At 38.0% G+C, this 112,421-nt stretch overlaps 4 protein-coding genes and 1 pseudogene across 6 annotated transcripts; 4 read left to right on the top strand and 1 right to left on the bottom strand.

Moving 5' to 3' along the window:
* Positions 1 to 1,263: 1,263 nt before the first annotated feature.
* Positions 1,264 to 31,310, top strand: polr3b (polymerase (RNA) III (DNA directed) polypeptide B). Its single transcript, XM_051724641.1, has 28 exons — positions 1,264 to 1,451; positions 1,623 to 1,655; positions 2,125 to 2,181; positions 2,381 to 2,445; positions 2,548 to 2,623; positions 2,766 to 2,866; positions 2,950 to 3,041; positions 3,191 to 3,308; positions 3,497 to 3,605; positions 7,665 to 7,787; positions 10,172 to 10,288; positions 10,433 to 10,567; positions 14,424 to 14,585; positions 15,382 to 15,582; positions 16,741 to 16,903; positions 17,761 to 17,914; positions 18,239 to 18,313; positions 18,511 to 18,609; positions 20,325 to 20,452; positions 21,321 to 21,530; positions 21,722 to 21,880; positions 22,007 to 22,124; positions 22,324 to 22,466; positions 27,525 to 27,628; positions 29,019 to 29,185; positions 30,211 to 30,324; positions 30,545 to 30,718; positions 30,829 to 31,310. Exons 1-28 carry the CDS (start codon positions 1,386 to 1,388, stop codon positions 30,956 to 30,958), a joined length of 3,393 nt encoding a protein of 1,130 aa, XP_051580601.1. The 5' UTR covers positions 1,264 to 1,385; the 3' UTR covers positions 30,959 to 31,310.
* Positions 31,311 to 33,555: 2,245 nt separating this feature from the next.
* On the top strand, positions 33,556 to 56,558 carry LOC127456227 (transcription factor RFX4-like). Of its 3 annotated transcripts, none has more exons than XM_051724614.1 (18): positions 33,556 to 33,694; positions 36,103 to 36,189; positions 36,481 to 36,541; positions 37,448 to 37,571; positions 38,451 to 38,512; positions 38,949 to 39,162; positions 39,699 to 39,776; positions 39,865 to 40,028; positions 41,699 to 41,799; positions 42,350 to 42,408; positions 42,556 to 42,700; positions 43,969 to 44,063; positions 44,679 to 44,796; positions 47,183 to 47,302; positions 48,332 to 48,493; positions 48,983 to 49,148; positions 49,273 to 49,411; positions 55,080 to 56,558. In XM_051724614.1, exons 1-18 carry the CDS (start codon positions 33,652 to 33,654, stop codon positions 55,350 to 55,352), a joined length of 2,211 nt encoding a protein of 736 aa, XP_051580574.1. In that variant the 5' UTR covers positions 33,556 to 33,651; the 3' UTR covers positions 55,353 to 56,558. The 3 variants fall into 3 exon arrangements, with proteins under 3 accessions (XP_051580574.1, XP_051580576.1, XP_051580575.1); XM_051724616.1 differs by having other exon boundaries at positions 49,022 to 49,148; XM_051724615.1 differs by having other exon boundaries at positions 48,335 to 48,493.
* Positions 56,559 to 58,057: 1,499 nt separating this feature from the next.
* LOC127456228 (synembryn-B-like) lies at positions 58,058 to 74,136 on the top strand. Its single transcript, XM_051724617.1, has 10 exons — positions 58,058 to 58,283; positions 59,157 to 59,204; positions 59,618 to 60,235; positions 62,687 to 62,781; positions 65,382 to 65,532; positions 65,621 to 65,716; positions 66,168 to 66,312; positions 68,239 to 68,383; positions 68,535 to 68,654; positions 73,102 to 74,136. Exons 1-10 carry the CDS (start codon positions 58,200 to 58,202, stop codon positions 73,205 to 73,207), a joined length of 1,608 nt encoding a protein of 535 aa, XP_051580577.1. The 5' UTR covers positions 58,058 to 58,199; the 3' UTR covers positions 73,208 to 74,136.
* A 1,695-nt stretch (positions 74,137 to 75,831) lies between these two features.
* Positions 75,832 to 88,619, bottom strand: LOC127456137 (NAD-dependent protein deacetylase sirtuin-3, mitochondrial-like; annotated as a pseudogene).
* A 13,556-nt stretch (positions 88,620 to 102,175) lies between these two features.
* LOC127456383 (transmembrane protein 263) lies at positions 102,176 to 106,600 on the top strand. The gene is made up of 3 exons (XM_051724837.1): positions 102,176 to 102,436; positions 103,577 to 103,647; positions 104,926 to 106,600. Exons 2-3 carry the CDS (start codon positions 103,584 to 103,586, stop codon positions 105,222 to 105,224), a joined length of 363 nt encoding a protein of 120 aa, XP_051580797.1. The 5' UTR covers positions 102,176 to 102,436; positions 103,577 to 103,583; the 3' UTR covers positions 105,225 to 106,600.
* The last annotated feature ends 5,821 nt before the right edge of the window (positions 106,601 to 112,421 follow it).

Consider the following 112,421-nt stretch of genomic DNA (forward strand, 5'->3'; position numbering starts at 1 on the left):
TGAAAAATAACATGCAACATTATTTACATGTCTACGACAGTGCACAGCGGATTTATAGCCAATCGAAATCTGAATTTCATACTGCAAATTATCTTTACCGTAGTCATTTACTTACAAAATTACCAAGCGGGAATGTTTTTCAAAACACTGCGGGATAAAACAATTCAAATCTAAAGTGATATTTAATGACAGACTGACAAAACATTGTGTAAAATGATTAATAAAAGTACATTCATGCTTACCATTTTCTAGCGACGCATCCACTGACAGTTAGCCCGGTGAAGATTCAAAAACGTGTATGTGCAAAACTCAGATTTCTCTAACCAAGTTTCAACATAGAACAAACGTTATGATTTCGACCAAATCAGTCGGCGGTACATGTTGATGAATCAACCTCATTCCAACGTTGAATATATGTTCTATTTTCGACCTTACAACGTTCTGATGTACCAACCAAATAGTGAATGTTGATTCAACATTGAAAACTGATCGACGACTGATCCCGACCCTTACAACTAAATATAGGCGTTGAATCGACGTCTCCTTGCTATCTGAGTACCCTTTTCTTTGTAGTTATATCCAATTTTACAACTTTGTTTCCATGACAAAATGCTGTTAACCCTGTAATCCTGATAATCAACGATTGAAACAACTTTACATCTTTAATAATACATGAAGAATTAACAGATTATAAAATTACAAGCTTCACATTTCTGCTGTTAAACCCTCCAAAAACTGGCCCCAGTAAGTGTCTTACTGTAACCTCGATTTTTTTTCAAAAGGAGGGATGAGTCAAAATAATTTATTGTGGTAATCAACACTATGCATTATTATAAGTGGATGGTGACTAGGGTTAACATTCTGCATAACGTTGTTCTGCATAACAAAATCACCTCTTTCTGTGTTCCACATAAAAAAAAGTTAGTATACGATTTGAGTCTGGAGTGGCGTGAGGGCAAGTAAACCCATGCACACCAAACGCGTTTTTTATGTCTTTCTCTGTTGCGCCAGGTTTTTTTTTTTTTTTTTTTTTTTTTATGCTTTGAATGAATCAAAAAGAATTTCAGCTGTTAAAATGCGTCTTGAGACATCAGCGTTCTGTTCGTTGCGCTGCGTCTTGTTTTTTGTTTTCTGAACGATCTGAACAGCACCGTTCATTTTTGTGTGAACTGTCCCTTTAAGAACTTAAACGTTGGTGTCAGAACAATATGTGAGCACACGTTTCTGCCCGGTCTGCTTTTCACGTTACACCTCACACTTTCACATGTAGTGTTAACTTCCGTTTGTTGTGTTCTTCATCTGGACTGCGGCGTGTATAATAGTTTGCTAGATTGTATGAGATCATTCACACCCGCGGTTCATTGCCATCACAACAGATCTGAGAAATGCTGCAAGAGGAGTTTGGGGAGATGACTCCCCAGCAGCTCGCTGCTCCTGTTGACACTGTCGAGGTGAGTGAACGGTGGCATGACTGACTGCGGAGAGTGATGTCACTGTCATCGTGCTCTATCAGAGAGCCTCACTTACTCGAGATGTAAATGCCATTTATCATTGTTCTTGCGATGCGTTAATGGATAATTGGGAGACGTTGCATGGTCATTTCTCTCTTATCTGTATTGCAGGAAAAGTGGAAGCTGCTTCCAGCCTTTTTAAAGGTAATAATGCAAATGGTCATAATGATAATCATCACATCATCATGATAAATATGATCTGTCAACAGCTCTGGATAGTTGATATGTTATGTCAAGCATTGTTCTGCAGTATGAATAAAATAAAATAAAAAAATAATATTAATAATTATACAGTACATGACATGCAGTGTTTATGACCTCATATAAATTGATTGAGAGACTACATGGACAATATTTGGACTTTAAAATTTGTTTTTACATCACAAGACTATTATGGGAACTGCAAAATAGATATACACTTTCCCTCATTCATATAGAATTAAAAAAATAGCTATATCACAAAAAAGGGTTCAGAAAAAATAACTACCCTTATGCATGCTCTTCTGTGCACTGTCCATTCAGTCTTGTCGTGCATCAAAATTAATGTTGCTTTAGTGGATTTGCAGATCAAAATTTTGTATTCATAATATTGAATAAAATATTTTTTTTCTAGGTTAAAGGTTTAGTAAAGCAGCACATTGATTCCTTCAATTACTTCATCAATGTAGAGGTTTGTAGATTTTTTATTTTTTTTTAAAGAACTGTAACACATTATGTTAAACAGCTTTTTACACATTTTCTAAATGCAATAAACTTCTTGTCCATTATGGTTTCGGTGACAGACAACGAACTTTTTTGTACCCACAACGTTAAAGTACATGGACAAAATGGTTTTGTAGATTCATCCTAATGTCTGCTAATCCTTGCAGATAAAAAAGATCATGAAGGCTAATGAAAAGATCACAAGTGATGCTGACCCGATGTGGTATCTGAAGTGAGGATGCTGTTCAAATAGACTTGTATTCAAATAGATAAAAGCCTTAAAAATGTATTTAAAAAAATTAAACATTTGGTCACATATATCATCCATCCATAGATACCTCAATATCTACGTTGGCATGCCTGATGTAGAAGAAAGCTTCAATGTAACTAGACCAGTGTCACCACATGAGGTAAACTCTCTGTGGCCTAATGGCTGCAATGATGCTATTTAACTTAATGTAAAATTGTAAGTCCTCTGAAAGAAGAAGAAGAAAAAAAGGAAACTGGGTCCAAACAGTGCACTTTGCTCATTGTCATATTTTGTACTTCAAGTGTCGTCTAAGAGACATGACATACTCTGCTCCCATCACTGTGGATATTGAATACACCAGAGGCAGCCAGAGAATCATCCGGAATGCCCTTCCCATTGGAAGGTACTTCTGTTTGGGCTGAAAGCCTTGCTTCCTTTGCCCCAGGAATACAAAAATAAATATACACCTATGTATTCTTTTTTTAGGATGCCAATAATGCTGCGAAGCTCCAATTGTGTCTTGACAGGAAAGACCCCCATGGAGTTTTCTAAGCTAAATGAATGCCCTCTAGATCCAGGTAGATTATCACACAGCCTCTCAGACTGTCTCAGTGACATTTAATTGTTTATCTAATGAGACATTGTTTCAAGCAGATCATTTCAAATGAGCGGGAGCAGGGCGCGGCATATGTTTTCCTCAAATGTTAATAGGTTTGTCTCTGTGCAGGTGGTTATTTCATTGTTAAAGGGCAAGAAAAGGTCATTCTTATTCAGGAGCAGTTGTCCAAGAACCGCATCATTGTTGAGCAAGATCGCAAGGGTGCCGTGGGAGCTTCCGTCACCAGGTGCTGGAATTGGCTTTTCTAAAATAGTAATAAACTAGAGCCTATCCAAGCCTAAAGTCTAAGGAGCTCAAAGTGCTTAATTCCAAACAAATGAAAATAGTTGTATTAAAAAAAACCCCTGTAATTTCACCTTTTAAAGCTCCAGCCATGTCCTCATCCATCTCCCTTTCTCTGTCTCTGGTTTGTAGCTCTACTCATGAGAAGAAGAGCAGAACCAACATGATCGTAAAACAGGGTCGTTTTTACCTGAAGCACAATACACTCTCTGAAGACGCACCCATTGCTATCATCTTTAAGGTGAGAATTTGCATTAAAGGGATAGTTCACTCAAAAATGAAAATTCTCTCATTTACTCACCCTCAGGCTATTCCAGATGTGTATGACTTTCTAATCACTGGAGTCTTATGGATTACTTTTATGTAGACTTTGTGCTTTTTGGAGCTTCAAAGATCTGGTCACCATTCACTTGCATTGTATTGACCTACAGAGCTGAGATATTCTTCTAAAAATCTTAATTTGTGTTCAGCAGAAGAAAGAAAGTCATACACATCTGGGATGACATGAGGATGAGTAAATGATGAGCGAATTTTCATTTTTGGGTGAACTATCCCTTTAAGACAATGGTAAATGAACCTCATTGTGTTGTATGAGAAATGTTTGCATTTTGGATTAGCTCATGGCAGATTTCTGTATTTAGCGATGAGGCCTGTGCTTAACCAGCAGATGGCGCACAGTGACAGTGAGAAAATGTGATGGTACTTTAGCTTTAAACAAGTATTACTAATTTGCTGGAATTTATTAGAATTGAAACTAGTTAATTGTACTTATTTAACATAGCTTTAAGTTCAAGAAAGTATTTAGGTAAGCAATAAGGAATGAATCGCCATTTTTATGCATCCATAGACTTATTGCTATGTTAAAACAGTTACTTCATAATAAATATATTAGGGGCTCAAAATTATGTTAAAACATTATTTTGTTAAGCAAATCTCATTAGAAGTCATACTTTATGACTTGTGAACTAAGGTTAATAGTTAAAAGCCTCTATGATTTCTGTGCTGCATAGGGATAGATACTGTAGATTGGTGTACATGTTTTATGTTATAGTTGTTACTATATAGTGTGTGTTTTTGCACAGCTGGAAAGCTGTATTGACCAATCAGCATCCAGAACTGTAACTATCCATTTTTTATAATGTCTGATGTCAGAGAACTTACTGTAGATATTCCTTAAAATGTGAGCAATGTATCATGACTTTGATTTACATGTAATTCTTAAACATACAAATTTAGCATTGATTATGCATTTGTTATCTGAAATGCACTATCCTTTAGGGATGTGCGGAACGACTAATTTCACTGATGTTTAAACGAAACTTTTGGAGTCGACTAGTCTAAAACGAAACCAACCTTCAGAAAACGGTCAAAAAAAATTGTTTATGCGACCATTTCAAACACTTAATCTATTCCAAATCCGATGCTAAATTCTGCTGAAAAGGTACATTTATCTGAAATGTGCTTGTCTGCATTATCATTGTACATTAGATATAGAACATGACACGCATTCATCTTTAGCGGATGCAGGTTTATTTATTGAAAACAATTTAATGAATAGTGCAGGACCAATAGCGCAATCCAAATAGCCTATTCTAAATGGAATTCACCAAGTAAAAGTTACTTAACATACTAAAACAGTCAGGACATTGTTGAAAATAATTAACAGGTAGGCTAATGTGACGCTTCTGTTCTACCCGCTCCATACGGGACTCGAACCGGCGTCACCAGCATGGGAGGCGGGTGCGCTAACAAGGAGGCTATAGCCTCTAACGTCAGTCATTAGTGCACCTCTTGAGGTCAGGAGAGTGAGGTTTATACACATTGCTCAGCTATCTATAAGCTGGCTCCCGTTACACTCACCCCCTTAAACCTCACTCCCATCCGGATCACGGCACCATTGTTACGCACCTGTTCTACCCGCTCCATACGGGACTCAAACCGGCGTCACCAGCATGGGAGGCGGGTGCGCTAACAAGGAGGCTTAAGGCTACAGCCTCTAACATCAGTCACTAGTGCACCTCTTGAGGTCAGGACAGTGAGGTTTATACACATTGCACAGCTATCTATCAGCTGGCTCCCATTACACTCACCCCCCTAAACCTCATTTCCATCCGGGTCATGGCACCATTGTTACGCTCCTGTTCTACCCGCTCCATACGGGACTTGAACCGGCATCTCCGGCATGGGATGCAGGTGCGCTAACAAGGAGGCTAAAGGCCACAGCCTCTAGCATCAGTCGCTAGTGCACCTCTTGAGGTCAGGGGAGTGAGGTTTATACACATTGCACAGCTATCTATCAGCTGGCTCCCGTTACACTAAGCCAAATCTACAAAGAGAAAAACGTGCCTGAAAAGTTGCTCGTATTTCACGACGTGCATTAGCCATTGATCTAATATGACAGCTGTTTTGTAAAGAACATTGATCAATAACAGTTACGATGTATAAAAAAAAAAAACACTATAGGACAGAAAAAATATGCCTGTGATGTAGCCTGCAATAAACCTAATGTATTCTAAACATGACGTGCACACAGAATAAAAGATAGTTTAACACGTTAAGCAGTCGGCACCTCGTTGAAAATAGCCTTCTTAATCAGCAGATAAAAAAATGGCATTCCTTGCCTAAAACAGTCATTTTCTAGGCTACTTACTCAAAAGCATAAATTTTTTGTTGAGCAAAATTAACATGTCAACATGGTCATATTTAAGGGTCAGAAAGACGGGACTTGACTCATCTGAGGTGACTATCCTGCGCTTGAGAAAGCCCAATCGGCGGGGAGTTAACTTAAGCACGCTCAGATTTAAAGAAGACTCAAATGTGAAAACATCCAACTTTCAAGCCATTCGCTTCCCGCACCACCACCAAAGTGATTTCATAGCTTCTTAACTTTGCTGAGTTTGCTTGTCTAGCGAGAGGACATTTTCCTGCGCACACTGCGAGTGAGAGAATTAAGAAGCACGCACAGCCTGAGGTGAAATGCAACATTGTATCTGCTCCTGATATCCTCTTTTTTTTTTTATTTTCTTATTTATTTTTTTTTAAATAATGTATTATTATATTTAAAATGTGTAACATTAATATGACAGTAATTTAATTGCAGCCTCTCTAAAAATATAAAGCCAAATGTAAATGTGTAAAAATGTTCAACAATTTAGTGGGGAAAAATATAAACCGACTAGTAATTCCAGTGTCGACTAGCAGCATCAGAGCCATTTAGTCGACTAGTTGACTAGTCTCGCACATCCCTACTATCCTTTATCTTTCTTTTTTACTAAGTAGATTGAAAAGTGTTTAAAAGGATAGATTCTTTTTTAAAGAGTTTTCACAGTCTGCAGCCGACAGAAATGGATATTGATTTAGTGCTCAGATCAGAGAGTCTGCTCATACTATGGCATTTGTTACCTCCAATTCCCTCATCCCATGCCTCTAAACATATGGGTGTGATTGGTTAGGGACAGGGCACAGAGTAAATCAGCTGTTGAGCTTGTTTGCTTTGCACTTGTGCATCCAGAGCGCATTCCTCCAGGATTTCCTTGCAACACTGCAGCAGTGCCAAACGGTGGAGACCTTTAAGTAGTGTTATCCACCCAGTCCTGTTCCCACAGTCCTCTATTAGCATAAATAAATTTCATAGAGCCTGTGACTCCATATTTACCACTTCAACAGAGTCATACACACAGGAATTTTTTTTGTGTTGAATACAAAGTTTACCCTATGTGAATGTCTCATTGCATTGCATTAAACACACAAAGTGCGTTTCTTATATCACTTATGAACAATATTATATCAATTGAAATGATAGTTCACACAAAAATGAAAATTCTGTTATCATTTACTCACCATCATGTTGCTTTAAACCCATATGACTTTCTTCTGTGGAAGGAAAAGAGAGAATTTTTTATGAATGTTCACACAGCTTTCTTCCATACAATGAAAGTGGATGGGGACCAGGGGCTGTCAAGCTCCAAAAATAACAAAAATTATTATAAGTAGTGCTTACAACTTGCATTGCATTCCAAGTGTTCTGAAGCCATATGATAGCTAGGAACAGACTGAAATTTAAGTTATGATTCTCACACACACGCAAATATATATATTTTGACAGTATTGCGTTGAGCCATTGTTACCATTGTATGCAATAGAGCAGCTTGCGTTCTGTGATAAATAGCTTTTTTCCACTGAAGAAAGTCAAATGGGTTTATAAAAACATGAGGTGGAGCAAATGATGACAGAATGTTCATATTTGGCTAAATCATTCCTTTATGTACCTTTTTCCCCTACTAAACATTTTGTACTCCAGGCAATGGGAGTGGAGAGTGATCAGGAGATCGTTCAGATGATTGGCACAGAGGAACATGTCATGGCTGCTTTTGCCCCCAGTTTGGAGGAGTGTCAGAAGGCACAAGTATTCACCCAAACTCAGGTACCTTTAACAATATCTGTGCCATAGTTTAAATTATGTATTTAATTGATTGTTCAGCACTGCCCATTAATTCATTATATCGCTGTGTTTTAAAATCTAGAGAGCTGCCTACTTAGGCAACATTTAAATCATAAGCATGATTTAAAGGCTATTCTAAAACAAGAAAAATTTGTTGCTTCTGAGATACCTTCTTTTGGCCAAATTCTTAGGCAGCATCATATGTTCTGTGTTCTGGCTGGTTGTTAGGTGTTGCTAGGCTTTTCTAGCTGACTGCTAGAATGTTTTGGTTTGTTGCTAGGGTGTTCTGACTGGTTGCTAGGCATTGCTATGGTCTTTAAGCAAGTTGTTAGAGTGTTGTTAGATTGAACGTTCCATTTGAACATCTCCGTCAATGGAAGTCTATGGGGTTTTTGGGGATTCTTTTGATTATCTGTTACGGGAAAACGACAAGTCTGAAGGTCTGTGTCAGATCTATTGGATGTAGCTTGAAAGCTCGAGGAGTTTCATTTAATCATTTTGGTCTTGTTTACGGATTTTAGAAAAAACCTAAACCATGTCTGTAGAATAACAGTATATTGGCCTTGTCAGTTCAACATAAATATACTTAATTCATTCAATACTGAAAAGTATCTGTTAAAAATATTTCAAGTCTATTATAAAAAAAATCGAATTTAAACTTTTTCAGTGTTAAAATACTTTCTATCCTATCTTATTATGCAGAGACTTCTATAAGTAAGCCATGCATAGGTTAATTTTCTCAAAAACTATAAACACTGTGTCTCTGTGGCACCATACAATTCCTGTGTTTGTTTTGAGTGTCCAGCTTAGACCCGCCCCAACAACGTTACTCAACCAGTAGGGGGTGGGACTGTCTGAACGTTTGTACAACAGCAGACAAACGTCATATTCGGAAAGCTGTTGTGAAAGCATTGTTTATTTTTGCAATTCCGTTCGATGGGGCTAGTGTCGCAGAAATGACATACTTCAGCTTTAAAGACATTTTTACCCAATATTTGTGTGTGCTATGTATTATTCTTTGAATAATGCTTTGTTAGCTTAGTAACATGCTAAACGCCAAACTCTGTTGGAATCAATTGTGAGTCTAGTCTCCTATGCACTACATGTGAGGAGTGCTATTTGTATTGGCTGCTGCCTCCATAAAGCCTTCTAGATCAGTCACTTATGAGATTCCATTTCAGTTAGGATGCTGCCTATGTTGGCAGTAGACCACAAAACAACTCGCTAGGTTTTGAAATGGAGCCTTTTTTTGTGCATGAAAAAACAATAACATTAATCTATAAATGTCTCTTGAAGCAATACCAAATTCATTTGTTTACATTTTTGTAAAAGATCATTCAACTGTTTGGAGCCCTTGAGGTTTAAATCCTTAAAAGCTTTCACAAACCAAGTGTCACACTTGAGTGAGTCTGTTTTTGCATCCTGAGATGCCATTTGCTGAATCTTAGATTTATTAGTCATTACAAGACCTAACAAAGGGTCAGCAAGGACCATATCTGCATCCTAGCAACCCGTGTCTGGGCAAACTTGAATGCCTGTTTACATGCCAGTGACATTGTGTGGGCCTCATCAAAGGTCCACTAATGAGCCTGTATGTGAGCACCAATTGACCAGAGCAGACCTCAATTAGATAAGATGTGTTATTAGAGAAGGAGAATTGGTCAAGAGTTGTAGCTAGGTGAAAAATGACTTGCTATGACCACTAGGGGCAGCCTTGTTTATTGCATTTACAAAAACATTTTAAGTGGATGTGCTGCTTTTATTTGAATTTATTCACTGATCTCTGAGGTGGAGTTCAGCCAGCAGAGCACATATCTCAACAAAGCAAGATGTTTGTACATTGCATCAATGCAGCTAATGAGGTTCTAACAAAATAACTTGGAAACATTTGAAGTAACTTCAGCTAAACTTTAAAAAGGTGGTAGTTGTCATTTGACTCAAACTCATTCCCTGACTCAAAGCGGGTGGTCTCAAGGAAAAGCCTAGTCTCTGTGACCTTTGACTTCTCTAGCAGAACAAGAAGCTAACTCAGGTGTATGTGTGTGTGCATATGCATGTGTCTGAGGAGAATGGAGTTCCAGTTCTCTGATGCCTCAATAGAGAGCCAGTGAACCCTGCGGTTGCTTGGTCACTCTAGATTAAACAGTCTGATTTTATAGGTTTAATTGCATTAATGGAGGCCACAAAATAAACATTATTCTTTTCCTTTTTTATATCTTGTGTATTGCCAGAGGAAACCTGTGGGGCAAAGTATTAATGCATATAAAAAATAAAGGAACTCCCAATAAGAAGATTTAAAAAGAAAATTTTAAAGGTTTCATCTTATGCTTTTATGTATGCATGTGCTTTTTTCCCTTCCCTTTCAGGCACTGAAATACATTGGAAATAAAGTGAGGCGCCAGCGCATGTGGGGCGGCCCTAAGAAAACCAAGATGGAGGAGGCCAGAGAACTGTTAGCCTCCACCATACTCACCCACGTACCTGTACGTCAATCTAAAATGAACTAAAACTTCTTCATGCTGTGATATGGCTCAGAAAGGCAATTAAAATCAGAGTATAAACCGTTTGTTTGCAGTTTGTTGGACTTGTCTCAATGGAGAGATATCTTATGTTGTTTTGTCTCCCAGGTGAAGGAATTTAACTTTCGAGCTAAGTGTATCTACCTTGCGGTGATGGTACGTAGAGTGATTCTTGCTCAAGGAGACAACAAGGTGGATGATCGAGATTACTATGGAAACAAACGTCTGGAGTTGGCTGGTCAGGTATCTTGTTTTGATTGGAATTGAAATTAACCTTTCGTGTTTGACAGATTTATGTAATCTGAATTATCATAAGTACAATGCCTATAGAAGTCATCATACCTTGTCAAAATCCTTATCATTTGTCACATTACACCCTGGAAATTTAAATAAATTAAATTAACCTTTTCCAGCTGTATTTTCACATTATAACCTTCAACATCAAAGTGAAAATAACATGCAAAAAAAATTCTGAACAAATCGTACTTTAAAAAAAAATAAGTATATAAGTGATCGCCCCCTAAGAGTTACCATTACAAACTTGCTCAGGTGCAACCAATCACCTTTCAGATCACGTACCTGGCTATTTGGCTGACATTAATTGTTGGGGGTTTGATTACTTAAGAATAAACCCGGCTGTTCCATGAGAATTCCATTACTTACAGTGCATGGTAATGATCAAAAGGCACAGGTGAGGAGAATGGTGCAAAAAGATTTGAAAGGTTTCTATCCGTCCGAGTACCATTCAGAGCATTATTAAGAAGCGAGATGCATGGCATCACCAAAACCTTGCTTAGATCGGGCTGTCCCTCCAAACTGGATGACTGTGCCAGAAGGATATTGATCAGGGAAGCTATCAAGAGACCAAAGGCAACTTTGAAGCATTTACCAGCCCTTATGGCTGAGATTGATCGGTCTGTGCATGTGACAACATTCTCCCAAGCTTTACACAAAGCTGGCCTGTATACAGGGTGGCAAGAATGAAGCCTCTTCTGAAAAAAATGTCACATTAAGTCTCGTTTGCACTGCGGAAAAACACTTGGAAGATTCTGATGCCATGTGGCAAAAGGTTTTATGGTCAGATTTGACAAAAATATAACTTTTTGGACTGAACTCCAAGCGCTATATTTGGAAAACCAAACACAGCACACCACCCAGAACATACCATACCTACTGTAAAGCATGGCGGTGGCAAAGTGATGTTTTGGGGGTATTTTCTCTTCAGCAGGGATTGAGCAATTGGTCAGGATTGAAGTGAAAATGGATGCTGCCATGTACACCTAAATTCTTGAGGAAAATTTGTGGCCCTCTGCTTGACAACTGAAGATGGGCAGGTGGTTCACTTTTCAGCATGATAATGACACTAAACACAATGGCAAAAAAACAGCACAATGGCTTAAGGAAAGGAAGGTGACCTGACCTAAATACAACAGAAAAACTAAGGATGGACTTGAAGGGAGCAGTCCATCTCTACTCACCCGGCAATTTGACTGAACTCGAACAATTCTGCAAGGGAGAATGGGCAAATATTTCCTCATCGAGGTGCGCAAAGCTAGTAGAGACATATCCAAACAGAATGATGGCTGTCATTAAAACAAAAGGTAGCTGTACCAAGTATTAATTCCAGGGGTATGATAAGTCTAGTTTTTCATCTTTTATACATTTTTGGAACAGTTTTTGTTTTCTCATTACTTGAATGTTGAAAGGCAAAATTTGAAAATAAAACTGGAAAAAAATATTTTTTTTAATGGGTTTTGATTTCATGAAAAGTCTGTAGGCACTGTATGTATAAATTATTAGCTTTTTTGCATAAATAAATGTTCAGCAACATTATGGTATTATGCCTGAGAGTACATATTCCTGAGTCCATTCCTGTAGAGTATTTATAAAGTCATTGAAAGTGTTTTTTTTTTTTTTTTTTTTTTAATAAAAAAAAAAAAAAAAATGTTAGCATATTTTTACCTTTTTATGATATGGCAAGGTTAGTTCAGGATTTCAAATGGAATTATCCCAAGAAATACAATTATAAATGTATAATTATACAAATTCATATTTTATTTCTTGATGGCCATTTTATGTCTTAACAGACAGTATTTTTGTAGGTATCTGGTGCAGTTAGCACAGACTGTATGTACCAGACTTATTGAGCTGTGCAGCTCATGTTGCAGTTTTATTCTGGCCTGCATCATGCCCCAATCCCATTCCTTTTCTCTCATAATGTTCTGTTTCATCTCTACTATCTATCAATAAAAGTGAGGGTCCCACTTTACATTAGGTGTCTTTAACTGCTATTTACTGAAGCATTTGATACAATGTACTTATTATGTACATACATATTATTATTGCATTGTACTTACATTTAAAGTACCTGCATTTAATTACATTTGCAGTTACACTTTAAACCTTACCCTACCCCAACCCTTACCCTGAAACGTAACTCTAACCCTGACCCTAACCCTTCTTCTAAACCTACCTGTACCTTAACCTCACTAGCAGCAAATGTCTCACTTGTGAGAATTTTGCAGAACAACATGTAGTTACCAAAGTTGTAGTTGTAGTGTGACCAAAGTGACAAAAAGTACCCCCTCCCCCACGCCATCAGTGGCATGTCCTGCACAGTCAGTCAAACCTCATCTGTTTCTAACTTGCTTTACTCTCAGCAAGATTTCACACAGCAAATATAAATGAAAGTTAAAATCATTAAATATTCAGTTTAGAGGAAAGTGTGTACTGTCACTCTCCAATTCATCCATCAGGCTCCTCGATCCATCTCTCCTTTTCATTCACAGCCCCTCTAATTCTGTTATGAATGACTGACAGCTCCTTCAAGCTCAGAGCATTAATTATGATAATAATGTTTATTTATCTGTGTTTGTCCTGTGTGCCACAGCCAGCCTCTTTTGAGATTGTTGGCACTGTACACTCAATTTTATTTTACCTCCTGCGTATGGTCACTGTCTCACATGTTTTTTTTTAGACCTCCCTCACAGGCTCTTGTCTAACTGATCTTTCTTTCTCCATCTGTGTTCTCATTAGACACACTGTCTGGCTTTTATGAAATTGATCACAAGCCAACACCGGCAGATACAGGCTTGCCGAACACCCAGTCCCTCACCTTCTCTTTTGTTTCTACCCTGCTTGTCATTATAATACCTTCATTATTTTCCCAGTTCTTTGTTTCATCCACTCCCTATGCCTTTGCCTTCCCCTTCATTCCCAGCCGACCCGCTTTTGTTGGCGACAAGATATGCCAAAACAACGCCTGAATGCAGCCCAGCCAAACTCAGGGATTTCTCTTCTTTATTATAATTTAGCCCGGCTATGACAAAAGAATAGCCATCTTGACTGGAGCGATTGAGCTAATCCACCAGCCCGACTGTGATAATGTAATTACCGCTGTTTTAAGTCCTTTAATTTCCCCCCACCAACCCCCGAGGTGGGTTGTGTTTATGCGTTTATGTGCGTGCAGAGTGATTTGGAGTTAGTGAGTGACAGAAACCCTTTCAGAAGGGCTTTACACACACATACACACTTCCTGACACCTCCAATCTCCTTTCTCCTCAATTATGATTCCCTGACATTCAACTAATTGGTCTGGCAGTGCTGTGGAAGCTTAATTTCTTTATTAATTTAGTTGAGGATGTTTGTTTTCATGTATGCAAATGTGGAGGAGAAGGGGAGGGGCTTCTATTGAAGGAACTTTGAGAATAAGAGGCCAGGTCTAATTTATCAGAGAGCGGAAACACCGGTTTATTAAATCTGGGGTAAGAAGGCAGAGAGAGAGAGATTTTGGAGCCAGATAAAGTTAATAAAATGTATCTGGAAAAGGCGGCTCTAGGGATTAGAAAAAATGGAGATGAAGTCATCCATGAACTGTTCTTTTTTTTTCTTTTGTGTTGATGTGCTAATAACAAACGAATGGAATGCAAATCTGTGATGTAGTGTTGTGCTTCCAAGATAGTAATGTTCATGTTTTGGGTTATGGTTTTCTTTTGTTGTCAGACAAGGCAAGTTTTGCAGCCACGTGCTTGTCTGCTGTTATGAGGAAGCATATAACATTATCAAATAGTAACAGCTGATGTTTGTGATGTCTCTCAAGCTCCTGTCCCTGCTGTTCGAGGATTTGTTCAAGAAGTTTAACTCTGAGCTGAAGAAGATCGCAGACCAGATCATCCCCAAGCAGAGAGCAGCTCAGTTTGATATCGTGAAGCACATGAGACAGGACCAGATCACTAACGGCATGGTTAACGCCATCTCCACTGTGAGTCACATTACCTGTATTATAGACAGAAATCTATAGTACAATACAGATCAGAAAATGCCTGCCCCATATTACAAAATAAAATTGCTTTTACTCAAACAAGTTCCGCATCTTAATATATCTTTGTGTCATTGTATAGTATTTTTAATTTCTACATTTGGCGGAAGCGACTTACAGTACATTCAAGGTATACATCAGTTTAAAGGGACAGTTCACCCAAAATTGAAAATTCTCTCATTATTTACACACCCTCATGCCATCCCAGATGTGTATGACTTTCTTCTGCTGAACACAAAGATTTTTAGAAGAATATCTTCGCTCTGTAGTTCAGTGCAAGTGAATGGTGGACAGAAATTTAAAGGTCCAAAAATCATATAAAGGCAGCATTAAAGTAATCCTTATGACTCCAGTGGTTAAATCCATATCTCTGAAGCGATATGATAGGTGTGGGTTCGAAACAGATCAATATTTCAAAAGCTTCTGAGTTTTGGCCACCATTCACTTGCATTGTATGGACATACAAAGCCGAGATATTTTTATAAAAAGCTTTGTGTTCAGCAGAAGAAAGTCATGCAAATCTTGTTCAAAATTAATTACGCATCCAAGATAGTTTTGCCTCATAATGTAACATGATTGATAGCCGCCTGTGAATGTCTTGCATTTTAGTTTGAATTCCACATCATGAATAATGGCACAAGCTTTTTGTTTCCAATGATGTCTTCTGATTGATAATGAACTCAATTCTAAAACAATGTGTTGTTAAATAGCTTCATGTCTCCTGTTATGTGTTTTCCAGGGGAACTGGTCCCTGAAGAGATTTAAGATGGACAGGCAGGGTGTGACTCAGGTCCTCTCCCGTCTCTCCTTCATATCAGCCCTGGGCATGATGACAAGGATCTCTTCTCAATTTGAGAAAACCAGGAAAGTGAGCGGTCCACGCTCTCTCCAACCATCCCAGTGGGGCATGCTGTGCCCCTCAGATACACCTGAAGGAGAGGTCAGTGTCCCTCACACTGACAAAACGCCATCCAGAAAATGTCTGTAGAGCAAGCACCTGTATTTACAATGTGATTTGATGACATCAAGTCAGCTTGGTCAATGATATCAAACAGTTTAAACAGGTTTCTGCTTGCACTCTTATGGACCATTTTTATTCTGGTTTTGGAACACGGAAGTACACTATAGCAGGGTAAGCAGAGCCGCTGGCATATTGAGTAGAATGGGAGATCATAGTAAATATAATGACAGCATTTCATTTTATTTCAACAGCAAAATAAAAGAAACAAATGGAAGATCTGGACTCTGCAAATATCTAACAAAAATACTGGTTCTTTATTATTTAAAAATAGCATCAGGGGAATAAAAACAAACGCTTCGGCCCAAGGCCTTCTTCAGTGTGTAGACACATTTCTCATTGATTTAAACTGATGTGTATAATTAAGATAATCACTCAAACAATTACCCATTGACAATCCATTACCCAGAGACAATCAAAGTAATAATCAACTAAATTGTTTAGTAAAGTAACAAACTGACACATCGAGCATACAGTGCTGTACATAAATCAGCAGTCACTTAGGCTTAATAGAAAATGTGTTAGATCAAAGTCTTCGTTTAAATCCAAAGGAGACATAACTCACCAATGCTAAAGCCAAAACCTTTACGTTCAGCGCAGTGGATAAGATCTGAATTCTGATCCCTAAAGACAATGAAGATCCTTTAGTCCAGAGATCAGATTCATTCAAAGAAAGACTTATCAGACTTTATCAAAAAGAAATCCGCTATGAACTACATGCCAAGACTCTGAGTGAATATTTTAAAAATCTCTTTCAAAGAGAGATCAGAAGCTAAAATGTACCGGTATTTATTGATAATGGTTTTTATTTTTTGGCTTTCGGCATTGTAAGTGAGGACATAATTAATGGAGAAAGGTCATACATATCTGGGATGGCATGATTTTCATTTCTGGGTGAGCTATCCCTTTAAGTCGTTGCCAGTATGTCATCAAACTCTGTGAAAGGGGTTTAAAGACAATCTAGGCTAATCAGATCTGCCCTGTTTAGGAGTTTTTGTAGAAAATGTTGAATTTTATGGTGTTTATCTAATTGATTGAACTTTAGAAGTAGATTCTCACATGTGTATAATTGTCATCTAGGCTTGTGGTCTGGTGAAGAATCTGGCACTGATGACCCACATTACCACTGACATGGAGGACGGCCCAATCATAAAACTGGCTTTCAATCTGGGAGTGGAGGACATCAACCTTCTGTGTGGAGAGGAGTTGTCCTACCCCAGTGTCTTCCTCGTATTCCTGAACGGTATCTGCTCACACAGGCAGACTATAATTCCCAAGAACACAAATAGAGCAGCATGCAGTTTTTTTCTTTTATTATTCAAACACACAAACAGGCTGTAGGCATATGAATGAAATTCAAATGAACATTTTGCCATTGCACAACTACAAAAGGGTGTGCCATTGATTACCTTTTAATGTCATGTCACGAAAAACTCATCCCGATAATGAATTCATGTATATGTTTTTCAGAGGGCTAATAAGTTACAAATTACACAGGCTGCCACTGTGACTAATTAATTAAACACAGCAGGTGCAATGCATAAATAAATACAATCCTGCCCAAGTGAATCCACAAACACATACTTGCCCACAAAGTGACTCATGCAACATTGTGGCCGTTTATTCGTCTGTGTGGCAGCATAGCGGTTTCATAATGCTCAAACAAGCCCAGACTTTTGCTTTGAAAATGCATTTATATGGTTGTTACATATTTACACATGTAAATCCTAGATTATGATTAACATATCAGCCAATCCAGTTAATTGGCTGATATTTGGTGACTATTCCACCTAGTGTCAAAATCTACCAACATTCTTGTCAAAGGAGAATGCACAGTGTCTTGTTTCAAATATTTAAGTGAATATCTGAGTAAAATATTGGGTAAAATCCATGTTTAAATTAAGCAAGTTTGTGTTCTTATTTGCTGCCATTGATTTTTTTTGTATACAGTGTATCTGAAATATTGTATATGAAATATCAGCATTTATGATGCACATGTTTTTGTGGAGCTTTTTACAAATGAATAAATGTACTGTATCCATGTATTATTTTGACCTATTTTACTATATTATTTTCATGTAGTATTTTGTTCTTATTTAGGTAATATTCTTGGAGTAATCAGAGACCATCATAAGCTGGTTTATACCTTCAGACTAATGAGACGAGCCGGTTTTATTAACGAGTTTGTGTCCATCTCCACCAATCTGACCGACCGCTGTGTGTACATCTCCTCTGATGGGGGCCGCTTGTGCAGGTAAATGCCACTTTGATATGTTTTTAACTAATAGACTTATAATTTAAATACTTTTTGGGGCCACTTTATAGTAATGGTAGACCGATTAATTAGCCAGTGTTTGCCGATATATGTATTTTCTGTATTCAAATATTTTATAGAAAAAATAAATGTTTGTTTAATAATTCTTTCATAAAAATATTGCATGTTTTTGCTCAAAGCATTTGTGCTTAGGTCTGTATCCATTTGGAATAGAAACTACCTATGCCAAATACTGTTATTTGCATTCTCTTGCATTGAATAAAAACAGAGACATTTGCACTGCATTCTGTGTGCTCCTTGCAGACCCTACATCATTGTGAAGAATGGCCAGCCAGCTGTGAAGAACAAACACATTGAGGAATTGTCTCAGGGCTACAGGTGCATTTGAAACTGATCAATATTTGAAAGTTGCATGTATTTCAATGGGAGAGTCCAGTATGCAGATTGAGACTGTATGTTATGCATGCCTTTTCATTGTATTCTTACAGCTGTGTTTGGGCCAGTTAATTTAATTTTCTTCACATGACCTGACTTAGTGATCTAAAACATTTTTATGAACCTCCTTTACCCTGTAGAAGTTTTGAGGACTTCCTTCATGAGAGTCTGGTGGAGTATCTTGACGTAAATGAAGAGAATGACTGTAATATTGCTTTGTATGAACACATGATTGGCAAGTGAGTACTTCCCAGTCCCACACACTCAAAAATGCAGGAATGCCATTGCAATAGATAACAAAATATGAAACCAAGTGACAAGGGGCAAGAAAAAGTATGTGAACCCTTTGGAATTACCTGCATTTATGTATAAATTCGTCCTAAGATCATGTTTGATCTTCATCTAAGGTACAAAAATGAACAAATAATCTGTTTTAAATAATAACATACAAATGATTGTATTGTTCATGTACATATTAAATACATCATTCAAACATTCACAGTGTAGGTTGGAAAAAGTATGTGAACCCCTAGGCTAATGATGTCATCAAAACTAATTAGAGTCTGGAGTTAACAAACCTGGCATCCAATTAATGAAACGAGATTGGAGGTGTGGGTTAGAGCTACTTTGACTTATAAAAAGCACTCAAACATTTGGAGTTTGCTATTCACAAGAAGCATCTGCTGACACGGTCCATGCCTCGCAAAAAAGAGATCTCAGAAGACCCAAGATCATGAATTGTTGCTTTGCATAAAGCTTGAAAGGGTTACAAAGTTATCTCGAAGAGCTTAGATATTCATATGTCCACAGTTAGAAAAATTGTCTAATAAATGGAGACGATTTAGTACTGTGGCTACTCTTCCTAGAAGTGGCCATCCAGCCAAGATGACTCAGAAGACACACAGCAGAATGCTCAGTGAGTTAAAAAAGAACACTCGAATGACAGATAAAGACTTGAAGGAATCATAGGAACTGGTTAACATCTCTATTCATGAGTCTACTGTACGGAAAACATTAAACAGGCATGGTGTCCATGGCAGGACACCATGAAGGAAGCCGCTGCTTTCCAAAAAAAAACATTGCTGCACGCCTGAAGTTTGCCAAACACCAACTTGGCACTCCACAAGGCTACTGGGAAAATGTTTTTTGGACTGATGAAACTAAGGTTGAATTTTTTTGGGAAGAACACACAGCACTACGTATGGCCAAAAAAGGCACCATATACCAACATAAAAACATCATCCCAACTGTGAAGTACGGTGGAGGAAGCATCATGATTTGGGGATGCTTTGCTGTTTCGGGGCCTGGACCATTTGCCATCATCAAGGGAAAAATGAATTGCCAAGTTTATCAAGATATCCTGCAGCATGATTTCAGGGTTGCTGTGCGCCAGCTAAAGTTTGGTAGAAGTTGGGTGATACATCAGTACAATGATCTTAAACATCGAAGTAAATCCACTACAGAATGGCTTCAAAAAAAGAAAATCCACCTTTTAGAGCAGCCCAGTCAGAGTCCAGACCTTAATCCAGCAGAGATGCTGTGGAATGACCTCAAGAGAACGTTGTGCAGGTCTTATCAGCAGCTACCGGAAACACTTGGTTGAGGTTGTTGCTCCCAAAGGAGGATTGACCAGTTATTAAATTCAAGGGTTCAGTTACTTTTTCCACAGCACTGTGAATGTTTAATTTGTTCAATAAAGACATGAAAGATTATAATTGTTTGTGTGTTGTTAGCTTAAGCACATTGTGTTTGTCTATACTTATGACTTTGAAGATGAGATCACATTATATGCTGAAAACCATCTAATTCCAAAGGGTTCATGTACTTTTTCTTGCCACACTATTTAGACCTGAATAAAGATTTCCTACAAATAAAACAGTAGGAGAGTCTAAAAAACATCATTTTACATTCTGTGAACTCTATAAACATTTTTCTATGTGGGTGTTTTACTCAGGGACACGACCCATTTGGAGATCGAACCGTTCACGCTGCTGGGGGTTTGTGCTGGTTTGATTCCTTACCCTCATCATAACCAGTCCCCCAGAAACACCTACCAGTGCGCTATGGGCAAGCAGGCCATGGGTAAGACACCCTCCATCTCCAAACATCCTGGAGGGGCCAGTCGCATTTACAAATACACACACACACACACACACACACTCTGATTCATTCACAAACACACTCACTTTCACACTGATATTCGAAACCTTTGAGACACAGACACACATCACATTCTGTATGTATGTGGACATCAAACATCGCCTGCTTGCGTAGTCAGTCTTTTGTGTCTGTGTATGTGTGTGTATATGGAGGCCTTTCCCTGCCAGTGTCTCTGAGTGTCATTAGGCATTCATTGTGTCCTGAACAGGGTTAGTGTGCTCAGCTGCGCTAGAGGGAGAGCGAACACACACTCTGCTGCCCTGGTTACCAAAACGACTTAAACCTCTCCTGGCCAACACCCCCATTACAAAACCACTGAGACTGCAACTATATTTGGCCCAATATCCTCGGCCTTGTCGTCTTTTTTCTGGACGGACGGCCCCATAGATGTGCAAATCCGGCTGTGTTGCCCCAGCCCTATTATCACACACTGTGTGCTTGCACCCTGATTGTGGAGTAATAGCATCTGACAAATGTCAAAGCCTCAAGGGAAGGCGACTATTATACTATAACCTCACCCACCCCCATCTCTGCCATGCTAAACCTCCACCCCAAAGATTGTGACACTGCTAACACCAGCCTTCACATTAACATGTGAATTAGATGTGCATTAGTTGTTTTGTATTGTAGGAACTGATTTCTTTTCTCAATTTGACTGCATTGTCATTGTTAAAACATATGTTTCTGTTTAGCCTAAAAAGAAGTACACATACTGCCTTAAGATATTTCGAGACTCTTCAGTCCTGTTAAATGACTCTTTATTCTTACTCCTGTACTTTGTTCTGATCAGGTACAATTGGATATAATCAGAGAAACCGTATAGACACCCTGATGTACCTGCTGGCATACCCACAGAGGCCCATGGTGAAGACAAAGACTATCGAGCTGATTGACTTTGAGAAGCTACCCGCAGGCCAGAATGCCACTGTAGCTGTAATGAGCTACAGTGGGTATGATATTGAAGATGCCCTGGTGCTCAATAAGGCCTCTCTCGACAGAGGTAAGAGTCACTCGGTTACCTTTATACAGACTTACTTTTTGGCATTCTGCATTGACTAACTTTCCAAATATATATATATATATATATATATATATATCTTTTTTTGATCCAGTGGATCCAGTGGTCTTAGCCAGAAATGTAGTCTTCGTTCCTCATCTTCAGTCTTCTTTTATTCCTCCCTCTTGCATTAGGCTTTGGTAGATGTCTGGTGTACAAGAACGCTAAGTGCACATTGAGGCGGTACACTAACCAGACCTTTGATAAGGTGATGGGGCCAATGCTTGATGCTGAAACACGAAAGCCCATCTGGAGGCACAGCATCTTGGACGCTGATGGCATCTGCTCACCTGGTAAGGCTCCTAGAAAGCCGCTGACTGCATAGGAAGCTTAATTTCAGTTGAATGATCTTGAAAATGTTGATCTAACAATATACCGATCTGTAAGTAATATATGGTGCTGGGTTTTGTGTCTCGCAGGTGAGCGGGTCGAGAACAAGCAGGTGCTGGTGAATAAGTCCATGCCCACCGTTACCCAAACACCACTGGAAGGCAGTGCCCAGCCAGGTCAACCACAGTACAGAGACGTGCCAATCTCGTAAGAGACTGTTTGTTTATATATTTATATATTATATATGTATTTTTTTTTAAAGGTTGTTTTTAGTTTTTTTAATCAAAAACCATATAGGTAGGGTTTTTTTTTTTTTTTTAGTTTACGATTGAAAAACACAAGTGGTTTTTAAAAAAAATATTTATAGCCATTACCAACCTAAACTGCCTTTTTCTTATTCCTATAGGTACAAAGGATCAACAGACTCTTACATTGAGAAGGTGATGATCTCCTCCAATGCAGAGGACGCCTTTTTGATCAAGATCCTGCTCAGGCAGACTCGCAGACCAGAGATAGGAGACAAGTTCAGCAGTCGACATGGACAGAAGGGTACTGTAGCACCCTTCCCATCTTTCCCAGACCTGAGCCTATTCTTTCCATGTGCTTTTCTCTGCTTTTTTTAGGCATTAGCTGATCAAACAAAATGCCTACAATGTGCTAAAATTCAGAAAAGCACCCTCTTGATAATTTTCATGTAATTGCGAAGACATTTGAGAATGACCTATGCAACCAATTTTGTGTCATTGTTTTCTCTACACCCAAGCTTTAGGGGTGGGGGGTAAATCGATTCACAATTCTTTTTTTAAACGATTCTGAATTAATCCACAAAAATTCATAATCAGAATAAGGAATCAATTATAAATAGTTCTGTCTTTTAGCATATACAGCATAAAACAATAAAGATGCAGATGCCATGCGGTGTGCAACACTGCGAAAACAACAGATATCTACAGTATCATTTTTATCATGAAAAGTTGCATTTACTCTGTTCAAACAAACACATGCAGGAGTCTTTAGATAAGTTTAATAGTCAAGGATGTAAAGGCTGAATAAGCTTATTTAACAACATCTTAAAGAAAAACAAGCATCCAACTTTCTGCATCATGAACTATATATTCAAAAGGAATAAATGGATTTACACACAAATCACAAACACAGAACACAAGACTTGCTTTAAAGCTTATCGTCCTTGTGCACTTCCACAGAAGATGTTGTTTGACAAATTGAAAAAGTTTCAGGTCCCTCTGATGCAGCATTTCATTTACACCAAATAAAAACCGCAGAGGTGCTTGTGATACTAGTTTATTATACCCAATTCAGAGTCAAAGTCAGAATAGACATATTTTAGGACAGCTTTTTGTGGAAACTTTACACAGAATTTGGCAACACGACACATTAACTTGCGTAAGATTTGCACCTCTGTGTTGTTGTTGTTAAAAAATTCAGATGAAATCGAATCGAGATGTACCTACAGATTCCCACCACAAGCTATATCATCTTAGTTGGCCCTCCCTCCCCCTTCAACTTTGTTTCACAGCCTGTTTTTCAATTAATTAGCTTTTTGTCCCATGCCAGACTATGCAAATTTATTACAGCAGTGCAGTCCTGGGAAAAACTGTTTACAGCCTCCATTGTTTCTGAGCACCTCCGCTGAGAGCGCTGGTCAGTATGATGTTTTAATCAGAGCGTTAACTGGCGCCATGCATAATTCAATAATTTCATTAGCGGAGGTCGTCCACTGGCACTCATCACGGGACGTGACAGTGAGGAGGGGTCAGGGAGGGGTTAGCTGCAAACAGCTCGAGATGCTATTTACTGCTCTTTTTAAAGGAGCTTTTGGTATTTAAAAGAGCAGGCAAGTGTCGGTGCACCGGGATAACACAGGGCAGCTAATTGTTGTTGTGAAGGGTAGTGCCGTTCTCTTGAATGTCTTTTGTGCGTTTAGAAGCGGGCTTTTATTGAATGCTCCTACTTGGAGGATTTGAGCTTGCCAGAGGTGCGTGACTGTTCTCCCAACAACGTGACAACTTTTTTCCACATTTAGTGGGGATTAAAGAAATAGTTCACCCAAAAATTTTAATTGTTTCATCATTTACCCTCATGTTGTCCCAAACCTGTATGACTGACTTTCTTCACAAAAGTAGCTGTTATAGGCAAAGTATTAGGGACAACAGGCTCAGTCACCATTCACTTTCATTGTATCTTTTCTCTATATAATGAAAGTGAATGGTGACTGAGGCTGTTATTTTTCCTAACAATTCTTTTGTGTTCCATGGAAGAAAGTTAGTTATACAAATTTGGAATAACATGAGGGTGAGTGGATGATAACAGAATTTTCATTTTTGGATGAACAGTCCCTTCATTTTCATTTCTATATTGCTTTGCAATGTTTGTGGTAGGGATGCACGATGTATCGGCTGCCGATATTTTTCAGCCTATTATTGACCAAATTAAAACCATCAGCATATCGGTTATAAGCATGAAAGCACCAATATGAAAAAACAATGGTTTATTTATAAATAATTAGTAATACAATTTGTAAAAACTCAGTGAATTCAAATGCACAATCCAGAAATAATAATAGCCTCGATATGTAGAGGGGTTGGCACTAGGGATGCAACAATATGGACATTTTGGGCCGATACTGATTTTAACAAAAAGCTGTAGGCCATTAACAATACCAGTATTTTGCAACTTACCTTATTTTGTAATCAGATCACTGTTTTAATTAGGAATGCTTAAAAAATTTACAAAGAGGTACAAAAGCTATTTCACTGATCTAACAATAAATCATTTCCATTAAACATTAGATCTGTTAAACACATGGCAGGCCAAAATTTTAAAGAGAGCCACAGTAAAAGACACATACAAGATACAAATATAAAAAATGGCTAAATATGTCATTTTAAAACATTTTTGCGCTTCTGCTGCTGTCAGTTTAAAACACAGCTTTTTAAGGTTTCACGTTTTTTCCACATTAATGCGAGAATGAGAAATGGCTGTTATTATTTCTGGATTGTGCATTTGAATTCAAGAGTTTTTACAAAGTTTGTTACTAAATAATAAATAAACCATCGGTTTTTCATATCTGCATTTTCATGCTTATTACCGATATGCCGATTGTTTAATTTGGTCAATAACTGGCTGATAAATATGGGCAGTTGATACATCGGTGCATCCCTAGTTGGCACTCTAGTTGTACTATTTAATTTGTATTCTTTGTTTTTATGTTAATGCGGAAAAAATGGACGTGACATATGTGAATGCGGCACATACCTATAGGCTACATGATGAGGGAAACCATCCAAAACACTTTGAAACCAGCAGACTTTGACTTCTGAGATATCAAGATATATTGGAAATGATTTATTGTTAGAGCAGTAACAAAAGCTGTAGTACCTCTTTATGTAACTATTTGTGCATTCCTAAGTAAAACAGTGATCTGATGACAAAATAAGGTAAGTGGCAAAATATCGGTATCACCCTATCATTTTTTGTTAAAATCCGTATCGGATCAGCCAAAAATTTTCATGTCAGTGCATCCTTTGTTTGTGGCATTTTAATGAATGCATTTCCTATGTATGCACCAAACAGGTGCTTTGATTTAGTTTTGAGCTTTTCATCTGAAAACGGGACAATTCGTTCAAGCCACAGAATGCTGTGCTTCAAAGAAATACATTTGTCTACCTTAGGTTGAAAAGAAAGCCCATTAAAGACATCCCACAGTGGTTTGGAGCCACTGGCTTTCAGCAGGTTTCATGGGAGTTTTGTCTTACTCATTTTAACCCCCCTTATCCTGCACCCCGTTCTTACCAGCCTCTACTACCCTCATAAGATCCGGTCATCGGAGAAGGATAGGTTAATTATTTACCGGTGACCCAAAAACACACCGAAGTGCACACACACACGCGTGGATACACACTCTGATACTCACACAGCTGTCTTGGCAGGGTCTTTTGTGCAAGCCGCCACAGTGGGGCTGTATAGCCGGTGATGGAGGGCCATGGACTCTTACTGCTGTCCGGCTTTTCTTTGCTGATTTCATGCCTCTTTTATCATTCACTCTCACACAAAACAAACAACACAGAGGATGTGTACTATGGGAACCTCTCTCTCTCTCTCACCTCTCTGCTTCTGTCTCACTCCTGCTCACTTTCTCTCATTTTTCCTTCTGGAATCCTTCTACCCATAACTTAAGAAATGTTTTTTTGGTGTAGCTTTAAATAGGTTGGTCTTCAAATGTTTCGCTGCTTCAGGATCATTTACAATAAAGTGGGATACATTTTTTGTAGTCTTTGATCTTTTAAACTGACCTTTTTTTTTACTCTGTATTTTGAAAGTCCGACTTGACAAGATTTTGGTTGCTTTATTTAACCCAAGTTCAACCAAACTGTTTCAAAAGCTTTAACAATATACAGTTGTTTTATTTTTAATTAAATGCTGATGAGAAATCAAATGAAAACACTGCAAAGCTTTTTTATGAGAATAATAATGATAATTAAAATGATTCAGAGCTTTTATTACAGTATAAAAATTTAGTTTAGATGTAGATCCTAAATATCACACTTTTTTTCTAGCACAAATATTTTACAAAGAAAACTTTGCTAGGGTTTGAATAAAAAAAAAAAAAAATCAATATACTGTGTGTTATATAAGATTAAGTATTTGGGCGTTTACTGCTTGTCAAACTAAGTGGAACATGTCCACAGTTAATCTGATGATCTACACTTCTGGTTATTCTGCGAGGACACCTGTGTGAACTTGAGGGGAACTGACTTCATACTTCCTCTAAAAATGACCTTGGGACCAGTTGGTTGAGAAATTGCAAAAAAAAGAAAAGAAAAAAAGGCAATAAAGTGAAGTTAATTCTGAGGTTCAATATTTTGTTATGCAATGACATTCATACTTTTTTAAGTGTCTTTAATGCCCAAATACTTTTTGGGGCCACTCTATATTATAAGACTACCTAGTGTTTTTTTTGTTTTTATTGCATATGGATGTATTCCTCTCCTTATCTGAACCTTTCTTTGTGTTCAGTATGGTAAAGGGGAAGCTATGGGTATATAATCCCCTTCTCACTGTCCAGCTAAGCACCTCTCCTCACTTCCTGCCCCTGTTCTCTCTCTTTTTATCACTTGCAAATGGCCCAATAATGTGTTTGCTCTGACTGTGGGAAGAGTGAGGAGCTGCTCTGCAAACATTTACACTCTCACTTGCTGATTTGGACCACTTCTCTGTCCTGCAGTCTGAATTTCCAGTGGTTCCACTCTACCAGACCTGAATGCGTCTGCTTTTTAGGCCACTAAACTAGATGAAAGTTACACAGACTTCATACTTTCTCATCTAGGGTTTGTTTGTGATGGTGAACCACTAAAATCACACAGAAATAAATTTTATTATGGGAAAAGCACGATTACTGGAATTAGAGCTAGCCTATTGGTGTACAAGGATGTCTTTTGAATCTGTTAACCTTCCAAACTATTAGATCTTTCTCTCTTTTTTTTCATTTTTTATTTAGAGAAGCAGTGGAAACCTCATTTGTTTTTTACATTTTTGTAAAGCATAATTTTGTATCTGTAATACGTGATGATGATCTCTCTATAACAGGCGTGTGTGGCCTGATCGTTCCACAAGAGGACATGCCCTTCTGTGACTCTGGAATCTGCCCTGACATCATCATGAACCCTCATGGATATCCCTCCAGAATGACTGTAAGACCCACCCCCTTATAAGATTATGTGATTTAACTTTTAATAAAAGTTATTAGATAATAAAATTATTCTCTTTTACATTTCCATATTTTATCACATTGTAAAATTTTTATATATTCCTTTTTTAATAAAAATTTGACAGTCTTACAATTTTCTGAAATTAATAATTTTTTTAAATATTTTATCACATTTTAAAATGCTGTGCAGCAAGATAAGATTTTTTTCAGATTTAATTTTGTTTTTAGGTATAATTTTAGATACATTTATAATTAAGATTTTTAAGTCTTTTAAGATAACAGTTTTTATCTCATTCTCTTGAACACCCCATGATATCTCTTTGATTAGCAAAGACTTCTAAACTAAATGCGTTGGACGCATCATAATGCTCTGAAAGTTCAGGGGTTTTATACTTTTATCCTTTTGCTTTCGTTTATTTTTAAGTATAAAATTGTAAAATTCCATAAATGTCTTTACCTACAATTTTTCTGATACACTCCTAGAATCAAATATCATTTTTAAAAATACTTTTCACTTTACTTGAGCAAAGATTGCATCATTTTTTCAAATCTGTGAAATCAATCTCATTGGCATTTACAAAATAGACAGTAGCAGTTCTTACAGCAACACAGTTTCAAGAAGTCTCTAAATATCAGCTTCAGATTACTTGTATTCCCCCACTGTTTCTATTTTAAAGTCTATGTTTGGGTGTACACAGCAGGCCATCATATAGGAAATAGTTTGAGCCGAGGAAAAAGATTCATCTCAGTGACAGAGAGGGGTCAAAGATCTTCCGGCCTTTTCTGTGAGTGGCCTCTGTAAAGGCCACTGTCTACAGTGGTGCGTGACCTCAACATGATGTCACACTCGCATTCAATATCTGCAGTGGCAGAAAAGGAACACTGGGACATCTACACTGTCCAAAGATGCCACAAATGCATTTACATAGAAATTACAACTGTGGAAATAATGTTATGAGACAAATGTTTTAGATATGAATATGATGAAATTATATATATATATATATATATATATATATATAATATATATATATATATATATATATATATATAGGATATGCTGTACAACGACAAAGTTTAAGGAGGCACTGATGCAGCATTTCATTTACACAGAACCAAAGCAACCTCAGAGCTTTTGATACTGGGGGCTGAGTGGGTTAGAATATTCAAGCATGGCTTTTATGCAGCATTTGAGCAAAGAATTGGGAGAAGGCACAGAGGTTGCACTGAGCAGCCTTTACTTAGCTGTGTAAAGGCACCTATACTGGACTACTCGAGCATGAATCACATACATGTATGTTTAGAATATAAATTAAGCTTGGTAAACAAGAAAACTAATAAATAAAATTAACCCTGGTCTTGTGGTATATTAGGTTGGTAAGCTGATTGAGCTTTTGGCTGGTAAAGCAGGGGTGCTGGATGGGCGTTTTCATTATGGCACTGCTTTCGGGGGAAGTAAAGTGAAGGACGTGTGTGAGGATCTTATACACTACGGATACAATTACCAGGGCAAGGATTATGTCACCTCAGGCATCACAGGGTAAAAAAAAAAAATATATTGTTTTTAAGTACTCGTAATAATTGATACATCGCCAATGTATGTAGACACATGCACATACATGTACTTTCAAATGCTACCAAATATACATTTTCCTTATTTCATATCAGTTTTAACGCTGTGCAAGTGATTTGGCGATTTGGCTGTGCAAGTGATATGTGTCTGCATTGACTACAATATTCCATTGGCAAAGACAAAGTGCTTTATATCAGCATTATTCAGTTATTTGAACAAATCCCAAACATCATACAAAATACATTTATTCTTTTTTTTAAAGGGATAGTTCACCCCAAAATTGTCTCATTTACTCACCCTCATGCAACCCCAGATTTGTATGACTTACTTTCTTCAGCTGAGCACAAACAAAGATTTTTAGAAGAATATCTCCACTCTGTTGGTCCATATAATTCAAGTGAATGGTGACCAGACCTTTTGAAGCTCCAAAAATCACATGAAGGCAGCATAAAAGCAATTCATAAGACACCATTGGTTAAATCCATGTCTTCTGAAGTGATATGATAGGTGTGGGTGAGAAACAGTAAATATTTAAGTCCTTTTTCTTTTACTATAAATTCTCCTCCCTGCCCAGTAGGTGGCGATAAGCACGAAAAATGTGAATCGCCAAAAACAAAAAAAGAATGTGAAAGTGGAGATTTATAGTAAAAATTAACTTAAATATTGATCTGTTTCTTGCCCACACCTATCATAGCACTTCTGAAGATATGGATTTAACCACTGGAGTCTTATGGATTACTTTTATGCTGCCTTTATATGATTTTTGGACCTTCAAAGGTCTGGCCACCATTCACCTGCATTAAATGGACCAACAGAGCTGAGATATTCTTCTAAAAATCTTTGTTTGTGTTCAGCAGAAGAAAGTAAGTCACACATCTGGGGTGGCATGGGTGAGTAAATGATGAGAGAATTTTCATTTTTGGTTGAACTATCCCTTTGCCTGTTTCCTCCTTGAATTATTTAGCTAATTTCATCTATGTGATTTGCTCTAGGGAACCTCTGGAAGCCTACATCTATTTTGGTCCAGTGTATTATCAGAAACTTAAGCACATGGTGTTAGATAAAATGCATGCCAGAGCACGTGGTCCAAGAGCAGTGCTCACTAGGTAAGAAAAGCAAATTTGATGTAATTTGTGAGCTTTTAATTGTTATATCTGCACATTAACACTTAATAATTTGAGTAGTGAAAACAAACATTGTCCACAAGCTTACTATTTAGATTGACATTACATTTAAATTGTTTTCCCTGTTTGTAGACATAAACCAGATCAGAACTGAAAGCATAAATGTATCTTTGTGTAAATATGTATTTTTATTGTAATGCAGGCAGCCCACTGAGGGACGTTCAAGGGATGGTGGTCTGCGTCTGGGAGAGATGGAGAGGGATTGTCTCATTGGCTACGGAGCCAGCATGCTGCTTCTCGAGCGTCTGATGATCTCAAGTGATGCATTTGAGGTGGATGTGTGTGGACAGTGTGGCTTGCTTGGATATTCAGGATGGTCTGTACAATACATTCACACACACACAAATTACCTGCAGCATAATAATTCCGGAATTAATTGCAGCAAAATGCTTTATTAATGAGTGGTTTCTCATCTGTGCATTGCAGGTGCCATTACTGCAAGTCTTCGTGCCATGTGTCATCTCTACGAATTCCATATGCCTGCAAACTGCTCTTCCAAGAACTGCAGTCCATGAACATCATCCCTCGCCTCAAACTGGCTCGCTATAATGAGTGAAAAGACAACAGCAGATTTGCCTTTACGTACAGTGGAGAGATACAGTATTATTAACTTATGGACTGCAAAAAATGACTTCATGTCGAAGCATCAGTTGAATCATCATTGAATCACATTACTGTGGTTGTACTTTTTGTTAAACATCTTAATAATCTAATCAAAAATATAGTTTTGTAATATCAAAAGAAGTGCCTGCTGTAGAATGTTCAAAGAATTTTGTTTTGCCTGGAAGTAATGGATACTTGCCATTTCTTTTGGTGTTCTAAATATGTAGATTTATTCATTTTGGTTTACCCTGAGAATAAGAATAATAAAAATGTCTTTACAATAATAAATTGTAAATGATGAAAAATGTGTACATCACGCTTTTTATTGGGGGGTGGGGGTAGACGTATTGAGCAATCATGATTAAGTGTTAATGTGACAACACTGACAGCAGAAAAGAGCTTGTTGTTACATTGACCACCTTGCCACTCTGCTTTTTTTACACTAATAAAACACCCGCTATTCAGCGATTGCTCCCACCCACTAAGCAGCCGTGGAAGGCTTTGATTGGAAGAATGCATCTCACATCGGTAGAATGGGCACTGACAGTGGTATAAGGGTCTGAGGGTGTCTCTTTTGGCTGGCTGCACCTGTCCAAGCTAATGAGGGGCTAATGAGACAGAGTAGACGGACAGAAAAAGGAAATGTTCTGAGGAGTGGATGCAAAGATTCCCTTCCTCCCTCCTTTCCTCCCATCTTTGAAACTGTAATTAGGAGATTTTCATTGATGTTTTGCTCTCTCTGACCATCCACTTCCCAGCTTGATAGAGGTGCTGCTTAATCCATACAGTTTTGAATGACTGTTAGTATATTGGCCTTTGATGAAGCTTTCAATTTGTCCTCTTTCTGCACTGTTTTTCTTTGATGCATCATAGTATTATTCATTTCATTTTATGTTTTGTTAGCATGCTTTTTTTTCCATATGAGAGGTACCTCTAAACTGAAACTGGACGACCCACCTGTAGCATACACCTGTAGCCTATCTGCTTTGGACCTTAAAATAGCTGTCACTAACTTGCATGCCATGGTAACATTTAATTGCAAAGAAATTAATAACAATTAAATGTTGCTATGCTGTGGCTTGCCGCCTGTGATCTAATGCAAACTGCTGGTTTTCTTATGACTTGTACAGTGCCCCCAAAAAGGCCAAAACTAATTTAAGAATGTCATTGCTTTAGTAACTATATGTAAAAAAATGAAGTGGCTCAAACGAAGTTGACGTTTTCATAGAACTAAAATCACTTTTCTTAGCCTTTTTGCAATGACTTAACCAACTGGTCCCAATGTGATTTTTAGTGGATGTATGAAGTCAGTTCCCCTTCAAGTTCACAAATGCAGGTGTAGTCAATCACATTACCTCTGGACATGTTTCACTAAAGTCTGACAAACAGAAAGTGTCCAAATTTGTGTTGTCTTCATTTTAAACCGTGGCTTAAGTGTCAAAGTACTTTTTGGGTCTACTGTAGATCGTCTAAACCCCAAATGACTAATAAATAGAGCCGTAAATGAAGTCTGGAGGCCATTGTCGCATCCCTACGCCTGCAAAGTCTGTAGGTGGAGGAGAGAGTCTTCCACTGCCATCCAACAAGTGGGAGCAGTTCCACCATAATCACCCTTTCTCCTGCTTACTCTCTCCCTTTTTCCCCCATGGTTCCATTCATATTCTAATCACAGCTTTCCCTTCTGCAGTTTGTAGGCACTCCATCATAGCCCTCCCTGCCTCAGGCTCTACACTTTTACTTCCCCCCTTTGTGGCTACGCTCTCCTCCCAGCACACTAAAATAAGGTTGCTTCAAGGAGAGGGAAGGGAGGGGGTTCACTCTGGTTCTCTTTGAGTTGACAAAACTTCTTTCCAGTTTAAGTTTTGACATTAGCTGTCAAAAGTGGAATGGGGTCAGATACCGTCAAAGATGGCAATGAACGTGATTGCAGGGTTCTATGATATTTATGTCTTTCTTTTTATTTTATTTATTTGGATATTAATTAACGAAACGCTCACACTCTAGTTTCCATACCTATTAGGGACGACACAGACATCAAAAAAGTTCCGCAATGGGCCAAAAAGTGGCCCTTGGATGGAAAACTTTAAAACTAAAACAGTGGGGGCAGAGCGTGTATGTGTGTGAGGAGGGGGTATGAAAACGTATTAAATGCTATAATGGGAGACGGGGAGGCCACAGTGCTGGGATTGCGTAGATCTAAGCCTCTTTTTTTTTCTGGGAAGGGAGCTTTTCTTATTCAAAACAGCCCCACAAAAGACTTCCAGTGAGCCTTGCCACATCCCCATCTGACTCGAAGCCATTCATCAGCCTTCCGAGCCTATCAATGACATGTCCCCCATCAAGGCTCCTATAAAATCAGCCCCTTTCCCATGAAACATCAGCAAACATTTTGACGGCTCTGGCTTTCCCCCTGCTGGATCTCTGGAGTCTATGACCCCCCCACACCATTCATCCATCCATCCACCCACCCACTCCTAGAACCCGCACCCCCACCTCCATCACCACCACCACCCTCTCCACGGACCTCACATCTTATGCATCTCTGCAGCGGGCAGTTCTCTCGGAGAGACGGAGGGAGCTGAGGAGGGGGAGTCCTGCACGGAGCCATTTTCTCAAAGGAGCCCCTGGAACGTTCATGGGAAGAGGATGCATTGTGGGCTGCTGGAAGAGCCTGACATGGATTCCACAGGTTGGTTCCTGCTGCACCGCCATGACATTGGGATGCTTGGGAACTGGGCTCTTTTGGAACACAAAACCTGGGCCTTGGGATTCTGTGACCTGAGATTGGCATCAGAAAAAGTTATTTAACTTATAAACAATTTTTTCCCCATCCGGAGAACTCTGTGCCTTGAATCTAGTACACCAAGAGATAAGTTGGCATGTTTTGGGGCCTTGTTTTATTGCTAAGCATGGGTGTTCTCCACGAATTTGGATTTATGTGAAGTGGACGTTGCTTTTAAGGAGATCCAACCTGGCCTTAAATTGAAAATTGACTCAAGTTAGGTCACACAGTTAGAAGTTTGTCTTCCAGCTTGAAAGTATTCTAAAAAGTTACATTGTTTAGGACCTTTGCGCGACTAAGTGATGCACCTGCTAAAGCCACATTTTTACTGGAACTATGCTCAGTAGCCTACCATTTGAAAATAAATATAGGCTACTAATTGCCTCTCCTGGACACATAAATGAAAAATACAACTTTATAATTCGTAAAAATTATTTATGTCACAGATGTCTTGCCCTGGTGTTTAAAACTGAAAATAATAATAATAATAATAATAAAGAATAATAATAATAATCTAGCCTATATTTACGTTAACTAGCAGGCTACAGTTTTCGTTCAGAAAGCAAATATTCCGCATGGTTATTAATGAAGGCATCCTTTTAGTCAGGCTATTATTATTTGCCATATTTGGTGTCACATTTTCTCTCTGTCTGATATTCAGTGCTCGACGATAAATGATCTCAGATCCGTCTTACCTTTAGATTGGATTTAATCCAATTATTTAGAGCACTACTTAAACTGTTCACGGAGCAAATGATTCAATTACAGACTGTGGATCTGATCGGAACTGACTGAGACACTGACGAAGAAAACTTGGATTATTAAAATTTGGAAAAGGAATTCGATTGTTGAGCTTCAAAACAGCATCAAACCGTCAAGCACCAAAAACAACAACAACGACCACTAGCCTACTATAATAGTAGGCTTAATAATGTTTTAAATGTATAATATTATATTAAATTAAAAATGGTCGTTTAGTTGGATTCCAATGCATGTTGACAGTCATTCATTAAACTTTACACATTAAACAAAGTCACAGAAACTGTTTAGACGTTTTGTTATCATCATTTATCAAATATATACTGTATAATGCAAGGGAGATGTTTAGACATTTGTAAACCTGACTCGTTTAACTAATTCGTCATATTTCCAATCGTTAATAGCTATTATAATTTTTCGACCAGCTTTTACCCTTAATTGTACGCGCGCATAAACTCCAAAGTGCAATAGTTTTAGTCAATATTTTTATGAGAATGTAGATTTGAGCATATTCATTATTTTACCAAATGCAAATTTGCATTCATAAAAGAACATTTCCATCCATTTTAATCCACTTCTCTACACTTGCTGAAATGAAAACTCGCGGCTGTGTGATTGGTTAACTGTCAGAATTTAGTGAAATAACTTTTCATCCTGTGAAAGTTAACTTTCCCTATACTTAACCGCCATCTGATGCATCAGCAGCACTGATTGCCCAGCCGACTCGCAGCCTTGGCAACCGCTGCTATGGTGATCGTTGTCATGGCCCGTGTGGGGAAACAGAATTTAAATAACTTCGAATCGAATCATATTACAAGTGTTTCAGTCTTGTGATGTAAGGACATCAGTTACATAGCAGAAATGAGAATGGCGCTAAAAAGCTTCTATTATGACGACACTGAAATGGAGGAGTGCGCGCGCGTAATCAATGGAATGTGCGCGCGCCTAATTCGCCTCGGGAACAATGCGGGATTCCTACCGTTTTGCTGAAAACATTTCAAATAGAATCCCAGCTGCCCAACGATCCACACATTAGATTGTAATTGAATTGCACCCGTCATTATTATGCCCCTCAACTCTTTAGGCCGGGGTTGCAACGACATGCAGCCATGTTTTCTGATGTTTATTGCACCCAACCACAAAGTGGATGTTGACAGTTAATGTGAACCAGAATATATGTAATTTACTATTATTTTAAACACTTTGGCAAAATGTTTCAAGCTTTGAGAAATTCGAAAAAGAATATGAAAATTGTTGTTTACAAACCACATCGCAGTTCATGCACCTGTTGCGTTTGCTGAAGGCATAATATGTTCATTCATGTACGCTAATGTTGTAATGTATTTTAAAAGACGCTAAATAAAGTTTAAGATGAGTACAACGTGACAAGATGATTGGGAAAGTATTTTTCTTTAAATTCAACAAACGGCTTAAGTGGCTATAGGTGACAAAAGTGTGTATAAAGTGTTCTAACAGAAATATTTTTTTTTTATTATTTAATTTTTTAAGTACAGAGAAAACAACCCTAAAAAATTATGTATTTTTTAATTTTGCAGAGAGCTGGATTGAAAGATGTCTGAACGAAAGCGACAGCAAGCGCGTCTCCAGTCACACGTCTATTGGAAATATGTCAAACGACGAAAGTAAGTATAAACAAATTAATTAATTTTAAAAAACTGAATTAATTTAATTAAAAATGAATGTTATTTCCACAAATAGCATGTGAAAATGATCTGTGACTGAACACCCCTTAAAAAAAAATATATATATATATATATATATATATATATATATATATATATATATATATATATATATATATATATATATATAAATAAATACATTTAACTACTTTATATACCATGCAATATGTATAATCATTTTAATTTTAGGAATCATTACTGAACCTCATTTTGTTTTTCTCTCTATAAAAGACGAAGAGAAGGAAAATAACCGGGCATCTAAACCACATTCAACACCTGCCACATTACAATGGTAAGTCAAATTTTACACATCACTCGTTTTCATTCTCTAAACCTGAAACTGTTCAGCTGAAGTCTTACAGGACTGTTTTTGAACCGTAGTAAAATTATGGACAGTTCTGATTTAGGTAGATATGCTATTTCAACTTCAGTCTGTCAGAATGTGCTTCTTGAGTTGGAGAAATCTGACCATTTATTTTCAGTGCTCATTTCTGTAAAAATATCCTAAATGTTTTTACTTGCTGCATCCTTTTATATTAAATCATTCATTTTTCTATTCCAAACAGATAATAAACATTTATCATTAACTAGGTCATTTAAGACATTCAGATGTTTAAAACTTTGTTTAAAAAAAGATTTGCAACCTCACAGAGAGATAATTAAAATGTTCAAATCTCGAATTAAAGGATCAGTAATTCATGCAAAAACTGTTTACATGTTACCAGACAACATAACTTGAAATATTACTTGTCCATCTTGCATACCAGCAAATGAAATGAAAAACGTGACTTAGTAAAGGTTTTCTCAAACATCAGATTCAGATTGGTGTGGAATAACAAGACAAAAGTCCTTACTATTTTTTTTTTTTTCAAGACATGTTATATACATTGTTGCTCTGATTTGGATATATTAACATTTTTGATTAGTACTGGAAGCCATCCAAACTTAACCACTCATTTGTATTGGCAGAAACTATGTAAAATTATTTCTAAAAAAAAAAAAAAGTGCCTGGAGATCACTTGGAGATGCACAATATAACAAATTGGGATGCTATGTTTGTTTTAGAACTTTAGTTATGTAATGTTTCACACAGACATTTTTTTTTTTTTTTTGTCTAATACAGACATATGATATGTATTGGAAAGTGTCTGTTTATCTGAGGTTGATACCCACTGACTGAACTGTGTTTTATCATCAGGTTGGAGGAGAACTACGAAATCACAGAGGGTGTTTGTATTCCTCGCAGTGCACTGTACATGCACTACTTGGACTTTTGCGAGAAGCATGATTCTCAGCCGGTCAACGCTGCTAGTTTTGGGAAGGTACTTGCCTGCATTTAGTTTGAACAACTGCTGCACTCTTCATTTGGCTGGCTTAGAGTCTTTGTATGATAATTATGTTTTGATGTAATGATGTAATTCAATTAAAATGACTTTGTCTTCAATCAAAGACCATATAAACATACATTTTCAAATGAAAGAGGAGGGAAAACATCCGTTGAATAAAAAGCATGACATAATTCTGGGTTTTATGAAGAGCCACAGCCAGTGGTCTTTTCTTACACCTCTTCTGCAAACTCATAGCTGGACAATGTAAACAATGAACATGTTCACCCTTGTTCCCACAACCCCTCAACCCACCTACTCATATAGCCACCCCTCTGACACCCTTATCCTGCTCCCCTGGGTCCTGTCGGAGGATATTGAAAAAGAGAGGGGGCCTGGATTAATGTGTAATTAAAGGAAATTTGGAAGGGTGAGATGTTGCGGAATGTTAGATCAGTGGCTGGAGCAGCGTGGGGTGTCCTTTAGGAAGGCTTCATTGATTTAGGACAAAACAGAGAGAGAGAGCTGGACCTGCCTCCCTGTCTGCTCATTTATCAAGCCAAGCCTGACAGAAATTGCACAGCTTGGCCTCTTTTTTTCATCCCACACAATAGAGAGCTTCACTGTTTGCAAAGTTTTCTGCACCGGGAGCTGGACCAAGGAGCTAGTGGACAAAAAGCAGAGCGAAAGAGAGAGAGAGAAAGATTGACGAGAAAAGAAATGTCACTGGACATGTTATGAATCTGACGAGATGATTGGGAAGATATTGTTCTATAATATAACAACACAGCTGAAGTGGCTAGGTGACAAGAGATGCCTACAAAGAGTTCTAACAGAAATGACAACTTTTTTTTCATTTTCACCCAACCCAAACAGATAATACGACAACAGTTCCCTCAATTAACCACACGAAGACTGGGAACCAGAGGCCAATCAAAGTAAGTTATGACCGGAAGGAATATTCCGGGTTCAATAAACGTGTCTCACTATAACCTCGATTTTTGATTTTTTAAAAGAAAAGGATGGATGAGTCCAAATAATTTTTTTGTGGTAATCAGTATTATGCCACAAATGCAGTCGATTGAGCTTAACTTGTATTGAGCCCGGAATATTCCTTTCAATCAAAACGTTTGTTAGATCACGAGAAGTGTAAATTAAGTCAAATATGTCCAAACTTTTGATTGGTAGTCTATTTTGTACAGTCAGTGGTACACTCCTAAAGATATTTGAAAAGTATAGATAACCACATCACCAAATAATACACACAGAACAGATGCAAATACAAATGTTTTATTTACTAAAAGTGGCAGTGCAAATCTACCTGAAAGTGCAAAATCTTCCTAATATTGGCTATGCCACACTTTTCCCTCTTAGGTATCACTACTATGGAATCGCTGTGAAGGAGGGCTCCCAGTACTATGATGTGATGTACTCCAAAAAGGGTGCTGCATGGGTGAACGAGACAGGCAAGAAAGAGGTCACCAAGCAGACAGTGGCGTATTCACCACGCTCCAAGCTGGGCACTCTCCTGCCAGACTTTCCAAATGTCAAAGACTTAAATCTGCCCACCAGTCTGCCAGAGGAGAAGGTAAACAGATCACTAAAACCTCTAAATGCTAACCTCTACTTCATCCAACCCCCACCCCCCTCCCCTCCTCCTGTCCACAAACCACCCCTCTGGATCCTGCTTTCATGGGACTGGCGTACTTTCCCTGGGCCTGGATTTAGATGAGGACCTGGAGGATTTATGTTTTGGTTCCTAGCGAACTCTTAATCTTTCGAGTAGATAATAAGATCTCGCATTGGACAAAGGATGGGCACTAGCTGTCTCGCTTTAAAAAGGCGGTTGTAATTTTAAATGGTTTGTGAGTTTCTGATCTTTAAAGCCTCTTTTTATACACTGATTTGGCCCGGACTTGCAATAGGCATTGTTCGTGAAAGCTTTTTTGTTGTTTGGTATTTGTATCTACTTTCACAGTGTTAGTCTCTCAGCTTATTTTTTTAATGCGTGTCCATGAGTCAGAAATGAATTTGGTATGACATCATTATGTGTAAAAGCACTGAGGGTTTTTTGTGAATTGTTCTCTATTAGAAAGTGTTACAAAAAAATATTTTCTCTAACAGGTCTCAACTTTTATCATGATGTACAGAACCCACTGCCAGAGGATACTGGATACAGTCATACGTGCCAACTTTGATGAGGTAAGACAATTTATTTTCCAATCATGCATTTTGGAATTATTTCTTCTATTATGTGTTATCACAACTCTTATTTTATTTGCATGAACAGGTCCAGAGTTTCCTGTTGCACTTTTGGCAAGGCATGCCACCCCACATGCTGCCTGTCTTGGGCTCTTCCACAGTGGTGAACATAGTAGGTGTGTGTGACTCCATATTGTACAAGGCCATCTCAGGGGTGCTCATGCCCACAGTCCTCCAGGCTCTACCTGACAGGTTAGTCCCTACCATTTCTGCCTATCACTCTTGAAGAATTATGCAACTTGGATGCTTGATGATGTTGTGACACTTGAAATTGTTCCATTATGTTTTCTGTCCAAAACAAGGGTTGTTGTCATGCATGCCTCTCTGGAACATTTGAGAACCTGTTAAAGTCACCATGAACCAGTGCATGCAACCTATTTAACTACAAAGTAATTTTGAGTAAAATAGGATATTCAACAAGGAAAAAATTTAGGGAGGAACTTGTATTTATCCAATGGGAATTGATTGACGTTGTCTTGATATAAATACTTGGTAACACTTTACAATAAGGTTCCATTTGTTAACATCAGTTAACAACAGAAGTTAACATGAACTAACAATGAACAATTCTTTTACAGCATTTATTTATCTTAGTTCATGTTATTTTCAACATTTAGTAATACATTTTTAAAATCAAAAATTTTATATGTTAACATTAGTTAAAGGGATAGTTCACCCAAAAATGAAAATTCTCATCATTTACTCACCCTCATGCCATCCCATATGTGTATTATCTTCTTGGTTCTGTTGAACACAAATGAAGATTTTTAGAAGAATATTTCAGCTCTATAAGTCCATACAATGCATGTGAATGGTGGCCAGAACTTTGAAGGTCCAAAAAGCACATAAAGACAGCATAATAGTAATAGTAAAATAGTAAATAGTAAAACTTCAGTGGTTCAATCCATGTCTTCAGAAGCGATATGATAAGTGTGGGTAAGAAACAGATGAACATTTATGTTCGATTTTACTATAAATTCTCCACCTGCCCAGTATGTGGCGATATGCACAAAGAATGTGAATCACCAAAAACAAACTAAAAAGAATGTGAAAGTAGAGATTTAGAGTAATAAGGGCTTAAATATTGATCTGTTTCTCACATATCGCTTTCATATGTTTCTCAAAGACATACATGTCTTAGATGGCATGAGTGTGAGTAAAGGATGAGAGAATTTTCATTTTGGGTGAACTATCCCTTTAATCCACTATGAACTAACAATGAACAATTGTATTTTTATTAACTAACATTAACAAAGATTAATAAATGCTGTATAAAATATATTGTTGGTTGTTAGTTCATGATACCTATTGCATTTACTAATGTAAATGAATTAAAAATTATTGTTAAGTGTTACCAAATATTCTTTGAGACTACGAATACAAATCTATTTTTTTTTTTACTTGTATTAAGGAGTGAATTTTGATTTCATGTTGACTTTTAGCACCTAACACCTAAATGGATATTATATTTTACATCCAACATCAACAGACACCTGTTGATGAACCCCTAACCATTCCACCAAGAGCAATTTTCCCTTTACTCATTTACATTTGTATTCAAGCTAAATAAATACCATCCTTTCCACAGAGATGAAAGACCATAACTAGCATTACCTGACTATCGAGAGTTAATTAACCACGGGAATGTAATACCACACCTTTTGAGATATCTATCTTTTGTACTTATAATTATACTGCCAGAAGCTTTCCTGTCAATGATGCATGAATACTTTTTTAATTACACAAGACAAATAGTCATAAATTGTAAATCTTAGACATTTACGTCAGAGTGTCTTTTCAAACGATACTGAAGTACTTATGGAATGTTTTCATGTTCTTGTTTGTGTATTCCAATAATGTAGCCTCACTCAGGTGATCAGGAAGTTTGCCAAGCAGCTGGATGAGTGGCTGAAGGTGGCACTACATGACCTACCCGAGAACTTGCGCAACATAAAGTTTGAATGTAGGTGCCAATCAGTGTTGGGTGTAATTCAGTTACAAAGTAATTAGTTACTGTAATGTAATTATTATTAATCAAAAAAAAGTAGTGTAATGCATTAGATTGTAATCAGATAACAGTTACTGACTTTCAGTTAATTTGATTACTTTTAAATACATTATAGGGTTATGCTTATTTATAATATATCATTTATTTTTGTACAGTACATGAATTATGGCCACATAACGAGTCACTGTGAAGAAGAAATGTGAGGTGCTGAGTGTATGATAATGAACAAGAAAGAAATATAGACATTATTTTGAATGTGTTGAGTGGAAAAGTGTTTTAGAAACTAATTTAAAAGTAAATTAATTAGTAATGTGAATACTTTTCCCAGTTAAGTAATTAGTAAAGTAATGTTAATTAAATAATTAGTTATTTGGAGTGAATTACTAATTTGAAATAACTTACCCATCACTGGTGCCAATATACTCAATACTCGCACAAACATTGAGCATTTGAATTTTGCTGATATTGCAAAGCTGTTTTCACACAAAGACTTTGTTTTCCCCAGTGTCAAGACGATTTTCCCAGATACTTAAACGACAAACATCATTAAACCATCTCTGCCAGGTAAACAACAATTTTGATGTATAAAACTCTTTCTCCTCTACCCTTTTCACACAATGAAGGGTCCTCTGTAATGTTTTCACAAATTTACAGGATCAGTAATAGTCCAGGCCAGAATTACAATTTAATTCAACACACTTGCTCTTGCAGGCCTCTCGAACAGTGATCCACAGTGCAGACATCACCTTTCAGATGTTGGAGGACTGGAGGAATGTAGACCTCAACAGCATCACTAAACAGACTCTTTATACAATGGAAGAATCCAGAGAAGACCAGAGAAGACTTATCATCCAATGTAAGGGGCAGTCTGATATTCAGTATGATGTGGGCTCTCTAAAATTTGGCCTTCCACTAGTCTTGCGTAGCCAGACCTTTGACTACGGCATAGGTCTGGGGTCTGTAGCAGATTCAGTTGGCCAAGAACCGCACATATAGACAGTAAAATCCATCTAATTTACATGTTAAGTGACCAATCACAGTTGGTTGTGTCATTTCAGGGTTTTTAGGAACGGGGTAATCGGAGATGTATCATGTCATAATAAAAGACTGACATGGGTGCAAATATAATTTATATAATGGCGCATGAGTCTCCATGAGCGACTGCACAGAAAACACATGGGAGAATAGCAGAGAATGTGTAGAGAGTCTAAGTACAGCACAGAAAACCTCATCACAGAATTTCACAGACATAACTAAAGTAAATAAAGCAGAAAATGATGCTCTGCTCGTGGATATTCACTTTACCTCCTGCTACGTGCCATGAAACGAAACACTGAATATCTTTAAAAGATTGCCTGGCAAACCTGGCAAACTTGGGCAAATTCTGTGATTATTGTGTCCTCAAAAGCACTCATTCTATCAACTCGAAACCTTGTGAGCACAACTCGGCTTCCAGGAGGACTGATAAACCATCCTGTGTGTTCTACTCATGGAAATTCCATCGAACCAGCAAATCAGATTTGCGCTGAGTTGATCAAGAAAGCGTTTTCCAGTTTTGTGTGCTATGTGCATCAGACGCTTAGAGAACGGACTGTGGCTATGCCATCTGAGGCTGAGACTAGTCTTCCACTGATGCATTTCAGGATAGGATTTGAATTGGAAAAAGTATCAGATAAGACTTAGTTGGAAGGTATTTCTGGACAGATTCTGAATTATTAATCTAATGTCAATGCCTTTAGCAAGAATTTGTGAAGTGTGCTTATAGTTTGTTCATTGATGCAGCTTTACATGCAGCGATGTGGTGAAACACCCGCTGGTTGATGTTTTGCACCAGTTAGATCTCACACAGTAGCAGTCAACCAGCACTGAATCATTCCCACGATCATGAGTGCTGAGTTTTAACCACAGACACTGAGAGGTGAACCCTCACAGTTTGACACCCTGAAGAGCAATTCAAATTCATTTTAGCATCAAACCCTCACATGACTGATCGGGTCATAGTTCAAAGATTCAGTCATGTCATCCTCAGAAGAGATTAATCCTCTGTCCTCTTGTTATTTTCTCCCCTAACTCAGAGAATATATTGTTAATCTGTCCATTTTCTTCTGTGTTTCTTTTTTTAAGTGTATCAAGAATTTGACAGGCTACTGGAGGATCAGTCGCCCATTGAAGCCTACATTGAGTGGCTGGACTCTATGGTGGATAGATGTGTCATAAGGGTCAGTACACAGTCCATTAAATGAATTTTCTTCTTTGTTTACAGTCTTTGTTAAGATGAATATGATAGTTAGATAACTAGATATCTCATTGTCTAGAAAAGATGGTTAGATAAAACAACTTTTTGAACTGGCCGATGATAAACTGCCTTTAATTCTTTTTCCATTCCTATAAGTGTTTGTGACTAAATCTAACCTGAGATAATACATTTCATGAATTGTCATACATTTCTACTCTAGCCCTTGTCAAGCACTGTTTGTGTGTCCTTCCAAGTCAAACTAAGTCTGCAGGTGTCCAACCCTGTAACTCTAAAGGCCATCACAACATACTTAAGACTGTTTGTGATTCAATTCCCCAACTTAATGATGTCTGATGTCTTCATGGCCCCTTTTTGCACCCATTATAGTCCAGATATGGGCTTGTAAATCTAGTTGCCATGGGAACTTCTACTACCTACCAGACAGTAGTTCAATGGGAGGGTATTTTCCTAAGGGCAAATCAAATAGTTGACTTGTTGACATGTTTTTCGTTCTTGGGGGTTAGACCCCAGTATGGACCCAAAGGTTAAAGCTCCTCTGCCTTGCCACAGGCTTTTCTCATGGTAATATTCCTTTAAGGTGGTGGGGAAGAGACCCGGATTCCTGAAGAGGTTAGCACAGCAGTTCCTGCTCATGTGGTCGTGTTTCGGGACCAGGGTTATCCGGGATATGACGCTGCATAGCGCACCTAGCTTTGGTGAGTCAGGCAAAGCTGCAACGTTCTGTTACAACCATCTAGTCATGTCGAGTAGATATTTAACTCGAGCATGACTGATGTGTGCATTTTTCATTTCCCTTTTGATTAGTAGCACCTAATAAACAAACAAACAAACAAACAAACAAACAAAAAAAAATTCTAGAGCAAATAGTTTTCCTAAAAACTGATGTCCACTTATGTGGGCAGCGGGACTAATTTGTGAAATTTTAAATAAAACCAAGCAAATAGAAAGTCAGATTTTTTTCATCAAATTGTTTTATTAAGTTTTCAGGAGTGTTGGCTTTGAGACGTTACAGACATTACATCAAAAATTAGCATAATAAATTATTATTCAAAGTAATGGCCAGCATCATCCAATCACTGCCAACCATGTTAAAATAAAATGATACATTATAAATTCTGAATCTATGTACTCATTATCATTGTCCCATGTCTAACAAACACGTTGAGTGGTCCAAACATCATCTGCAGCCTGATACTGAACTTTTGGTCGGATTTTAGGAGAATGTACTTAGCTGCATAGAGAGCTAATATGATGCTCCCTTGCTCTCTATTTAGTGAATGACATAAACTTGTCTGTCTGCACTGGTCTCAGAACAGTTCGAAATGCACCTTGTTTTCAACCTACATCTATAACTTTTTCAGCTTTTGGATGAACCAATTTATTCTCAATGTGAAAATGCACAGTGAATATAGGAGTGCATTTACTATTGTTAATGAAAAAAAACATATTGTACAGTGATATAAAAATAAAATATAACAACATTTATATTAAAATAAACTGAAATAACCCACAGATGTTTTAATTTTGAAAGATATTCAAAATAACTAACACGTTTTTTTCAACTTTTGAGGGAATAATGTCCCAAAATACATGCATGTGGATGCAGGTCGCACAAGGTTAATAGATAGACTAACAAGTGATTATTCAGGAGATGGAACCTAATACTTAATTTTACATCAAGGATATCCCCTTTTTTTAAAAGGTTGAATATTGTATGTCATATGGGTTCGAAAAACACAAGGATGACAGAACTTTCATTTTTGGGTGAACTATCCCTTTAAATAAAAATTTCTCAATCCACAACAGTCAAGTCGAGTAAGATGGCAGCTTGGATAACTCTTGGCTTACACCACCTAGCTGTCCAGGGCAAAGTAACTGAAAGAAGGGCTATAAAAGAGGTAAAGGCCCCCTCCGTACCAGCTCTGTCTGTGAATATCAAAGGCACAGCTGGTCGCTGTGTTTCGATAATGCAGCTCTCAGTAAAAAAAACAACAAAAAAACCCCCAGCTAATTAACAAAGGCTAACCCCACCAAGTGTTTCCCCCTTCTTCCCATTTTATGACCAGGCAGTATTGCGCCCAGTCCGCTGAATAGCCGCAATGTTTATTATGCACATAGTGGCTGGAGTTACTAACACAATACGAGGACTGTGCCATGCACCTTGTGAATTCTTTCCCCCTCTCATTCAGAACATGGACTCAAAGCATCATATGCTCCAGTAACTCTATAGACTTTATGGTTAGACTCTGTTGATGCTGCAAGTATGGTTGACTCAATGCTGAGCTCTTATCATTTAAATGTGCAACATCAAAACAATTTGTTCATTTAAAGCTCCCAAAGGTTTGAATTCAAATTACATTTAAAGGTGCTATATGTAATATTTGTACTAAATCATAAAATGACCATAATATGTCGTTAGAGTATTAGGAAACATGCTAAGTTGAAATACTGGCTTCTCCAATAACAATGCTACAGCCAGTATATTCTACTTTGAAGTTTCCATTCCGGGCAGAATTTCTGTTTATGTTTTGGCCTGTGTGATCCCGCCCACTGCCCACTCACCAATAGTATTTCGACACCGCCAGGTAGCCAGATTTGAACAAGTTTGCAGGCAAACAACACTGCGTGCTGCAGCCATGGAAGCCAGCAAATGAACTGGATCAGAGATAACGGATTCCATCCGACCTAAAAAGCTTCGCCATCCATCTAAAAACCACCAGAGGCGTAGTAAAACAAGGATAAATATTGGAGATATCTTTGGAAGATGGAGACAGCTTAAAGCATGGAAATCCTTTAAAATGAATGCTGAGTTGGCTAATTCTAGCAACCTGCATGAGCTTCAAGTCTGGGGCGGGGCAGACAACTCTCCAATATTTTGAATTTGGACTACAGTACCCATTTCAAACACTTGTTGTCAATCTTACATATAGCACCTTTAATCTCTCGCTAATGCGTTGTTGGACTAGATGTTTAAAAACTCCATAAATGTATTAATGCAATACTTGTTTTGGACAGGAGATTTTTTGAATTGGCAGGATATATTGTTACTTTTAATGGTAATGGGATATTTTGCATTTATAGGGTCATTCCACTTGATTCACCTCATGTTTGATGACTATGTGCTGTACCTACTTGAGTCTCTGCACTGCCAAGAGAGAGCCAATGAACTGATGAGGGCTATGAAAGGAGAGGGCACACCAGGTAAGACTGATTTGATACCAGCAATAGGCAAATCAACCCTGCTGAAAAGACCATCTTAGACCAAAATTAATATCCATGCTGGTCCACTCTGGTTTATGCTCTTGTGCTCATGATCTTTCTGGCATAGCCAACTTGTCCCCCTTTTAAAAAATAAATATAAAATAGACAATAGTTTTTAGTTACGTCACAGCCATGAACCATGATTTGCCACTTGCTAGTCTGTTGCAGGTGGTGTTAGGGGGAGGGACATTCTCATTCTATGGATCATCTGATTGGACAGAAATCTGCGTAGTGCAGGCTGAGTCATCAATTTTTATTTTATTTTCAATTTAAATTTTAAATGAGTTTATCTGGTAAATGTTAATTTTGTCAACATTGAAGAGTACAGTAGCGTTAGCAATGACCTCAAAGCTAACACATGGATTAAAAGCCACAAAACTCTCATTTTGATTTCATGGGTCTTTAAGATGCCTGGTGGGGATCCAAAACATAAAATATGCTTCTGTAACCGGTCCTGCTCATCCTGCTCTGAGCGGGACTCGAACTGGCATCAGCTGTAATGTGAGGCTTGCACACTAACAATGAGGCTAAAGGCATCAGCCCTTTGCATGCCTCTTGAGGCCAAGGGAGGGAGGTTTACACATACCAGACAGCAATCACATACCAGCTGGCTCCCGTTACACTCACCACCCTAAACCTCACTCCCATCTAGGTCACGGCACCACTGTAACCGGCCCTGCTCGACTCAATCCGAGCGGGATTTGAACCGGTATCAGCAGGCATGGGAGGCGGGCATGCTAACAAGGAGGCTAAAGGCTACAGCCCCTAGCATCAGTCGCTAGTGTGCCTCTGGTAGCCAGGGGAGTGAGGTTTATACATACTGCACAGCTATCTTGTAACAGCTGGCTCCCTTTACACTTCTGACCCACCATGCTCAAGAGGGAAAATCTGAAATACTGACACAGAAGTTTGATAACTTTGGCTCAACAAAATGTTTTTTTGTGTTTTTTGTTTTTTTATCTATTACAGCAGATACTGGGGAAGAGTTAATGCTGATGAGCTCCACTCCCACATCATCGTCACCTGGACCATACTCTCCTGCCAAATCCGTTCCCTCAGTGGGAGTACCGGCAACATGTTCCCCCAGTTCAGCCCAGTCTCCAGAGTATACCGGCACATCTACTACCACAGGTAAAAGGAGCTGAGCTGTAAAATTAAAGGAATAGTTCACCCAAAAATGTACATTTTGTCATCATTTACTCACTCTCATATTGTTCCAAACCCATATGACTTTCCTTCTTCCATGGAACACTAAAGGACATGTTAGGCAGAATGTTAGTGACTGACAGCCTCAGTCACTATTCACTTTTATTGCACCTTTTTCCATACAATAAAAGTGATTGGTGACCTAAATTTCCTTTGCGATCCACAGAAGAAAGAACGTCATGCAGATTTGGAATATGTCAGAAAATTTTTTCATGTTTTAGTGAACTCTTTTTTATTTATTTTGTGGAACTAACTCTAAACTGACTATAAAACCCAAATCACATTGCCATCACAGAAATATACTCAGTATGAAGGCTCACATTTAGCACTACAATTAACACTGCCCCATTCCATGCATCACTTAAACCTGAATCCTACAGTTTCTCTGTATATTTATGTCTGTGTATGTGCCAGGAGCTGTTCAGTCATATACCTGGTCCCTTACATACACAGTGACAACCTCAGGTGGCAGTCCACCCGAGAGCGGACCCCAGCTTTCCTGCATGCGAGGCGGACCCCCTGTACACACCCCCTCCTCTGCCCACAGGATGCCAGTTTACCCCCATCGGGATGAGCATGGGTGAGCTGCTGAAACAACCACGTCATGATTAGGAATTCATTTATCTATTGAAATAACGTGTGGACTAGTTGTTTGTTATGAAATGTTTCTAAAAGTTTGTATTCTGACTGTACCTTTTCTCCAGGTATACTGGCAGCTATAATTATAGCAGCTATGCAAACCAGCACCATCATGCAATTCAGAGTCAGTACTCCAGTTTGACCCACGAACCAGGGCTGCACACCCCTCTGCACTATTCTTCATACCACCGTACCTCTGCACAGGTCAGGCTTCTTTCACCCAACATACTAAAAACATGGGTCTCACAATATCATTTGAATGTTTCACTATTTATTATTGTTGGTCAGTATGGGTATACCCTATGACCAATTCTTAAACTTTTAGATTTGGCCTCCCCCAATCTTGAATATTTGGTAATATCCTTGGGTTATTCACATGAGCACACAAGTTTTATCATAAAATGTATAATTATGGAATTTAGTGGGTAACGTCCTAAATTTCATACCTCTGGGTCTGGAAAGAGGTTTAAAGAAGTTAATTAAAGGCATTTGCAATTCTGTGCATGAAAAACAATGTTAATTTGTCTTTCAAACTGCTTGTTTCACAATACACATTTTATAATCAACTATACTGGCCTAATAACAGATTTACAAAAGTGTGTATTCCCCAGTATTTAGGGTGGAAGTGTATTCCATCCCTGTCTTTTTCAGGGTTTGTAACTGAGAGAAGAATGCAAGTATGTATGTGAATGGTGGTCGATGCATTACAGACATTTGCATCTGAAATGTTCTGGTAACTGTGATCCACAGAGGTCTATGGATAAAGAATTCTTCCTTACCTTGGGAATACAGGCTTAACTCCCCCTGATCAGAATTACTGGTCATTTAGCATATGTATTTTAATACATAAGTATATTCAACTCTGAATAATAATAATAAAAAAAGATAGCTCAGTTAATTGTCTTTGTTAAACCTCTAGACAACTCTTGGGTTAAACTGTAACTCTACTTAAAAGCTGAATCTCAAAATGCCAAAGCAGTTACCATCTTTTGAAAGAATCTGACAAAAAAAAAAAAAAAAGAAAAGAAAAGAAAAGAAAAAAAAAAGGCTTGGGCAGTTTAAAGGCTTGGGCAGTTTGAAAAGAGTTGTACTGTTTGAAAGCTATGTAATTTTCAATAGAAGTCTATGGGATTTATTTTATTGTCAGCTACATGAAAATCTTATGTTGAATCACTTAAAAATATAAAGTACGCTGAGGGAATAGCTTGAAAGCTCTAGGAGTTACAGTTTTAATTGGTCTTGCGATGATCTAATCAGCCAATCATGTTGCAGCATTGCAATGCATAAAATCATGCATATACGGGTCAGAAGCTTCAGTTAATGTTCACATCAACCATCAGAATGGGGAAAACATGTGATCTTAGTGATTTTGATGTGGCATGACTGTTGGTGCCAGACAGGTTTGAGTATTTCTGTAACTCCTGGGATTTTTAAGCACAACAGTCTGTTGAGTTTACTGAGAATGGTGCCAAAAACAAAAAACACCCAGTGAGCGGCAGGTCTGTGGATGGGAAGCGCCTTGTTGATTAAAGAAGTCAATGGAGAATGAACAGACTGGTTTGAGCTGACAGAAAGGCTACGGTAACTCAGATTACCACTCTGTACAATTGTAATGAGTCGAATAGCATCTCAGAATGCACAACACGTCGAACCTTGAGGCAGATGGTCTACAACAGCAAAAGACCACGTCGGGCACTTTATTAGGACCAAAGTGTTCCTAATAAAGTGCTCAGTGAGTTTATACTAGCTACTGTATACCTGGAAGAACTTGCAACTGCAATTTACTAAACAGCTTGTATTGTGCTAAAATATTGCCAAACATGATTGCATAGGGCCCCCATATGCTCAGAAACGGCACTGACCATTGAGTTGTCTTTATATTGGTGGTGACAGATGGAGTATGGCTGAATTAAACTGTTTGGCTGAGGTTGTTGATGGAGAGGAGGAGGTCTGCATCACATATATTGAAAGCCAAAGCAGGTGTGATGATCATTTCCTGTCAAGAGCTCTCTGCCCCAGCCTGCCTTTATTACGGGAGGTCCATGTTGCTGAATTCCCCTCTACACAGCGGAAACAGACCCTGAAAGGTGGACTGGCTTAAGCCCAGAGGCCCTTCCTCCCCCAACTAGTTCTCTCCACTCAATGCCTCTCTACCAGCCACTCAATGACCGCCTCAGGCTGTGCAACTTGTGGCCGGAGATCTAGACGGAGAACGTGTTTATTAAAATATTGTTATTCAATGGTGTCTTTTCTCTGCAAGAACAAGAGGTCACCAAGCAACACATCTCAGTCTGTGACCCCGCCTGACTTGCTTTTTCCGTGCCACAGCTTTTCATAAAAGCTCTGACTGTGGACAGTTTCTATTTTGAGAGCAGTTATAGATTTTTACTTCCACTTATTTTCCATCAACTTAAAACGGATACAATGTCTGTGCTTTGTTTGAGAGGACTACTCTGTAGAAGGCAATAGAGAAGGGACAAATGAAGCTTATGTTGACTTCCTCACTGAGAACAGAACATTTTACATAGACATTTCTTGATCTGACATGCTCAATTTTGGGTTTGGCTTGTAACCCACAGCAACAAAAATACATTTTTAGGAGTTAATAAAAAAGAGCTATGTTTATTTAAAAGACCAGTTGTTACCAGATTGGTAGGTGTTCAAATTATGAAATTGATTGTTTATTAAGTCATAAAATTTTTTTTTTTTTACAACACATTTGTAAAATGTACACTGTCTAGCCAGTTTTCTAAGCATTGTACCTGAAAAAAATACATTTAAATACATTCACGACTCAATATATTTCCATAATGTGGCGTATATTTGAGTGGAACAGGATATTCCACTAAACAAATTAGGAACAGATTTGATTTAATCCATCAGAAATTGATTAGTCTGGGAAACCGTTTCTGTATGGCAGATGCAGTGTTTAGGAGTAAATAACTAAAATTTATGATGCAACTAACTTAACTACATTTCAGTTATGACAACTTTCGGAAAGATTTATCATGTTAATGCGGGTATGACCTGCTGATAGGATTTTGGTCTTGGCGGACTAGATCTGCTACGCTGTTGCTGCTGCTGCTGCTGCGGCAGAGCAAGTATAAGTATTGCTACTGTTAGAACATAGACAGACAAACTGTGTTAGCATGTGAACAAGTTGCTGCACAATTAGACAAACACAAGACATGCTGCATCAAGCATGTATGATGTGCTGCTGCTTAATTAGACATAAATACAATCTCCATGTTGCAGATTTAGACAATTGAAACAGGGGAGGAGGAGGGTTTCAGAGAAAAACTCTCGCAGCCTGCTGCAGTGAAACTGGCTTACTTGAAAACTGAGCAATTTAAATGTTAGACAAAGAGAGAGTAAGCAAATCCACTGGCTACCTGATTATATTTCAAAGGACCAATCAGCCTACAACATGCAAGCCGATTGGCTTAACATATCACATGTGAGCGAGCTGATTGGCCAACAGACAAGAAGTTCAAAGAACCCATCAGCTTGCACAATGTAGAGTTTCATGTCTAAATGTAGTCATTTTTCAGTAGCGTGACTGTAGCTCAGCTATTTCCACATCAGTGTAGCTTTTCCAGTAAAAAGCTACATTTTCCAACGAGTTGCTCTGTACATCACAAAACGAGGGAGTAATTAATTGTGCTCACCTAAACCCTTCTTTCTTGCTCTTATGTAGCGCTAGGAGAACCAAATAATGAAGTGAATCGGTTATTTCAGACAGTTCATGTACATTAACCGGTTAAAATAAACAATTCCTTTATATTGAGTATTGGGAAATCCAATTCATTTAAGTGAGTCATTTTTCTTTGGACAGTTCAAGTAAATGAACCAGTTCACATAAATGATTCTCTGATTCACTTGAGCCCTGCACAGCCTCAAAGAGACCTTGTCTTCTTTTTTTCAAGCAAAATATTTATTTAATTGCTGCTGTTTATTACTATATTTTGACTCAGTTATATAAAATAGGGTGTTGTTAAGTTTTATTACTGTATATTAAGGATAAAATTATGTTCAATTTAATGTTGTCCCCGTATTTGTTTAACCCTTACGATTATTAACCATGGTTTTACTATAGTAATATTGTGTTGATCTTGACTATAGTAACCACATTTTTAATTGCGGAAACCATGGTTTTACTATAGTAATATTGTTGTGCCCATGACTGTAGTAACCATGTTTACTGTAGTAAAACCATGGTTAATTTCCATTAGGGAGTGTCACCCTAATTTAATATATATAACTATTAGATGAACTGATTGCAGAATTACATAATATCTGTGACGTGACGTCTGTGGGCATGAAGTTGTTTGAGAGATTGGTTTTGGCCTACCCGAAGGACATCTCTGGACCCCTGCTGGACCCCCTTCAAACAGGTCTGTGGATGATGCTGTCAATATGGGACTGCATTATATCCTGCAACATCCGAGACCCTCACTATTAGCACTGGTGCTCCTCAGGGATGCGTTCTCTCTCCACTGCTCTTCTCCCTGTTCATGAATGACTGCACTGCAAAGGACCCCTCTGTCAAGCTCCTGAAGTTTGCAGACGACACAACGGTCATTGGCCTCATCCAAAACAGTGACAAGTCTGCATACAGACTGGAGGCTGATCAGTTGGCTGTCTGGTGCGGTCACAACAACCTTGAGCTGAATACTCTCAAAACAGTGGAGATGATAAATGATACTCTCAGGACCTGAAGTGGGACACCCACTTAGACTCCATTGTAAAGAAGGCTCAGCAGAGGTTGTACTTCCTTTGCCAGCTGAGAAAGTTCAACCTGCCACAGGAGCTGCTGACACAGTTCTACTCGGCCATCATTGTCTCTGTCCTGTGTACATCTATAACTGTCTGGTTTGGTTCAGCCACCAGATCAGACAGAAGGAAACTACTACGGACAGTCAGGACTGCTGAGAGGATTATTGGTGCCCCCTGCCAACCCTCTAAGACCTGTACGTCTCCAGTGTGAGGAAACGTGCAGGTAGAATCACTCTGGACCCCACAGACCCTGCCCACTCCCTCTTTGAACTGTTGCGCTCTGGCCAGCGCTACAGCGCACTAAGCACCCTCAGTCCATTTTCCACTTGAACAATTAAACTGCCTCAGGACTCCCCCATAGTGCAATAATGTAAATGAATATCTCAGGTACATATGTAAATTCACTCATATTTAATTCAGTAACTGTACATACCCCTACCTTGCACATACATAACCACTTGCACATGTACAAACACCACTGTGTTATATGTCCTATTATTTGTATGTCTATTTATACCTTGTTTTATATTCTGTGTCTCACTGTAATGTTCTGTGTGCACTTGTTTTTCCTATTACCGAAAAAAATTCCTTGTGTACATAAGAACACTTGGCAATAAAGCTCATTCTGATGCTGATTCTGATCATCCAATTGTTACATATCTAAAAAAAAGATTTTCTTTAAATATCTTCAATGCAGTTTGCTACTTTTTGTTTGTAGCTTGTAGTGTTGCTAACTACTTTTTAAATGAGTGGCTTGACTGTTGTTTAACTACTTCAAGTTATTAGTAGCTTGTAGCTTGAGAAGCTACAGTTTCAAAGTAGCTTCCCCAACACTGGACAGGTGGTTGGAGGGGAGGGCATGAAAAATAAGAGGACTTGGTGATGTTATACAAAAAGAAAAATTGTTTCAGAGGTGGGGCATTACAACTTTCTTTGGAAAATAAAATGAATCGTTCACAATAAGGCCAGGAATGTGTATTAAGATATACTGTATATAGGGTCAAATTTGATTTCATGTTGACTTAAACATAAAAAAAGAAGTGACTCTTGATTTGTTGTAAGATGATCTTCATGTGTGCTTCTCTCTGATTTGCAGTACCCACTCAACAGCCAGGTGTCACGAATGGAGTCTTGTTTGATGAGTGGCTCTCCCCTCTTACACTCATCCCCGGTGACCCCTCGCTGGCCGGATGTGCCCTCAGCCAACAGCTGTTACTCCAGCCCACCTGTCCACACGGCCCGCTACGGCTCTACCGGAGACATGTACTCCCCTCTGGCCCCACGCAGGAATTCTGAATATGAGCATGCGCAACATTTTCCAGGATTTGCCTATATTAACGGGGAAGCCACGACAGGGTGGGCAAAATGATTTCACCCTTCCAAGTGTCAAAAGCTGGATCAAGCAGTGGCAATTCATATTTAAAGGGATAGTTCATCCAAAACCGAAACTTCTGTTATCATTTACTCACCCTTATGTTGTTCCAAACCCGTATGACATCTCCTTTTGTGTTTCATAATAATATGGGGTTTGGAACAATGAGAACTGGTGTAAGTGAGTAAATAATGACATCATTTTCATTTTGGTGAACTATCCCGATTTATTTACATAATTACACAGAATGTATCCGAGAGGGAATGAGATGTGAGATGTTTCATAAAAGTGTTCATTGATGTGGACAGTGTTTACAGTGAAAGCTGCCAATGAAACTCTTTTTTTTAAGCGCAATCATTGTGAGAGTGCAAAAAGTCAGTGTCCCAGTTGTGCCTTTCACCTCCTATTTCTCATTTATTTCCTTACGAGCATTAAAAAGCACTCTCTCATTTCCTGTACTAACACTATGATCACTGACCTTGTTTCAAAGTAAAAACGTATGCATATCACCAGGTTCTTTCACCACAGACCAAGTGTTTGGTGTCAGAGTGCTCTGTTAACGACACCACAGCATTCACTTTTATCAAAACCAGTTAAAAGTGTGCTACTTTCCTGGCATAAACATAACAGATTCTCAGCAGAGGAACAAGGAAGAAATATCTTTGTTTCATTCCAGAATGCTGTTTGGACAACTGACAGAAGAATATAGACATCATCATAGCAGTTCAAACAAATAAGGGCCACTAATGTCAGTACATGTTGCATATGTAAGTGAAAATGAGATTTTTCATTTTACACACTTGCTGACTTAGCCCATGCTGTACAACCCTGAAAGTTTGGCTTGTGCTCTTTGTTACAGGCTATATTAATTGTGGGAGAATATTAGAGATCTTTTCTGTAGCTTTGTAACATTGCATCTGTGTCCCTTTGCATTGTCATTCTGTGTTTGAACTGTATATCCAGTTTTGTATGATTTAGAAACATGAACAAATTGTTAACCTAGGTTTGTGTGTTTTTGAAAGCACTCAAAGGTACTGTGGACCTATTACCCTATGGGTAGGAATAAAAAAAGAAAGAATATGAATATGTAACATTTATTATCTTTAGTCACATTTTCTTGTAAATAAATGCACCCAGTAACTTCTCTGTTACCATGTAAATGATATATGTGGAATTATTTGCTGCCACATAAAGATTTTTTAAAACCCATCATGAAATATGTCTCTTTATTCTGTGTTTGATCATTTTTTTTCAACACTCAAGAATTCTTTGTACACCCTTTGTACATACATGGCAACAAATTAGGCCTACTGACAGGACGGACATGAAAACATCTAATCACCTCAGGTATTATTGCATTTTCTGATGTTTCTGAAAGGCAGAGGCTGGGTAGATAAATCAAAAGAATGTGAACACTATTTAAATAATCATTAACACAATTGATACTGTGACTCTCAAACTTTACATTTATTTGTGCATGTGTCAATGTAAATCTTAACATGCAGGTATGAATTGTGTACAGTGAACCTTTCCACCTCTGCACTTTAAAGGAATATTATATGCTCAATACAAGTTAAGCTCAATCGACAGCATTTGTGGCATAATATTGATTGCCACAAAAAATAATTTTGACCTGTCCCACCTTTTCTTTAAATAAAGCAACAGTCTGGGTTCCAGTGATGCACTTACGATGGAAGTAAATGGGGGCCAATCAGTAAACATTAAAATACTCACTGTTTCAAAAGTATAGGCTTAAGATGCAAACAACGTCTATTAACATGATTTTAGTGTGATACAATCACTTACAAACCTTTTCTGTGTAAAGTTATAGCAAATTTTACAGCTTCTTTGCCATTACAATGTAAAGTCAACAAACCCTAAAATGACTGTAAAAATGACAATTTAAATAGCTCAAATAATGCATGAGTTTTAACAGAAGAATTAATGTAAGTGCCTATATCAAATTATAAGCTTCACATTTCTGTATTTAAACCCTCCAGACATTGGCCCCATTCACTTCCATTGTAAGTGCCTCACTGTAACCTTGATTTTTGCTTTTTTTTTTAAAAGGAGGGATAAGTCGAAATAATGTTTTGTGGTGACCAACATTATTCCACAAATGCTGTTGATTAGGCTTAACTTGTACTGAACCCGGAGTATTCCTTTAAAGAAGACATTAAACCAAAATATGCATTTAATATGATTATATGTATAATATAATCCTATAATAAATAACATAAATATGATTCTGTAAAAAATGGAAACTTTGATTCAGTGTTCTGGTAAAGCATAATGCAAAATAATCTTGTACTCAGATTCAAGTTCAGAGGATCTTGATATTTTCCTGGGAAATATGGAGTCAATCCTTAGTTAAATCTAAGCTCTGAGCTCTTCAAATGATATGCACAAATATGTCCTATACTGCATTATTGAAAATGTTGGTGGAGGTTCCTAAGAAACTTAAAGGTAAACTTCATTATCATGAGCAATTAACATCATGTGTTATTCTTAATTTCTTCTTACTGTATTAGTTTGTTTGAAACAGTAAATTGCATTGAATTAGGAGTCCCCTTTGGCCTCTGGTGCATATACTGTATTATAAGACAAATCTTGCCTGCTGCCTCTGCCACTATAAAAGTTTTAGTGCATAATAATTATTATTTTAAGCCCCAGGGCATTCAGGCATCCTTGAGGAAATCCTTATATTTGCACTGAACTGAAGCTGAACGGGTGAAAGTTAAACAGATGAGAGAAAGAAACAGAAGAGGTGTAACTCTCATACTGACTGTCGATGTGAGAAGGGTTGACAGGTTTTCATAGCGAACGGCAAAAGCAACATTAGAGATGAGTTTGAGTGATATTTTATCAGAGATCGACTGTGGAGATGATGAGGGAGTTGAAAAGCTTTTGCAGAAGTATAACAATGAGGTAAAGAGCATTTCCTGCTGTTAGCTGACTGGCTATCTGATGTTGTTTTCAATGCTGTAGTGTTGTAGTGAGCGGCTCCCATTAGAATCAATGAAGCTGTTTAGTGTGCGCTAGCAGTAGCGAGTTAGCCGACTGGTAACCTAAACATAACCTGGTTTTGTGTCTAAAAAAAGAGTAAAGGTATCCGAGAAAATGTGCTTTGTTTCTGAGCTCTTTAAACGTGTGATTTACTTAGATTAAGTGGTCAGCGGTATGAGGCATTCCTCTATAATCTGTGGCAGTAAACTAGCATTCTCCAGCTGTTAGCTATATTCCAACTGCACATCCGACTTGACTGTTTTAAAGAAATATGATTTGTTTCCCTTCATGAATGAATAGTATGTGAACTGAGACAGAAAAAAAGTTAATGCAGCTAAATGGAGTGGAAATAAACTGCTACTTGGAATGTTAATGGTTATAAAAGGTGTTAGCTGAAGTAGCTAAGCTTGTCACAGCTGTCAGAAGGGGTCACAATGTCAGACAGATAACAGCAGCCACATTACTAGAAATATTAGTCTTGCCTGTTTTTTTGTGAAAATGCGTTTTAGCTGTGTTTTACTTAATTCTTAATTTAATTTTATATATATATATATATTATTATTATTATTATTATTATTATTGAGGAAAAGCCTTTAGTCAAGTTAAATTTGAATTTCAAGAGGACTTTGTGAATCTGTTTAAATTAATTGAGTGTAAAAACTATGAGGTAATGAAATTAAATGTATAACAGTGCATATACTACACAGTTTTACTCCGGTTTGTCAAAGGGTGGGATTTCTTTTTTCTTAGATTGACATTGTCTGAAAAACTATAATGTTTTATTTTTCATTGCAGAACGGCCGCACATTTGCCTTTGACCATAAAGAAGAGGATGGGAGAATTGTGAGTATCAGAACTCAATTATTACATACAGCGTTGGGTAGATTGCTTCTGAAATGCAATCTGGTACGGATTACAAATTACACCAAAAATTTTATCAGTAACATAATCTTTTGGATAACACCTTTAAAGTAATCTAATCTGATTATTTTGAGTCTATTTATTGCTTGTTTTAATGAAAATAAAAATGTAATTGTATTAAGTAACAATTTACAGTACACTCTTTTTCTTACTTTCATTAAACATTAGTAAACATAAAATCAAACAATTGATTTCATGTTTTGGCAATTCTTTACTAGTCAGTTACTACCCAACACTGATTACATATTAGACATATTTGTGCTTTGGTGTGTTCCTTGTTTTTTGGCACATTTAATCATATTTTTAACCACAACGCTTTGTGTTTTCTTTCGCAGAAGTTGTGTCAGGGCTTGCTCACAGTGCTCAGGCGGCCTGTTCGGCCACTTTGCCAAAGCACCTGCCTGGAGACCCTGCGCATCCTGTCCAGAGACAAGCGTGTCCTGGGACCCGTAGGGACCAGAGAGGGCATCCTCACCCTGGCAGGGCTGGCCCAGATCCGTGCAACAGGGAGTGATGGAGAGCCATTGCAGGAGGTGCAGTCTGCCGAAGAGGAGAGAGTTATAGTGGAGGCCCTCAAGTGCCTGTGTAATGTTGTGTTCAACAGTGTGGCAGCACAGCAGGTGTGCGCAGACGTGCAACTGGCAGAGGGCCTCTGCACCCGCTTACATTCCGTCAGCTCTGCCCATCATGAGGTGGGCTTGTTCTCCCTCCGGCTGCTCTTTCTGCTCTCCGCCCTGCGGACAGATGTACGTGGCACACTGCGGAAAGAGGCGGGTGCATTAAGGTTGCTCACTGATGTGCTGGAACGCATCTTGGATGTGTGCTGGGTAGGGCCGTATGAAGCCATGCCTCCTGACCCACAAGTCCCGCCCATATCTCTAGAAAACAATGAGCATGCCATTGAAGCCCTTAAAGCTCTATTCAACATCACTATGTCTGATTCCAGTGAAAAGGTGAGAGTTACCAACAGTGTTCGTAGAACTGCAAAACAACATTGTGTGTTTATTTTATGATGCCATTTTTAACCTAACATAAAAATTCTGACAGTTCACTTATTACATACTTAGCATAGGTACAGTAATTCACCAAATAAAAGCTTCATTATTAATATTTAGTTCACCTTTAATACTTCAAAGATAGAATTGTATAGGCTGTGTATCAAGCAAAAAACCAAATGGGGGATATTGGAGGTCTCCAGTTGCCTGTTATTCTGCTGGTAAATAAGTGGAGCTAGTGCTCTTGCCCCCAGCAGAGTGGTTTTCAGGGCTGTGTAGAGAGGACAGGCCTCTTTCTCTTTGATTCGGTTATATGTTCATTGGCATTAATAGTTTTATCAGAACATTGAGCTTTATAAAATCTAATCGCCTGCTCTTTTAGCCCCTTTTAATTGACTTTGGTATAAATCCTGGCCTTGTCTCTGCATCATTGTCACCATAGTTTGTTGACATGCACATGTTCTGGATTTTGTCAGTCTATGGACCTTTGTTGTATTGTGTTTAAAGACTCTGAAGTGTACTGTACATTTTTGAAGACTGTAATGCAGGGTTAATTTTAATTTTATTTGCTAAGGCAAGCATCACTGTTATTGTACTATTAACTTATCCCGCACATATGTGCTATGGATAAGAGGTGGGTGAAAACAAAAATTTATATTGCAACATTTTTTACATTTTTGGTAGATAACGATATATATCATGATATACACATTTCTATGAATATTTAAAATAATATAAGCTCCTTTTTTATTTAAAACAATGTTCAAAATAATGGTAGACCTACCATGACCATTGCAATGAAAAAACTTTATCAATAAATTAAATATTACTTTTAATAATTAGTTGTCTATATTATCTACTGTGCATAATTTTTTTATCCAAGCAAAAAAAAAAAAAAGAGGCTTCTCTCTTTTTAGTTAAACATATTAAAGGGATCGTTCACCCAAAAATGAAAATTCTCTCATCATTTACTCACCCTAATGCCATCCCAGATGTGTATGACTTTCTCTCTTCTGCTGAACACAAACGGAGATTTTTAGAAGAATATTTCAGCTCTGTAGGTCCATACAATGCAAGTGAATGGTGACCAAAACTCTGAAGCTTCAAAAAGCACATAAAAGCAGTACAAACGTAATCTATAAGACTCCAGTGGTTTAATCCATGTCTTCTGAAGTGATCCAATCGGTTTACGGTGAGAAAATACCAAAATGTAACTCCTTTTTCACTGTTCATCTTGCCATTGCAGTCTCTTGGCATGATCATGATTTCAAGCTTGATTACATTTCCTAGTGCTTGACGGATGCGGAGAGCACTAGATGGTGCTAGGAAGTGTATTCAAGCTTGAAATCAATCACCTAGGAGACTGCAGATGTTGAGATTTATAGTGAAAAAGGAGTTATATTTTGGTCTGTTCTCACCTAAAACAACTTCAGAAGATGTGGATTTACCACTGGAGTCATATGGATTACTTTTATGTTGCATTTATGTGCTTTTTGGAGCTTCAACATTTTCCATTCACTTGCATTGAATGGACCGACAGAGCTGAAAAATCTAAATTTGTGTTCAGCAGAAGAAAGTAAGTCATACACATCTGGGATGACATGAGGGTGAGTAAATGATGAGAGAATTTTCATTTTTGGATGAACTTTTCTTTAAAGTGCTTGCGTTGATTCTGAAACAAACCCCTCCACCATTTGTTTTGAATTTAGCCTGGCAACCATAAACTGTAACAGAGACAAATGCATGGTTAACAAAGGTATTTTGAATATTTCATAGGGTAATTTACTCAGTGGGATTGATTCTCTCTCTGTGTTTGCATCAGAACAGATGCCGGTAGAAAAACTTGACAGCATCAGCAGTAGGGAGCGGGGCATAGCGGAGGGTCAGTTCTACACCACAGAAGATGCTTTTTTATTTTTTTTACAAGCGCTTCCTCATTTTCTCTCGGAAAGTAAAGTCAAGAACACCCAAGCAACCTTATAGCAACGTGCTAGCAACCACCCACAAAACCCTAGCATTGTGGTGGCACTTTTGTACAGGCAAGCACCCCTGTATAAATCTATACAGCTAAAAAAGCTAAAAGCTTCTGCTCCTCACTTTCACTGAGTGGGCATCAAGTAGGCTAGATGAAACAATGTTGTTGTTGTTGTGCATTCCAGCATTATCTGCCATCGTAATGGTCATTAAAGCAAGCTTAAGTGGTCTCGGTTGCCTGGCCTTTCCTTGTGTGGTCAGGATCACCTTGACATCAGATGCACTTTCTTGTCTCAAGCTAGTAGTTCTCTCTGCCCTTAAATATCTATATTGGTTCTAAGAGTTCAGCTTGTTTGTACTCTACTTTCTCTACTGCTAATGTTGTGATTAAGTTAAGTCTTTAAGAGCCATCCGATTTTTCCTTTATTTTGAAAGGACAATGACCACCAGCTTCGACTCATTGCAGGCATCATGCGACATCTCCTGATGCTGAAGACACAGACTGAAGATAAAACAGAGGAAGCTCACAGGTACTGACACACTATAAGGCATAGAGGCAGCTGAGTCTACTTTGGAAGACGTTTGTTGCAATTTATTTAGTAAATATTATATAATGTTTAAAGCTAACGTGCGTTTTTTCTGCACCACAAGCTTCACCAAACAGACTGCGAAAAATCAAACCGTTTTCCCCAAACACTCCCCCATCTTCCATTTTCATTGGTCGGACAAAAAGATAGTCCTGCCTCCAGCTCATGCCACTGGTTAAAGGGATAGTTCACCCAAAAATGAAAATTCTCTCATCATTTACTCACTTTCATGCCATCCCGGATGTGTATGACTTACTTTCTTCTGCAGAACACAAATGAAGATCTTTAGAAGAATATCTCAGCTCTGTAGGTCCATACAATGCAAGCGAATGGTGACCAGACCTTTGAGCCTCCAAAAATCACATAAAGGCAGCATAGAAGTAATCCATACGACTCCAGTGGTTTAATATATGTCTTCTGAAGCAATGCAATCACTTTGCATGAGAAACAGATTAATATTTAAATTCATTTTTTACTGTAAATCTCCACTTTCCCTTTCAGAATGACAAAGTGATAGAGGAGATTTATAGTCAAAAAAGGACTTAAATATTGATCTCTCACCCACACCTATTATATCACTTTTGAAGATATGGATTTAAAGGTGCTGTAAGCGATTGTTTTTTTCATGGAAAGGTATGCAAAATGTTTTACTACTCCCTGAAAGATATTAATGAAATAAGTGTCCTGAGATATCTCACCATGTGTGTCTCACTGTGACAGCTCTAGACTGTGTAAACAGCAAACAAAAAAGTGTCTGTGGGCCGCGGACAATGGCGCTTTCTGCCTGTCAGTCATTTTGCATGTTCTCATAGTATTGTAGTTGCAGAGAAATATTAAGGCATAATGCCTTTTGACAACTGTTTCTTCTAATGTCAAAAAAGCTAATTTGGCATCTTTGGAGTGCAGAGTTTTGGAAAAAGAGGGCGTGGATAATCCAACGGCTCAGCTTTTCGAAATTCTAGAACGGCTAAAAACGCTTACAGTACCTTTAACCAGTGGAGTCTTATGGATTACTTTTATGCTGCCTTTATGTGATTTTTGAAGCTTAAAAAGGTCTGGTCACCATTCACTAGCACTGTATAGATCTGCAAAGCTGAAATATTCTTCTAAAAATCTTCATTTGTGTTCTGCAGAAGAGGGAAAGTCATACACATTTGGGATGGCATGAGGGTGAGTAAATGATGAGAGAATTTACATTTTTGTGTGAACTATTCCTTTAAGCTAATGTTGATAGTCAGGATGCACAAACAAACAGTTAAATTTTAAAGGCACCACAGAGATTTTACTAAAGTTAGTTATTATAAATTATATATGTATTGTTTACTCTGTATTTTTTATATTTACATACCTATGTCAGTTGTAATTGGTTCAAAACCAACTTGCATATGCTTTAAGATTATAAAGTGTATGCTTTAAAATGTGGTAAATATAGTGCAGCTCCTCAAGCATATTTAGACTCAATGAAAGAGCCAGAAAGCAAAAGAAATGCAAGTGCGGTGAATGACAATGATGAGATGTCTTCTGCAAGTGATTAATGGCACGCCCCTTTGCCCTGTTGAGACAGCTCAACGCATTCTGAAACTCCCTCCGTTTATTTGGGCTTGACCCATTGTGACCACAGTAGCGCAGTCACCGGCCCTTTCACACTTCTGGAATGCCACCCTCTCTCAATGCATTCTACAGCACTCCGAAATGACTAACTCTACGCTCCCCCCTTTAACAAAGCACACTGAATGTGCTGAAGCGGTCTTGGTCAGGACATGTGTCTTTGTTATTCAAATGGTGCCCACATACTGAAGGTTTTCCCCCTCTGTGTTTTCAGATTCAGAGCCTGCTCATGTTTGTCTGTCGACATCACATTCCTAGAATGTGACATGAGTGTACAACTAATGCTCTTTGCGTCAGAGAAGACTGTAAAATGAACAAATGAAAGTGGCATGCAAATATTTACAAGCCATTTGCATAAGGTGCCTCCATGTTTGTGAGGCAGTTTGACTTTATAGCCAGACATAAAATAGGATTAAATATATGGGAAAACTAACTTTATATTCTGAAATTAATGGCCAGGTTTACACAAAAGTTACATATTCCTTTTGTAGAAATATCTGTTTCATAGTCTGATTACTCAGTAAAAAGATATAAACACAAAAGTTATGTATTCCAAAAGTTGTAAGCAGAGGCGATGTTTGTTTTTTCAGTATGTGGGTGCAACCCAGAAATGGCACAACTTCTGCTACAAAGTGAATGGAAAATCATGGGCGTCACTTTGTTTTAAAAAGTAGTGGGGACATTTTTTGACTTATTGGTCCCCTGGTAAAGTTTTCACCTCTAGTACAAGGAGGTCTGGGTTCTAATCGGCCCTAATGTAATTTTTCTATTTTAATAAATGAAGATTTTATCTGTATGATAAAGGATGTATCATGAACGGTGACTCATTTGTTTGCATTTTGCTTTGCAATTTAATTGGAAAGGAAGGTTCCGCTATATGTTGCATGTTCTCATTATTTTCGTGCTAAAGCTTTATCATTTCTCATCTCTTCCAGTAATGCCATAAACCTCCTGAGTAACCTCCCAGCACAGTGCCTGGATGTTCTGATAGATGTCCCTGTCCAAGGTGGGCTGGAAAAGTATGGTGGGAAAAACATGGACGTGGTGCAGTTGCTGCTGGATTTTATGGAGAGGAGAATAGACAAGGTATTACAGTTCAGATGAACGCATACAAACTACCTCAACATTTCCCCTGTTGCATCCACTCAAGCTTCAAGTGCATGTATTCACACAGGGTTCCAACTACAAAGAAGGGTTGATGCCAGTGCTGAGCCTGATGACGGAGAGCTCTAGATACCACCGGGAAATCCGCAGATACCTCAAGGCCCAGGTGCAGGGTTGAGTTCATGCTCGGTGTAATTCACTGCTCTCTAAACTAAGATCAGGGTTCCCACAGTCATAGAAAACCATGAAATATCAGGGATTTTGAAAAGTGTAATTTTCCATGTCTGGAATACTCATGCAAATGAATAAAATCTTAAAAAGTAATGGAAATATATGCATTTTTGTAGTTATACTCTGCTAAAATATTTAATTGGCTAGATATTGCTCCTTTTGAGTGCAGTCACTATAAACTCATTTTTAAAAATCCTTATCCAGTAATTATAAGCAACTGGAAAGGTCACGGGAAAAAAAATCATGGAAATTAATCCATCAAAGGTATGGGAACCCTGTAAAATCTAATCCAGTGATTTTGCTTTTTTGTAAGTATTTTAGTTATTCATTTAAAGTGCATCTTTAATTGCTGATTGAATGTGTATTCTTTGTTTGCTGATACGCAGGTATTGCCTCCCCTGAAGGATGTGAATGAGAGGCCAGAAGTTGGCTGTACGGTTCGGAACAAACTGGTGCGTCTCATGACTCATATAGACTTGGGAGTGAAACAGGGGGCTGCAGAATTTCTTTTTGTCCTCTGCAAAGAGAGCGGTGAGTGTTCTTCTCTTTTTAAATGTGTTTATGCTTGTGAAACTGTCACTGTTTGAATGGCATACTAACATACTACTCTTATTATTTCTACAGTAAAATAGTATGTATACTGTGCACAGTCTTCACATTTTTTATATGCTTGGAGTACCCGGTTGACCCACTACATTTGCCAAAATCACCAGTATGCAACTGAGGACACTGCACAGAATACTGTATCAGAGATGCAAACTACTCACCTTTAGTCTTCTTTTCTGAAGCTACTTTGCCCAAATTGTTTGGTAAAATGTTCTACATTTTCCTTATTAAAATGACATGAAAGTGTTACTATAAGCCTAAACACTTAAAAAAAAGCTTTAAATACAATAAAAAGCTTTAAATACAACAAACGAATCAACTGAAAATATACATTTGGAACACCTGCCATGACTTTCTCACCTTTTTTACCTCTCATGAGTTTGCATCCCTGCTGTATTCCCCAATGCAACCTCTTCAACTCTGTGGACCCGCCGGCAGGTCCAAAAGGGGGTGCTATGTCGTGAAAAAAGCTTACACTTAAATAAGTCCCAGGAGACATAAGTCAGGCATATGTGGTATCGTTTGAAAGCTTAGAATTTGACCTTTTTGTCTGTTCTCATCTTTCTACTGACACCTAGATTGAGCTTCTAGTCCACTCAGAGGCCGAGATATTCAATGAAACAATGGGGTTGGTGCATGAACTGAAAATTAGACTGAATGTCTATGGACGAGCACATCTGTCAGGGCTAAAATGCGTTAGAATATTCGGAAAAAATTAGACCAATTTTTGGCAATTATTCCACAGTATGTGGTGAGCTTTTAATTTGAGTGTGAAAAATTGCAGGCGGAAGCCCCAAAATGCAAACAAGTTAAAGAGGCCAGAGTTTACTCATTTTTTTCATCAGACTGACAAAATGTAAGACATTTTTACAAAAAACTGAATTATGAATGCACAATTCCCATTTTTATTTCCAATATGATAACAAGATGCAACGTAGTAAATGTAGTGTAATTAGGAAGTCATGTGACAACCATTAAGACTACTACTGTTAAAACTACTATAAAACAAAACAAGGCAGCATTCAGTGTATACTGTGTAGTGTTCAGTAAGCAGGGTTGGGAGGGTTACTTTTGAATGTATTCCACTGCAGATTACAGAATACATGCTGTAAAATGTCATTTGTAAAGTATTCCATTAGATTACTCAAGGTCAGTAACATATTCTAAATACTTTGGATTACTTCTTCAGCACTGGTAGATTTTTTCACTTGTTTTGACTATAAAAACTCTGCCAGTACAGTAAGACAAAATACACATGTTAAAAATACATTATCTGAAAAACCTAAATATCTTATGCAGTGTTGTTTCTAAAACAAGAGAATAAAAAAATATGATCGTCCCTGGTAACGTGCATGTAAAATGGCTAGAAATAGCATTTTAGAAATCTGGCAATTTACACAAGGTTTATTTCTATTTCTTGTGCTCCAAACTTACTTCTCTGTCTGCTCATATGAATGTAACACTTCATAAGAAAGTGTTTCACTGCTGTTCAAATGCACTTTGGATCACATCATTTATATGTATAAATGTTTTCCATCTGAAAGGACTAAATATTAAATGAAACAAATAACAATAAAATGCAAAGTAATCTCTTCAGTAATCAAAATACTTTTTAAATGTAACTGTATTCTAATTACCAATGATTTAAAATGTAACTGTAGTAGAATACAGTTAACTTATATTTTGTATTGTAATCCCGTTACATGTATTCCGTTACTCCCCAACCCTGTCAGTAAGTAGCTACAATGTAAAGGGATAGCATTGCAGGAATTCATCTTGAATGAGCTACTTTGTTCTTTTAATGTCTAATTTTCATGCACATAATTTTGCCCCGTTTTTCATGTGGTGCAGTTGACAATCTGTTGAAATACACTGGCTATGGTAATGCCGCGGGGCTGTTGATGGCGCGAGGTTTACTGGCCGGAGGCAGAGGTGAGACACAGTACTCTTCTGATGAAGACTCTGACACCGAGGAGTACAAGACAGCCAAACCATTGTAAGTGCAAAATTGCTGTTATTATTTTCTTAATATTAATATAGTTCATAGATTTTATTACATATATTGTATTATTTATCTTTTCTTTCTTTCTGTATTTATACATTACAGTGAAAAGTAGTCTTAATGTTTTTGCTTTTGTGTTTTGCAGCATTAACCCCATCACAGGTCACTTTGAGCACCCAATGCCCAACCCCATGGAGGAGATGACAGAGGAGCAGAAGGAATATGAAGCCCAGAGACTTGTCAATATGATCGATGAATTGTCAAGGTGGGTGTTTATTTCCTGTTTTATTAATTGAGCAATTAATATGTGTTCAATTTAAATGCTGGGAACATTTGGAAAAATGATAATTTATTATTAAAAGTATTTAGAAAACATTAAAATATCTTTTGGAAATTTTTTGGCTAAATTGTTGTTCCACAACTGCATCTTTTCACATTGAGTACCAAAAATTAAGATTAATTCAAACACAATCTAGTTGTATTTGGAAAATTTGGAACCTGTGGTTACTGTTACTTATAAAATAGATCCAGGATGTGTCTCAGCACAACTGTATGAACAGCACTGCTTTGGTATCATCATCACAGGTTGAAATCCTGTATTAGCTAAAGTTAGGACTTTTACATGCACCACGAGCAGGATGTATTTCTGGAGTTAGAGTTGGTGTACAGACAGAATAGGATATTGAGCTTAGTTTCACATACATCATAATTAATTAACATTTAACATAAAATGTAAATAGGAAACGTAAAGAAATGTAAAATCTCAGAAGCTATTTTTTTGTTTTCACTGTTTTTGGTGGGGCAGTTGCGTTGCCCTCTTAATACCATACTGTGTCACGAATATGGAATTACCTTCTTTTTGCTTCGTATACAGTCATAGTAGAATTTTTCTTTTTGTGTTTTTGCAGTTGCATTTCTAAAGTGTTTTTCTACATCCTCATTGTATCTCTCACTAATTTCTTACAAATATCACGGTCAATAGCTTTTTCTGTTTTTCATCATCTTGTATGAACCTGCTCACAATGCCCTCACAGATGATAGTATCCACCGCAGGCATTGCGTTTGTTTTATTGTCATTGTCCTTGGAGGCTTGACATGTGCAGGGCCGCATTCATGTTGACCTTTTCCCTAAACAACCGCCAGCGTTAACGAGCGAGACACTGGTGAGAGGTGTAGCGGCGTTACTCTAATCACGCTCCTTACCAACCGCTTCATTAAGGCAAGAATTTTCCAGCGTTGTCTTGTGCCTCATTTACACCTGGCCTTCCGCATTCAACAGGAGTCAACAATACACACCGACCGACCGCCACAGCACCACTGCATTAATTACCAGCTAATTGGCACACAGTGGGATTGTGGGCTTGGGCTCTTTTGTAAAACATACGTGTTTCTCTTTCATAATTCGCTGGAGGTGCCAGACATTGTCCTCGGACATGAAGTGGTCGAGACACAGGCTCAATTAGGGCTGTGTGTGTGTCTGTCTGTGTATGTCTGTTAACTGATGGGTGATGTTAAATTAGTTTGCAAACACAAGAGGACTCACCATTGTCCATCTATAGGGTGTCTGAGTCATAATGAGCAGCGTGTGCCCGAGAGAGGCAGATTCCTGTCTTTAGAATGGATCCTCGTTCCTTGTCTCTTCTGTCTATTCTTTTTACCAGGATGAAGGAGGTATTGTGGGGAAAGGGAGGAGGACAGAGGGACTGTCACTGGTGATTTCTACTATGGCTGCTGGGGAGACACAACATGTCCATGGAGGAATGTCCCTCCCCATGTCTGCTGCTTGACTTTCTGTCCAATTAGTACTGACTCTCCCACTCCGCTAATATCCACATAAACACACACACACACACACAAACAAACAAACACAAACACAAAACCCCTACATAAAAACACACATTTATAGATTTGTTGCTTATCTGTGCAGGTGCTGTGGTTGATTAGATAAAGGGTTGTTGTTGAACTTAATGTTTGTGTGCATGTTTTTGAGGGATGTGGAGGAAATGTCTTTGTTTACTTTGTTATCAGTCATAATGACATCAAGAAATTCTTCTGCAGCCAACAATGCAGTACAGCCTTCCAAATCAGGGTTACGAAAGTTTGAAATTTACAAACCAAAAGTCCCCTTTTCGATTTTTATTCTGTGGTTTTTATGCATTCTCTCACATCTCCCAAGAGACTGTTTACCCCAATTTTTCTCGTCAAGATGTAACAAAATTTTTTTGGGGATAACCTGGAATTACATGTTTATCTGTACGAATGACATAAATGAATGCAAATGAGCTTTCCACCAGCTTTGATTGGATAATGTTCTTATAAATCATCTTTGGCCATGCTTTGATTGGATAATACTCTGATGAATCATCTCTGGGCACGCTGGTGACACACAGTGCAGATATAATTGGATTAGTGTGGAGGAGCTGCCGAGGCTTTGAAGAGATTAGAATGAGCACTGATCCTGTAATTAAACTGCAGGGCTAGGGGGGGAAGCTGCGTTCTGGGATTGGGGAGCAGGCTTGAAGGGCTGTCTTTAGAGTTGTGATTCCAAGGGCTCTTATGTGGCCAGATGTAAAGGCAAAGAAAGATGTTCTACACATCAACAGGCCTCTTTAGAGGACAGAACTGATTGTAGATACAATGGTCAGCACAAAGGGTTTCTTTTTAAAGAGCAGGTGGATTTTGGTGACAAATTAGTAGCCTGCAAAAACGAAGTTGACAAGACGTGCGCGCAATAAATCTGCAGGGTAAATTGAGGCCCCTGGAATATGGAGTTTGTCCTTATTTTAAATTATTCTCTTTGCATTGATTTAGACCGATTTTAAGCTTGTACAGTCTTGATTGCTCTATCAACCACCTCAAAAGTTTATTACAGTTAATAAAACTTAGCCAAACTCTGCAATCTAATTTCTGAAACAGCACCACTTAGGGGCTGTTCACATTGAACGCGCTTTTAACCGTTTTTGACTTGCGTGTCTCGCTGTTTTTTCAGCGTCTTGCACAGGAGTGCCATGTTTTTAAGACGCTGTGCCAATATTATCCTCCTGAGACCCGAGCATGACTGCTGTGTGCATTTTCCATTTCCCTTTTTGATTTGTTACTAGTAGCACCTAATAAACAAGCAAAAATATATTTTTTTCTAGAGCAAATAGATTTTCTTAAAACTTATGTCCACAAATATGGACAGCGGGACTAAGTTGTGAAATTGTAAATAATACCAAACTATAGAAAGTCAGATTTTTTTCATCAAATTGTTTATTATGTTTCCAGGAATGTTGGTTATTCATGTTTTTGAGACATTACATCAGAAATTAGCATAATTCATTCTTATTCAAAGTAATGTCCAGCATCATCCAATCACTGCCAACCATGTTAAAATAAAATTATACATTATAAATTCTGAATCTACTGTATGTACTAATTACCTTTTTCCCATATCTAACAAACATGTTGAATGGTCCAAACATCATCTACAGCCTGAAACTGAACTTTTGATAGGAAGTTTGGATCGAATGCACTTAGCAGCATAGAGAGCTATAGGATGCTCCTTTTCTCCCTATTTAGTGAATGACATAACCTCCAGTGTGCTGTCTGTCTGCTCTGGTCTCATAACAGTTTGAAATGCACCTTATTTTCATCCTCACTCCATATAAAGCCTCTAAAAGCAACATGTTTCAGCTTTTGGATGAACCCATTTATCCTCAATGTGAAAATGCACAGTAAATATAGGAGTGCATTTACTAATGTTAATAAATAGAATCGCATTGTAGAGTGGTAGCAAAATAAAATATAACAAAATGTATATAAAAATGAAGCGAAATGACCCACAGATGTGTTAATGTTGAAAGCAATTCAAAATAACTGTTATTTCAACTTTTAAAGGGATAATGTCCCCAAATCCACGCATGTGGACATTTAACAATTAATACAAAAAATTGAAGCAGCATGTAAAAAAAAAAAAAAAAAAAAAAAAAAAAAAACTATAGATGCTACTCTTTACACCCAAGCAGGTATCAATGAAAAAAATGTAAAGAGGTTTCTTACCAGAGGCACTTTTGTTGGCTCTGCACCGATAGAAGCTCTTTAAGGAAATCGCCTTAAGTTTTACCCTTAAATGACAGTCTAGAGTCTTGTGAAGAGTTTTCAGTCAGTTTAAACTAATTTAAACAATGTGTTGCGTATAGCGAAGCTAAAATACAACATCCACGCATGTGGATGCGGAGTCGCACAAGGTTAGAGATCTGCAATTTTTAAAAACACATCTCAAAACTCCTGCGTCTCACACATACAAATTCTGTCTGAAAGAACCTTTAGACTGCAGAATCTGCATTGTTGTTTTAAACATACTAGTTGAGTCTCCAAGTATACAAGTATCCTGTACTACAGCCAACAACCTGTCAGTTGCAGGAATCACAGTTTGCTCTTCTTTCACGTGTACTTTCCGTTATTTGCAGTATGCACAAAGAACATCTATACATTTGAGACATTAAGAAACAGAAGTCTCTAGAATAGTTTTTCAGTTGGTGGTTACTCCTGCTGGTTAAATTCCTCCCTATCCTCTTCTTTGCATGTGACATCATGAACATGCAAATTACTTGTGGTACACAAAGTACTCCAGCATTGGTCACAGGAAGCAGTGACCTACACTAAAACTTATTTTGATTGCTCTCAGCTTGGTCTGCAAATATCTGAGTTCTGTTCTACTATCTCAACAGGAAAGAACTGATCAGGCCAATGGGAGTGAGGAAGGATGGCACGCTAGCGCCCCTAGGGGAGACTATCCATGGGTGCAGTCCACCACCCAGTAGTGACTCAGACTAACAGGAGCTCTTCACTGAAACCCTTCAGGCCAAGCCTGCTGATGGAAGGCAACACAAACTGTCGCAGTCTCACATGCAAACTTTATACTTTGATTATTTTCTACTGCAATTATTCCTTTGTTGCACATGTACGAGTCTTTCTAATAGGGGTGTTAGAGAAACAGGAATTTGTTTTAATAGATATCTGATTTAATATTAAAGAAAGCGGATTGCAAAGAGATTTTGATGTTATGAGACTTAAAAATGAGTAAATGTATCGGTTTATCTAGATTCATATTTATTAAACAGTGTGGCTCAGAGGACTTGTGTAAATGTACGTCAGCACTATTACTACTGCTGCTTCACAGATCTTCCTAAGAAACTGTTTCAAAGTACTTGTCTTTTAAAATGTTGGATACCAAGACAAGCCATGTAATAATTTACATTGAGACATTTTGTCTTACTAACTACATTCTTACATAATATGTGCATTAAAAACTTTCAGTTCTTTTTGCTCAGCCAGGGATGCCTGGGGTTTCAAACAAATCTCTGGTCTTCTTTTTATCTACCTAGTTTTCTATATACTTTTTTTTTTTTTTTCATCTTTAGTTTCAAGCTGTTATTTGAGGTGCAATTAGTATGCAGAATGTATAGCTTTTCAGCATTTTTCTTAAAAGTTACCTCCACAATTTTTTAAACAAGGCACAAAGAATGTATAATAATGAATATCATTGTGCTTGATTTTAAAGGCTTTACGAATAACAGAATACCTTTTTGAAGAGCTCAAACACTCTGCCTGGACTCATCATATAATGTAACCACTATAATGTCAACGGAACAACGGGGCTTTGTAAAACTTTGTTTATAGTGTATATTTTGCACTCAACATTTGAATATAGGTTCTCTTGATTTTCCTTATCCTGCAGACAATCATTTGCAATAAAACAGAAAACTGCATTAACTGTAAGTTTGTATTATTGTTTACGAGAGATTTAAAGGGGTTTCTAAATGTAGTTCAAAATATCTTTCTTGAATATAAAACCCCCCAAATCTATATTTGATCCTAGATAAAATATTGGATTTGCAAGAGATTGCAAAAGATGCTAAAATTTTAAAAGGGTGAAAAAAGCTGAAAGAACTTGCCCAAATTTCAGTGTTGGATTTCTCGTGTATAAGTATATAAAAAGGCATAAAATCCAAATAGGTGCTAACATCACAAATCTATTCATCTGTTTAACCAAGAAACACATCATAACGTAAATAAGCCAAAGCAAACGGGCGAAATGGCAACGATTCAAATATTTTTTTTTATTAAATACTATTAGGTCACAATTTCTAAAAAGTGTGTGTGTGTGTGTGTGTGTGTGTGTGTGTATATATATATATATATATATATATATATATATATATATAAATAAAAAACAGCATGTAAAAGGTAAGATCATATTAAGCAGCATTTCAATATTTAAAGAACAAAAGGTTAACATTTAACAACCATACATTGCGGCATATTGTCCGTTTCAAACAAAAACTTAAAAGATCCATTAACGTATACAGTGATCTAAAAGTCAGCTAGTAAACATTCCTCAACCCAACTCTGAGCAATGCAAACTGAAAACAGAACATGAATAAAATAAGTTGGATTCAAATGTTTAAACAGGCATTCAGGCTTCTGTCCATATTTCACAAAAAAATGTATACATCACAGTCCTATCAAAAACCCTACAGGACATGAACAGATATGATCACGGTGTGGTAATCACCATCTACTTCACTGATCCATTGCAAAATGAAATAGTCACAACTGTTCTAATACACACTCTCTCAAACACAGCAGCAGGATATTGGGGTTCTTTGTTGCCGAGCAAAGACATTTATTAGAGTTTTGGGGGGGTGGGAGCTCCCGCTTGGAGGCTGCAGTGCCTGTGAAAACACACAGTGGGGGCACTGCACACTTGGGAGGTCATGCCTCCCATGCTAATTTAACACTGTCCACTCAATAGGGCCAAGCAAGATTCACTGGTTCCCCAATGACCGAACTAGCAAACACACGCATATACACACACACACACACACACACACACACACATACATACCCAAACCTAATCCAGTCTATAGCACTTCCACATTGCATCTCTTTCCAAACAACACATTGAAATATAGAGTACAGTTTCTAGATTGGTACATAAGCCATAATGGATAATTGAGTGTTATTATCCACACATTAAAGTAAATAGTGCTGACAGAGGTTTTTCTATGCATGATAATTATATTATTAGCTGTATTAAACAACTAAACAACTAAGTGCCATGTCTCTAGTTTTTTTCCCCTCACTCACAAAGCCTGATAAAATGAGAAACTCCCCATTACAAGTGGGTTTAAGTTTCTAACCTTCCAACTGACATGTGCAGATCAAGTAATCCCAGATATCTTTAATCTCCAGATGGGTTTTCAGTCCAAATGAGAAGCAGCCACAATGCACTTAATATCAACTATGTTCAACTGGATTTGAAATAAAGAGTTGCCAAAAATGAGTGCAAGTGTCTAGACCCACAAGAAACCTAGTCATGTCTGTCAAACTGACTATTAATAACACACATATGCACATTAAACTAACAAACACACATTCACATGAAATGGAGTTAATGAAAATCACAGTGAGTCTTAAACTCTTGCCAGGCCCCCAAATGCCTTCTGCATATTAAACATATAAAAAGGGCTCTGTGTTAGAGTGGTTGATATGATTGATTTGGTTCAGAAGATTCTGAGCTCTTGCTTTTTTTCTCTGAGGAGTCACTGTTATCACCGCTGCTGCTGGGGTCAGTGTAAGAAGTCACGAACACATTGTCCTGACTGAACATCAGGTCTTGGATCTCTGTGTGCCACCCAAGGATCTCAGCAAGTTTTTGGACAGAATCTGTGAGATCCCCCAGTTCCAAATAGTCTCCCCTCTTCAGGGGCCTCCGTTCAAAGGGCCCATCTGGATCGTGGTACAGCAACAGACGAGGTACTGTACACTTCACTGTGTTTATCAGGCTTGCAAAGGGCTCAATCTGCCACAAAACACAAATACTGTCAGATTAACTCTTATGGCATAAATAATCTTCTTAGATAGTAATATAAATGTTAAATACAAAATATCCCTTTAATTTAAAATGATCAGTTAATATTTACAAAAGCAAGCAACACTATGTCAATAATTTCAGACTGTACTGCTGTCATCCTGTGATTTACTGACTACTACAGGTGGGCAACATACTGGTTATAAAAATAGACCATTAACAATACAATTTGTCAACTTTCTGGTACAAAATTTTCCAGTATTGGAAAAAATATTTAAATATTGATAAGTTCATATTAAATAAATATTTTAGATATATATATATTGTGTGTGTGTGTGTGTGTGTGTATATATATATATATATACACACACACACACACACACACACACACACACACACACATACATACACACGATCAGCCACAACATTAAAACCACCTGCCTAATATTGTGTGCCACCATTCTGAGATTCTATAATTCTCACCACAATTGTACAGAGCAGTTACCCGAGTAACCATAGACTTTGTCAGTTCGAACCAGTCTGGCCATTCTCTGTCGACCTCTCATCAACAAGGCGTTTCAGTCCGCAGAACTGACCCTCACTGGATGTTTTGTGTTTCTGGCAACATTCTGATTAAATTCTAGAGACTGTTGTGTGTGAAAATCCCAGGAGATCAGCAGTCACAGGAATACTCAAACCAGCCCATCTGGCACCAACAATCATCCATGCGATTATCTAATCAGCCAATTGTGTGGCAGCAGTACAGTGCATAAAATCATGCAGATACGGGTCAGGAGCTTCAGTTAATGTTTACATCAGAATGGGGAAAAATGTGATCTCAGTGATTTTGACCGTGGCATGGTTGTTGGTGCCAGATGGGCTAGTTTGAGTATTTCTGTAACTGTTGATCTCCTGGGATTTTCCACATAACAATCTCTAGAATTTACTCCGAATGTTGCCAAAAACAAAAAACATGTCTTGCAGGAAATCACGCCCAGAACAAGCAGTATGGCTGGTGGCATAGTCATGCTGGAGGGTCATGTCAGGATGAGCCTGCAGGAAGGGTACCACATGAGGGAGGAGGATGTCTTCCCTGTAACGCACAGCGTTGAGATTGCCTGCAATGACAAAAAGCTCAGTCCGATGATGCTGTGACACACCACCCCAGACCATGACAGACCTTCCACCTCCAAATCGATCCCGCTCCAGAGTAAAGGCCTCGGTGTAACACTCATTCCTTCGACGATAAACGCGAGTCCGACCATCACCCCTGGTGAGACAAAACCGCGACTCGTCAGTGAAGAGCACTTTTTGCCAGTCCTGTCTGGTCCAGCGAAGGTGGGTTTGTGCCCATAGGCGACGTTGTTGCTGGTGATGTCTGGTAAGGACCTGCCTTACAACAGGCCTACCTTTTCGTTACCAAGGTGTCACACAAGAAACATCTCATGATGGGTAAAATTAAAGAGCTCTCCCAAGACCTTCGCAACCTTATTGTTGCGAAACATATTGATGGAATCGGTTACAGACATATTTCAAAACTTCTGAATCTTCCAGTAAGCACCACTGGGGCTATTATCCGCAAGTGGAAGCAACATCACTCCGTCACCAACCGGCCAAGCACAGGAGCTCCTTGCAAGATTTCTGACCAGGGAGTCAGAAGAATAGTCAGAAGAGTAGCCCGAGAGCCAAGGACCACTCAGAAAGAGCTCCAGAAACACTTGGAGGCAGCAGGTACCATCGTCACAGAGAAAACAATAGGCAATGCACTCCACCGCCATGGCCTCTATGCATGCTCACCCCGCAAGACTTCTACTAAAGAAAAGGCATGTCGAAGCTCATGTAGTCTGTGTAGTCTGGTCAGACGAGAGCAAAATTGAACTTTTTGGCTGTCATACTACACACCATATTTGGAGAAGAAATGGCACTGCACATCACCCTAAAAACACTATACCAACAGTGATGTTTGGAGGTGGAAGCATCATGGTGTGGGGCTGTTTGTCATCGCATGGTACTGGCAGACTTCATATAATTGAAGGAATGATGTATGGAGCCCTTTACCAGGAGATTCTTGAGAAGAATCTGCTGTCATGCACCAGGATGATGAAGATGAGATGTGGGTGGACCTTCCAGCAGGACAACAATCCAAAGCATACAGCAAAGGAAACTCTCAATTGGTTTCAGAGAAAAAAATCAAGGTGTTAGAAAGGCCCAGTCAATCGCCTGATTTGAATCCAATTGAACATTTGTGGAAAGAGCTAAAGATCTAGGTTCACAAGAGGGCCCCCCGGAATCTTCAAGATTTAAAGACAATATGTTTAGAAGAATGGGCCAAAATTACACCTGAATACTGCGGCCGATTAATTTCTTCATACAGGAAGTGTCTTGAAGCTGTCATTACAAACAAGGGCTTCTCCACTAAGTATTAAATAAATTTCAGTTAGCATGTTCAATACTTTTTTCCTGTGTCATTCCACTTTATTACACATACACTATATTGCCAAAAGTATTCGCTCATCTGCCTTTAGACGCATAGGAACTTAAGTGACATCCCATTCTTAATCCATAGGGTTTAATATGATGTCGGCCCACCCTTTGCAGCTATAACAGCTTCAACTCTTCTGGGAAGGCTTTCCACAAGGTTTAGGAGTGTGTTTATGGGAATTTTTGACCATTCTTCCAGAAGCGCATTTGTGAGGTCAGACACTGATGTTGGATGAGAAGGCCTGGCTCGCAGTCTTCGCTCTAATTCATCCCAAAGGTGCTCTATCGGGTTGAGGTCAGGACTCTGTGCAGGCTAGTCAAGTTCTTCCACACCAAACTCGCTCATCCATGTCTTTATGGACCTTGCTTCGTGCACTGGTGCGCAGTCATGTTGGAACAGGAAGGGGCCATCCCCAAACTGTTCCCACAAAGTTGGGAGCAAGGAATTGTCCAAAATCTCTTGGTATGCTGAAGCATTCAGAGTTCCTTTCACTGGAACTAAGGGGCCAAGCCCAGCTCCTGAAAAACAACCCCACACCATAATCCCCCCTCCACCAAATTTTACAGTTGGCACAATGCAGTCAGACAAGTACCGTTCTCCTGGCAACCGCCAAACCCAGACTCGTCCATCAGATTGCCAGATGGAGAAGCGTGATTCGTCACTCCAGAGAACGTGTCTCCACTGCTCTAGAGTCCAGTGGCGACGTGCTTTACACCACTGCATCCGACGCTTTGCATTGCACTTGGTGATGTATGGCTTGGATGCAGCTGCTCGGCCATGGAAACCCATTCCATGAAGCTCTCTACGCACTGTTCTTGAGCTAATCTGAAGGCCACATGAACTTTGGAGGTCTGTAGCGATTGACTCTGCAGAAAGTTGGCGACCTCTGCGCACTATGCGCCTCAGCATCCGCTGACCCCGCTCTGTCATTTTACGTGGCCTACCACTTCGTGGCTGAGTTGCTGTCATTCCCAATCACTTCCACTTTGTTATAATACCACTGACAGTTGACTGTGGAACATTTAGTAGCGAGGAAATTTCACGACTGGACTTGTTGCACAGGTGGCATCCTATCACAGTACCACGCTGGAATTCACTGAGCTCCTGAGAGCGGCCCATTCTTTCACAAATGTTTGTAGAAGCAGTCTGCATGCCTAGGTGCTTCATTTTATACACCTGTGGCCATGAAAGTGATTGGAACACCTGAATTCAATTATTTGGATGGGCGAGCGAATACTTTTGGCAATATAGTGTAACTTTATTTATGGAATTTAATGTTGTGAATTCTTTACATTTGCGGATTTCTTGAGTTAATACTGATGTCTGGTGAAAATTTCATGTGAATAACCTCATAAAAAATATATTTAATGAAAAAAATTGACTCGTTCAATACTTATTTCCCCCACTGTGTGTGTATATATATACAGGTGCATCTCAATAAATTAGAATGTCGTGGAAAAGTTCATTTATTTCAGTAATTCAACTCAAATTGTGAAACTCGTGTATTAAATAAATTCAATGCACACAGACTGAAGTAGTTTAAGTCTTTGGTTCTTTTAATTGTGATGATTTTGCTCACATTTAACAAAAACCCACCAATTCACTATCTCAAAAAATTAGAATACATCATAAGACCAACAAAAAAAACATTTTTAGTGAATTGTTGGCCTTCTGGAAAGTATGTTCATTTACTGTATATGTACTCAATACTTGGTAGGGGCTCCTTTTGCTTTAATTACTGCCTCAATTCGGCGTGGCATGGAGGTGATTAGTTTGTGGCACTGCTGAGGTGGTATGGAAGCCCAGGTTTCTTTGACAGTGGCCTTCAGCTCATCTGCATTTTTTGGTCTTTTGTTTCTCATTTTCCTCTTGACAATACCCCATAGATTCTCTATGGGGTTCAGATCTGGTGAGTTTGCTGGCCAGTCAAGCACACCAACACCATGGTCATTTAACCAACTTTTGGTGCTTTTGGCAGTGTGGGCAGGTGCCAAATCCTGCTGGAAAATGAAAGCAGCATCTTTAAAAAGCTGGTCAGCAGAAGGAAGCATGAAGTGCTCCAAAATTTCTTGGTAAACGGGTGCAGTGACTTTGGTTTTCAAAAAACACAATGGACCAACACCAGCAGATGGCATTGCACCACAAATCATCACAGACTGTGGAAACTTAACACTGGACTTCAAGCAACTTGGGCTATGAGCTTCTCCACCCTTCCTCCAGACTCTAGGACCTTGGTTTCCAAATGAAATACAAAACTTGCTCTCATCTGAAAAGAGGACTTTGGACCACTGGGCAACAGTCCAGTTTTTCTTCTCCTTAGCCCAGGTAAGACGCCTCTGACGTTGTCTGTGGTTCAAGAGTGGCTTAACAAGAGGAATACGACAACTGTAGCCAAATTCCTTGACATGTCTGTGTGTGGTGGCTCTTGATGCCTTGACCCCAGCCTCAGTCCATTCCTTGTGAAGTTCACCCAAATTCTTGAATCGATTTTGCTTGACAATCCTCATAAGGCTGCGGTTCTCTCGGTTGGTTGTGCATCTTTTTCTTCCACACTTTTTCCTTCCACTCAGCTTTCTGTTTACATGCTTGGATACAGCACTCTGTGAACAGCCAGCTTCTTTGGCAATGAATGTTTGTGGCTTACTCTCCTTGTGAAGGGTGTCAATGATTGTCTTCTGGACAACTGTCGATCAGCAGTCTTCCCCATGATTGTGTAGCCTAGTGAACCAAACTGAGAGACCATTTTGAAGGCTCAGGAAACCTTTGCAGGTGTTTTGAGTTGATTAGCTGATTGGCATGTCACCATATTCTAATTTTTTGAGATAGTGAATTGGTGGGTTTTTGTTAAATGTGAGCCAAAATCATCACAATTAAAAGAACCAAAGACTTAAACTACTTCAGTCTGTGTGCACTGAATTTATTTAATACATGAGTTTCACAATTTGAGTTGAATTACTGAAATAAATGAACTTTTCCACGACATTCTAATTTATTGAGATGCACCTATATATATATATATATATATATATATATATATATATATATATATATATATTATATACACATACATATACGCACACACACACACATTGTGTATATATATATATATACACACACACACACACACACACACACACAATACAACGACATAACATAAAAATATAATGCTTTAACATTTTCCAAACCAATTCTTCTACAGTATAAAGATAGAAATGCACTAAAATATCACCAATTCAAGTAACATTAAACATTTCCCAAAGTCTAAGTGGGAGGTTGACAAATCAAAAGTACTAGTCCCCACATATGTTGCATTTTCATTGCAATGGGCATTAAATCTCTTAAACTCTCATCCTGCACAGTATTAATCTGCCAGTAGACTGTGGCTATCCACTTTCGTACAGCAATCATGAAGCTGCATTCATGATTCGAGTCAGGTCATCAACGGCAATGCCAATTTGAACTTCACATGAAGAGCGCTTGCAGACAAAAACATCTCATTCTGCATTTTGGTGATAGTTAAGACTTGATGTGCTTCTGTGGTAATTATAATGTGCCTTACATGGGCAGAAAAATACTTGATTTCTATCACAAGTCCCATCTGGGCTTGTTCTGTACATCAAATAGCATTAAGAGGTCCTTTCTTCATGTTATCCCTGAAGCGCTGTTGTGTGTGTGTGTGTGTGCAGAGTTTCTTTTATTTACAGTGATAACTTTTTTAATTAATCGCATGCGTTAACGCGTCAATTCTGACAGCTCTAATATATACACTCACCGGCCACTTTGTTAGGCACACCTACTTATTCATGCAATAATCTAATCAGCCATCATGTGGCAGCAGTGTAATGTATAAAATCATGCAGATATGGGTCAGGAGCTTCAGTTAATGTTCACATCAACCATCAGAATGGGGGGAAAAAACTGAAATCTTGGCATGACTTTCCCCCAGCTGGTAAACAGAATTATATATCATGACAAATTAAAAAAAAATTCAAAATCTCAAAATAAATAAAACCTAAAACTAAAATTGAGAATAACAAAATATTCATTCACTTCGTAATTTCTAGGTTAACCTTACTCAGGAGCAAGATATTATCTTATAAACACATTGCTACTGCAAAACCAACCTTCACTCTGAATGAGCTACAGAGGTCAGTGGCTGTAACTTGAAATAATGTGCATGGCTCAACAATCTCAAAACTATAGCACACAAAGGGGCAGTACGGGAGAGTGGCTAGGAAGAAGCCTTTGCTTAAAAAAAAAAAGAAAGCACATGCTTGCCCGAAAAGACTTGGCAATACCTCACTTGGAAGATACTGCAAATATGTGGCAGAAGGTCTTGTGGTCTAATGAGACTAAAGTGAAACTTTTTGTCTTAAACACTAAACGGTATGTGTAGCGCAAGCCAACACCTTAGGGATGGTGTTATGTGGCTGATTTGCAGTGAAAGACGCTGGTGGTAGCATCATATTATGAGGGAGCCTTTTAGCAGCAGGGACTGGCAATCTTGTGAAAATTGATGGAATAATGAATGCTGCAAAATACAGAGATTTTGGATAAGAATGTACTCCCCTCTGGCAGAAAGTGTAAAATTAGGAAGTTTGTGTTTCAGCAGGACAATAATCAAAAGCACAAAGCCAGAGCAACACTGTAGTGGCCTAAAATGAAAAAAACTGATGTCCTTGAGTGGCCCAGTCAGAGTCCTGACCTCTGATCTGTGGAGAGACTTCAAAATTGCTGTCCATCACCAATCCCCAACTAACTTGGTAAAGCTTGAACAATTTTGCAAAGAGGAATGGGCTAATATTGCTCCATCACATTGTGCAAAGTTGATAGAGACTTATCCAAAAAGACAGATGGCTGTAATAGCTGCAAAAGATGGTTCAAGCAAGTATTAAAATAGGGGGATAAATACTTAATTCTTGACATTTCGTTCATTGTTTTTTTTTTTTATGATTAATTAGGGCTGAGCGATATGACGATATATAACGTGGTGACAATATAAAGTGTCAACCAATAGAGATTTTGCTATATCATGTATATCGCAATATGTAAATATTCATGTGTGCATTGTGGGCTTATCTATCAGTGGGCAGGGCTTCACGTGAGACTGAGAGAACTGAAGAAACATGGACAGGGTTTTTCCAGCATTGAAAAATTTTCTGCGGCTGCCCAAGCAAATTTAATGACTGTGCGTTTGGTGCTTTAAAAGTGCTAAATATTCTACTCATCTGACACACGAATGTTTCACATGACTGTGGCGCGTGCTGTCTCTGGAGCTCCGAAGTGCGCGCGAATCCAGCAGCCTTTCCATATTTGTGCTCCAGAGACAGGAGAGCTCAGAGCAGGATCACTTGCGCTACTCAATGGAGAAATGGAAAACCCCAAATGGAGAAAGAAATCTCCACAGAATGGGAGGACTCGCAAACGATTCAAGAAAATTAAGAGGAGCTTGTTATTAAAACAGGTGCGACATGGTGTACAGAGTAAAAAAAATTAAGCTGCAAACTGTTTTGTACAATGATAATCACTCATAATATAAGCAATCTGTTTTACCACATCAAAATGAAGCATGCAAAGAATATTATGAAAGCCAAAAAATGAACTCTGCATTAATTCTGTCATTTATTTGTTTATTTTCATTGGATATTTTTTTACTTGTTTTATTTTCTGTCGCATTGCTTTGGGAAGATTTTTTTTTCCCAACCAATTTGGAATGCCCAATTCCCAGTGCGCTTTTAAGTCCTCGTGGTCGCGTAGTGATTCGCCTCAGTCCGGGTGGCGGAGGATGAATCCCAGTTGCCTCCGCGTCTGAGACCATCAACCCACGCATCTTATCATGTGGCTTGTTGAGCGCATTGCCACGGAGACATAGTGCGTGTGGAGGCTTCACGCCATCCACCGCGGCATCTGTGCTCAACTCACCACGCACCCCACCGAGAACGAACCACATTATGGCAACCACGAGGAAGTTACCCCATGTGACTCTACCCTCCCTAGCAACCGGGCCAATTTGGTTGCTTAGGAGACCTGGCTGGAGTCACTCAGCACGCCCTGGGATTCGAACTAGTGAACTCCAGGGGTGGTAGTCAGCGTCTTTTACCACTGAGCTACCTAGGCTCCCGCTTTGAGAAGATCTTACGGTTCTTGTTTAAAGTTTATAATAATATTAATAATACTGGTCAACAACATTTTAAACTGAAATGTGGCATACTGTTATATTTAGCATTTTTGTAAGGTTGATTTTTGAAAACAAGATGATTTTTATTTATTTACTTTGGCATTGCTTGTCTTGTTCCAAAAAAAAAAGAGGAAGTATTTTAATTAAAGTATTTAATTCACTGACTGGAGTTCCAAAAATATGCATTACAATAGGGTTATTTAATATATAAACAAATTTGTATTAATTTTCCAGAAAACTTTTTCTATATGGTGATGTATAACGTTATCGTGATATAAAATTACTCATATTGTGATACAAGTTTTTGGTCATATCGCCTACCCCTATTATTATTTAATGCTCAATTTAAAAAAATTAAAAATTGGGCTGCACCGTTGCAGAGTTCATTGATTCACAAATAAAATAAGACGGCTTAATTTGAGTTTTTAAATGGCAACCAGAGGGTGTGTGGGGGGCTTTAGGAGAGCCAAAATACACCCGTGTTGTACTTAATTCTTTCATATTACTTTATGAATCATATTACTTTTATATGTACTTCATATTACATAACTAATTTCTTCATATTCATTTTGTATATTACATTTTACTTTATACTTTTGTTTTTATATTGTTGCTTGCTCTTGCTATGCATTATAATTTCGGTTTAATCTTAAGCTGTGTGCTGTTTTGTCTTCACAATTTAGAGAAGAGTTGTCTCCATTTCAAGTTTTATCTATACTATAAAATAGCCTGTAAAAATAACCCCTGGAAATATTTATCCCATGAGAATTGATATTTTGTTTAAAATCCATAAATCTGCACTTTCTAGCCCTTGAGCCCTTTAAACAGCTGTTTCTTAAGTTCTCCATGTCTGAATTGGATGTTGGTTAAAAGAAGATGCCAGAAAACATAAGACACACTTCACTTCGGATAATGTTGACTGCTATGTTTAGACTGATGCATGTTTTTCTCAAGTGTTGGTTTACTCTTGTAAGAGAAACAATCAGTCTTTTTTTTGTTGTTTAGGAAAATTGGAAGGAACTCCCACTGCTTTTATTTTATTTTTTTAAAAGCAGTGCGAGTGTGGAAATCGTTTTGAGCCCCGTGTTTCGAAACATATTCCGGAGGGACAAATAAAATTACATAATGAAGGGATTGTCCATATTTATAATTCAAAAACGTAATACAAGATCTCAGGCTTGTTAATGTCAGTTTTGTTGTATTTAGCCAGATATTCCAATCAATTTATTTCTTAAAAAAAAAAAACAGTATATTCTCATGTTTCATATTTCCTGCATAATCAGCGCAGTATATATTTTCTATTAGGTCAGTTCCACATTACAGCAGTGTGTAAATGCTGTAAACGCATTCATCTCTGTGATTTTTACAGAGACCACTTATCATTGTGAATCAATGGTATGCATTACAGACATCTGCAGTAATTACTTTACAGACATACAGTGCATTCAGGAAGTATTCAGACCCCTTCATTTTTTTCACATCGTTACATTGCAGCCTTAAATGCTTTAAAAACATTTTTTTTCCCCACATCAGTCTACACTCCATACACCATAATGACAGAGCAAAAAAAAAAAAAAAAAAAAAAAAACTGATTTAATAACTTTGCAAATTTATTAAAAAGAAAAAACTAAAATGTCACACTGACATAAGTATTCAGACCCTTAACTCAGTGCAGTGATGTTGTCCTTCTGCAAGTTTCTCCCATCTCCACACATGATCTCTGGAGATCAACCAAATGTGACCATCGGGTTCTTCGTCACCTCTCTTACCAAGGACCTTCTCCTCCGATTGCTCAGTTTGGCTGGGCAGCCAGCTCTAGGAAGAGTCCTGGTTGCTCCAAACGAATTCCATTTAAGAATTATGGAGGCCACTGTGCTCTTGGTAACCTTCAACACAGCCATATTTTTTGTAGCCTTCCCCAGATCTGTGCCTCGACACAATCCTGTCTCTGAGCTCTGCAGGCAGTTCCATTGACCTCATGACTTGGTTTTTGCTCTGATATGCATTTTCAGCCCAAAGACCTTATATAGACAGGTGTGTGCCTTTCCAAATCATGTCCAATCAATTGAATTTGCCACAGGTGGACTCCAATCAAAGTGTAGAATCAGCTCTAAGATGATCCAGAGAAATGGATGCACCTGAGCTACATTTCAAGTGTCATAGCAAAGGTTCTGAATACTTATGTCAATGTGATATTTCAGTTTTTTATTTTTAATAAATTTGCAAAGTTATAAAAAAATCTGGTTTTTGCCTCATCATTATGGGGTATGGAGTGCAGATTGATGTTAAAAAAAAAAAAAATATCACATCAGCATTTTAGAATAAGGCTGCAACATAACAAAATGTGAAAAAAATGAAGAGGTCTGAATACTTTCTGAATGCACTGTATTTCAGGAAGATTATTCAATAAAACCTGCTTTACCATCACTTCATCTCCTGCCTTTTGCTAGATTCCCTTGCTGTCTGTGCCTAAATCTTGGGCTGGTAGAAGAGTTAACAAGCTGTTGATGTTGACAGGTTTCGGATGTCAGAAAAAATCTGATATTTAAGGTCTAGTGGGAGACTGGATCTAACATGTATGGCGTTGTCAGTAAGGATGGAAAACATTCATTAGTTGGGATGCATGATCTAACATAGACCAACCTTTACTTTGGACAAAGTTATAAGTCGAAAGGCCTTTGTTTTTATTCACCTTTCCATTTATATATTGTGATATTTATAATTATCTTCAAAAACTGAGAATATCACGAAATAAAATTCACATTTAACCACTACAAAGACACTTTATAGCATTTTACCACCCACCTTTAAAGAGGTTCCCATGTTCATGAGGTCTGCTTTTGGGAAATCTTTAGCATGCTGAAAGTAATTTTTGTGTAGATCTTCCCCGAAGAAAACAATGTTAGGTTTGACCGCCCCAGCACAAAAAGTACAGATAGGAATGTTACCATTTATAATAGTTTGCTGATAGGAAAAGAGAAAAGAAGATGTGTGATCAATAATGTTTATTCAATATTGTTATTTGGATCTCTCTTTACCTTGGATTCCTCTGCAGCATATGGTGTATAGCAGAGGTGACAGGCAGCAGTGGTGAAACTCCCATGAGCCTCCACAAGCTTGTCATCTGGGATACCACACACTAAGACGGACATGGTACGAAAATCCAAATCCCATAACTATGCAAATTTCACTTTTCATAATTAATCTGAAGAGAGTTCTCTTTAAATTTTAAATCTGAATTTCTGTTACAATTCTGAACTTAGTTATTGCGTGCCCTTATATAAAATACTACTGATCTCACACTTTTCAAGTCCATTGATGTTCTGAGTGTACAAGCGAAGCAGCAGGCCCTTCTGATGCAGCATGCGGATGAAATAGTGGACATAGTTTGGACAGTGGCATCCGGGGTACAGCTCCTTGGTCAATGAGAAGAAAGGATGTGGGTTGTCAGGGAAGTAGTCAATGTTGAAAATTGCTTCCGGGTAAGGGATGTCATATTTCGCAACATTGGCATAAAGACCTGTACCTGGTGTCCTGAAACAAAGAGAATTGATGAATGAAATGATTATTCAGCAGTAGATAGAACATAGTAGTCAAAGGTTTGAGTGCAGTATCCACCTGAAGTCAGGTATACCACTGGCAGTGCTGATACCCGCCCCGGCCACCACCACAATGTTTACCCAAGCTTCATCAGCCTGCCTATAGGTTCCATTTTCAAAAAGATACCGAAACCATATGCTTTTCATGACATTCGGATCCGTTAATGGTTCTTTTTGAAAATGCATTTTTCCACCAATGCAGACGGAAAATCGTGCTAAAATACTCAGCAGTGCTACTTTCAACACTATTCAACAGCAGCGCTGAATAGCCTTTGGTACCCGAACAGATTACTCTTATGAGCCTGTTTTTTTAATTAATCAAACTAACTTGGAATATGACTTCGCTCATGTCCTACTTGAACTGAATCAAGAACTGTTACTGTATTGTGTGATGTTGTTCCTAAAAGTCTTCCGAGACATAAATCACCAAAAAACTTGCAAGAATTGTGTTTAATTTATCTCTGATTTGTTAAAAAAAAAAAAAAAAATTATTAAAAATATTTCTTTTTCAAAAGAAAGATCCATTAATGAAATCAGAATCAATAAATTCCTTATGATTCCCATCCCCATAGAAAAGGGAGTACAACTCAAAGATGGTGACATTCTGTATCATGCCATATTAAACGGGTGTTTGCAGTTGCCTGGCAGAATCTAGAGTCAGACTTTTATAACATTAGTACTACAGTTGTAAGTCATTTGCACTGATGCCATATTTGTCATTAATTTGTTAGGAAAATTACATTTTTTGGTTTGCATGAAGTTCCATTTAAAAAGGAAAATAATAAAATTAGATGCAGTACCTTTCATTTGTAAAGTATTTAATTCACTGGAGTTTTTAAAAAATAGGCATTACACCATAGGGTTATTTAATATATGAACCATTTATTTATTGCATTTTCAGCAAAAACAAAAAACGAATCATTATATACTGTTACCGAAAATGACTCCTCCCATGCAAAGCATAGTATAGTAAATCCCATATTATAGTATAGCCTAATAGTATTATATAGTATGCCTTGGGGTGTAGTATCTTACCGTGGTAATGAGGCCTTCTGTTCACTCACTCTCATGAGGCTGAGGTCATTGACCAACTGCATCAGGTTTACTGAATCCTGGGGGCTGATGATGGAACTTCGAGTCACCCTGGTTATGCTGGGATGAGAGGCCCTTCTGTCCCTGCTTGACTTCACCTTGCTCATGTTCACACCTACCCCAAAAAAATAAATAAAACAAATTTAAAACAAAATCAATATAGTACCTGTAAACGCTGTTGTGCATCTCATATGGTTCAAAGCTATTCTACATAAAATATAAATTAGGAGAAAACAATCCTATATAGTGTTGTTTTTTTAATTACAAAAATAAGTTATTTGTTCTCTTTTCTTATATCTATATGATTCTATATTAAGAGATCCACTGGCACTCATTGTTATATTTAAAATGTAATTAAAATAATAGCAGAGCTCTTTTAAGTCCTCCCTTTGGTTGGTGTAAAGCTTCAATGTATTAAAACTGTCAGGCCCCAACAAAGCTAATGGTTGTGATATATTTAATGACCCCCCAGCTCATTACAGCTCAGGGAAGGGGAATGGGTATGAGAGGGGCAGTTAAAAAGAGAGGTGGGGTGTCCAAGATTGACTGTGTGTCAACAAACCCAGCTGGAAGAGAAAGGAGGAGGCCATTTAGACCAAAAAAAGTAAAGTGAACAGAGATAGATGATGCAGAGGTAGAATCTAATAAAGAGAGTTCAGGGGAAGTGAGAGATGCGTGGAGCCATAAGAGAGTATTTCTTAACCCTCTGACATCTTCCAAGGATGAATGACAGACAGAGTCTGGGACCAGAAAGAGAAAAAGACATAGGGAGAGAGAATAGAGGACTGGATACAAAGAGATACATCCAATAAAACAAGGCCTGCGTCATGGCACACAAATGTGATAAGATGGCCCTTTCAATGATGCACCTTATCGCCCACTGAAAGGGGCACCATTATTGTATTCACAATGACAATAGGTCTGTGTTCACCAGAGTGATAAACACATCTACCAGGGGCCACAGGATGCAGTTGAATGTGAGCAAAATCTGGCAACCTGCAAAGAGATATCCTTTACGCTGGCAATAGATTGACACCCAGTATCAGGGTAGCTGGCATATAAAATGTCCATAAACATTAAGACTTTAGGTAAATATTTATAGGTATGTACATAAAAGGTAAAGTGTATATTTTAGGTCCTTAGACTGGTCACCATTTCTTTTGATCACCTTTTTGCATTCAATGGTTCCAAAGACTGTTTAGCCAAGCCAGACCACTTCTATTAAAATGAATGGGAGAAATTGGAACGGCCAATTTGGCAGATGTAGACAACAAAGTCCTGCCTTACAGGTAAAAGAGCCAATCAAAATTTAGATACAGACGTCGCCCGGTCAATGAATTCCAGAACGCAAATGTGCATTAGCTAGACCAGCCGGGAAAATAGCGTTTTCTTAGTGTGATCTGAGGCACTGACGTGCACAGAACGGGGGCTACAGGTCCCGGACCGATTTCTCTTCCCACTCTCTCCATTTCCTTCAGCCCCTGTCCCTGCTAAGGTCTGTGCACATCACTGATCTGAGGTAAAGAAGAACAATGTATTACACATTGTTGTCAGATTTTACTGCTGATTTGAAATATGTTCTTTGATTGTAATCTTGACCAACCCTTTTGGAGATTTCAGTCTTTCCCCATTTAAATAGACAGGAGCTGTACTTTCATGCCGCTTGTATCCATAGAAAATGGCTGCCCAGGAGCGTTCCAAAGATGAACACCGTGTGGACTGACTTGCTTTGAAAATGGCTTTTTCCAGTTCTCTGCAATGTGACAAATTATTTGTTCAAAGTACAAAGATTCCATGTGGCCTCTCAATGGTCAACATAATGGCATGCATATAATTATTAAAAATAGCTAAATACAGTTTAAAGTTTTAAATGGAGTATAGCATGTAACAGATGTGAAATTCTCAAAAGTATTTTCATGTCAACTACCCAACTTAGTCTCTAGCTGCAGATAAAACTGAACTGGTCAACAATCATTTTTAGGCCATTTAATCTTTTAAAGCACATCAAGAACAGCCCTTATGAGATTCCCCTTTCCCACCTCCACTGGTAATGGCTATTCCAGTGGAACTATTAAAAACTACAGGGGGTGGGAGTCTCCTCACTAACCACAGAGACACTGCTGCGTTGGTCCAATATTTCACAGCTGAGCTTAATAAGACTCCATACAAACGGCACAGAGAAATCTACAATGCATTCTCTGTTCTCTCACAATCAGAGACTCAAACAGCATGAAAAAGTGGGATTCCTGAAAAAACTAGTGTAATGACAGACAATGTTGTTGTTCCACAAACAAATAGCCAACTCCAGGCAGGGGTGAATTCTGAGAGGCATTAATGAATAATGAATTTCAAAGGTCTGACTTGATTGAAGGACATAAATTATACAGGAACACTGTGTCTTATCAAGTGTGACAGTGATTTATCAGTTGGTCTTAATATTTTGGTGTCACTCAGTATTGCTCTTTGTTACAATGGCTCTAAAAGCTTGAAGTGAAATCAGGCAATAATACAATAAAAAACTAGATAGGTAAAGTTTAAGACAAACTTTGATGTTGGTTTGACAAAGCCTTGTCTGAAAGTTTAAAAACATGTGAAGGTTTGGAGGGAGGGAGGGAGAGAGAGAGAGAGAGAGAGAGAGAGAGAGAGAGAGAGGAGCACAACTTAAAGCAGATTAAAGGCTGTGTGTGTTTGTTTACATTTAAATTTTTTGACAGTTGGAGTTTGAATTCACCAACATTCATTTCAGACACTTGGCTTACTTGTCATATTTACAGTAGAAAATACCTTTTGAAACCTTACACAGACAATTATTTATTGTCAATTATTTAATTATAATTAAAATAATTATGTCAATTACTATATTACAATTAATTAAATTATACCATGGTCTATTCAAATACTCGATTCTGATTGGCTGGAATGAGTGTGTTAAAACCGTTTAATGCACAGGTAGTTAAAGTCAGTTTTATTCACCGTTCTACATTAACACGCCTATTCTGCTGTCCTCCATAATGAGACATTACAAGAGTTTTATGCCTCTACTCCAGCTACCTTCGGACATGAATACAGTGTAGCAAGTCCAATGAGTCTCAGAGCCTGGATTAACAGTTACATCATAAAACACAACATCAACTCAGTGGTGGTACTGAAAGATTACCATGTACCATAGCGTTTACATGGTGTCCAAAAGTACTTAAAAGAATACATGGTCCATAAAACCATGGAATTATCATAGCACCTTTCCCTTATACAGTCCTGGTACTACCCCCTTGAACTTTCTAGATGAGAACTATTAAGAGGAAAGGCACACACAGAGACTTTTCCCTCTCTTGCATTCGCGTACACAAAGGAACCCCCTGTAGTGACGTAATCTAGTGTCAGTCATTTTTCTTCTGACGTTGTTTGCACATGTGATTCAATAGCAACAACAACACAGATGGAGGACGCCAGGATCGGAGCTACACTTTTGTTAGGACTGTTTTACACAAACTGCGTCTTCAGGCTGCAGTCTTTACACTGGCCGCTTGAGCCGTGCATGTGGTGCTGCTTCCCTGAAGCCACCCTTAACCATGCAGCACACATTAAACTCAGCAGAAAACATGTTTAAAATGCACTATAAACCTATTTATTAACATAATCTTTTACAATAAAGGCTTTCATGGTTCAACCTAAAATACTGACAGCGACCTCTGGTGACTGGATGTGGCTGTGGCGAGCAATGCAACAAATTTGAGAAAAGTTTAACTTTATGCAAATGAGGAGTTCCTGCCTGAAGGAGTGCAGGCAGGACAGAGAAATTTCCCAGAGATTTCACTGTTCAATGTGATTCGTCTGTAACCACACACATGGATATAATAAGAATGTGCATTTTCAGGAACAAAAACAAAATAAAAATAAAAACTGTTTCCTTGTCAAATTAGAACGAAATCTTAGTTTTACTAGCAAATTGCCTCATCTGTGATTTTAAGATTTTCAAGAGATATGGCCAGATGTGCAGTCCACCAATAAATTTAGAGCGACAACGGTAGGAACGCCCACTAGCGACTTCACAGTACAGAGACTAGCGACAAAGTCGTTGCGTGTGTACGGGGCTTAACCCATTAATTGAAAAGTCTTGATGCAAGTTAACCACGCAATAACAGGCATGCAAAACTTTCCTCATGTAAATTAGATTTCATGACAGTTAAGCTTATATATTTTAATTATCAACTAATAAACATTGAATTATTTATGTCCATTTTCCCAGACGCAGCAGCTCTGCTCACCCCTCGCACACACATATGTGAAACAGATGATACTCTTTTGATACTTTGTTGGTTTTATGTTATTTCTGTTAAAGGAATTGGAAATCCTCTTAGTAGGCTAGCAGCTACAAGTTTGTTTACTTGTTTAGATGGCTGTTGACTCCTCGTGTTTCTCATTCATTTGTGCATCATTCGTGTTTGACCAATCACAGGTTACAGCACCTCCCACAGTCCATCTTCTCCCCAAAAGCACCTACTTCAAAGTAGGAGCTGAAAAAAGGCTCTCTAAACGGCTAAGAGGAAATATAGTTCCTTGTGTGAAAGTGACAAAAAAAGTAGTAGTTCCGAGTAAAAGTACCTAAAACAGGTTTCAGTTCCTGCAGTGGGAAAAGGCCTCATGATACTTTTTGGTTTGTGCGATATGGTCATTTGTCTCAAATTTTGTTGGATGATAAATAGGGTTGTCTATGTTATAGACATTCCCTGCAAATTTAACATTGCAGAGAATTAACAGATTCTTCTGTTTGCTTGTATTTTTAAATATAACTGACTCTAATAAATTAAACTACTTAATAGGCAAGCGATCATTTGTGTTGGTCCAAATAGGCAAGGCCAAATAGCAGGCAAGAGCTGTCTGCTGCCTAACAGAGACTTCAATATAGTCTCTGTGTAATCATGGACACAGGGGCTTCTCTCCAAAAAAGCAGCAGCAAAAACCAATATGACCAGTGGGGTGACTGAAACCATGGAGAAGAGGCTAGCAATGGGCAATCAGGGCAGGAATGAGCTGGCTGTAAGACTCAGAGTTAGTAAGACAGCACTGAGTCATTGTGCTGATATTAGTACACATCTCACTGCTGACAAATTGAGCGTAGTTAGTTAAGCAGCAGCTAAAACATACTACATTAGAAAATTAATATCGTACAGAATGTTGTTACTCCAAATTGAGATTATTTATTATAATCAAAGACAGGACAAAATACTTCAAGGAACGTTATTCTATCTAAAATATAATGTAGAAAATACTTGTTTCCAGATGTCTTAGTATTGTCAGATATACCCTAAATACCAAAAGCTGACTATACAGTATAAACAAAACTACAAATAAATAAAAGGCAACATCTTAATGTAAATTCTATTTTGAATAATGCAGTTCAGTACCAACCATTTAAAGCTGCAATGTGTAATTTTTTATTTGCCTGAAAAGTGCAAACACTGTGGCGCTATAAAAACATTGTTCTCTTTGAGCATCCCAACCAGCCCAACACAGCAACACTGGCTCAACCAATGGAATGAATTTGGGGTCTAACTAAGGGAAGACAGGGGGAGTGGTCAGGAAACCCGCCTGAAAACCTTACATTTTTTTTTACAAGTCCCAATCTTTCACCTAAACACTTGAAAATGGTAACAGTAAATACACCAGCCAGCATATATATATATATATTTTGGTGATTAAAGATGTCTCTTTGGAAAAACTACAGCTTCAAGGTGATCCAGCTTTCCTGTTATAATAAATACATAATAAACCACTATAGAAAAAAAAAAAGAAAAGAAAAAAAGAAGAAGCCATATTTAACACTTTGTGTCTGCTGCCCCCTATGCAAGTTGTGGAGACAAAGTTATGCTCTCCATGGGATGATGTAAACTCATCAAGAGAAGCAGCAAGTCTCTTTTTTTCTTCTCTTTCTCATGGATAATGGCCGGTCTCTTCCTTTAGATTCTTATATGACAATGCAGCTTATTCAGATTGAAGATGAATGTGTAAGTGTGTGAGAAGGGGAGTAAAACAATGCAAAATTGGCTGTCTAAAATAATAAAAATAATAAAACGAAGCATATTTTTGCCATCCTGCACTAATAAAAAAAAAGAAAGAAAAGAAAATATAATGGCTGCTAATTTACATGCAATTCAAAGGCATTCATTTATCATTTTGAGAAATGGGATGAGTCTAAACAGTGATTACCCAAAATGCCTAAATGCTGTTTATTTATTATTCTTTTAATGCCATAATCAGCATAAATGGCTATTTTCATGGCAAGATTAAAGTAGTTAAAATATGACAAACAAGAAGTAAAAATATTTCTTGCAACATTTAAAAAAAAAAAAAATTATTTAAAAATTTACCCAAATACTGTTAAATGCTGCCACATAGTGGCCAAATTAAACAGAACAGCCAATGAGGGAACAGTGGAAATGTTGGGAGTGGAACAAAAAGTTTGAAAACATTTTATTAGAAGCTATTTGTGATCTGAGACATTTGAAACTAGATCGGAAACTAGTTAAAAGGTAAAGAATTAAAATTAAGGCTAATCAGAAATCGACAAAACAATCACTTCTTATTCTTCATGTACAGCTTGCGATATTAAACTGGTATTATAAAATAATACGGGGCATTCAACTAATACACAACTAAGCAGAACATCCCCAACCATGCAATAATCACTTCAAGGCGCAATCTTTATCCCATAACATTCACCAATGTCGCATTGTTGCGCAATAATGTGCTACTCCGTTACACTGTGTGATTAAATAAGTAACAAGTGAACATTCTATTTAGGATGCAGAACAGCACTCAGGAGAAAACACAACTTTTAATATATTGTATGACTTTAAATCAGAATCGGCATGCTTCAAAAGGAACCCATTTTAAAGATGCTGATAACCTGCAACAAACCTTTTGAAGGTTAAATGCATCTAATATTTGGAGTGTTAGACTAATCAGTTAATATATTACTTGCCTGAACCAACTTCTTGAGAGAGAGAGAGAGAGAGAGAGAGAGAGAGAGAGAGAGAGAGAGAGAGAGAGAGAGAGAGACAGCACAAAAAAGAGGAGCCAAGAAGACCGATGATGCACCTCGCGATAAAATAACAAATCGTGATTTGGCGTCTGTTACATATCTAGCTAATATCTACTGCATAATTCATTTCATGTTTGAAACTGCAAATTCAGACTCAGAGTTCCCGCAAAACATAACAAGCGGCGTGACAAGGCAGGAAATACGTCACTTTCTGAATAAGTGCGGGAAACCACTCCTGGCAGCTGCAGGCCAACAGTCAAATAGAAATGCCAGCTTATTTTTAACATTAGGCTTGTGCAGAGCCATTGAAAAAGAGAGTTGCGACACTCTTTGATCTCGCCGACACGCGATCACGTGGTTCCTGTAGCTCTCAATAGTTCCAAACAAATACTCGCTGTCAACCAGTTTGAATGGCTTTCGGCGGGACAGATAGCAGCACCAACTAGATTTACAGCAGTTTTTGGTATATTAACACATAATGTCCATTGTATCATTTATATGTCTGCTACTTTATTTATATTATATTACCGTATAACACTTGGCAGCAGTATTGTGAAGCAGAGCTAGAAATGGCTATGCTAGCTACCGTACTGTAGCCTACCGAGGACTATTGTTTTACTTTACATTTAACGTTAGACTGTTTAAGTAAATGGGACTTGTTAAACACGTTCTTTTATTAATTAGCCCACATTACAATTTACTACGTTGACGATACTTATATTTATAGTACTCGATGCAATGTCAAAGTTAAATCTAATCTACATAGTAATCACACCAGCAACTGCTCAATTTAAGCCAAGAAAGGAGTTTGGTCAATAGTACAGAATATACAAGGCAACCAATTGCATTCAATAAAACATTTTATTATACAATATGTCCAGTGAGAGGGTAAAGGTTGTTCTCCCACCCATGGTCTTCCACTCCTGTTATTTGTAGTGCTAGATCCGATGATCTAGATCAGCGGTCTTCAACCCTGGTCCTCAAGTACCCCCTGCCCTGCATGTTTTATATGTTTCCCTCTTCCAACACATCTGATTCAAATGAATGGGTCGTTATCAGGCTTCTGCAGAGCATGATGACAACCAAGTAAAAATTCAGTCATTTCATCAACTTACCAGCGAGCGTGCTTCGGAAACACTTAAAATGAATATGGTTGCACGTTGGAACTATACAATGTTTGGAACTATTGGTCAGCCCATGACAAGCGTTACTTCCGCATTCTTCGATTACAATGGAAGTCTATGGGAGTGTCGCAACTCTCTTTTTCAGTGGCTCTGGGCTTGTGCTAAAATGTATGTAAAATATTGTGTCTGGCAATGTGACATATTATGGTGACAATGGATAAACACCTCTTGTTCGGCATTGAAAAAAAAACAAAAAACAAACAGCGGTGATGTGATGTTTCGTTCTCTTCTAAAATGTTTGATTTTTTTTATTTTTTAATCTCTAATATCATGTTTTATGTGTATAAATTATATGTGAATATTCCCAACACTCTGAATGTACGATCTCTGTACGGGATATGTGATTTTTAGCATATTTCTGAAATATCTAAAATACGTGTCTTTATTCAACTGAATATGGATGAAAAGACATGTCTTATTGGCTAAATAAAAAAAAACAAAAAAAAAAAACAGGTACATTGAGTGTCTTTTTCATCATATTTACATCGATCAGCCACAACATTAAAACCACCTGCATAATATCATGTAGGTCCCCATCGTGCCACCAAAACAGCTCTGTCCTGTCGAGGCATGGACTCCACAAGACCTCTGAAGGCGTCCTGTGGTATCTGGCACCAAGACGTTAGCAGCAGATCCTTTAAGTCCTGTAAATTGTGAGGTGGGGCCTCCATGGATCAGACTTGTTGGTTCAGCACATCCCATAGATGCTCAATCGGATTGAGATCTGGGGAATTTAGAGGCCAAGTCAACACCTTGAACTCTTTGTCATGTTCCTCAAACCATTCCTGAACAATTTTTGCAGTGTGGCAAGGCACATTATCCTGCTGAAAGAGGCCACTGCCATCAGGGAATACCGTTGCCATGAAGGGGTGTACGTGGTCTGCAACAACCTTTAGGTAGGGGGTACGTGTCAAAGTAACATCCACATGAATGCCAGGACCCAAGGTTTCCTAGCAGAACATTGCCCAGAGCATCACACTGCCTCCGCCGGCCTGCTTTCTTCCCATAGTGCATCGTGCTGCCATCTTTTCCCAGGTAAACGACGCACACGCACCTGGCTGTCCAAATAATCTAAAAGAAAACGTGATTCATCAGACCAGGCCACCTTCTTCCATTGCTCCATGGTCCAGTTCTGACACTCACATGCCCATTGTAGGCACTTTCGGCAGTGGACAGGGGTCAGCATGGGCACTCTGACCGGTCTGTGGCTATGCAGCCCCATACGCAGCAAGCTGCGATACACTATGTGTTCTGACACCTTTCTGTCATGGCCAGCATTACGTTTTTCAGCAATTTGTGCTACAGTAGCTCCTCTGTGGGATCGGACCAGATGGGCTAGCCTTCGCCAGTGGGCTAGCCTACGCTCCTCACGCACATCAATGAGCCTTGGGCGCCCATGACCCTATCGCAGATTCACCGGTTAAGGGCTCTCTGACGGCGCGTCTTCCTCCAGTCCCGGGTTTCAGCACTAGTGTGGCAGACATGCCTCTTGTTCGGTAGGGAAAGGAGGATGGAGACAGACAGTCAGACAGACACAGACACACACACACACAGCTCCTCCTTTATCTCTCTCCTGCTGATTGAGCAACTCAGTGCCAGGCGTGCATCCTCACTGCCCGGCCATGCCCTCCTCTTCAGGCTAGGCTCCTTGGAGATGAGCAAAATCTGCGCAGCACCGATCACCGGTGATCACCCGAGGTGCATGCCGGTTAGAAATGTGTCTGAGTGTGGTCTGACTTGCTCTGATGTCATGCTGGTAGGCTATGCCAAAAAACTCTTGCAACAGTGAGGCGGCGGTGTCAGGCGGCGCAGTCCGGCGCAGTTGCTCTTCCCGGACTGCGCTGTGTCAAGGCATGATGGGAAAGGACTTGCTGACGACACGCCTTAATGCTGACTGACTTAAACAAATGTGATGCTTTGTTCTTTTTTTAAATGTTTGATCTTTTTAACTGTCATATCATGTTTGTATGTGTATAATTATGTGTGAATATTCCCAACACTCTGACAGTGCGATCTCTGTAAGGGATATGTGATTGTTATCATCTTTCTGAAATACCACAAATACATGTCTTTATTAAATAAAAAAATGATGAAAATACACGTCTATGGTAGAAATTAAATAACGTTTACGTTGAGTGTCTTTTTCGTTATATTTATTTTCAATATAAAGCAACAGAATTTAAATTATATCCACTTTATCAGAAACAGCGTATGAGCGTGAATCACGCGATATCCGCCTTTGATCTCGTAGCGGCTGATCCACTACGAGAAGTGAGAACTGTCCGACTTGACAGCACTTATTTCACTCCCCAGACTGCAGCCGCCTACTCTCGTCTACTTTCAAGGCAAGGCGTTTGGCATCTCAAACGAGCCTAATACAACACTTGTTTACATGCTAACAATCCACACAGATGTTCTTTTCATTCGAACCTGGGTCATTCCTGCAATATGGTGCCTTTTCGGCTTTGAACATTTTAAAAAATGAATCAAACTTTTATAAGTATCGTTATGTTTCATCATCATTAAAGTGATAGGCTATGTTAAAGACTTTATAGACTAAGTCATACAGGTACTGTTACTTCTGGATAAATGGGCAGGTCAGGGTGGCTATTCAGGAGGTAAAATTAGCCACTACATGGTCTGTGAATGATATCTAGCTAACACTTTTGTAAAATTATATTTATGATATTTTTGATAATATAAATATATAGACATTTTTAAATTACATATATTCTCCTTATATCTTCCCAAAACAGAGTGCACGTTATGCTTTACCACTTGTGACACCACAAAATAAAGGAAAACATAAAAAAGAGTTTTGCATTTTGCTGAATGGCTGATGTCACCTCCAATTTGTGACATCATTTTATAACACAGATCTTCAATTAAAGGTCACAGTATCATAACAGGATGGAAAATAAGTTAAAGGACACAAAAAACTCTTATCAGTGTTAAATTACACATTTACCACAAATGAATACATGTTTGTGAGAGAATGTAATCCTAAATACTTAATTGTATTGTATTTGTGTGTGTGTGTGTGTGTGTGTGTGTGTGTGTGTGTGTGTGTGTGTGTGTGTGTTAAAGATGCTTAAAGGGTTAGTTCACACAAAAATGAAAAATTTCTCATAATTTACTCACTTTCATGCCATCCCAGATGTGTGACTTTCTTTTTTCTGCAGAACACAAATGAAGATTTTTAGAAGAATATCTCATTGTAGTTCCACATAATGCCAATGAATGGTGATCAGCATTTTAAAGCTCCAAAAAGCACAGACAGTCATACTAAAAGTAATCCATATGATTTAAGTGGCTTAATATATGTCTTCTGAAGTGATGCAATCACTTTGGGTGAGAAACAGATCAATATTTCAATAATTTTGTACTATAAATCTCCACTTTGAAAGTGATAGTGAAAGTGGTGATTTGTAGTAAAAAAATGACTTAAATATTTATCTTTTTCTCACCCACACCTATCATATCACTTCTGAAGACATAGATTTGACCACTGGAGTCTTATGGATTAATTTTATGCTGCCCATATGTGATATTTGGAGCTTGAAAGGTCTGGTCACCATTCACTTGCATTGTATGGACCGGCAGAGCTGAGATATTCTTCTAAAAATATTTGTGTTCAGCAGAAAAAAGAAAGTCACACATTTGAGATGGAACGAGAGTGAGTAAATGAATAATTTTTGGGTGAACTCTCCCTTTAAAGTGCAGCTCTGGGGACATAAAGAAATGACACTAGTTCAATAAGTTAAAATTATAACAATTATTTCAATTTAGAATTTTAGGTCCAGAGCAGAGTGCAACCTTATAACCACACTTTTTTCTTTTTAGAGCCTATTAAAATGCAATCTGTTGAAATTAAACATGATAAAAAATAATAGGCACCACATTGTAGGAATGACCCCACCTACTGGAGTTACTGCACTTTTAATTTCTATAAATAAAAATAATATATAGAGTAAGATCTCTATCAAATTCTCCATTGACAGAAACACTGTGAGGTCTTGCCCTAATAATAATTTATGCATGGGGACTTGACCTAATTTGCATGAAGCAATCATGTATGTGCTCACATTAAATGTGTAATGACTTAAATTTTCACTTTATGTTTTGCTGTCCGTCCTCAAGAGTTTTTCTTTTAATGCTAAGGACATTGATCCATTTTCATTATCAGGTGTCAGTCAGTCAATGAAAGCCCAAAACCACTGACAAACAGTAAGAATACACAGATGGACTGACAGAGTACAGATACACCATTTATTTTCAGTATTCTACTCAGATTTGAGCCAAGTATAGTGAAGTCATTACTATAAACTATAAAACGTCACTTCCTCTCCAATGTGTCCACAGTGGTACATGGTTAAAAACGGCAAACTCGGACGCCACGTATACATTATGCAAAAATAGGTCTTTAAAAGTAAAGTCTTGTCTGGTCGCGAAATCTTAGTTGTTGTTGTTTTTTTAGTAATTTTAGCGTGTGTCTTTTAAAGTCGCCAGAAGAAAACAGCACATTTCTTTTGCTTTGAAACAAACAAGGGGTGGGAACAGAAGTTTCCAACTTCGTCTGCAGAAGTTGAGCGCAAAGTTAACTTCTAACACAGTACGTACAAAACGTTTTCCTTTTGTATGTTATTCGGAGGGTTGTTGATATTTATTGTAATCATATTGTGTGATGTATTAGAACATTCTCGACATTATCGTCGTCATAATGGTTGCCTTGTCTAATAATGCATATCTTACCTAACGTCATGTAACTGTCGAATGATGAGAGCTGCCTCACTTTTCTCAACTTTTCTTCAAAGCCAGATCTTTTTTTGTCTCTCTCAAAGATTTAAATGTAAATCAGTTATTTTTTAACGCGTTTTCCCGCATAGGGATTTTTTTATTTCTCTATATTTCCTGCAAAGTATCTGTAGCCTATTGTTTTGTTTTTCAAATAAAGCTTAATATTAATGTTAATGAACAAAATAACAACGCACGTTTATTCACAGATTATGACTCACTCTTATTGTAATGAAAAGACTTTTAGCACCTCAAGCGCCACGTCAGTTTCTGCACTAGTACAGAAACAGCAAAGGCTTAGCAGGCAGTCGCCTCAGGCCAAACTTAATGTTAGAATGATACACTTTTGCTATTGTTACGTCATAAAGCGGTCTCAAGACCGTGATGGCGGAACACTCTTTTCCACGAGTTAAAAGATTGCTTACGTGTACACGTAAGCTGTATTTTATCTTTACTGTCCTCAGTTAATATCCTTTTATATATGACATCAGGACAATCCAACCAATTTAACAAATTACAACCTCTGTTGTAAATATCATTTAATGGGAATATTTTATAATATTTTTAAATGTCACCAATGTCCAAATGGGTTGCTAATGAAGTTTAGGATTATAATTCATATTAAAACATGGTAATGATTTCAGACCAATAGTTATATTGTTTCTTCAAATTATTAAGAAACCTGGTATGAACGATTCCAAATTTGTTTTAGTGTAGTCTAGTCTGCCTGTGTGTTTTTTGCAATGTTGACAGGGTGTTGCAGGTTACATTCTGTTTAAAGTGTTTAAACTGGTCCGCCTTGTTCTATGTAGATGCTGGTTGGTTTGAAGCCTACATTTAGTCCCAACCTTTCACCTTGTTCTCAGTGACTGGTTCCATCCAGTCTCTCGATTCTTGGAATTAAGTACATTTTCTTCTGTTGAATTTTTTTTATTTTTTATTTTTTTCTCCACAATAGAGTAAACATGAGTGAAGCAGACCAGCAACGGGATGAGATGCCTGCATACCTGCAGGATGAGCCTCCCACAGGTATTGCAAGTTATGGTGATATTTTAGTGTGAGAGTGACTTGCCACAACTATTCCTTCTTGCTACAACCAAGCTTATTAAGAACTCTTTAATCTCTTTAATCTTGCACTCAGTCATGCGAAACACACAATTTTATACAGCTGTCTTTTGTTCATCTTCATGCCAGAGAAGGATAACACTCTGTGCCACAAAAAAAAAAAAAAAAAAACTGTCTCTAGTACACTTCCCTACTCTTTTTCTGGTTGTACTCCTCATACTTGGATAGATCGGGTTAAAATAATTGTGTATTGTAATGTACCGTGGTCACTTAAACTGCGTTTAAATCAAACCAAGTGGCATGGCAGTAGCACACTTCAAGCAAAAATTGTTTTTTTTAAATTAAACCAAAGTATTTGGACAGTTTCTGGTGGTCAAATTTAGCAGGATATGTCTATAATTAATGCACCTGTATGAATAACTGTATAATAACTGCCTTGGGACCAGTTGGTTAAAAAGTGAAGTTAGTTCTGAGAAAATGTCTTGCATCTTTTGTTTGCAGATGCTGCATGGTTTGATATTCCTTTTGATATTGAATAACTAGTGATAGACCAATAAATATTATCAGCCTAGCTGATTAATTGGCTGATATTTGGCCTGACTGAGATTAACGGCATCAAGTGATAATTTTGCAAATTTGCTAGAATCTACAGATGGCTTTGTCACTGGATAGTGTACATTTTCTATTTCCAAATATTTAAGAGAATTATGAGTACAGAATTATGTAACATGAGTATTTATTTAAATTCATGAATTTTGTGTTATCTTGTTTCCTTAATTGACATCATAAATGATGTTATTTATATCGGCTATCTGGAATCTTTCTCTATAGATATTGGTATTGGAATTGTCCATTATGCAAACCCATATCTGTCGACCACTAATTCCAAGGCTGTGACATTCAGACATTTGTAAGAGTGGCTTAAATGTCAAAATAGTCTTTGGGGCCACTGTATTATGTACATTGTACCCAAAAATATGAAATAATTTTTAAATCATGGATATTGTCCATCAGGCTTCTATTACCGTACACTCTAATTGTTCACCTCACTGGAAAGACTCAATTTAATTAAAGTATTTTAAATGATTCATTTAATTATTTTTTTTAATTAGAATGTGGCAAGTATTTTTACATGTTTGGATGTGTTAATGACTGCAACTTTTTAACAGTTTGGAGAGTTTTTAGAAAGCTGTTTCATTACCTTATCTGATGATAATATCTCTCTCATTGTGTTTCCTGTAGATACCAATAAAGACCATCCCCAGCCCCAGCCTGGCATGTTCTCCAGGGTGGCTGGTGGTCTGTTCAGTGTCACAAAGGGTGCTGTCGGGGCCACGGTGGGTGGAGTTGCCTGGGTTGGAGGGAAGAGCTTCAATCTCACAAAAACTGCGGTTACCTCGGTTGCCTCTGTGCCAGCGATGGGGGTGGGGCTTGTGAAGGGCAGCGTGTCTGCTGTGGCAGGCGGCGTGACTGCTGTCGGCTCTGCCGTTGCCAGTAAAGTTCCCATTGGTGGAGGCAAGAAGAAGGACAAGTCTGATTGAATCATGTGGCTCGGAGGCTTCTGCATTATGTCTTCTTGTTTGACTCCTAAGCGAGTCATATTGGAGTTCATGCTCCGTGTTACGAGCATATTTGGACCATATCCGTCTGCCTGACCAGACCAATAAGATGACATTCGTAAGATGGTGGGCCTTGCTCAACACAAGAACCTTTTGTCTTTGTGTGTTCTTACAGGAATATGACAATAAGTGGGCGTTGTATTCAGAGTTATGCCCAAACTGTTTATGTCTGAAGTATTACATTTTTGACAAGAGATGGGTGTGTGCGTGAATTCTAAATGTTCTGTTTCTGTTTTACTGAGCACACAAAGGCACACCATTTCAGGCTTTGCATCTGTGACAGTAGACACAAAGAATTCACAAACAGTTTACACACACCTAACAGTCAAATTGCTGCAAGCCAATCGGTGAATTAAGATGAAGATCAATCAAGTGTCCCTCGAGGTGCTGTGGGAGAAAATCACAGACTGTGGGGTGCACTACTGATGGTGGTGCTCTATCTATCTTATTGATAGTTTGTGAGATTACTTACTTAGTGCCTTTGGGGTCCACGCTGATCCATGCTGCCCTCTCCCATCATGTGAATGCTCTGTGTCCCCTTCAAAACACAGACCCTCAAACACATACATATTCGCACATTCTGGGCTGTTGTATCGGGGATTTTGTCTACTTTGATGTAGATTGTAGAACAACCCTGCTGAAAAATACACCTTAAACCTGCCTAAGATGGTTTGCTGGTCTAAGTTGGTTTAAAATAGTCTCCCAGTTTGCCCGAGCTGGTGTTCTGCTGGTGGACCAGCTGGCCTGACCAGCTAGAAAGTGCCTAATGCCCATCTAAGACCATAAATCTGAATGCTGTTAGTACTAAGGGATTTTAGGGGAAAGTGTGCATGTATGTGTGTTAGATTGACAGTCTTTATTAAAACAAGTCTGTTTTGATTACTTCATCTACAGATGTACTCCATTACCCCATTAGGTTGTCTGTACTTTTCTCTTTTCTGTGTGTCATTCCATCTTGTTTTTTCAATTTCCTTTTTGTTTCTTTTGCTGTTTTCTCTATAATGTGAAATTTGCATGGGCCAACAAAGAACCACATCCAGTGAGGTGGCAAAGTACAACACAGTATTTGTTTTTATCAAGTATTTTTCTTTTTCCTTTACCAAAGAATACGGAAGAAAAAAGTTCATTGTATTTGACGATTTTTTGTGTGTTGTTAATGTTCATATAATGGATACTTTATGGTATTCAGTGTACTCTCTCTTTTTAGTGTCAATTTATAGTTGTTTCTAGATTGGTTTGAGGCAGTCCATTTCAGTGTATAATGTGAATTCAAAGGACTTAATAAATAAATAACATCAGAGGCAACAGTGTTTTTTATCTGCTTTAGAAGGTGGAAACATTTGAATGAAATACAATGGCCCCAAAAGGTATTTGAACACTTAAACCACTTAAACTCACTTAAATACAATATGTATGAATATCATTGCATTAGATAACAAAGCATCAAACGAAGTGGCATTTGCAAACAAATTATGCTAAACTTAGTTTAGTTGATGTTTTGTTACTTAATGCAATTACATTCATATTTAGGTGTGGCTTCAGTGTCCAGATACTTTTTGGGTGAATTGTATCTCCATGAACAATGCACACAATGCATCACATGTCTTGAAATGCCCTGCATCTGGGCACTTTTTTTCTACAGAGTAAAACTTGACCAGTGTATCATGTACACTAAAGAACTTAATTAAGATATATAAAGGTATTGGTCAAAAGCACCATGTCCCTTTTTTGGTAGGAAAAGTGTTATTTCATTTTATGGGTGTCTGTTCCTAAAAGGAAGAGACAGCAGCAAAGCCTATCAGCAGTGAACAAACACTTGCAATCAAGTTTCAGTCCCAAGGTCATGCCAGGTGTCAACATCGAATGCTTGGGGAATGAGGCGACAGGGGTCTTCCCCACTCTGTCACCTCCTGGAACAAATTCATTCCTCACACTCCTGGAGCTTCTCTTTCAGTAAACACTTTAAATCAAAAGTAGACAGTGCAACTCACACTGGAGGGGCCACAATCATTGACTACAGCCCGAGCCTTTCGACAGTGGGGCAATAGAGAGTGTTCAGTTGAGTTATGAGTACATCATGAAGGGCTGTAAAGTCTTATGTTTTTGCTTTCTTACAAAAGAAAAATTATCTTTGTCTAAACAGATAGGGAAGACCAGGGCTAGTTGTCATACTTTCTGCAGTGAATATTTCTTAGGGAAAGTTTATTTTTTAAATTCAGTTTCTGTATTGGCACATAGTTTAAAGCTATATTGCCCAGGAAAAAAGAAACAGTTCACTGAACATATGGCAACTTTTTGTCACATTATAAGTTGTCATAACCTGCATTTAAATAGCATTTTATCGGCTTTTTGGCTAAATGTAAAAAGCTAAACAATAATGACATACATTACAAAAAACAATTAAAGAAATGCCAAATATTTTACAGGTAACATGCAAAAATATAAAACCATTTTTCTGAGCAATAAATATTGTAATGAATATATTTTATAAATGTACAACATTATAATATAAACAACTTGCCCCAAGATGATGTTCATGAAAAATACCCTTGTCCTGGGAACATAGTTCAACCTTTTGGTTAAAATCTTCCTTCATTTAGTTGACCTTTAACTGAATCAATGGTACTGTGTTTACTTGTTTACCCAACAGCTATAGCAAAACAAGGTAATATTGGAATTTTAGTTTGGAGTATAGAATTCATACAAATACTTGTTATTTACGAGGGTTTTGAACTAGCCAACTGCTATAGAGACCACTATTACCTAGTTACTGAAATATAGCCCTGGGACAACTCCCCGTGTGACAACTATCCTCGATCTTCCCTATGCTCCATTCCATGTAAAGATTTTAGTGTTTATCTTACTGGAACACTTGCTGGTTAAGGGGAAGCCCTGTATTTATATGTTTATAAAAATCTAATGTGCAGGCTTTGGATCAGCTCATACCTTCGATTCCACAGAGAGCTTGTGGCTATTTGCTGCTATACTCTTAAAAAATGTTAGGCCACGTCCAAACCACAAGAGCTGCGAGCTTGAGCCACCAAGCATGAATCAGTGGTGACAGTGTGCAGAGGGAGTGGATTAAACATTTACCTTCCTATTTTGCTCATTCTCTTTCCCCCACACATCTACGTACAAACAGCATGATTCACAAAGCCTTTCAGCGAATTGATAATGAGGTCTGTATGTAACTCACCATGAGCTGATGGGGCTTTACACTTCAAAGACCAAATATAAGTGGTTATAGGACGTGGTGTAAGTGCTTTCCTGGCCTGTAAATAAATAAATAAAATTGTGCTTTGGTTAAAAGAAAATGTACAATTCAGAAAGGTTTTTGTTGTGATTGTGGTCACATGTTATAACCCACCTTTTTTTGTTTTCTCTATGTGAATGCAGAATTTTGTCATTTTTCGGGCCACAAGACTTTTTATTTCCACAATTCATCTTTGCTTGTGGTAGCTAATTATTACTGTAGGCTACCTCCTGACTCGTTCATTCTCAACATCTGTAATTTTCTGTAACTGTGATCAGGATGTCTTATTATAGGCCTATTTGATAAAATGCATCTTTCTTTTTATATGTTATGCTCATGAGCTCATGATGAAAGGGGATTGCCAGAACTTTGGGCACAGAACCCTCTCAGGTTTTAAGATTGGCCTTTGACAGGTCCGGTCTCAACTCTAAACAAGAGTCGCTGACCGAAAAGGCCTGAAAGTTCCCTTCACGTTTCACTGATGCCAAAGCAATAGCAGCACAATCTTCAAAGAAAGTATGTGTAAGCTTACCGCCTCTAATGGCTGTGCCATGAGATATTCACATTTCACTGGCCATTTGTGAGGTAAGGCGTCAAAGCCTAGTAGAGCTTATGTCTTGGAGTTCCATAGGCAACTATGCATGGTGCGTGGATCAACGAGCACTATTTAGATTAGTCTAACAGTCTAAGAGACCCTGAAAAAGGAAAATTCTGATGGTGTGGCGCTAGTCTCCAGCTTTTATGCCTGCGATGACGCAAACATAGGGCGAAGCAGCAAGCGTCATCAGCAAATTGCCGTGATGGTATAGGGTTACAAGTCACCGCCCCTAGGAGGAGCTCCCACAGCATCAGATGAACAGATTATAAATTACAGCAAATGTAATCAATATGCTTAAATATTGTAATCAATATTCAAATTATATATGCATTAAAATTTCTACACTTGTTAAGAATATTTATGACATAAAAAGACGTTTAAGTCTTTAAAGCCAAAAATTCTATTTAGAAAGGCAGATAATGAATGTTAAAGGGTTACTAAAGGATTAATCACATTGTGTGTAAACTCTCGTTTATGTCATGATTGAAAGCTATGCTTAGGATCACATTTATAAGATATAAGTACTGTTAGCTACCCATTCCACAGAGATACATGATAGCCTTCAGACTCAGCACAAGGAGTTCTGAAAGATAAATTACAGTGGTAGAGCAAAACACTAAACAGGAAATTGAAGAAAGGATAATTTATTTACATGTCTGCTCTTTGATTAAAGTAGCCTAAAACAACAGGCAACAGGGAACTGATTTGTTTTTTGTTTTTCAATGTTTTTAATCATCACTGTTTTTGACTCATAGAGCAAAAACCAATCAAATAGTTTGTTTGGCTTTGATCTAAAAAATTTATATCATGTTTCTTATCAGATAGTTACTGTTGTAGAGTTATGTTTAATTGCTTCAAATAACAAGATTATACATTTTAAATGGCAGCCCTGCTTATTCATGACTTCCAACCATTTAGATTAATGTTTAATTAGATGGCAGCCTTATTGTGTGGGTTCTATGCAAGCAAACAAGTTACAGTTTTTATCTGAGATGGCAAACTACTGCATATTATTTCTTTCTTATTTTCCTTTAGTAAAATGTGTTACTAAATTTGTGTCCTCAGCAGTGATGATGTATAGGCATTGACCCCAAGCATGTCCTGTAAGACAAAACATATTTTCAAGTTTGTTCATTTAATTCCTTATATCCACAGCATGCAGATTCCACTTTTGTTTTTTGTTTTTTGTTTTTTTTAAAGCTTTCTCTATGGTGTAATTCACAGATGATTTAGTAAAAATCCTGTTGTTGTACTAGGTAATAAATGTTATTTGTAAGATAAAATGTTCCTGTTACTTTTCTGTACATTTATCTATTGATTAGAACTTTTTTTTTTATAAAACATTAGACCTTCTGTGCCTTTATGTGTCAAAAACTAGTAGTAGGTATACAAGTACCAACTTACACTGTGCTAAGTGATTGACAGGTGAAATAATAAAAAATTATTAAACAATATATTTTTATAACAAACAAATAAAAAAACAGTAAAAAAAGATGTATATCTGTTATACATACTAATAGGCCTTTACTAAATAAAGATATATTGACATATTAGCAGTTACACCTGATTAAATCTATATGAATTGTGGAAATGACCATGAGATGATCATAAAACTATATTAAAATCGATGTGACATTGCAAAATGGAATTTTTCTGCACAAAATAAAGCTGTGCCTTAATACGTTTGGTTTTTCTGTTTTCTGCAAGTGTCCATGCTTGTTGACTTCATTATCAAAGAAGAATCAGAATCAGAATGAGATTTATTGCCAAGTATGCTTACACATACAAGGAATTTGTCTTGGTGACAGAAGCTTCCAGTGCACAAACAATACAATACAGCAACTTTTAAAAAATAATTAAAATTGAATAAAAAATAGATAAATATTGAAAAGAATATATGTATATATATATATATATATATATATATATATATATATATATATATATATATATATATATATATATATATATACAGTTGTGCTCAAAAGTTTGCATACCCTTGGAGAATTGGTAATATATGTACCATTTTTAAAGAAAACACGAGTGAGCAGGCAAAACACATATCTTTTATTTCTTATGGGATTCATATTCAACTGTAAGTTATAACAGAATGGCACAATCATAAAACAAAACATGGCAACAAAGAATAAAATTAAATGACCTCTGTTCAAAAGTCTGCATACCCTTAGTTCTTAATACTGTGTATTGCCCCCTTTAGCATTAATGACAGCGTGCAGTCTTTTGTAATAGTTGTCTATGAGGCCCCAAATTCTTGCAGGTGGTATAGCTGCCCATTCGTCTTGGCAAAATGCCTCCAGGTCATACAAAGTCTTTGGTCGTTTTGCATGAACCGCAGGTTTGAGATCTCCCCAGAGTGGCTCGATGATATTTAGGTCAGGAGACTGTGATGGCCACTCCAGAACCTTCACCTTTTTCTGCTGTAACCACTGGAGGGTCAACTTGGCCTTGTGCTTTGGGTCATTGTCGTGCTGGAAAGTCCAAGTGCGTCCCATGCGGAGCTTTCATGCAGAAGAATGCAAATTGTCTGCCAGTATTTTCTGATAACATGCTGCATTCATCTTGCCATCAATTTTCACAAGATTCCCCATGCCTTTAGAGCTCACACCCCCCAAAACATCACTGCACCACCACCATGCTTCACAGTGGGGATAGTATTCTTTTCACTATAGGCCTTGTTGACCCCTCTCCAAACATAGCGCTTATGGTTGTGACCATAAAGCTCTATTTTGGTCTTGTCACTCCAAATTACAGTGTGCCAGAAGCTGTGAGGCATGTCAAGGTGTTGTCGGGCATATTGTAACCTGGCTTTTTTGTGGCATTGGTGTAGTAAAGGCTTCTTTCTTGCAACTTGACCATACAGCTCATTTCTGTTCAAGTATCGTCGTATTGTGCTCCTTGAAACAACCACACTTCTTTTTTTCCAGAGCAGCCTGTATTTCTCCTGAGGTTACCTGTGGGTTTTTCTTTGTAACCCGAACAATTCTTCTGGCAGATGTGGCTGAAATCTTTCTTGGTCTACCTGACCTTGGCTTGGTATCAAGAGTTCCCTGAATTTTCCACTTCTTAATAAGTGATTGAACAGTACTGACTGGCATTTTCAAGGCTTTGGAAATCTTTTTATATCCTTTTCCATTTTTATAAAGATCCATTACCTTGTAACGCAGGTCTTTTGACAGTTCTTTTCTGCTCCCCATGGCTCAGTATCTAGCCTGCTCAGTGCATCCACGTGAGAGCTAACAAACTCATT

Source organism: Myxocyprinus asiaticus, chromosome 18 (assembly GCF_019703515.2).
Source record: "Myxocyprinus asiaticus isolate MX2 ecotype Aquarium Trade chromosome 18, UBuf_Myxa_2, whole genome shotgun sequence".
In the NCBI taxonomy this organism is placed as follows: Eukaryota; Metazoa; Chordata; class Actinopteri; order Cypriniformes; family Catostomidae; genus Myxocyprinus; species Myxocyprinus asiaticus.

What these genes read in the sequence shown, in the direction of transcription:
- polr3b (XM_051724641.1), top strand. Translation starts at nt 1,386, where the DNA reads ATGCTGCAAGAGGAGTTTGGGGAGATGACTCCCCAGCAGCTCGCTGCT. An exon ending in AAGTATTCACCCAAACTCAG is followed by an intron (nt 7,788 to 10,171) that starts GTACCTTTAACA and finishes CTTCCCTTTCAG; the next exon opens with GCACTGAAATACATTGGAAA. An exon ending in GATATCCCTCCAGAATGACT is followed by an intron (nt 27,629 to 29,018) that starts GTAAGACCCACC and finishes GTGGTATATTAG; the next exon opens with GTTGGTAAGCTGATTGAGCT.
- LOC127456227 (XM_051724614.1), top strand. Translation starts at nt 33,652, where the DNA reads ATGCATTGTGGGCTGCTGGAAGAGCCTGACATGGATTCCACAG. An exon ending in GAGAAGACTTATCATCCAAT is followed by an intron (nt 42,701 to 43,968) that starts GTAAGGGGCAGT and finishes TCTTTTTTTAAG; the next exon opens with TGTATCAAGAATTTGACAGG. An exon ending in ACCACCGTACCTCTGCACAG is followed by an intron (nt 49,412 to 55,079) that starts GTCAGGCTTCTT and finishes TCTGATTTGCAG; the next exon opens with TACCCACTCAACAGCCAGGT.
- LOC127456228 (XM_051724617.1), top strand. Translation starts at nt 58,200, where the DNA reads ATGAGTTTGAGTGATATTTTATCAGAGATCGACTGTGGAGATGATGAG. An exon ending in AAAACAGAGGAAGCTCACAG is followed by an intron (nt 62,782 to 65,381) that starts GTACTGACACAC and finishes CATCTCTTCCAG; the next exon opens with TAATGCCATAAACCTCCTGA. An exon ending in TGTCCTCTGCAAAGAGAGCG is followed by an intron (nt 66,313 to 68,238) that starts GTGAGTGTTCTT and finishes CATGTGGTGCAG; the next exon opens with TTGACAATCTGTTGAAATAC.
- LOC127456383 (XM_051724837.1), top strand. Translation starts at nt 103,584, where the DNA reads ATGAGTGAAGCAGACCAGCAACGGGATGAGATGCCTGCATACCTGCAG. An exon ending in GCAGGATGAGCCTCCCACAG is followed by an intron (nt 103,648 to 104,925) that starts GTATTGCAAGTT and finishes TGTTTCCTGTAG; the next exon opens with ATACCAATAAAGACCATCCC.